The 123,129-nt window shown below is 45.5% G+C and overlaps 4 protein-coding genes across 4 annotated transcripts; 3 read left to right on the top strand and 1 right to left on the bottom strand.

The window, feature by feature from the left end:
- Positions 1–5,826: 5,826 nt before the first annotated feature.
- On the top strand, positions 5,827–20,917 carry SAR1A (secretion associated Ras related GTPase 1A). The gene is made up of 7 exons (XM_019712458.3): positions 5,827–5,953; positions 9,985–10,058; positions 10,200–10,319; positions 10,743–10,808; positions 13,406–13,509; positions 17,123–17,254; positions 18,488–20,917. Exons 2-7 carry the CDS (start codon positions 10,001–10,003, stop codon positions 18,602–18,604), a joined length of 597 nt encoding a protein of 198 aa, XP_019568017.1. The 5' UTR covers positions 5,827–5,953; positions 9,985–10,000; the 3' UTR covers positions 18,605–20,917.
- A 2,120-nt stretch (positions 20,918–23,037) lies between these two features.
- On the top strand, positions 23,038–30,851 carry TYSND1 (trypsin like peroxisomal matrix peptidase 1). Its single transcript, XM_019712451.3, has 4 exons — positions 23,038–24,337; positions 26,016–26,146; positions 27,191–27,376; positions 29,953–30,851. Exons 1-4 carry the CDS (start codon positions 23,172–23,174, stop codon positions 30,168–30,170), a joined length of 1,701 nt encoding a protein of 566 aa, XP_019568010.3. The 5' UTR covers positions 23,038–23,171; the 3' UTR covers positions 30,171–30,851.
- A 4,122-nt stretch (positions 30,852–34,973) lies between these two features.
- AIFM2 (AIF family member 2, ferroptosis suppressor) lies at positions 34,974–49,482 on the top strand. The gene is made up of 9 exons (XM_019712453.3): positions 34,974–35,112; positions 41,715–41,913; positions 42,285–42,400; positions 43,801–43,920; positions 44,661–44,753; positions 46,313–46,421; positions 47,408–47,560; positions 48,763–48,963; positions 49,190–49,482. Exons 2-9 carry the CDS (start codon positions 41,736–41,738, stop codon positions 49,339–49,341), a joined length of 1,122 nt encoding a protein of 373 aa, XP_019568012.3. The 5' UTR covers positions 34,974–35,112; positions 41,715–41,735; the 3' UTR covers positions 49,342–49,482.
- Positions 49,483–55,063: 5,581 nt separating this feature from the next.
- On the bottom strand, positions 55,064–118,844 carry MACROH2A2 (macroH2A.2 histone). Its single transcript, XM_019712459.3, has 9 exons — positions 118,439–118,844; positions 95,135–95,365; positions 78,728–78,834; positions 77,272–77,469; positions 76,107–76,217; positions 74,519–74,618; positions 61,137–61,226; positions 57,189–57,363; positions 55,064–55,565 (listed from the first exon to the last, which is right to left on the bottom strand). Exons 2-9 carry the CDS (start codon positions 95,304–95,306, stop codon positions 55,400–55,402), a joined length of 1,119 nt encoding a protein of 372 aa, XP_019568018.1. The 5' UTR covers positions 95,307–95,365; positions 118,439–118,844; the 3' UTR covers positions 55,064–55,399.
- Positions 118,845–123,129: the final 4,285 nt, after the last annotated feature.

The raw sequence follows: 123,129 nt of genomic DNA, 5'->3' as shown, positions 1-123,129 counted from the left end.
GCCGTGTTTTCATGGTCATTTACAGACATGCACAGAGTGGCGAAAAATTTGAGTCACCTGATGTGCACATTCCTAGCGAAGGTCAAACAGGGGGTCGTTATGCCTTCTTGTTTCAGTGCTAGTATCGTAAACAAGTATCCTTTTGTGGTCTATTTAGTGCCATCTTTTTGCACTTGTGTGCTTTTGTTGGTGATTTCACCATTTAAAATAGCCCCAAGGGTAGGGTACTGCCTTCCCCCTTGATAGTCCTCACTCCCTGAACTCAGGTTCTCTGTGGGGGACAAGCAAGACTGAAGTACTTTTATTTATTTGTAAATAAATTTTTAATTTTAAAAACATTTTTAGGAAAATGTTTTTAGAAAAAGTGCAAAATAGGACAGAAAGTTACAGAAAAAGTGCAAAATAGGACAAAGTTCCCATATACTTTATACTCTGTTTACCTATTAACATCTTACCTCACATTTATTACAATTAATGGATCAATATTGACGTATTATTATTAACTAAGGCCCACACTTTATTTAGATTGCCTTAGTTTTTATATAACATCATTTTCTGTTTCAGGAGCCCATGTTACGTTTAGTTGTCATGTCTCCTTAGGTTCCTCTTGGCTGTAACAATTTCTCAGACTTCCCTTGTTTTCGATGACCTTGATGAGTATTGAGGAGTACAGGTCAGGAATTTTGTAGAATGTCTCTCGGTTGGGATTTGTCTGATGTTTTTCTCATGATTAGACTGGGGTAATGTATTTGGAGGAGGGAGATCACAGAGGTAAAATGCTGTTCTCATCACATATGCAGGGCACACATGATCAACGTGATGTATCACTGTTAATGTAAAGCTTGAACCTGGCTGAGGGTTCCAGGTACTTTCGCCATCGCATCTTTGACATAGACATTTTAGCTGTATAACTCATGGGCCGTGAGGCAATTTTGCTGTAAAAAGTCTACATGGTCGACAGCTTGGTGTTTTGTTTGTTTGGTTTCAATGCTCCATTGGTAGATCAACCACCTTCAGCTGACTTGACATATTTAAGCCAGTTGTCAGTTTGGTTTCACGTCTCTATTGACAAACTTCTCACAGTTACTCCCATTTTTATATTACACATAAATCTCAGTGAGTCCTCATAAGGAATACAGTTGACAATATTGTAATAACTAGGTATGGTGCCAGAGAGGTACTAGATCTATCAGGGTGACAGATGGGAATGGGGTTGGGGGCAGGGTGAAAAAGGTGAAGGCATTAAGCAATATAAATTGATAGTTAATACAGTATGGGGCATATAATCACAATATTGTAAAGATCATGTAAGCTGCCAGATGGGCACTGGACTTATCAGGGGGATCACGTCATAGACCATGTAGATGTCTGACCAATGCGCTATACACCTGAAGGGCTGAATACAGTTGAATGTCAACTATAACTAAAGATATAGGTATATATAGTCCCGGGATGTGGAGTACAACATAGGGAAGATAGTCGATGGTATTGTAACAGCTACATAAGATGTCAGAGGGGTAGTAGGGTGGGGGGTGGGTTATCACTTTATGAGGGATTTAAATGTCTAACTATTACGTTGCTTTGTACACCTGAAACTAATAAAAAGAATCTCAGCTAGTCCTCATAATAGTCTATGCTGTGACAAGTAGCTTTGGTGACGGTGGTGGTCTTAAAATAGTTAGCAGTTCTTCCAGATAATGATGATTTGCTCCAAGACTTGGTTTCTCATTTTGAAACGCACTATATTGGGAGGAGAAAGAGAGGCTGAGGGCCCTCTTTGAGGGTGCAGTGTTGAACCCAGAGTTCCCATAAAATAAGACAAGTTATTAGGTACAGTGCACAAAATAAAATTAGCTATTGGTGCAATATTGCCATGAATCTACACACATTTTAAATATTTCGCATTTTACAAAATTTTGTATTTTACAATAAACCCTTTTTAATTTTGCTATGTCCTTTGAAATGTCTCTTTTTTATTTTCTGTCTACGACAGATGCTCATAGCAAAGATATCGGACACACTGGCAAAATAGTGTTTCTGGGTGCATCTGTGATGGTGTTTCTGGAAGAGATCAGCATTTGACTCAGTAGACTGAGTAAAGAGATACGCCCTCACCAGTTTGGATGGGTATTATCCAATCCGCTGAGGCCCAAATGGAATAAAAACACAAAGGAAGGGCAATCTCTCTATCTGTATCTGTATCTGTATCTGTATCTGTATCTGTATCTATATCTCTATCTGTATCTGTATCTCTATCTCTATCTGTATCTGTATCTCTGTCTCTCCATCTCCATCTCCATCTCCATCTCCATCTCCATCTCCATCTCCATCTCCATCTCCATCTCCATCTCCATCTCCATCTCCATCTCATCTCCATCTCCATCTCCATCTCCATCTCCATCTCCATCTCCATCTCTATCTTTCAGATATCCCCCTTTCCTGCCCTTGGACATCAGACTTTCTGATTCTCAGGCCTTCAGACTCCAGGACTTACATCAGCAGCCCCTCAGTTCTCAGGCCTTCGGACTTGGACTGAATTATACCAACTTTCCTGGTTTTCCAGCTTGCAGACGGCAGATCATGGGACCTCTTGGCCTCCATAACCGCATGAGCCAATTCTTATAATAAACCTCCTCTAATACGTATTTCTATATATCTTAGTGGTTCTGTTTCTCTGGAAAACCCTGACTAACACAGATGCTTTTCAGTCTCCATTTTAGTTTCTGAGTGCCTGTCTAGCTAATGCTGAGCATGTGTAGGGGAATAAGCATAGAGTGGAGAGAAGAATTACGTAAAACCCCTCTGCTCAAAGCCCCCATGGCCGTCCAGGTCACTCACAATAAAAGCTAATGTCCTCACAGTGGTCTACAAGACTCTGTAAATATTTGCCCACTATTGGGAGACAATTCTCTGAATCTCTTGCGTTTCTGCACTTCTTGGAGCAGAGGTACTGGCTGCCTTTGTTTGAACTATCTTTTCAAGGATGTTTATATAACGAACAGCCTTGGAAGATAGTCTCTGCCTGGGGCAGGGGACAGGTTTGTTTACTGTCCAGTATAATAATGTCTCCCTATGGGTCAAAGATCAGGCAGCGTTGCTTACGGTCCATTAGGAAGACTTTGGGTTCCCTGAGCTTTGGGTTCCTCAGTTGTGATGCAAACCCACTATATGGGTAGCAGACACCTAGGCTGTCTGCTGTCTGTGTCACCCCCAAAAACCTGGGGGGGAGCAACTGGAAAAGACACAAACATGAAGCTCAAGGTACTTGATATGCTTGAGGTAATAAAATCCTTAGTCTCTGCCCCAGGAGTCCAGTATCTCTGCCAGTATACACAGAAATGTGCCAGACTAAGTTGTCAGCTCGCAAGTGAGGTAAAGTCTCAGCACCTTCCCAGTTGTTAACCGCCTGCCCCACACCTCTCTCACCTCATCTGCTATTCCTTCCCTTGTCATCTTGCCTGGCTACCCTGGCCTCCTGGCTGTTCCTGGAACCTGCCAAGCGCACTCCTGCCTCAGGGCCTCTGCACCTGCTCTGCTGTCAGCGTGGAAGATTTTATCTCCAGATGTCCTTTAGATCCTGTCCAAATGACACCTCAAGGGAGTCTTCCCTGACTACTCTATTTAAAATGGCCTTGCCACTAGTAAACAGGCGGACTTTTGCCAACCTGATGGATAAAAATGGCATCTCAGTGAGTTTTACATTTAGCTTTTATTATTTTCTATATCTATGTATCTTATAATAGTTACTGTATTTCTATTATTAGTTTATTGTGCTTAAGAACCATTTATATTTCTTTTCCTGTGAATTGTCTAGTCTTATCCTTGGCCTACTATTCTAACAACAGTTGCTCTTTTTCATATTAATTTTTCACTTGCTTTGGGTGTGATTACACATACTTTTTCTCAACTCATTATGTTTTGAGTTTATGGTGTCATCATTGTTGTTGTTTTAATGTAAAAGTTTTCTATTTTTCTGTAGTTGAATTTATCAATCTTTCATGGCTTCTAGATTTTCAATCAAAACCAGAAAGCTCTTCTCCATTCCAAGATTATAAGGAATTCATCCATGCTTTCTTTTATTTCTCTAATATTTTTATGGTGTCATTTCAAAACATATAAATCTCTGAATCATTTGGAACTTATTTGGTATAGTATGTGACTCACAAATTCAACTTTCAGGTTTTTTTGACTACCCAATTATCCCAACCCTTTTATTATTTATTTATTCTTAAGCACATAGTTGAAACATTTATTGAAAACATACTCTGGAAAAATTGCTAACATGCACAACAACGCCTCTTTCACCCATCCTAGAAGTGGGTACACTGTGGCTCGGGGCATTTGTCAACTTGCCCAAGGCTGGCCAGCCAGTAAGTAGTATTTGCAGATCTCCTGAGAAACTGTCTGTGTGCTCCCTCCTTCCTCTCAAGCCCCCCCAACCATACTTTTGGTTTGGGACACCCCCTATACCTCTTGCAGCCAGACTTCTATCAGGACCAGTAAGCCAATGCATTGGCTTGCACTGGGGCAGCCCTGTGCCTTCACCATGTACACATTGGGGTTCCAAGCCCTGTGGACACAGTTCCCCTGGTTTAGCCAAAGTTGGTGAGAAGCCTCAGAACATGGCCTAATCCCTTTCTGTGTCTGGGCAGGATTCAAACTCGGTGCAGAAGACCCACAGGATGAAAGGAGAGAAGGTGGTGAGTTTGTCCATCCAGCCCCCTCCAGCATTGCTGGAGTCGCCAGGTTCATTTTCATTTTATTTCGGCATGTATTTGGGTCTATTTCTGTACTTTGTTCCATTGATTTGTTTGGCTTTTTGTGCTTTGTGCTCTACTACCAACCTGCTTTAATTACAGAGGATCTATGTTTTAATATTTGATATTGCTAGCTCCTCTCTCCTTGTTCTTCTTTTTCAGAACTTGTTTCCTGACTAGTGTTTTTATTTGGCCATTTGAATTTTAGGAACAAATAGGGTAGTTTAAAACACACACACACACACACACACACACACACACACACACACTCTATTAACCCTATTAGTACTTTTATAGGAATTATATTAAATTTAAATTTTACTATCCAAAATACTTCCTATCCAAAAATATCATTCATTTTGCCATTTGACTCAGTTTTCTTATTTACAAACTGGGAGTAATAATATCAATCTCATAGAATTAAATGAGAAAATGCACGTGAAGGACAAAATAGTAGGAGCCAACGTGTTGCTTTGCCACTTCGTAGCCTGTGAACTTGGGTTTGGTTACTAGACTATTCTGAACTGTGGTTCTCTCATTTGTAAATAGGGGACAGCGACAGTATCTGCTTCATAGGACGGTAATGAGGATCAAATGAGACGAGGCATACCAAGTACTCCGAGCACTGCCTAGAACGTAAGTTCTCAAAGAATATTAAGTCTTCTTGTAAAAAGTAGGTTCTCACCGGCCAATGTGACTTAAAGCAAAAGCTTGCAGGCATCCACCTTAGGACCAGGGGTCTCAGGCCAACTCTTCTTTCCGGGAACCCACCTACCCGTCGGTCACCACTTCCGACTCTCCCCGTGCGCCTGGGAAAGCAGTCGGATTTGAAGCAGCGCTCCGAGCGCCTAGATGCACCGCGAGCCTCCAGGATGCTACTACTCCCCCTCCCTAGGCGCGGCGCTGCCACGTCCTGGTCTCTGTATGGGAGGGGGCGTGGCCAAGTCGGGCCCGCCCCCGAGTGTTCGTCGTGCCTGAGGCCCGCCCCTCCGCGGCCCGAGTCGCTGGTAGGGCTCCCGGCTGTTGCAGAGCGCGCTGACGCTTCGAAGGGGCGGGGGCAAGCACGCGCCCGGAAGTCTCGGGGGAGAGGTGTTACGTATATCCGGCGAGTAGCTGGCGGTCCCGGGTGCTGCTGGGCTGTGTGCTCTGAGGGAGGGTCGAAGCCGTCCGCCGCCGCCGGAGGAGTCCCTTGGGCTGTGAGTCTGGCGGCCGAGGCGAGGGAGGGAGCCCGGGTCGGAGGCGCTGAGGCAGATGGCGGGAGGGTCGGGGCGGAGGCCGGTGCAGGCGGGGTTGGGGGGGAAGTGACACGCAGGCGGTTCTGTGGGGCCGCGGGGACGGTTCTGGGCGGGGATGGGCCGACTTGGCCGGGTCTGCCCGGTCCCCTGCGGGTCTCTGGGGTATCGGGGCGATCTGCATTCCGCTCGGGGGGTCTTGCCGCTGCTGGGTGGGATAACAGTTTTCTTGCCGGATACTGTGCGCTCGGGTTTACGAAACGGCCTCACAACCCGCCTCGGGGGAGCCGCACAGCCGTCGGTGAGGCTGGTGGGAGACCTTGATGATTATCCTTGTGGTACAGACTCGGGGACTAAGCCTCACCGAGGCTCAGTGAATTGGCCAAGGCCTCACAAATAAATAGCAAGTGTGAGCGTTGGAACCAGTTCTGGCTCCTAGCACAGGGCCTGCCCCCAATCCACTCCAGTTATCATCTGATGTCCTTGGTCGAACACTGTATTTTCTCCTTCAGTGCATGGAAAAAATTCTGCATGTTCGTTTGGTATAGATTAATGTTGTCTTCACGATTCTAGCCGAGAGGGCAGGAACACACTTGTGAGCGTGGGCACTAATTTGTCTGCCAGTGTTCTGCCCTGCTCTTGTCTTTTCTCCTTTACCTCGATCCGTCTGCTGAGGTTGTGACAGGGGGCTTATGGAGGTTTGCAGTGGGACCAGCCTTTGATATATACCCAGCAGCTAAGCAGGTTTCTTAGCTGAAAGCCAGCTAGCTGCCTGCTATCCCAGATCTGTCTGAAATGGTGTCTCAAAGTTGCTCCGTGTATGTAAAGAAGTAATGAGTATGTAGAAGTGATGCATAGAGATTTTTTATTGGGCAGTGGTCAGCCTAGTGCTTTTCCTTTGTATTTGTTTGATCAGTCAGTCCTAAAATTTACAAATTTTCATTTGTGGTACCTTGGCAATGCTTTTGTTGGCAGTTTAGAGCCCTTAAATTTTAGAGCAGTCATAAGGGGGTAGAGTGGATCGAGGATAGAAAATAAATAGGATGCTAGTTATTAACAGTCCATTCACAAGGTATTATGTGTTGTAAAGACGAAAACTATAAGATTGTCATCTGTGTAGTTAGTGGGTTAAGGAAATTTTATGTGTTTTTTTTCATCGGTTTTGTGATTTTGATTTGAATTTTATGTGATATTAACAGGAAGAGCTGTGGCCTTGATGTTAAAAGAGGAGGGTTTAAGTTCTGGCACTGTTACTTTTTCAGCTGAGCCGTCTTGGTTGAGCCAGATAACCTAGGACTGTCAGCATCTTTGTCGTGTTAAATGAGGCGAAAGATTCCTGCCCAATAGGGTTGGTGTGAAGTTGAAACGAGATGTATGTACAGGCACTGGGTAAACTAATCCTAAAATATCAAGGATGGAGGCGGCGTCAACGCCATTTCCTTAAATTTGGTTAGCAGTGCAGCACAACTGTTTGTGTCCAATAAGGGTTTTTATTACTATTTTTTAAACATGATCTGAAGAGTTTCTTTAAGCACTAATTTTGGCGGGAAGAATTACAGGACCTTTAAAGCAGATATGTCAAGGGACAATAAATTGGAAAATCAAAGTAGTTCAGGTACCACAAAACCGTCCTCAAAGTGGAGTTTTCCCCTTGTCCCCTGATGAGAATTCATCTAGTTGGGAATACTTCTAAAATGAAGTGGTAAAACTTTACAAAGAGTCTGGAAAGTACTGACTGCAAGCCAGTGTAGTGCAACTAAATGCTTATGTGTTGGGTTTTTAAAGGAGTGATGCGAGTGAGAGGTGCTTTCTAAAGGCAAGCTGCCCTTCGCCAAGTGGTAGACAGAAAAGTAAGGAAGGCTAACTGGTTTGTGGGGATTGCAGAGGAGTGGCACATAGTCCTTTTACTTACCTGCAGTGAAACTTCAGCACAGGAACTTTTAAGTGTATTTAAGTCACTGATTTCTTAAAGTGCAGACCAAGTTTCCAGACAAAACTGTTACTTAACATGCTAAATTTGTTTTCTGCCACAGTATATTTTGATGTTACTGAAAAGGCAGAAAACCTTATTTAGTATCTTTCTATAAAAATTTCAGTTTCTCTCTCACTCAAACTCCCAAACTTCATTTGGCTTTCCATGGTAAGAGCCATAGAAAATAAGCATTAAGCAATTCCTACAATTTATGAGTCAGGCCACAGGCCTGATTTAAAAATGAAAACAACAGTAATTGGATGAAAAAGAAAATTAGCATACACTATCTTCATTTCCCAATTTCTTCTTCATTTAACATTCTTTGAATGAAGATACAGGTGGTTTTTTATGAATCCTTTTACAGGTCACTAGTAAAAGTAACAAAGCTAAACCTTTGTTTACTTTTTTGAAAAAAAACAAAACTTCATGAAAATTTTGTTTGAAAGCAGTTGGTCACATCTAGTATAAAGCCTTTGTGTTCAGCTGTTTTCAATGATGCACAGGAATTGAAGTAGAGGAACTTGCCCTTTTTTTTGCACCAGATCTGAGCTAATGAGGTAAAAGTTCCCTATGGGGAAATGCTGACACTGAGAAACCTTAACACCCACCAGTGGCTCTAAATCCTCCTATCTTAACTTCATTCAGAGATCCTCTTGCTTATTACCAATGTATGTAGATCTTTTTGTAGCTTTGGGTCATCTTTTGTCTAGGCCTATGGGAAACAGAAAGTGGTGTTAATATCAGTACAAATTAAGGTATGTGCTTGGCTAGGAACCTAACTGCACTGTCCTGAACAAGTATTATTATAAGAAAATCCATATTTGAAAAATGGTAGGTCTTGATTATTCACATTAGGAAAGGATTATCTTACTGCTTCATGGCTCCAAAATAGTGATATTATCTCTTTTATAAGTTGAGATGCGCATCTACAAGAGGGGCTAAACACATATTGTTTAAAAAGAGATAGCATTGGTGAATGCAGCAGGGCAAATTGAGCCAGCCAGAAGGATTTTGATGACCATGTTTTTTAGGCCGGTTTACAAGGATGGGTTAATATGGTTTTCATTCTGGTTAATATGCATTTTTTTCATCATTTTCTACTCAGTGCATCACTGCGACATTTTGATGCAGATTATTGATGGGACTAATTCTGTAGAGGTTTTGCTAACTGGTAGATAGCGGTGGTGTATCTAGGGAATGTGGATGAGCAGCAGCCTGGAGGAATGAGTTCCACAGTAAAAGAAGAAAGTACTGTACTTTGCCACGTATAATGTGCATTTTTTTGCACAAATTTGTGAGGGAAAACTAAGGATGCACATTATATATGGGTATTACTAATTCCGTATCTATATAAATGTTTTTAATTCTCTTATTTCTGCTTATGAGTTAAAAGTATAACTTTAGAAATCAACAATATCCGTATGCAAAATAATACCCTGGAATACAATGATCGGTTTTGTTGAACTTATGATGAACTTGCAACGAGGAAGAGTTCTTGGCCTTCTATGATGCATAAATAGTGTAAATTTGTTACCAGTATGTAAAATTTCTTGTACCTTGTATCTTGTATCTGTTCTTGTGTTTTGTAATTATTTGTTACATAACATTTCTTGTACCATAATATGTTAAGAAATAACTGCTAAAATTCCTTTATAATACAAAAAACAGGTACCTAAATGTAAACAAATAAAAACTTGAATTAAAAAATTAAAATGAAAGATTTTTTCCCTGAAAGTTTGGGCCAAAAATGTGGGTGCGTATTATACCCGGGAGCACATTAGACATGGCAAAATATGGCATATCTTCAGCTCCTGGTCCTCTCAGTATCATAGGTTGAAAACTTAGGAAACCAGGAGTTTGTGCAGATATGACAATTCCAGAGACTTCCCTCCAGAGTGCAAAATCCTTTGTTTTATTATGCCTGAAAACATGGGACATCAGTGCCAGGGAATAAGAGTTAACTTCTCCAAAACTGTTCTAGCATCCAGAAAGCTAATGTTTGCTGCTTTCATATTTTATACAGGTAGTAAGCATTAATAATGTCTTTCATCTTTGAGTGGATCTACAATGGCTTCAGCAGTGTGCTCCAGTTCCTAGGTAAAGCCGTTTTCCTTGAAATAGATCATACGTTTTACATTTTCTGCATTTCCTCCAACAGTTTCAATATACACAGCCTGTGGTATATAAAAAGCAAAATTATGTGTTTTTTGTTTTGTTTTGTTTTTTTTTCTGTTTTAGGACTCTACAAGAAATCTGGAAAACTTGTATTCTTGGGTTTGGACAATGCAGGCAAAACCACTCTTCTACACATGCTCAAAGATGACAGATTGGGCCAACATGTTCCAACATTACATCCAAGTAGGTTTGAAAATACCAGGCGACCTTTTGATATTTAAAGGTCAATGTCAGGGCTGGAGGATGAATCCCCAGTTTATGCAGTTCTTTTATTAACTGAAATTCCAAAGGACAGCTCACTTGAAAAAAATTAGGATACACTCAGGTCACATACTCATAAATACAAATCTCTGGAACTTTGTCACTCTCTTTTCTCATAAGTCCTGTAAAGGGACACATCTGTCATTTCTACTTCTAAGAAGCAGCAGATACCTTGGAGAAAAAGAAACTTGGCCTTTTAAAATAACTTAATAATGTTTTCACACTTGTATTTTCTTTACAAGGTGAAAGCTTCATTAAGCTTTGCTTGTATTGGCTCACAGTACTCGTAGCTGGGCCGTGGTGGATGGAGAAGTTCATTTCTTTTCTCTCTTGATAACTTTTCAGCATCTGAAGAGTTGACAATTGCTGGAATGACTTTTACAACGTTTGATCTTGGTGGGCATGAGCAAGGTAAGAGACGATTCAGAGAGGATGGTATTGACTTATAGTTCATTTTGTGCCCCTCCTTTTTTAAAAAAGCAGTGTGTCATTTTTACTTTTTAAATTGCTTGCATTTAGGATTGAGATCTTATTACTTTAATGAAGTTGGTTTATTCACTTACTATTTTTAAGTAATTTCCACCTTGTCAAAAGTTGCATAAATAATAGAGAACGCCACTTCTTTATACCTTTTGCCCAGATTTATCAGTCTCCCTCTGTATACAATACATATTAACATTTATTTTTCTTGAACCATTTGTAAGTTGCTCTTTTATTCCTTAATACTTTAATGTATATTCCTAAGAGAAAGAATATTCCCTTATATGGTCATAATCGTTATCAAACCCAGGAAGTTTCATTTTTATCTACTCTGTAGTGTATGTTTCTTTTTTTGTCAATTGTCCCAATAATCTCCTTTATAGCATTTTTCCTTTTGAACATGGTTCAGTGCAATATCACGTTGAATTTAGTCCTATCTCTTTTGTATCCTTTATTCAATGGAGTATATGTAGAAAATTAAGCCATTATTTGTAAGTAATTCCAAACTTGTCAAAAGTTGCAAAAATAATCCAGTGACTACTTGGGACCACTCTGATCTAAATCGATATTTTGTATGCTGTACCCATTTGGATCATTTGGAACGTTTTCTTCTACTTTCTTGTTCTCCACAGCGCATTTTTGCCTTAGTCAGGCTGAGTCTGTGTGGTTCCCAGATCCCTATCAGTTGTCTTGTATGTGTTTTGGAGATACACAGAATGGGGCATCTTTATCTGATGGATACTCACTTTACATTTGGCAAGACTCTAGGCTAAGGAGTAAAACATTTACAATGCAGGAATGAAAAATATTCTGGAAAGGTAGAAGAAAGAACCTGTTGAGATTCTTTCAGATTTACTCACTTGTTATTAAATTGAGTTGAGAAGTTTCTTTTTGGAGCATTATATTAGGTTGAATCTAATATAGTTTTTTTAAAATGTGGTTAAAAAATAATATATTGGTAATTTAATCATTAAGCCAAAAAATTTTAGCCAAAAGGCTGAGACGTGATCAAAATAATTTTAGTCAGTCATTCCATTAACGTATAGTTACATTTATTTTGTTCATTTAATATTTACATGCTATAAAATCATAAATTTACGTGTGTGTATACGTGTGTGTATATATATGTGTGTGTGTTTATATATATGATCACAATCACATATACCTGTACAGAAAAAAATATTGAAAGGAAATATATAAAAACGTTAGGAGTAGGTGTGTTTTGATGAAGGATTATGGATTATCTTGTTTCCTTTTTTTCTATAATGAGCTTGTATTATTTTCATTTGGGTAGCATTGGGTGTATCATGTCTTTTCTGCTTTCAAAAAGATTTGTAACTTCATACAAATTTAAATTCAGAAGTAATACAGTTATAAGCTGACCTGAGACCCTTAGGAGAATGTAGAGCAGTGGGTATTTTTAGACACCTGAACTGGGGATTGTGTATTATTTGGTTTGATAATTTAGCTTTCAGGTTTTGATAGAGTAAGATGGAAAATGTGTTTGATGTACGTAGTTTTGTTTGAGGAAAATTAGCAGAAACACTTTTTGTAATAACCCAGCCACCATTATACAGAAGTTACTAAAATTCTGTACATTTGGAAGTTTCCTTTTTTGAAAAAATACTTTAAAAATGTAATTAATAAGAGTAACCTACACTCAATGTAATGAATTCAGGGTACAATCAGTATACGAATATGGAAAATAACAGAAAAATTTCCCCAACCTCTCCTTCCCAGTCCCACTCTTCAGAGGTAACCATTATTAACTGGTGTAGAGATGCTTCCTTATTCATCCCATTGAAAGGAGTAGAAAAGAATGGCTTAGAAATTATAATATAACTAAAGCATTGCTTCCTAAACCATTATCACTTCATGTGTCAAACAAAATAAATAAAATGTATAGGCACACCAGGTTAAATACAGGAGACTGAAGTGATACCTGGGAACTTCCACCCCCTGTCAGGCCCAGTCTCCCTGAGGGCTGAGTGGATAAGTGTGTTAGTACACTTACACAACGGTTAGTTAGGAAATAATTGGGACTAAAGTTATATGGACAAGTAATTTGCATCATGATGGTTTAACTCAGAGCTTACAAACTAAAATAGCTCCAGGGACGAGGTAGGTGATTTAAGTGAGTGAAATTGTCTGGGAGTAAGACAGTAGCAGGGAGTGGTGGAAACTGGCAGACAGAAGAGCCCAGACCTCATCTAAAGGAGCTGCCACTGCTCAGTTCCAGTTGATTATTGGCATGTGGGTAGGTAGGCATGGGATTGCAAGATGTTGCAGTTTTTCAGAAAATCAAGCAGACACCCTGATTTCCAAATTTCAAAAAAATCTGATTCAGTTCATGGACCATCATTTTATAGCTTCTGTTCTGATTTAATAATGGCTGGGAGTTGGAAAATCATATGGAGTCTACTGCTATTGAAACCTGGCCAAGATTTGCCCACTAGATAGACCATCAGGTTATTTATTTTGAAAATACACATATTTGTATTGATGCACTACGAACTTTGTCTTTTCAGCACGTCGGGTTTGGAAAAATTATCTCCCAGCAATTAATGGGATTGTCTTTCTGGTAGACTGTGCGGATCATCCTCGCCTCATGGAATCCAAAGTTGAGCTTAATGTACGTTTATATGTTTTTCCTTTCTTCGCCTCTATTTCTTTTTAATACTGCTCAGTAGTGCCAATACTTAATCATGCCAGTTAACGTTTAGTGAAAGTCCTAGCTATGGGAAGAAAGTGTTTCAAAATCTATGACATTGCTTTTCAGTGTCCTAAGGAAACTCAGGTTGAACTTGAATAAGTTGCCTTTGTTTATATTCGTCATAGGGTGACTCTCTGTCCAGTTTGCTCAGGACACTCAGTTTATGCCTGTTGTCCCAGCACAATTAACATTTTTTCCTTTCACATATCACATCTGGCCACTCTTTATGAAGCGTTGGCGTAGTGAATCCCTAAAAGGGATGAGAGTTCTTTACATTTTGAGCCTGTCTTCTCAGGTTGTGGCCGTCCAGCCTTGCACTAAATGACTTGCCAGACCTTAAGCGTCTGTTCTCAGTCTTTAGTTTGGGTCACATGCAGCGTTTGATGCTATCAAGGACTAGCTTCAAGTTTTTTTCCTTTCTCAACATCGTATTTTCTTGGCTTGACAGTTTCTATAATGTTGTCTCTGTTATCCCTACTGCTTTGCCCTGTGCCTCTTCTTTCTCTGATTTCTAACTCTCTCTCTGCATTCTTGTTTCTGGAAATTTGAACCTGTCTCCAGTTTATTTGTAAGTATGTTTCTTGAATCTATACTCAGAGTCTCATATGGACAGTCCTTCCCTTGCTTGGCCTTTTGGCACTGGTCGTTCTGTCTTTCTTTAAACTCCCTTTTACATTCTTGGTTTTGGTGCTCTCTCTCTGGCTGATACTTCGACTCTTCCTCTGCGTAGCCCTTAAATCGTGTTCCCTGGGGTCTATACTTTCTCCTAGGCTACTCCCATTGCTTCATCTGCCACCCACATGCCAGGGACTCCTAAATGGATTTCTCTTCTCTAAACCTCTCTTGAGTTCCAGCCTTATTCATAATGCTGCCTACTAGACAGCTCCATCTACCTATTTTATTCTTCCAAATGGAGCTATTCGTCTTCCCCACCATGTACCTGGACATGCAGTCCACAACCCTGGGAATTACTATAGATTTTACCACCACCCTGCCACGTACTGTAATAATGCTAGAAAAAACTTTCTCAGACTTGTCATTGCCCTACTTAATATCCCCTAATAGGTCTATTACATTGTGGGTAAAATCCACAAATCTTTTGTATAGTGCATAGGATCTGTCATGAGCTTTCCTCTCTTTATTTTTCCAGCTTCTTTTATCTCTGGTGCCTACTATTTCAAACATAGAGAACAACTTGCCCTCCCTCAGGTATGCAGAAGTGGCTATCCCTGCCTGGCTTTCTCACCTGACCCCCTATCCCCTTTTGCTGGTAAATTTCAGGTGTCCTTTAAGAGATCTTAGTTCAGGTATGACCGTTTCTAGGAAACCTTCCCTGAGCTCTCAGACTGTAGACTCTCTACCTTATCAGTGTCTGTTGTCTCTACTGGTTTTCTTACAGGTCTCTCTCACTGGACTGTGTACATGATAGAGACTTTATATCTTTGTGAAACTCCTGCACCTAGCAAAGCATTGGTCACGTAGTAGGTACTTCGTTAGTACAAATGAACGGCTTCCTTAATCTGATTTTGTCTAACATTTCCTGGAACTTAAGATGATCAAAGGGTGTTGCCCTTTATCTGTTCAATTTTACTCTCTGTTCCTGGCTTTTCCTGTCAGTGAGAACTACAGTCCCAGTGCAATATTGTGATTTATAAGACATATATATTTTGGTCATTTAGATGATCAAGATGTATTTCTCATCCATATGTCGTTTTCATCCACAGTTCCTGTCATACAGTTCCCAAAACCCTTGGACTTTCCTAAGGGAGGACAGCCATATAGGGCTTTGGTTATGTTAATGAAGTGGCTTTTGGACCCCACCTAACGATGGGGGCTGGTTACCAGGGGGCCTAACCATTAGAGGCTGGAACTTTAGCCCCACCCCAGGACTTCAAGGGAAGGGAGAGGGGCTGGAGCTGGAATCAGTTGCTAATAGCCAATGTTTTAATCAATTGTGACAAATAAACCTCCATAAAAACCCAAAAGGCAGGTTTCAGAGAGCTTCTTGGTTGGTTAACAGAGATTTGGGGAGAGTGGCTCACCTTGCAAGGGCACGGACTCTCAGTACCCTTTCCTAATACCTTGCCCTATGTATCTCTTCCATCTGGCTGTTGCCTGAGTTACATCCTGTTAAAATAAATAAAACGGTAATTTGTAAGTAAAATGCTTCTCTGAGTTCTGTGAGTTGTCCTAGCAAATTACTCAACCCAAGGAGGGGGTCGAGGGCATCACTGATTTATGAGCCAGTTGGTCAGAAGCACATGTAACAACCTGTATTTGCGGCTGGCATCTGAAGGGGGTGGGGGCAGTCTTGTAGGACTGAACCCTTAACCTGTGGATGTTATCTCTGGGTACGTCATGTCAGAATTGAGTTGAATTGTAGGACACCCAGCCGGTGTCCCAAGAATTGCTTGTTGGCTGGGGAAGCTCCCCCCACGTTGGAATTTGTACCAGAACCAATTTACCCAAGCTTGAAATCTCGGCCAGCTCTGACTCCTCTTTGTCTTTCCTATCATTTAGACTTCAGTCTCTTTATTTCTTACACCGGAATGCCTGCTGCACTTTTTATTATATGCTGCCATGTTAGGCCAGGTCATCGTCTCTTACCTGAGCACCACAGATATGTACTGTTTGTGAGTTCATTGTACTAAAAGCTATCTAGTAACTTCTGGGCTTGGGGGCGTTAGGATCTATTACAGCTAACCTCTCAGACTGGCACCATAATGTTGGGCCTCCCTCCCCATCCCACTTATATGTCAGCGTAAATGCTTTAATCCAGGCAGGTGATCTCTGCAGCTTCCTGAATTCTTTTCCTGCTGTAAAGCCATTGCTTATATTCTTCCTTTCCCTTTCCACCTGTCCAAATCCTGCCCCTCCTTCAGAGCCCAGTTTAGGTGCCATATCTTTGCTGAGACTTTCCTCAAGCCCATGCACGTCACCATTTTATTTCCCTGAACATCTTTCAGTATTTATATTCTGTCCCCATTCATTGTGACACTTAATCGTTCACTCGCCTTGCGAGCGTACAGTGAGAATTTCTTGAGGCCAGGGGCGTTTCTTACCTTTCCTTCTGTAGCCCTCTCAGTACCTGAGATAGTGCTTTGCACACATTGGGCACTCAGTGAATACTTGGGGGGGGGGCGTTCCTGTAGTCAGTTTTGAGGCCCTGCAGCCATAGCACTCATGCTTCTAGGACTGTGCTCAGTGGATGGCCTGGGGATGGCCTGGGACAAGGGACTTAGCTCAGAGTTACCTCTGAATAGTTCTGCTGCCTGGTAAATAGATACAGCCTTAAGTTGCCATTGATTTGAAGGCATTAGGGGATTTTTACATAACGTCAGGGTGTTTTTAGGGGCTTTTTACCTAATAATGAGGGTGTTATGTAATGTCAAGATTAACTTAGTTAATCACTCACGTGTAAAGATGATCAGATTTTGCTTTACATTTGATACTTACAGACAAGTGAAAGTCAAAGTGGCTTTTGTTGTCTGGTGGGCTTTTATAGATTCCTTACTTCGTATCTTGTCTTTAGGCTTTAATGACTGATGAAACAATATCCAATGTGCCAATCCTTATCTTGGGTAACAAAATTGACAGAACAGATGCAATCAGTGAAGAAAAACTCCGTGAGATATTTGGGCTTTATGGACAGACCACCGGAAAGGTAAGAGAAAAATCTTCAGGGGACATATTCCTGTAAAGGAAATTCACAGCTTTAAAAAATTCATGTTTTACTATCTAGATTTTACTTATCTTTCTAAAGTTTAACTGGGCTTAAGATTTGTTTCATTATAGGTAATTTGTAGACTCTGAAGGTAGGAGTATGTTCTTTATAATGCGATACATTCTTCAGGTATTTGAGGATGAAGGAAATGGTACAAAAGGCAAAGTTACATTTAACAATTTTCTGACTGTCTTTCAAATTCAGTTCTGAGGAATCTCTTAAAAGAGCCCCTTTTAACCAGAAATCTTTTTTTTTTTTTTAAACTGGAGATTTCAGGTTATGAAGAAGAGTGATCATTTTTATGTCTCACGTTCCAAGCATTGAAATCCAAGCAGCGGATCATCCTCAGTGCTCCTTCCTCAGGGGGGTTGGACTGTTATCCCCGTTTTGCAGATGAGGAAACTGAGAGTGATTTGTTAGGTCTACACAGCAAGTCAGTGATAAAAGCAGGACTAGACGCCAAGTCTTCTAGATCAATAGGTTATGTTGTCTCCAGTTGGAAGGAGAACTGACTACTGCAGAAGCGTATGCTTGAGAGAGAAAATCTAGATCAGCTATAATTAAGCAGGAGTCGTGGTCTTTTCATCTCAGTGTTTTTAAAAATTAAAAAAAAAATTTCCTTTTGGGAGATCTATAACTTTGTTACTTCTTTACATGGTTCCTTAGTCTTACCTCTTGGTTACCTATTTCTGTCCAGAAATGCTTCCTTTAATTCATTTAGTTACCCCTCGTCTGCATGAGTGTTAGACACATGAATTTTTAATTTCTTCAGTGTAACCTGTTATAAATGTATATTTCTGAATGCTTGCATTAATGAGAATGTCCTTGTTTCTAAAAACTCCCAGACTTCCTTTGTCCATCAGAGCATGCTGGTTCTATGGGTGCCAGTGACTGGTTTCTTGGTTTGCTGCATCTCTGGCCAAGTGAATGTTGGTGTGTTCAGAGCAAATGCTCTTCACAGAGAGAGTGAAGCTAGGAATAGGACTGTGCTGCTTATTCTATTCTGAAAGCATGAAGCCCTGGGGAAGTCATCCACGTGGCCGTGACCACATTTCTGTAATTAATCCCTTCTTAGATTTGCTTTTGAAGAAACGAGAGGATTCTTGTGATCACCATTCAAGCTTTTCTCCCATGGAGATGCTAACAGGCCCTTCTTGGTTTTGTCTCCCTTAGGGGAATGTGACCCTAAAGGAGCTGAATGCCCGCCCCATGGAAGTGTTCATGTGCAGCGTGCTCAAAAGGCAAGGCTACGGCGAGGGCTTCCGCTGGCTCTCCCAGTATATTGACTGATGTTTGGACAGTGAGAATAAAAGAGTTTTACTTCTCTGGACTGATCCTATTCACAGCTTCCTCATGAACTTTTCTAATAGAACAAGGAGAGCTCTCCAACCATGTCTGCCGTTGAGAAGCCAAGAGTCTCTGTCAGCTCTCATCGCCCAGTGGTGACATGTGCTCTTCTCCACACTGTTGGGAGGTAATGCTGCCCTACGTGCTGGTGCAGGTCCGCATCCCGGGGCTTGGAAGCTGGCAAGATTTGCCGGGTAAAGCTGTGTGCCATCATGGGGCACCTGAAAAGAAAAACACGTCTCACCACTGTGGTTGATTTCAAAAGAAGTGATTCTATTTTTTAAAGAAAGTGTTGTTAATGTAATTGGTTCCCCTCCTAACTTTGAGTTTACAATTTACTTGGTCCAGAGTTTTCTATTCCTTTTTTTTTTTTTAATCTAGTGAATGGCATTTAGATACTTCATAAAATTATGCACAGATACATGTTGGAGGCCACAGGCGGTCAAGTGAACTTCTTCCTGTTGAGTTAGCAGGTTGGTGAGAGAAGCTCCCCTGTCTGTCCAGCTGCCTTGTAGCAGGTGGCATCCGTGTACACAGAGAACTAAGAAAGGACAGAACCTGGCCTCACCGCTGCAGCAGGTCCCACTGTGGCAAGCGAGGCTGATTCTTCCTCAGAGCGTATAGCAGATTGTTCACTGCAGAGGAGTTCGTTATAGAGTGGGTTATTATTATTAATATTATCACCTAAAAAGTTACAGATTTCAGCCGGTCTTTGCTTTTAACTCTTGTGAAGTTTTATTTTTCTCTGTAGCACTTTTTTTATTTTCAGTTATACGAAATGACTTTCGCCTCATAGAAGAGCTGAGAACATCTCCCGTGGTGTCATATCCTGCAGGTGTGTGTCAGCTACTTTTGCACACATTCTAGGGGGAATATGTCTGGATAGGAGAGTCACATAGGACAAAATTAACAGTTTAAGGGTTCTTGATTCCGTCACTTGAGAACTTAAAAATCTGGTATTTTAGCATTTGGTTGAATCTGGGAAAGATTTACTTAATGAGCTTTAAATTTTCCACTTGCAGAATTTGGTCTCTGTACTGGACTATTTATGAGTTCTTTTCATCAATTTTTTTGTTTTGGTGTTTAAAGTTTAACATCTGCAGTTTTTCCAGGTTGGTTGGTTGTTGTTTTTTGGTACGAAATTGCCTTTCTCCATTCCAGAAATAATCCAAGAATTTTGTGTAGGGCTATTATTCCTGTTGAACCAGCAACACTTAGTGTCCAGAAACACCCAGTACAGAAGCCTTAGCATCCCCAATGGTGAGGAGGATTGTTTTCGTAGCTTTCCATTTTCTTAATGTCATGTGTGAAATTGGATTTTCATGTTCTTAACCAATTTCTACCCTTGCAGAAAAAGATGATGGGATAGGAGATGGTCTTAGGATGGGAGGATATCTTCATTCATTTTTCCTTTAATGAAAGATTAGAGGGAGTTTCCTCAGAATTGAAAATTATGATGATGATACTTACTTGCTGAGGAGTCAAGTCAGTGGATTCTCACTTCTAATGTGAGAGTAGGGGAAGTGTGGGTAACAGACTCCTGGGGTGAGAGAGCATTGTTCTTTAGTTGGGTTTCTCATTGTTAGTCTTCAGTACTGACCTATTGGGAAAGCAGACCTTTTCACTGCCAGGTACAAGATGCGGAGGCTCAGTGAAGTGTAAGTCTAGGAAGAGCGTGACTTCATTTATGAGCCAGCATAGCTCGATTAAGACAGAACTGTTCATCTGAAAAGGGGTTAAAGCCTTAAGTGAATAAATCTAGCTAAAGGTGAAAGAATTAGGTAGTTAACTTGCATACTTTTAATTTCCTTTGGCTAAAGGTAACTCATACTTCTCTATCCAGAGACAAGAGAAGTATGATTGCTTCAGTGTTAGTTTTTCTTGTTTTTGTTTTTTCCCTAATCACTTTGTAGCAAGCTAGAAAATTATGGATTCTATGCAGGGCAGCTCTTTGTGAAAGTGGTTTGTCTTGGCCACTGGAGAAAGAGGGGGATTGAAAAGTCCAGCAGCACCAGTCTAGTTCTTGCCCCACAGAAAACACTGTTCCTATAATAAGAGAGTGGAAAGAAGCTGCTGTGAGGAGCTTGGCTCCTAACAGTGAGGATCAGAGCTTTTTGTACAGGAACTCCCATGAATTGAGACTTCATTCTGTTTTATCAGAGTGCATATATGTCCTATTTCAGGAAAAGTAAAACCGTCATTTACAAAAGAAAGTCAATCTGTATCCTAAGCATTTTAATAAAAAGTTCAAACAAACTTGCTGTCGTGCTTTTTTTTTTTGGCATTGGTTTGTTCTGAGTTTGAACATATCAAAACATTTGTTATGTGAGAAAAGCAAAAAGTTTTCCTTACTTATGGGGAGAAATATGTATAATGGATGTGAGAGACTTAAAATTTGCTACCAGAAAAAAAACAACAAAAAACGTCTAGGCCAATTCACATTCCACTAGAAGTAATAAATTTAGCACTGTTTGAGAGCCTTGGTGGTCATCTCTGCGACAGGTTGGACATGGCAGACTTTTGAACAAAATCATATTAATATGCAAGCAAGGACTGGATCCAGTTTAGTTGTGTTTCACTCATCATTTTATACAAAGTTGGAGAGATCCAGTTGAATGCTACGTTTGGCAAAATACAGGAAGGAATGAAACCTGTGCTTGTGCATTATGAGCTTGTAGGAGGGCAGGTTCTTTTTGACTATTAAAGTTATTGGAGGCAATCTGTGGTTGAAACTAATATCCATGTTACTATAAAAGGCAGCCATAGGTGTTACAATGTTTATAGGTGTTTGAGTTGGAGTGGAACATGAGACTTAAAGGCTGAGTCAATGAGCCCAACACTCCAGGGGTCCCACCTTGGTTGTTGGCTGTGACTATTATGATGTGTCATTAACAGACAAACCTGACGTATAACAATTCATACTGGAGGCTTGAGTGTCTTTAAGGGAGAATGACTGGGCTCTAGAAAGAAACTCTCAATTGCTAGGGAATTAGGAAAGTTGAGAGATTTTACTATGCTCCAGCCATCTTCTGTGTCACAGAACCAAAAAAAGACAGTGCTTGCTACAGGACTGCTAATTTCAGTCCTGCCTCATATTAAAATGGATTATTTCCCTTTCTCAAACAGGTGTGTTACTGGGAGCACTACGAGCATTACCCAGTGTTGTGCTGGGGCTATACCAACAGCTTTAGTTTTATTCAAAAATTTGAGGCAGAAAAGTGGTATAATTTTAGTTATTATTTTTCATTAAGTTGACATAAATATGTCCTAATAATCATATTAAAAATTAATGTGTATTTTAGTGATATGTCTAGCTTGTGGTGACTGGAGAAATCCTGAAGTCCCCCCGCCCCCCCACCCCCTCCCCAAATACACTTATTCATGTTCCTCTATCCTCAAGGATACTTCTTTGGGAAAATAGGGATGCTTTATGTTAGCTTAGATCATGATGACCATAGTTTGTGGGCCAAACCTGGCCTGCTGCCTGTGAGAAAAAAATGCTATTTCGTGATGTGAAAGTTGTGTGAAATTCGAATTTTAGTGTCCATAAATAAAGTTTTGTTGCAACACAGCCACCCCATTCCTTTAGCTTTTGCATGCTGCAGCTGCAGAGTTGAGTATTTGAGACAATGCATGGCCCACAAAACCTGAACTACACTGGCCCTTTACAGAAAAAGCGTTTGACCCCTGACCTAGGTAAATCCTGGGTGGTCATTATGTGAAATATGCATACTACAAAATATAGCCTTGTATAATTAAAATTTTTAATTTGTATAATTAAATTTATTTTATTAATTTATTATATTAATTTAACTTGTATAATTTTTACTTCAACCACTGCTCATAGTCAATTTTAAAGGGCAATTTTATTTGGAGCAAATCCATTTTCCAGGGGATTTGTCGTATTGGGCTTTGGCATCAAAAGACCCGAGATGCAGTCCGTGAGCTCCACGCCACCTAGTGGATTGCTGCCGTGTTCAGAATACTGAATTGGCCAAGGATTTCCTTGCCGTATGATCCCGTCAGAGGTCGAATGTCACCTCCACCTGGGCAGCTGCTGACAGGTGCTGTCATGGCCCTGGGCAAGTCTAGCCACGTCAGCGCTCATTTCTATTTCCTTTCCTGCAGCCCAACAAACAGAGAAGAGACTAGGCTCCGAGGGACCCTCCCCCTGCCCTTCCCCCCAGTCTCCCGGTAAAGCCGCACGCCTGTCACTCTCCCGGGCCTGTGCGACCGCTTGGTCCTCTACGCTGCCCACAGGTGGCAGGAACCAACAGGGAGCAGAAATGAGGGTCAGCGTCAGCAGCCAATCAGGTTCGGCCCCAGGCCCAGCCAATTGGGCCGGGTCTGTTGGGTTTAGCCAATCGGGTCCGACGAGGAAGACCTGAGTAAGCGCTTGCGCCTCTCGCTTGTAGCTCTGGGTGGCGCTCGGTGGGGTCCACCGGTCCCGGCTGGGTTCCTCGCTCACTCCCTGGATCTCCGGGAAACCCAGATACACCGTCCCGGAGCCATGGGGCGGCAGTGGGGGCCAGCCATGAGGGTAGCCGAGCAGACGGGCTGCGTGGTGAGCGCCTCCCGGGCCGGGCAGCCCGAGGCGGGCTCGTGGAGCTGCAGCGGAGTGATCCTGAGCCGCAGACCGGGCCTGGTGCTGTGCCACGGGGGCATCTTCACCCCGTTTCTGCGGGCGGGAAGCGGGGCGTTGACCGCAGCCGGCACTGCCTTCCTGCCCGGCGACAGTTGCGGCGAAGACCTGCGCCTGCACGTGCAGTGGGGCCCAACGGCCGCGAGTCCGGTAGGCCGCCCCGAACGGGGCCGCCCCGCGCTGTGCACGCCCCAGTGCGCCGGCCTAGAGTCCGGCCCCCTTGCCGGGCACCGCGAGCCGCCCCTGCAGCTCCCGCACCCCGCCGAGCTGCTGCTACTGTTGAGCTGCCCAGCATTCCGGGCCCACTTCGCGCACCTCTTCGGGAGCGAGACAGCAGAGCAGTGGCGCTTCGCGAGCACGGCGCCGGACGCCGAAGTGTCGGAGGACGAGGAAGAGGATCAGCTGAGAGCGCTGGGCTGGTTCGCGCTGGTGCGAGTGCGGCCCATCCCGGAGGAAGAGGCGGATGAGCGCGGGCCGAGAGTGGCCGTGGCGCCTCTGGGGGCCGTGCCCAAGGGCGCACCGCTGCTGGCCTGTGGCTCCCCGTTCGGCGCTTTCTGCCCTGACATCTTTCTCAACACGCTGAGCCGCGGCGTCCTCAGCAACGCGACCGGCCCGCTGCTGCTCACGGATGCGCGCTGCCTTCCTGGCACCGAGGGCGGCGGCGTGTTCGCGGCGCGGCCCCCGGGGGTGCTGGTGGCGCTGGTGGCGGCGCCCCTCTGCTGGAAGTCCCGCGAGTGGGTGGGCCTCACGCTGCTCTGCGCTGCCGCCCCTCTCCTCCGTGCCGCGCGTACCGCGCTTGGCCGCCTGCGACCCTGTGCCGCTTCCCTGGCGGCCCTCCTGCCGCCGGAGGTGGGCGCCCCATGGGGCCTGCCTCTCCGAGACCCCGGGCCCCCGTGGGCAGCCGCGGCTGTGCTGGTGGAATGTGGCACTGTCTGGGGCTCCGGAGTGGTCGTGGCGCCCCGCCTAGTGGTGACCTGCCGGCATGTGGCCCCCCGCGAGGCGTCCAGAGTTGTGGTGCGCCCCACCACCTCCAAGTAAGGCCCGCAAAGCTGCTCCCACTCTACTCCCTTACCAGGTCTGAGATCTGGATCCTAGGGATCAGGTCTTAATCCTTAGGACTACGGAGGCCTTCGGGCGTCTCGCTGGTGCTTTGGTGGTGTAGTGTGAAGAGATCTGGGACCCTCCCCTCATCCTTGGCTCCCAGAACCCCAGTACGGGATTCTGGGCCTCCTGGCAGGGGCTGAATGAGGCTTGGGCAATATGCCAACCAACTCTGAGTTTGGGAACTGGCTTCCCTGCATACATCTCTCCCAGTCTGGTTTCCTTCTGGGCAACTTCTGTCTCACAGCCCTGCACCCACACACCACTAGGCCGTTTGACTACCCCCAACTCCAAGTGGCTGTGAAGGCCGGGGGGCCCAGGATGCTCTCCTGGGATAATGGGTTGGGCCTGTTTGTCTTATTTACCTCTTAGATCTTAACCAGAGCTTCCCTCCCTTCTAGATCCAAATTACAGATGTGGGGTTCCACCTAATTAAAATGTAGGAGTGGAGCCCAGGCAGATAGATAGGGTTTGAAAATCTTTGGGTGATCCTGGTGGGTAGTCTGGTTGGGACGTTAGACAGTCATTTGTTCCCTCTCTGAAGAGAACACTCTAGTCCTCCTGTACTTCCACCGGCATGACAGTGGCTTTGGCTTCCTGGCTAGGTTTTCTAGTACATGTTCTATTTCCTGTGTAGGCCTGAGTGCTTAACTTAAGCCAGAGCAAAGCAGGGTAGCACCTTGGAGTTAGTCCTGATGTTCTCCTGTCCCTGCCTCAATCTAGCCTCCCAGTTCAGGCTTTTCAAAATCTATTGCATTTCCAAGGTTAACCCAGCCCAGCTTTGTCATAGAGGTCCCCACTGGCAGCCGACAGGCTAGCCATGACTTTATAGGGAAGACTGGCGATGACCATTTCCATGGGTGTATAATCCCAGATTCTTCACCCCCCTGCCCCACCCCACTCTTGCTCCTAAGAAAATCAACAGGTCTGCTGGAAGCAACCACTACAGAGTGTGGAGCAGGAAGCCCATGTGTGATCTTGGGCAAGTCACTTATCTAAGTTGCTTTGCCCTGAGTTGACATGTAAAGTCTTGGAACAGACACTGGCACATAGTAAGTGCTATAGAAGTGCTGGCATTTATGTAAACAAGGACCTAGAGGGATGAAGTCATATCATGCCTGCCCCACCAACTGACAGGATTGTCAAATGAGGCAGTGAAGGAAACGCTGGTCATGTTTGCTCTGGCTCCTAGCACTTACTATGTGATGTTGGGAAAGTTACTCAACCTCTCTGGGTCTCAAATGCACCATCTAAAATGGAGATAATACCAGTGCCTAGTTCGTAGGGCTGTTGTGAGGACTAAATGAATGGTGTCCACAGAATGCTAACACCAGGCCTGGCCGCTGTGCTCACTGGGCGTCAGGTGTTTACGATCATGGTGACATGCAGGAAGCTTTGCAGAGAAGTAGCCTACAGTTGTAAAGCATTTTTAGAAATCCCCCAGAATGGTTAAATGACAAGCCAAGAGTTACCGGCCTGGTAGGTTTCAGGGTTGACAACACATCTTTTAACTCTCAAGTCCATGACTTTTACTGTCACTCGTCCCTTTGCTTCTTCCATGTGCGAAAGGGTCAGAAAGCCAGCTTGTCATTTTGTTTCCCTTGCTCCCAGGAGTGCCAAGATCTGGGGACATGTAGTATTTGCCACTCGGGAGACATCTCCCTATGACATAGCGGTGGTGAGCCTGGAGGAGGACCTAGAGGGTGTCCCCATACCTGTGCCCACTGAGCATTTCCACAAAGGTAAAGGACAGAGGGTCTTCTGATCTGGGGTGGACCTTGGGAAGGGAAGTCAATATTGGGCACTCAAGCACTGCAGATCAGGGGGCCAGTCCCCCAGGCCAGCTCCCTTCCCCACCCGTACTGGGCTGATGAGTCAGGGTGGCATCGAGCTGGCATGAAATCCTGGCTCCAGTGCTTTGGCTGTGGATGCTGTTGGAGGCTTCCCTGCTTATGCCCAGCATATCTAAGGTGCTGGGGGGTGAGGGTGGCGGCAGGTGGGATCCCTGGTGAAGGATAAGCACGCCTCTCCTGAGGCCCTGTGCCAGTGTAGTGTGCAGATGCTCGGCCTTGGGGGCTCCTTATAACCCTGCAGGCTGGGCAGAGAGGTGTTGCTCCAGTGGCATGATTTGAGAAAAAGGCTTTGTGATGCTGCCATAGAGGTACCAGAGGTCTCATTTTGTGCCTGCAGTGTAATACAACTGCAAAGAGTACAAGCTCTCTGAGCTGGCATCTCCTGCCACTTACTAACCCTGTGTCCCTGGACAGGCAGCTTACTGTTCTCTGCCTCAGTTTCCACATCTGTGTAGTAGGGATAGCTCCCTACTCCTGGGTGTTAGGAGGCAGGGGTGAAGCACTCAGCCCTAGGCCCTGAGCATTCAAAGCACTTGGTAAAGGAAGGTTCTGTAGTCATCACCATTTTTTTTCACCAAGGGATTTCTTAGTCCCAGGAGTAGATAGATTGATGTTAATTCTACAAACATTTATTGAACACCTAGCTAGGTGCTAGGAACTCCAAAATGTGCCCCATCTATCAGGGGACATAGGGCTGGGGAACAGGCTGATGCTGAGGAGAAGGGGTTGAGCAGGTGCTGGGCTGGGAGCTCAGTAGAGGTCCTGGCCTCTAACTGTGGGGACCTGGGGAAGGTTCTCTGAAGGCAGGAGTATCTGAGCAGAAACTTGAAGGGCAGAGTTTGGAACTTTGGAGAGGACAGGAATAGGGTTGGAGAGGGTGAGTCTTGCCCGGCAGAGGAGGCTTCTCAGCTTCACCCTCCTTCCCTCTGGCAGGCGAAGCTGTCAGCGTGGTGGGCTTCGGCATCTTTGGCCAGGCTTGCGGGCCCTCGGTGACCTCAGGCATCCTGTCTGCTGTGGTGCAGGTGGATGACACCCCAGTGATGCTGCAGACCACGTGTGCTGTGCATGGCGGCTCCAGTGGGGGACCCCTCTTCTCCACCCACTCGGGGGATCTCCTGGGTAAGCAGCTGCTTGGCCCTCTCCCAGCTTTCCCCCTGCCAGAGCCTCAGGACCTTCTAGTGACTGCTCAGTGTCCAGCCCTGGGAGCCCCCCTCTACCTGGAAAGATGGTGTTCTTATGCCCAGGAAAGAGTTAGGCACGGTTTTCAGGCTGTTCTGCTCCTGAGGGTGGAAAGGGACAGATGCTGAACTGTGAGGGAAAAGGTCTGGGTTCTGGTCCTTTCTCTGCCACTAAGTCACTTTGTGACCTTAGGTAAATCACTTAATCTCACTCAGTCTGTGAACCTCAAGAGTTGGATTAGTCCAAGCCTTCAGAGACTGGGCAGGTAAAGTGAAGGAATGAGTGAGTGAAGACAGCAGAGAGTGGAGGGTCAAAGGTGAACTGGGGTGAACCCTACTCAGCTCCAGTGTCATTGCCACATTATGAAGGAATGGGGGCCTAAGACTGGCCCATCTCCGATTTTTCACAAGAAGCTGTGAACCTCTTTGTGTGTGTGTATGGTTGTTAGATCTTTCAATTTTTAAAGTTTGGTAACTAAGTTAGGTGGGTTATTTATTTTTTTTAAGCAATCCATTTATCTATTTTTAAGAAAAGCCAACATGAGTCCACATGGATACCTCCAACTGCAGGCCAGCACACAGGTCCATGTGCACTGCCCCTTTTCTCGTTTCTGACTGCTTTCCCCCAGAGCGAGAGACTGGCTCTTACAAGAGACAATAGATTGCTTATTTCTGCAATCGTAGTATGCAAATAAAGTTAACCATGACTTATTAAAACGTGTATACAGATAAGTAGATACAGAAATAAATATGTATGCATGAATATATATATATATATATATATATATATATATATATATATATATATATCCCAGCTCTGTCGTTGTGACACCCCAGTTGCAATGAATATACCAACAGCCCAGATCTTGCTTTCTAAGAGCAATTCTCTAGTAAAAAGAACCGGAAACTGGTTGATTCCAGGACTGGGACAGGGAAAATCCACGATGAGCCTGAAGTACCTTGTGGTACTGGAAAGGTAGGAAATCCTAACAACGACAGAATGATGGGGCATGTCACATGTTGAAAGAACCAGAGCTGACTTGAAGGAACTCCCATTGGAACAACTTGCGCAGCAGAACAAGTACCAGTAATGTTGGATTATAACCCAAAGGAAAAAATGAATATCCATGAGTCCACAGTGCTATAAACAAATAACCGAATAAATTTTTAAATGGAGACAAGCAACAGCTCTTCGTTACAGAAGATTTCCAATTAATAAATGCAGACAAAATGAGGGAAATAGAAAGTCACTATTGGTTCACCACGGTACGAATTGCTGCAAACAGGATCTGCTGATGTATGCTAAAATCATGGGCAAACGTTTAAATACAACCAGGATATTTGCCTTACCCTAAACTACCTAGTACGTTACAAAGGGGAAAATAGTAAGTCTAAGGGAGAAACCTGGCAAATGCCACCTTAGCCGAGTGATCAAGGTTAATATCACAAGTAATGATTATAGACATCATACGGCTCCTAACAGGACACACTGAGAAGGATTCGTTGTTTCTCAATAAGGTGTAAACCTCAGTCTTATGAGAAAACATCAGGGAGACCCAAACTGAGGAACAGTCTACAAAATAACTGCACCTGTATTCTTCAAAGTGTCAAGGCTTCATGAAAGATAAGGACAGACTGTAGAACTGACCCAGGTGGGAAGAGTCTTAGGAGAGGTGACAACTAAATGCCATGTGGAATCTTGGAATGCCTTCTGGAACAGAAAGAACATGAATGAAGACACTAGTGAAATCCAAATGAGATCTGTGCTTTAGTTAATAGCATTATACCAAGGTGAATTTCTATTCAAGATGTTTAATAGAAGGGAAAGGTGAATGAAGGATGTACAGGAACTCTACTATTTTGGCAAGGCTTCTGTAAGTCTAAAATTGTCTTTACAACTACATGCGGGGCGGCCAGTTGCTCAGTGGTTAGAGTGCAGTGTTCCTCCCGTAACACCAAGGTCCCCAGTTCGATTCCCACATGGGCCAGTGAGCTGCGCCCTCCACAACTAGGTTGAAAACAATGATTTGACATGGAGCTGATGGGTCCTGGAAAAAACACACTGTTCCCCAATATTCCCCAATAAAAAATTTAAAAAAAAAACTACATGCATACACATGCACACACATACATGCACTACGCAGGCCAAACAAGTGTCTGTGGGTCTGATGTATTCATCCGCTCACTTGAGTGCCTCCTCTGTGCTGGGCACGGTTCTTGGTCTGGGGAGTCTGCACAAACAAAGCAAAAGGTGTGCCCTCATGGACCTGACCCTAGTTGGAGAGAGAAAATCAAATAAGTGAAACACTGTTAGATATTGATGGTGTTAAGGAGAAAGTAAAGTGGGGAAAGGGGACCAGGGTGTGGGCAGCTGGTGTCCATGAAGGGAAGCCTTGCGTCTGGGCGCTCCAAGCCCCCAACAAGCCTAGGGCCTCCAGGATGGAGATAGGCCTCCCTTCCCATCCATCCGTCTGCCTCCTGGCTCACACCCTCTTTTCCTCTCTGACTCCTCAACAGGCATTGTTGCGAGCAACACCCGGGATAATAACACGGGGGCCACCTACCCACACCTGAACTTCAGCATTCCCGTCACGGTGCTCCAGCCGGCCCTGCAGCAGTATAGTCAGACGGGCGACCTGGGCAGCCTCCGGGAGCTGGACCATGTTGCCGAGCCAGTGAGGGTGGTGTGGCGGCTGCAGCAGCCCCTGGCAGAGGCCCCACGGAGCAAGCTCTGAGGCTATCACCCCTGGAGAGAAGAGCAACCGTTTTATGCCATGGGAAGTGCTGAGGCGATGGTAGCCTCTGGATCCTGACTGGTGACTTTTCCATCACTACCCCCCTCGTTTGGTTCTGGAGTCTGGATCAGACTTCTCAGCCCCATGGGTCTCCTAGCCAGCAGCCCATTTTGGGGTGCTTTCTTCAGCCCCCACCTCTCTCTGCCCCCAGCACTAGACTTGGCTCTGTTAGTCCCCACCTGGGGATCCCAGCACAACTGCAGAACAGCCCTGATCCTGACAGGCCGATGCTGGCTGGGAGGCAGCCGCTGTGTCTGTTCCCTGTCTCCTGATGGCCACTGGCTGCCTGGGGCAGCTTCTTCACAGGGGCTTTGGCTCCTCTCTGCTGGCTGTCAGAATTGGGCTGACAGAGCCCTGGGACTTCCTCAGAAAACCTCGGCAGAGGCCCTGCTTTGAAGACCAGAGACGAAGGAAAGGAGCATCTCCCTGTTCTGCCAGACCTATGGGGAGACAGCCCCCGAAAAGCAGGCCTGCTGTATCTTCCTATGTCGGTGTCACTGAACTGCAGGGGCACTCTGACAGTGCCTTCACTTTCTAACCCTTACAGTGGGTCTCAGGGATCTTGAGGGGTAGAGTGTGTCTGATTGGGGTTTGGGAATAAACAGGACCTCTATACTTGTACATAGCCGCTTCTTTGATTTCCTTTTTGTTTTGAGAGTTGAGTCGGGAATAGGCAAGCACCAGGCCCAGAAACATACCTTTTCCGTCTCACTTTCCCGGTGCAGTTTGATCTCCTAGGATACTCTCGTGTCAGACTGGTCCTGGTAGCGGGTCGCGGTGCCAGTCAGCACTGGATGGTTCTCATAGATCCCAAAAGGTGGTGTGGACTTGGCCTGGCAGCAAGTGTTTCCGGAGCACCCGGGCTGTGCCCAGGCCTGTGGCAGGCCCTGGGGCGGGTGGGAGTTGGGGAGTTCAAAGGTGAAGGAGGCCAAGTCAGCCCCGATGAGAAGACAACCCTGCAAGTCGGGAACATGCGACCCTCAAGAAATGATTGTTAAATCATTGACAGGTGGAATGCCATTTGGGACCGGCGGGGGTGGGTGTGGGGGGGTGGGTGCCTAATTCTAAATACCGAGAATCCTTGGGAGGACTTTGTGTCTAACTTCTTGTAGAGTGCCAACTCGGGGCACCGTAGAACACCCTGTGATGGTTGTTTCCCCCTGTATGGATTAAGAATGGGTCCAGACGGCAGTTAGCCTGAGAGAAGTGCCAGAGTAAATTAATGGTAGCAGGGGGTGAGGGCTGAGGCTTGGCTTTGCTGGGAGGGGTTGGGAGAAGGTTTATTTGAGCACGTATGGATACCAAGTAGCTCAGGCTATTAGGGGGAGACCAGTGTGTCAGCCCGTTAGAACGAAGGGCAGGGCAGCTTTGTCCTGCTCGGATGGAAGACTGTCCAGGGGCCCAGGGAGGGGGGATCGGGCAAGGCTTCATCAAGAGAACTTGAGCTGAACCCTGAAAGGGGAGTAGGTGTTTACCAAATGGACTGGAAACAGGGACAACCTGTGTTTCAAGTTGAGAGCAGTGGGAGCTGGTATAAGGACATGTGAAAATACACTCCTGTTCTGGAAGTACTAAGTGGAGAGAAAAGTGGAAAGGAGCAGGTCTGGAGGCTGGAGAACCAGTTGCAATGGCCCTGGCGAGGGAGAAGCCACCTGAGGCGGGTCTGTCTGGCTGAGCTCATGGCTGACAGCCAGCAATGCTTCCTCCTCTTAGATTCTGTGATGTTAGACAATCTGCCTGCCATCCCTAATAATCGTTAAAATTCCATAGAACGTCCAATGTTTCAGCATCCAAACCCTACCTTCCACTACCTCTGGCCCCTGGAAATTCAAAGACAGAAGTTCTTTGTTAAGCAAGAGGCCCTGATGCTTTGTCCCAAAGCTAAGGGCACTGTTGAGTGGAAATACGAATGACGTGGGGTGAGCTGCCGGGGACAGGGCGCGAGAGGGGTTGCACTGAGACCTTCTTCCCTCTCTTGGATCAAGGTGTCCTCTGTTTGCCAAGAAAGTGTTGTGTTGAATGTCAGACACCATTCCTGATTTTTGTGGTTTGGAGCAGGTCCTTGGAGATGGGCCACACCAGCTTTGACGTGCCGCGTGCCAAGCCTGCTGGGCCCCCGCATGCCTCTCCCTCCTGGTTTCAGGCGTATGCTGCAATTTTTAGGGTCCTGCCCCTTGTACCCTGCTTGTTGGAATCCTCTTCACCTATCCAGGCCCAGCACCTCTGAGAAGGCTTCCTGGCCCTTCCAAAGCCCCAAGGCTGTCTCCCTTCCCTGGGCAGGCTGTAGTGCTCTCTATTTACCTCTCTGCCTCCCACAGGGCCAGGGCATGTGCCCAGTAAATTTCCAAAGCTTGCTTGACTCATAGTTGAGGCTCTGCTTTGCCCACTCCGTGACCTCCAGCCCCTTGGGAATGATGCCCTGTTGACGGTTTCCTGGCTTTAGGGTCAAGGCCCAGCTCTGCTTTACTAGCTGTGTGATTTTGCCTAAGTTCTTAGCCTTGAGCCTCAGTTTCCTCATCTGTGAAATGGAGATTAATAAAACTCACCTTGGGGGACCTGTGTGAAAAGTACATTTGAGGATCTATCCAAAGCACTGAATTTGTGTTCAATAAATATTAGTTACCATTTTTCTAAGAGTACTGGTAGGATTGTTTTATCAGAAATGCATCATTCTGGTTGCCAGGGGTTGGAGGGAGGGAGGAAGGAGGAGTGACTACTGGTGAGTATGAGGTTTCTTTTTGGAGGGATGAAAATGTCCTGGAGTTAGATAATGGTGATGGTTGCACAACCTTCTCATCGCCGATTGTACACTTTAAAAGAGTGAATTTTGTGGTATATGAATTATATTTTAATTTTAAAAAATCATTCATTTAAGCAAGCATTAGTGAACTCCTAGGGAACCAAGTGCTGTCACTACCAGATGCTGGGGACCCAAACAAAGCCCAGCAGAGTGAGGTCTCTGCCCCAAAGAGCTGGTCAAAAGGGATTGTTGTCTTCCTTGGTGTCAGAGTTTAATCCGCACCCTACTTTCCTGTAGGGGTTTCAGGAGGAAGAAAAGGAGATAACTTTGGAAGTTATTTGCAAAGTCCGGGACTAATGCAAGGTTTGCTGTGCCTGGAGCCCCAAATCCAACCCATGGCTCTATGATGATTCCTTGCGAGACAGGATTAGGATGGGCAGGGCCCATGGGCTCTCTGCCCCCACACTCTGTCACCATTGCTCTTCTGGGCCCCCAAGGCCTGAGAGGAGGAGGTGGGGACTTCCACATCTCTGACCATATTCCCTCCTTCAGCCCCATTCACCGGGCAGGGTGCCAGCTGGGATAGGAGGAGAAGCAAGGATTCCAGAGAACTGGAACATGCAGCCTGGGCTTCGTAGGCTGAGAACAAGAGTAGAGTACTCACAGGAGCACCCCAGCTTGAGGTGATTCTGGGCACCAACGTCTTATCAATGGAATTGACCACAATGCTCCCTCTGCCAGGGATATTGGATGCAAGATCTGTGACCACAGCTTTTAGAAGAGGTACAGAAATGCCACTTCTAGTACAAATGTTCCTGAACACCGGATAGAGAAGAACAGTATTCAAAAGAGTGTTGGGCTGGGAGCCAGGGATCTGCTAATGCCTCGGGCAAGCTAATCAGCCCGTATAACATACCTATAGTAAATGGCTGTTGTGTATTAACCACTGCTGTGTGGCAGGCACCACACTAAAACACTTCACATGATCTAATTGGATCTTTTCCACTACTCTTAGAGTAGGTGCTAATATTTGCATTAAATACATGAAGATGGCTTATCTGTCACCAAATTAGCTAGATCCTACTGCCAGGTTGTAGCTTGCATCCGTCCGTTTCTCCCCAGATCCTAGTCCAAACTCTCTCTTTTTTCTTTTTTGTCCCCAGACTGCCCTCCTAAGTTGTTCCCCCAATTTCAGGCAGCCTTCCCATTCCCCCATCTTTTCACCACAGAACACAACTCAGACCTGTCACTCTTCTGCTGAAAACCCTGCAGTGACATCCCATTGCTCTTAGGATGACAGGGAGTCTTCACCAGGACTGTACGACCCTGCCCACGCTGGCCACTCTGTCTTCCGCCTCTGCAATGCCCCCGCTCTCAGCAATTTGTCCTGCCTCTGGGCCTTTGCATTCCCAGAGCACGCTTGCCTCCTCTCTGCTCAGGGCTAACTCCTTCTCGTCCTTGGAGAGAGAGGCCTTGGCATCCTTCCTGTGCCGCCAGTCTTTCTTACTGCAACGTGATACATGTTTACTATACCTGTCTTTCCCCCGACTAACACCTTATCCGAAGGAAAGCAGAAACCATGCCTGTTTCGTTCTCCCTTTTATCTCCCAGCGCCTCGCACAAGGTTGGTCACACAGCGGTGCTCCACTGGGTTGGCAGGATTATTTATATGCGCGACGGGAGGAAGTTGGTAATCGCCCAAGGCGGCACAGCGGGTGCGGGGGGGGGGGGGGGGACGGGGGGACGGGAGCCCTTGCTCTGACGTCCCGGTGGGTTCAAGTTCTCTGGAAGAAAGTCGGGCGGAACTTTGAGCGAGTCCGAGGGGCTCGCGCAGAGCCGGGCAGCATCGGCTTCAGGGGTCGTCTGTTCCGTGGTGGAGGCCATTCCCACTCGCCCGCGGGCCCGCAGTCCCCGGTGGGGCCGGCCGGGGGTGTGGCGGGGGCGGGAGGGCCGACGCGCTGAGTCACGCCGGCCGGGAGGAGCCTCGGGGCCGGGCGGCAACCCCAGCGGCGGGCGCCAGCGGAGCAGCGGCTGGAGACGGCGCGCGAGTGAGGCGGCGCGTTGGCCAGGCTCTCGGGGTCCTGCAGAAGAGTGGAACAAGGGAGCGCCGGGGCCTGGAAAGCTCAACTGACAGCGTCCGAGGTCGGTGGGGCGCGACTTGTGGCCTTGGGAGGAGGGGTCTGTCGTCTAGGATACGGGGCTCGGGCCTGCAGCACCCTAGTTCCCCCAAAACACAACAGGGAGATTTACTCTCGGAGAGGGCAGGGCAAACTCGCCCCATCCCCGTCCGCCCCCCGAAATTCCGTCTAAGTCTTCCCAGGTAAGACGGGTTACCCCATTCTCCCCCGAACCCCCATCCTGGAGGGCTCCGAGATTCGCCGCTGGGTGGAAGCTGGTGTCACAGCGCAGGAGGAAAACCTCCGTTTCTAGGAGGAAATACCCTGGTTGCCCTGTGCCTACAGGCTCCGGTGTATTCCGGGCCAGCCTCTCGCTCCACGAAGCCCCAGGTTCTGTGTGGAGAAAGGCCAGCGGGCGCTGAACTACCTCTGATGGGGCTGGGGAAGCCCAGGACGCCTGAAATCTACCGGGAGCTGCATTTAGTGGGTAATGGTGGGCGCTTTCCTTCCAGCACCATCCACTAAACACACCCAGCCTATCTCCTCCAAGAGTCCCTTTGACCCTTGGATGTACTGTGAGGGTAGGGAGGGAAGAGGTGCTTGGGAGGACAGGTACAGGGCAGAAGGTCAGTTTGGAGAGGGGTTTCCAGGTGTCCCAGGTGTTCAAAGGACAACTTGTAAAATATGTAAATATGCAAAATATTAAGGAGGTCTGCCCAGGTTCTAGTATGTGTATATGTGTGTGTACGTGAGTGTGCCTGAGTGCAAGACCCAAGCTCTCAGACCCACCTACCCTCACCCCAGCACCTTGAAAGAAGCCCCCTGAGGGCACTGTATGTAACCCCACATGTGGAGGGCCTCCAGTTCAAGGGGGGAGACTGCTGCCCCGCTGTTCCCCGCCTTGATCAGGCCTACTCAGGGCTTAAGTGGTGGAGCTGGGCAGAGCTGGTGTACTGCAGGGCCAGCCTGGTCTTTAAGTGGTGGTGAAATGAAGAAGCCAGGGTCCAGACAGGCGGCAAGCTGGGGGTGGGGGAGTTAAGGGAACCACAAAGTAACTGGCTCCCAGGCGGGTGGACAAATTTTGAGGCCTAGGTTTTCTGTGCAGGAGTATGTATGACACTAGAATGAGCCTGTCTGTCCAGAGCTGCCCTCTCCTGGGCAGGAAAGGACAGCCCCTTCTTCAGACTTTGAGTCCCTTTCACAAATTGGTCTTTTTAGGGTTATATTCTGCGTGTGTTCCCTGGGGTCCTGGCCATGGAATGCACACTCTTAACCTGTCCCCAGTTGTCTAGTGAAGGAGGCTGCAGGTGGAGAGGGGACATTCATGGTCTTGAAGTCACAATCTAGTGGCCCTCTCATCTAGGATGCCACTCTGGAAACATGGCTGTAGAAATCTACCCTGGGAATAACTGTTTGACTTATGATCAAAAAGCTCTGTGTTGTATTTGTAACCTCTGTGAGGCCATCCTGGGTGACGTCCAGGCTTCAGTCGGCGCCTACATGGTTCCTGCTGTATGTCTTCAGAGGCGTGACCTCTCAACAGCTTTGGCATAAATGTAACTTCATCGTTGTTTCGTAGATTCCTGAAATCCCCTGCCTGTATTATTAGAAAAGAATCCCCCTGGGGTAAGGCTGAGCGTCCTTGGTGGAGAAAACAGGATTTACTGAGAAAATTCCAGTGTAAACCAGATTGTGTACGCGGGGCGGCGTATGTGAGGGGGGTAAGAGGTAAAATTCCTTAGCTGCTGCTGGGCAATTAGGATTTGTTCTCTTGGACCTTCTTTTATGCTAACATTCCTGAATCGAGGTGGATTTAGTTAAGATTCTCTGTGCTCTCCCCCTTGGCTTGATGTTCAGTTCAAAATCAGATTGTGGGTTTGGCAGTTCCTCAAAAAGTTAAATCTAGAATTACCGTAGGACCCAGTCATTCCACTTCTAGATATATACTCAAGAGAATTAAACACATATGTTCACACAAAAACTTCTATGTGAATATTCATAGCAGCATTATTCACAATAACCAAAAGGTGGAAATAACCCAAATGTACATAAACTGTCAAATGGAGAAACAAGATGTGGTGGATCATCATACAGTGGAATATTACTCAGTTACAAAAAAGGAATGAAATACACATGCTATAGCTTGGATGAATTTTGAAAACATTATACTAAGTGAAAGAAACCACACAGAAAAGGTGTGGAATAGGCAAATCTGTAGAGACAGAAAGAAGATTGGTGGTTGTTGCCAGGGGCTGGCGGGAAGCGGGTGGGGATGAATGCTTATAGATGTGGTTTTCTTTCTTGTTTTTCTTTTTTTAGGGTGATGAAAATGTTCTGGTATTAAAGTGTGGTGATGGTTGCACAACTTTATGAATGTACTAGAAACCACCAAATTGTATACTTTGAAATAGCAAATTTTATATGAATATCTCATTTTTAAAAAATTAGATGATAGGATTGCCCTGTGTTTAAAGCTTTATTATTTCTATAAAATGACTCATTTAAAAATATTCAAGCGATAAAAAAAAAAAGGTCAAAAAATAAAATAAAAACATCATCTGGGGACCACTATACACATTTTGGTTTAGAGCACAGGTCTGTCAGACTATTGAGGATCGAACTTGGACAAGTTACTGACTTTCCAAAATGGGGAGAAAAACACCGGTTCAATGCACAGATCTGGGTCAAAGTGCAATGAACGCCAGCTGTTATAGTCAGCAAAATGAATGGAAGGTGTAGAGATTTCCCGTATGCCCCCTGTCCTCACACATACATAGCTCCCATTATCAGCATCGCTCACCAGAGGGGTACACTTGTTATAGGTGATGAACCTATATTGACATAATCACCCAAAGACCCAAAGATGTTTACATTACAATTCCCTCTTGGTCTTTTGCATTCTATGGATGTGGACAAATCATGGACAAACTTTTCAGGTAAAAATCATCTACTCTAATAAAGTAAAAATCATCCATTCGAAAAATGAATGGCTCCAGAATATTCCATTGTGTGGGTGTATAACAGTGTATCCTGTAGTCTCTTCCTGATGGAGCCTGTCATTGATTGAGTCTGTTTGCCCAGCACTGCTGCTCCATTAGAACATATAATTCAACATCTCATCAATTGCACACATGCTTTTTGAGCACTTACAGGGTGTGGCTGGGAACTAAGGTCCGTGACTTAGGCCCAGGGTTTCGGTATCTGGCCAAGTAGGTCATGGCCGAGCAGAGGGGAGTCCAGCTGTCCTCAGGGGCCGGGCAAAACTTGGCACTGGAAGAGCCAAGGGAGAGTCAGCATGTCCAAGGGCATTGGGCAATGGAAGCTGCTAGGAAGAAGGGTGGTATCAGCTGGAGAGCTGCCAGCCCACCATTCCCTCAAGTGAGTGGATCAGAGGTCAGTAGAGGAGAGAGTAGAGCAGATTCCAGGAGAGCCTGAGGTGCTTGGTGCCTAAAAGACCTCCTCTCCCCTCCCCCCATCTCCTCATGGGGTAGGTGTGCCCTCCGACCCCACACCCACCCCTGGAACTCCAGAGAAGCCATTTGCCTTCACTGAAGGTGTGCCTAGTTGGATAGGCCAGGGTTTGCCCTTTGGAGAAGTCAGTTGGTGATCCTGAGCGTGCTAAGGGGACAGAGAGGGGTTCAATGCCTTTGGCCAATCCCCTGCCCATCAGGACTGTGCTGGGGTCCCTGGGCTTTCTCTCTTCCCTGGGAAGGAGACCCTGTGAGGGCCCCAGGACAGGCCTGGTGGTTAGACATGGCGAGCATGTCGGCCCAAACGCTACCCTGGCGTGCCAAGCACCCTGTGTGTGCTGGCCCCTGCCCCCTGCCCTGCTGGCCTCCCCACCTTGTTCACTGAGCTCATCCTAAGCCTCCCTTTAGCCGCTGGATTTCATGGCCCAAGCTGTTCCCTCTGTCGAGAAGCCCCTGGCCTCAGCTATGTTCAAAGGCTTCTGCTTGAGCTTCCCTGGGTGGTCCAGTGTGACCTGACGCATGGTACACACCCCCTGTCCCCAAGCTGTGCAGCCTCTCTCGGGCCTGTGCCCAGCCAGCTTGGAAGCAGAGCTTTCTGGGTGTTCCCAGACCTTCCTGCTGGCTGCTGGCCCCAAGGGCAAGCTGGCACAGAGGGAGCCAAGGGGGCATGTGAAACATACTCCTTCCGTAGCCTGCCTCATTCTCTGACACATGGCCAGGCCCTGCTCAGCTCCTGGTGTCCACACCTCACCTCTGGCTAGGCCCCTGGGCCCTCTTGGGTTTTGGCTCCCAGGAGACATTCTCCTTCTGGCCCAGTTGGCAGATTCAGCCTGATGAGCACTCGGGATCAGCTCTGGACAACCTTTCTGAGGGCCTGGAGCAGCGAAGGTGGCATTGCCTGCTGGGCACTTGTCCTGCCCCCCTCCCCCCCCAAGGGATGGGTAGCGTGCACAAGCCTCCATGCATTGGGGAGCATCTAGCCAGTGAGAAACAACATTAAATCCCCTCCAATCTCCTGTGCCAGATATAGCCTTTCCAGGTTCTCCCTCCCCAGGGAGAAATTAGGCAGTGGGCACTTGAATATCAATGAGAATAGTGACTGGAGGTCCAATCATAAGCTGCCCCCATAAGTGACAGAAGATCTGGGGACCATCTTGGGGGCCACCATGTCTTGGAAACCTATGTGTGCAAGGACATCTCAGGGTGTCCCCTCCCATTACAGGGGGTAAATGGAAGCCCAGAGAGGGAAGGCGTTGTGCCCCAAGCCACACAGATGATACAGGATAGAGTGGTGGCTTTCCAGCTGCCTGCAGTGCTGCCTGAGAGGGTCCCCATATGGGCTAGGACATGCTTCCCCATCGAGCCTTTGGGCAGCTTGCTGTCTATCCCTCAAGGCTGACCTAAGTCCCCTTCCTCCTTCCTTGCCACCCCTCCCTGCTGCCATCTCCCACTCTGAACCTCCCCTCCCTGGAACCCACAGCAGCTGTTGGGCCTCTCTTGCTGTTTTCTGTGCAGTGTGAGCTTTGTTTCCTTCCTTAGTGTCTCTCCCTGGCAGCCTGGTTTATTTCTGCATCTCCTTAGAGTCTGGCACAGGCCAGGGGGAGGTTTGATTGCCTGTCGCCTCGAGCCAGCGTCTCCCAACAACCCCTTGCTGCTCTCAGGATCTGAGCTGCAGGCCAGGAGTCTCTGCTCCTCAAACAGCTGGGCTGCCACACGGGAGAGTCCTGGGGCCCTGAACCAGGAGCCTCCTTCACTGGGGCTGAGCTGTGCTGGGGTCGAGGCCCCTGGCTGCAGCCCCAGGCCAGGCCTCTGCCCTCCCGAGGGGCAGCCTCTGGGATGTGCCAAGTGACCCAGCCCTTTGGAGGCTGAGCCAGTAGATAGCCTCCCAGGCTGGCTACGGGAGCCCAGGCAGGCGTTGCCACCTTCTTTTTCCTCTGTGCTCTGCGGTTCAGCATCGAGTGCCCCAGCCCCGCGTGGCTCTCTGCCTCAGATGTCCTCCAGGGTCTAGCTCTGTGCCAGGGTTCTTGAATTTTAGCTCCTCAGGGACTCAACCAAGGTTTGTTTTCAGTTTGCTGGGAACTAGTCAGGCTGCCGCAGTCCATGTGTGACTGTGAGTCTGGGGCACACTTGGCCTGCAGACCTGGCCCTCCCTGCGGACACTCTCATCGATGGCAGCTCCCTGGTCTGGGCACAAGCAGGACCTTGCTCGCGCCCTGCTCCCCACCCCCGGAGCCTGTGTGATCAGCACTTCTCCTCCACCTTCTTTCTTACTAGAAGACATTCCTTCTCGGTCCTTCCCCAGCAGTGTCTTCTCCCAGCAGCTCTTTCTTGCCCCGTCTCCTGGGGGCTGTCGCCCAGCAGTCCCAGTATACACCAGCTGTCCCAGGAATGCTCAGAGGAGTGACCTGTGCACTGCAGGTCTCTCTTCCCCACCCCACGGTCACGGCCTGGCTCACACTGCATCCTGTTTTGCAGGTTGATTGTCATCACCTGCCAATTGATCTCAGACCTGGGGCTCACGCTGGTGACCTGTCAGTGGGCAGGTCTGTCTGGTGGCAGTGTTTGCTTCTGCAGGGCTTAAAGAATTTTATTTAGTTCCTCTGATGTGGCCTTGCTCGCAGTTCCCCACATGTGTGCCCTCTGGTACTGTTACTATGCACCCGATCAGCTTCGTATATCTGCAGTACCCACCTGAGTTTGTAAGCCCCACCTTTACAGGGGCAGAGACCATATCTGTCTGTCTGTCTGTCTCTCTGACCACAGGCTCCATGGCACAGAACATTTCAAAGAGCAGGAGCCCAATTAATGTATGTTGTTGAGTGAGCAAACACACTGAGTGAAAAAAAGTACAGAATAGTTTAAGTGTGCAAACAAATAATTATGATTATAGGTACACAGAGTATCTCTGGCAGGATTCATATAAACTGAGTAGTAGTGGGTGCCTTGGAGAAAGGAACTGGGTGGTTGGGGAGTGGGATGCAATTATGATACCCTTTGTTTTTTTGGACTTTAATTCAAATTTTACAAAATTGGAATTTCATGAATGGACATAATTGAAAAGGATCAAGTGTTGGCATTTGAGTCCTTTCTCACTGTGGGCTCAGCCCTGCCCTCCCGACCCCGAGGCCCCTGACTCGGATGTGGTCTCTCCTCCTAGCCCAGCAGAGCCTACTTGGAGATGGGGTCCCAGGTCTCGATGGACGTGCGAGGTGTGCGTGTGGTGATTGTGGGCGGCGGCTTTGGTGGGATTGCGGCCGCCAGCCAGCTGCAGGCCCTGAACGTCTCCTTCGTGCTGGTGGACATGAAGGACTTCTTTCACCACAACGTGGCCGCCCTCCGGGCCTCCGTGGAGAGTGGTAACGCGCTCCTTTCTGGGGCTTCCTTGGTGGGAGTGGTCTGGTCATGTTGTGGGTCTGGGGCTGGATTTCTCCACTTAGGGCAAGGTGCCTCCATTTCACCACCAGACACATTCTGGAGAATCTTAAGTCACTGGCCTTAAGCTGCTACCATAGCAAGACCCTAGAAGGAAGAGCTTGAGCTTCCCTGAGGACCTGAGGCACAGACTGGCGCCTTAGGGGGTGGGGAGGACCCTGGGTATGCCACTGGCCCAGCTCTTTGGCCAAGGGCACCGCTGTTGCTATGCAGCTCAGGAAAGGTTCTGTGTTATTCTGGCCTCCTGTGGGCAGCCCAGTTTTATACTGTGATCTATTCTGTGTCCACTCCCCAGGGTTTGCCAAAAAGACATTCATTTCCTACTCGGTGAGCTTCAAGGAGAGCTTCCGGCAGGGCCTGGTGGTGGGGATCGACCTGAAGAACCAGACGGTGCTGCTAGAGGACGGTGAGGTGAGTGCAGGGCCTGGCCTGTCCATCAGCTGGCTTCAGGAGGCCCCCGGAGGACATGGCTGCAGGGGGGCGGAGACCTGGGTGGCTCTCCTCAAGGGTGAGAGTGTCTTCTGTGGCCCTCAGCGTCCCCCTCCCTCCACCCACTACTCGTGCTGGGCAGATAGCAGCTTCTCATAAGCAAAGGCCTGTCTACAGCAGCCAGCAGTGTGGTGGCAGACATTTCTTGAGCCTTTGCTGTATGTCAGGCACTGTCTTAAGCCTTACATAATATCATTTAATATGTGAGAGAGGTGATGCGGTCTCACTTTACCGAGAAGATAAGTGGGATCCTTGGCCAGGATCCGTAGCTGGGAAGAGACTCAGCCAGAATTTGAATCCAGGCAGTTTCCCCCCAGAGCCCACGTTCTGAAAGCCAGTATGTTCTGGACCAGCCCGAGACTTGGTGAGCCCAGGGAGCCCTCCTCGCTGGCTGGAATGAAGGGTAGGGACATGCGTGAGCCACATCCCTGGATTGGAAGGTCTTGGGGGAAGAGCTTTTCTTCACTTCTTTTTGGATTTCTCAGCCCATATGTGTAGCACGGTGCCTGGTATATACCTGCAGTGACGTGAGCTTTATCATTGAGCTGCCAGCAGCCCACTTGTCATATTGAGGGTCACTGGTAGCCTGGCCCTCTGCTCTATTCAAAGCTAAGGGGGGAATTGGAAAAAGGAGACACAATTCCTGTCAATGCATATGTGATTTAGTGTGAATTGATCTTCCTTTAATTTTGGGGGTTAGGAATCTCCAGGTTGGAAAAATTACGGAGAGTCTGCTTGTCCTGCGGTTTGGGGCCAAGCTTTTCAGAGCTCTGGAAGGGGCCGTGCAGGCATCTCAGGCCTCCATCGGGGAAGTGGGGGCTGAGTGGGATACTGACCCTCCGGTTCCCCCCCGTCAGAGCATCTGGTTTGGTCACCTTTATATATTTAGTCTCCAAACAGGACCTCTCTTTCTCTCTCCTTTATTTCCTTCCATTTTTTGGGGGGGTGTGGTGGGGCAGGGAGTAGTTTCTACTAAAATACCTATGAGATTCTAAACTAACTCCACATTGGAAGCTAGAATCTTGCTTATTCCCTACAAGTGGTTTCCTGTTCTCTGCTTACCTGCCCCCGTGCTGGGGGGAACTCCCCCCTCCTATTTCCCTGTTGAGTGGCAGGAGGTTAAATCTGCTCTCTTAGGTATTTCCAGCTTCTAGTGCCACCCGTTGGCCTAACCAGTGTGATGGTTTTGCTCCCTTCCAAGGAGGGCTGCCTCGGAGCGCCCAGAGAGGGCCTTGCCACCTGGTGCTCCTTGCGCCGTGGGCCTGGGGGTGGATGCAGAAGCCCAGGCCTGCCGTCACCTTTCTTTACCTCATCTCTCCTAGGTCCTGCCCTTCTCACATCTCATCCTGGCCACAGGCAGCTCCGGGCTCTTCCCTGGCAAATTGAATCAGGTTTGCAGCCAGCAGGAAGCGATTCAGGCCTATGAGGATATTGTGAAGCAGGTGAGCTGCCTGCAGACCTAGGGCTGGACAGTGAGGGAAGACTGGGTGGTCCCCCGGGGGAGCAGAACAGCTGTGGGGATACGTAGGGATGCAGCAGGGAGACCCCAGGAGCTGCTCAGGGCTGTGACCATGGCTGTAAAGATGGCAAGTTATTAGAAAGAGATTCCTGGGAGGAGACCTTTGGGTCTGTATCAAAGTGTGGCCATAAGCCCCGAGACCTGCTCATGTATCCATTGGCGTTTCCCCAGCTCCTCTATCTTGGAGCTCCCAGTTGCACTGGGCCTTGTGATTTGTAGAGCAGGCTTGGATCTGTGATCTCAGTCAGCTTTCACAGTGATCCAGAGAGAGGGGTGGGACGGGTCCATCCCCACTGAATAATGAGGAGTGGAGACCCTGAGAAGGATCCCAAGGTGAGTGCTGCCATATGACTAAGGCCAGGTCTTTCCCTCTCTGCAAAGCTTCTGAGAAACCTGGGGAGAGCAGACATTAGTGTGGAGGTTAGGAACCCAGCTTTAAACTCAGACAGACCTGTGTCATGGTGATGCTTCTTAGGGCAGTTGTGAGAATCAAGTGAGACAGTATGGGGAGACACCCAGTAAGTGCCTGGCCCTGAGAAAGTACATTTAGACCCTGAATTTGGGAAGGGTTCTCTACTCTTCTTGGCCAAGGAACTGCCATCCTGGGCTGACCCATGAGGCGGGGGGGTTGGAGTGTGTGTCTTACATTTCCTTCTGTTCCAGGTCCAGCGCTCACAGTCCATCGTGGTGGTGGGAGGAGGCTCTGCGGGAGTGGAGATGGCAGCAGAGATTAAAACAGAGCACCCCGAGAAAGAGGTGGGCAGGCGGCCTTGGCTTTGACTTCACGGTGGTCGGCTTCTTTCTGTGCTGTCTAAGCAAACTCAGGAATTTGCTCAGGGCCTGGGAGGCAGAGCTCCCTTAATAGAAAGCAGGAATGTATGTTTCCCATCTCCTGCTCTTTACTCTGGGGGGTCCCCTAAAGTCCCTTTCTGCTGGGAATTTTTCCTGGAGAACCAAGGTGCGTCCTAGTTCACTGACGGGTCCTGCCTTCTGGTGGAGCCAGGAAGATCAAATCCAGGGAAGACACCTTACAAAAGGTTATTTCCTGTGTCCCCACCTTTGTAATGTAGACATCAACTTTGATTACCTCTTTTTGCTGACAGTTAGCTTGGTCAAAGTCACTCTTAGTTGTTTTTTTTTTTTGTCTGGGCAAGCAGTGGCTTTTTTGGTCATTAAGAGGCAGTAGCCTTTGCCCTGGACAGCCACATGGGGAGAGCCTGCAGTGCAGCCCCTCACTGCGTGTGCTGGGAAAGGACTGGCCAGCATTGCCTCCTGCCCTGTTCCCTTTAAATGATGGAGCGATAGAGCATCTGCCTGGCACCCTGGGATAAAGAAGGTCCTGGCTGTAAAGGCTTGGCTGAGGGCTGAGTAATGATCAGTAATTATGGGTCCTGGAGGCCAGAGCTGGCTGTCGTTGAAGCCAGATCGGCTTCTGGGAGCCACATGGAGCCTTTGGCTGATTCTTTCTCCCTAGGGAAAGACAGATTGGTTTTGAAGAGTGAGTTCAATATGGGCTAGTTTAATCATACGGTTGTTCTCTGACAAATTATCGGAAACTATTAAGAGTGATTAACGTAAAAGTTCATTCATTTTGATTTATGGGCTAAAGTCCAGTCTGAAGTGGGAAGTAACTCAGTGGAACTTTTGTGTGTTTATAATTAGTAGACAAATACGATTAATAATAGCCACCCTTTAGTAAGGACTCAATAGGTGCTGAATTATGTGCTTTATACACATTTTCTTGTTTCATCATTACAAAATGCCTATGAGTTGGCCTGTGATCCCGTCTTACTGAATTGTCGGGCAATGTCCAAATGAGTATCCGAGATGGGATTTAACCCAGGCAATGTGACTTCCAAGTCCAAGCTTTGAACACCATTCCAGGCTGCCTTCCACCTCCCTGTGCTGACCCAGACAGCAAGTAGATGTGCCTAGAAGTACCAGTTTTAGAACCAGCTTTAATGTAAATGTCAGCCTGATTTACAGATAGAATGCTTACACAGAGAGACTGTATAATCATAAGTGCCCAAGGATGCTTGACACTAAGTTTCCACGTGGCCCAGGTGAGGTGTGGGTGGTGGGCACTAGCACATTCTGAGAGGCCTAGACTAGGGGATGTGGCTCCAGCCCAGCTCTCTGTTCGTTTACTGGTTCCGGTGCTGAGCACATTATTTCACTTGGGCCTCAGTTTCCTCCCCTGTAAACCGGAGGCAGGGGAGGCGCTGGGGTAGATGGGCTGATGTGTTTAAATCCTCTTCATATGAGCAGGAGACTCAGTGGCTCTCTCTCTCTGTTCTGTGGTCATTTGTCCTCAGGTCACTCTCATTCACTCCCAAGTGGCCCTCGCCGACAAGGAGCTCCTGCCCTGTGTCCGGCAGGAAGCAAAGGAGATCCTGCTCCGCAAAGGCGTGCAGCTGCTGCTGAGTATGTGCAAGTTCCCCGCCTGCCCTGCGCCTCTCCCTGACCCAGTGAGATGGGGCTCAGTGGCTTGGTCACTGTCCCCTGCTTGAAGGTGGCCCCGCTCCTCCGCAGGCTGTCTGTGTCCTGGAGTTGAGCATCAGAGCCCGTTTGAACCCTGTTGTCCAGCGGGAGGTCGTGTCTGACCCTGGGCAGGGCAGAGGTCCTAGTACCTATGGGATTTCCATGTCATGGAGGCAGCACTGTCCTGGCTATTGCTTTGCACACAGGCATATGGTACCTATGTGTGGAATGATTTAAAAAATCACCCAAAGGATTTGGCCTGAATTATGATGTCTTTGTGGTGGAGAGAATAGGATTTTGGGTTTGTACTTTGAGGGTGGTAAAGAGTGTGGCTTTTATCTAGAGCAGGAGGAAAGAGCATCAACCAGCATGTTAGAGAGTGGGGCTCTAACCCCAATGGTGTGACCCGCCCACTTCACAGGGCTCAACACCCTTGTTTTCTTCAGGGAGGGGTGAGGTGTCTGCTCTGTGGGAGCTCATTCCAGCTCTTGGGCTCCTTGTACCTGGCTCCACAGTACTGTGACCATCTTTATTTTCGGGCAGTGAGGAGAGTAGGCGGGCTTCTTGACTGTTCTTTCTTCACCTTTGTTGGGTTGCCTGGGGGCTCGTCCAGCCTGGCCAGGATGGCGTAGCTGACAGAGCGGCGTGTTGGGGGTCTTCCTCACGTAGCCTCATATTGCTTCTTGGAACTTTCCTCCCATTGGATCCGTTGGAGCCAGATGTCCAGATTATGCTTCTTGGGGCAGCAGAGTGGACTGGGAGATGGGCAGGAGAGGAGGCGGGACTAGAATCCCTTCCTAGTTGATCCACATCGTCCAGGCCTTTCCCGTGGCTCTCCAGCCTTCCCTAGGTCAGCCTTGGCTTAGAGCCCAGCCTTGGTGACGTGCCCACCTTCTGCCAGCCTCCTGGTCACGGACTTCCCTTGACAGGTGAGCGGGTGAGCAACCTGGAGGAGCTGCCTGTCAACGAGTATCGGGAGTGCATCAAAGTGCAGACGGACAAAGGCACGGAGGTGGCCACCAACCTGGTGATTGTCTGCAACGGTATCAAGATCAACAGCTTTGCCTACCGCCGTGCGTTTGGTAAGCGGGAGGCCGAGCCATCACTCACTCCCCAGCTTGACTCCTCAGTCTCCAGCTGCCCAAGAAGGCCCCACAGGCCTCTCCCCAGGAATCGGCACCACCTTGCCGTCCCCCTCCATCCCAGTGGCTTATTTGTCCCTTCTGAATGGTGACATCAAACTTTAAATTCAGGTTCGGGTCCACTCTTGCCGTGCTTTCCTCAGCTGTGATGATGATGACTTAGCCCGAGGTGTCCAAAGTCACCAGAATCTTCCCAAGTTGGGGCCCGCCCCCTAGTGGTGAGAGATGGGAACAAGTTTCAGAGAGACGAAAAAGATGCATTTTCTGTTTTTCGCAACACGACTGTGAGGAAATTCCAGGGTCAGGTCTTTCTCTGTTCACAGGTGTACTGCTCTCCCCAAACACTAATCCAAACACTTGGTCACTTGAGCTTGGAACAACTATTTGGGTATTAGGGGCAATAATGTGGCCTCATGTTCCTAAAGCTCAGCACTGAACTATCTAGCTAACTAGAGGTGGAGCTGGTGGACTGATGGCCTCTATGTGTGAGCTGGAGACTCAGTGGCTTATTGTCAGGCGCTGTGGTTGCTGTGTCCCCAGGTCCCCATCACTAATTCCTGAGTATTCCTCTGGCACAAGGAGCTCCTGCTTTGTGCCCTGAAGAAAAGACTTTATCTAATCCCAGAGGAAGGAAGCTAATACAGGCCAGGTGTGGGAGTGGGATTGAGGGCTTATACTGGACAGAGATCCCAGAATTTAACACCTAATTGTCCTAATGTTATATTTTCAAAGATAAACTTTTTTTCAGTCCCATACAATGAAAAGTTTATCATTTGTTAAAGCCCTGCATTTATTTTAGAACTCTGATCCACGTTCAAAAGAAAATTGAAGACTTGGCTAAGTAATACCCTTAATCATTATAAATGAATCATGGTCACTTATTAAGAGTTATGCACATTATATAAAATGATGCCCTGCTATGTTTCTGACCAGTTTCCACCCTGGAATAGTAACCTTGCCTTTGCAGGAAGAGCTCTCAGGTGGGCACTTGGGGCAGAAATAAATCAGGTGGGAGGCTTGCCGCTGGAGGATGTGCCTTTGGAGGGAGGTTTGAGTAGCCCTGGAGCTCCTCGTCACCACATCCTGGGGGCCACTTAACATGGCAGCTCAGGATCTTGGTCTTGTGTCGGTTTCCCTGGCAGCCAATCAGCTGGCCAGCAATGGAGCGCTGACGGTGAACGAGTACCTGCAGGTGGAGGGCTGCAGCCACGTCTACGCCATTGGGGACTGTGCCGATGTGAAGGAGCCCAAGATGGCCTATCACGCCGGCCTCCATGCCAACGTTGCAGTGGCCAACATCGTCAACTCCATGCAGCAGAAGCCCCTCAAGGCCTACAAGCCGGGTAAGGGAGCACCAGGTGCTTCAGAGTTTTAAGATAGTTGGGGTTAGACAGGGTGTAGCCTTTGTGGGCTTTTAGATAACTGCCTGCTGGAACAAACTTTCAAAGCCGGTGACAGAAACACCCCCCCAGAGCGCTTTAAAGATAAATCGGGAAGGAATGAATGAATCTCAGAGTTGCAGGCCTGTGAATGGTGAGCAGGATGTCAGTTTTTGCCTCTCCTCCTCAGGTGCACTGACGTTCCTCCTGGCCATGGGGAGAAATGACGGCGTGGGCCAGATCAGTGGCTTCTATGTGGGGCAATTCATGGTTCGGCTGGCCAAGAGCCGGGACCTCTTCATCTCCACAAGCTGGAAAACCATGCGGCAGTGTCCACCCTGATGGGGAGGCTGGGCGGGGGATGAGGTACCGCCGTCACCCCGTACGGATTGCTTGACCAGTGGTACCCACCTGACAAGTGCTAAAGGGCAAAAGCTCTTCTTCTGGAGTAAGATGCCAGTGATGTACTGACCAGAAACACAACTACAGAAAAGCAAAAATGGAGAGAGAGACAGACATTAACAAAAGACACCCCTAGAGGATTCTTTCTGGGTTTGAAAGGTCTGCTTGCCCTTTGCTGGCTGAATGCTTCACTTGATCCTGGGGAGGGCACAGCTGGCCTTCTCTGCCCCAGGATGTGTGCGTGCGTGTGCTCACAGGGTGTGGCATTCAGAGCTCTCAGAGTAGGGGAGAGAGCTGGGTCTCCTGGCGGCTGGTATCCCATCTGTAAGGTCAGGAAGGAGGGCCTGCAAAGTGAGACCAGCTAAGGAAGGGGGGCTGGAGTGGAGAGAAGGCCTGGCCTGCACCCTAACCTCTCCTATTGTTCAAGGAGCGGGGAAGCCAATACATCCTATAACACCCGGATTATTAATAGGAGCCTAATTGTTTTAAAAAGATTTTTATTAAAAATATAGTTAGCATACAATATTATATTAGTTTCAGGTGTACACAATAGTTATTCAACATTTATATACCTAAAAGTGATCACCATGATAAGTCCAGCAACCATCTGATACCGTACCATGCTATCACTATATTATTGACTATATTCCCTATTCTGTACTTACTTGTTGTATACCTGGAAATTTGGACCTCTTATTGCCCTTCATCTTTCCTCCCCCGCTTTTTAACTTTTCAGTTACAGTTGACATTCAATATTATTTTAATTTCAGGTGCACAGCGTAGTGGTTAGACATTTGTACAATTTAAGAAGTGATCCCGACTAATCTAGTACTCACCTGGCACTATACACATTTATTACTATATTATTGACTATATTCCATGTGCTTTGCTTTACATCCCCACGATTATTTTGTAACTACTAATTTGTACTTCTTAATCCCTTCACCTTTTTCACCCTACCCCTCAACCCCCCTCCCATCTGGCAACAGCAAAATGTTCTCTGTATCTATGAGTCTCTTTCTGTCTTCTTTGTTTATTTTGTTCTTTAGATTCCACATATAAGCGAAATCACATTGCATCTGTCTGTCACTGTCTGACACACTCCACTCAGCACAATACCCTTCAGGTCCATCCATGCCACTGAAGATGGCAAAAATCTATTCCCTTCCATGGCCAAGCAATATTCCATTGTATATATGTACCACCTCCTCTTTATCCATCTATCCATTGATGGACACCCAGGCTGTCTCCACATTTTGGCCACTGTAAACAATGCTGCAATGAACATATGGATGCACACGTCCCCTCCAAGTATCACTTTGGGTTTCTTCGGATAAATACCCAGAAGAAGAATTACTGGGTCCTTCTTTGTCTCTTGTTATAGCCTTTGTTTTACAGTCTGTTTTGTCTGGTATAAGTATTGCTACCCCAGCTTTGTTTGTTTGTTTCTGTTTTCACGAAATAACTTTTCCATCCCTTTACTTTCAGTCTGTGTGTGTATTTCAGTCTGAAGTAAGTCTCTTGTAGGCAGCATATGTAAGAATTTTATTTTCTTATCCATTCAGCCACCCTATGGTGGAGCATTTAATCCACCTACATTGAAAGCAATTGCTGATAGATATGCAGTTATTTATGTATTTTTTTCCCCATCTTAAAGAAGTCCCTTTAACATTCCTTCTAATACTGGTTTGGTGGTGATGGACTCCTTTAGCTTTTCCTTGCCTGGGAAGCTCTTTATCTGTCCTTTGATTTTAAATGATAGTCTTGATGGGTACAGTAATCTTGGTTGTACGTCCTTGCTTTTCATCACTTTGAATATTTCCTGCCGATCCCATCTGGCCTGCAAAGTTTCTGTTAAGAAATCAGCTGACAGTCTTACGGGAGCTCCTTTGTAGGTAACTGTGGTGTTTCCCCGAAAATAAGACCTAGCCGGACAATCAGCTCTAATGCGTCTTTTGGAGCAAAAATTAATATAAGACCTGGTCTTTTTACTATATTTTTTATGTTATTTACTATATAATTTACAATAATATAAGACCGGGTCTTATATTAATGTAAGCGGGCATTTTCCCGCCAAATTGCGGGGCTTTTTTGACATTTTCTCGCCAAAATTAGACTTTCCGTAAAATATTCATATCTTTCGATCTATTTGATATTTTTCTATGAAACTTTCAGTGTTTTAGTTTAAAAAGAGGTGCAAAATATGTGTTATTCTCGTCTCCCGCGCTTTGGTATAAAAAGCGATATGACAAGTTTACTCGTTTCCCGCAAAAAATGTGTTAATTTTTGTTACAAAAGGTGCATTAGAGCTGATTGTCCCGTTAGCTTTTATTTTCAGGGAACCATGGTAACTGCTTTTCCCTTGCTGCTTTAAATATTGTCTTCTTTAATCTTTGCCATTTTAATTATAATATGTCTTGGTGTGGGCCTATTTGGGTTCATCTTATTTGGGACTCTCTGAGCTTCCTGGGCTTGTATGTCTATTTCTTTTGCCAGGTTAGGAAAGTTTTCAGTCATTATTTCTTCAAATAGGCTCTCAATCCCTTGCTTTCTCTCCTCTCCTTCTGGTACCCCTATGATGCAAATGTTATGTTGTATGTTGTCCCAGAGGTCTCTCAAACAATCCTTTTTTTTTTTTAATTTTTTTCCTTTTTCTGTTTTGATTGGGTGTTTTCTGCTACCTTGTTTTCCAAATCGCTGATTCTGTCCCCTGTTTCATCTAGTTTGCTGGTGGTTCTTTCCAGTGCATTGTTTATTTTAGTTTTTGTATTCTTCACTTCTGATTTTTTTTTATGGTTTCTATGTCCTTTTTTATGATTGCTATCTCTCTGTTGAAGTTCTCACTAAGTTCCCTGAGCATTCTTAGAACAACTGTTTTGAACTCTGTATCTGGTAGGTTGCTTGCCTCCATATCATTTAGTTCTTTTACTGGAGTTTTCTCCTGTTCTTTCATTTGTTTTCTTATTTTTGGCTGCCTTTCTTTGTTTGTTTCTCTGTTATTCGGTAGATCTGCTATGTCTCCCAGTCTTGCTGGGTGGCCTTATGTCGTAGGGGTCCTGTGGGGCCCAGTGGCACCTGGTCACCTGAGCTGGGTGCTCCAGGAGTGTCCCTTGTGTGGACTGTGTTCACCCTCTGTTATAGTCTAGCCTCGGTTGCTGTTGGCCTGTCAGTGGGTGGTATTAACCCTCAGGCTGACTGGCTGTGGGGTTCAGCCATGTTCACAGCTTATGGGTTGCTTTGTGGGAGGCATACCCCCCACAGAATGGGATTTGCCCCCAGGAAGTCTGGTGTCTGTTAAGACTGCCCTTTGTGTGTACCACTTGTGGGGCCAATTGGGTGGTGCTCTGCTGTGGTCTGAAGTTAACCTCCAAGTATGTTGGTCCTGGGGCCTCTTGTGAGGGGCTCCATTGCAGGCCCAGGTCATCCACCTGTGACCAGCCAGGGAGTACCTGGTAGGAGCTACAAAGAGATACAGGGTTGGTCGTTGCCTGTGCTACACATGGAGGCATGTGGGAGAGGCCACGCTGAGAACTGAGGATGTCTGTCACCAACCAGTACCAGGTCTGGGGTAGCTCTGCAAAAAGCCAAGACACTATGAGACCTGCTGCCACCTGCCAGTTCCCATAAGGTTCAGCCACTGATAAAAGCCTGGTGCGGTAAGGAGTTGGGTGAGCCAGGATCTTGGTGAGTCAGCAGGGTGGAGCGAGCGTAGCTCACCAGACCAATCAGATTCAGATTTGGCCTGTGGGGGTGGGCTCAACACAGGAAAGATGGCGTCCACCTGCCGGTTGCACGGGAGGGCCCCACACTTGGAAAATGGGGAATGTCCCTCCAGTCCTTACCCCGAAGTTACACATCTCAGTCTCTCCTCACGTCTCCAACGCCCCCAGAGTCGTCGTCCCTCCACTGGAGCCCAGGGTGAGTGCCTGCGCGGGCCCTTTTTGAGGATGTCTGGGTTTCCCACAGCCTTCTGTCCTACCCTGACAGTCAGAATCCCCAGTGTTTTTCACAGTCAGATGTTGTGGGGGGTCCTCCTCCCAGCCCAGTGCTCCGGTCTGGGGAGCCTGGTGTGGGAGTGTGGGGCCCCTTGTTCCTTTGTGGGGAACCTGTGTGGCTGAGCTATCCCCAGTGTTCAACCTCCACATGGAGGTTTGGGACCAGCTCGTTTTGCATCTCTGTCCCTCCTACCGGTCTTGATGTGGCTTCTTTATATCCTTAGTTGTAAAACTTCTGTTCAGCTAGACTTTGAATGGTTCTTCAGGTTGATCTATAATTTTGTTGTAATTTTGATGTGTTCATGGGATGAGTCAAGCACAGCATTTATCTACTCCGCCATCTTGGATCTCCCATAGCTCAACAGGCGCCTAATTTTAAACTGTTAGTCTCTACAGTCTTTAATCTTCATGAAACTTTCTATATTCCCATCTTTAGATCCTGATAATATATCATAAGTTATATTTAAGAAGAGAGAAAAATTTACGTCCTGGTTAGCCCATTCTAACGGTGAATTTTTGCAAAGCTGACAGGATTTAAGACCAAAGCCTGGCCTGCCAGTCGCTGGAGGTGTTTAAGGAAAAGCTAACATAACCTTTGAGTGGGCTGCCATATGGGTAACACTCATCGAGTTGGGGGGGGGGGTTCAGCAGGTGAGCCCCTGTGTGCTTCCAGGCTACCGTCATGGACAAATTTGTAAATGATAAAACTCCAGCTGATGCTGGGGGACCTTGAGGGAACCTTTGTGGTTTTGTGCTTCTGGTTTCCTGGCCAACCCTAATGTCACTTATCTGGAGCGCTGGCCATGTGGTAGTAATGCCTGCCACCAGTTATGTTAAGGTATATAAATGACTCATCTGTTTGGGAGAGAACTTCCAATCTGGAGGATCCTATTTTGGATCACAAAAGTCAACTCTGTACAGCAGAAGTAGGTGACGGATTCATCTGAATAAACTCAGGTCCTGCCCCTACCCACCCTGTTTCTCCCTGCCCATTTTTGACGGTGGCCTCTGGGTACTTGGCCAGAGTCCTTGGACACCAACCTCAATGGGGATCAGTCTGTCCCTTCTGGGCTGTGCCCCAGGCCTAAGTGAGACATATGCCTCTCTCACAAAGGATAGCTGCCCCACCGGCGCTTCGCCCAAGGCTGCGTTCCTGTGGACCAAGGCCAACGAGGCCCCCCCGCTTCCGGAAGCAGGACCCGCTGACTGAGAAACACAGACCGTTTTGTGCTGTCTGACCTGGAGCCTAGCAAGGCAGGAGTCTGAGCCCATTAGAGACAGGCCTTGTTCTATTAACATTTTAGACACGTCCACCCATGGGGACACACTTTTCCAAACTGAGGAAAATGTTGCAATAAAAGAATATGTTGTAAGAAAGACACCGGATCTTTTATTTTTTTCCTTTCATTTTCTTTTTCTTTAAAAACAAAACAAAACAGAAAAAAGCCTGAAGCAAAACTTTTTTAGGAGTAGATACAGATATTATAGGGGTGGGGGTGGGGGCACTAAAACAGAAACGAAAAGCACCAGTGAGATGCCTTTCTAATTTTCTTCTCTCCATAATTGAATACAGACAACCAACAAAGCCCGAGTCACTTTTATGCCCTCCTCCCTTGCAAAAAGTAGAAACAGAAGACGTAAGAATTTTGAAAGGATTTTTGTGTGTGTGTGTGTGTGTGTGTGTAAAAGTCAATGCTATAAATCTAAAACGAAGTCTGTTTGTTTTTTTTAAAAAGTTCTAAAACAACAGGAAAAAAACATGGAAAGAACCCCTCATGGAGACCTGGTTTTTAGGACTGAGGCTCTTTTTAACAAGAATATAAAATACAAAGGGCTCCTTCGGTGGGCGGGACCTGCTCCCACAGCCTCTGCTACCTGCTTCCCTTCAGCTGCCTTCCGCTCCTGTGTGTCACCTTTCCTCTGCTTTTAAAAAATAAAACCTGCTCCTGTGACTCAGCTCGTCCTCCAACTCCTGCCGGAACGTGCAGCCGCGGCTGGGGCGGCTACTTGGTGTCGAGCTTGGCCATCTCCTGCACGTAGATGCCTATGCTCTCACTGTCAAAGAGCAGGAAGTAGACGTTCTTCAGCGAGGATGCGCTCGAGTCGTCGAAGTGGGCTGAGATGGCTTTGAGGGTCACTTGGGCGGCTGTCTGTTTGGGGAAGCAGTTTCTGTGCCAAAGGAAAAGAAAAGCCCACATCACTTTGGTCCCCGAGACCCATGGAGTAACTCAGCCCAGGTGGGGCTAATGCAGGTCTTTCTTTTCTTGGCACTGGCCCTGGTTTCCATCGCATGGGGTCTCTCTGTGGGCAGGCTGGTTCACATATGATCTCCTTTGACACTAGTCAGAGGAACAACCTGGGGACGGGAACAAGCAGAGGACACGTCCCCACTTTCCAGGTGCCACACTGACTCAGAGAGGCATTTGTTTTAGTCAAGGTCATGTGGCTGGCCTCTGAGTGGTGCCCTGTACTTGAATCTATGTAGTCTAACTCAAGTTGAGCTCAGCTTTAAAAACACTACCATTCAGCATTTCAAATACTTGGTCTTCAAAAAAGTACATAAAGGTTTTGTTAGCTCCTGCAAAACTGGTTTATGTGATCAACAGATTATTTATTAAAGGGCAAAAATGTGTGCTCAAAAGTGTGTCTTCATAATTCCTTTTTCATGCACTTAATGTTTCTCTCATCAACCCATATAGTTGTACAAATGTCATTTCTGCAGCGCTGACTCCGTGCAGGCCCCTAAGCACCAGGAAGCCATGACTGATCTGTCTGCCAGGGTGTGCCATGGCACCAACCTCCAGGGACACAGCTGTCGTGGTTATTTGGGATCAGCCACCAAGCCCCTTGAGCGGGTACAGGATGGGCCTGCCTAATGTGAATTCTCACTTGTATGTAGTGTCCTAATTCAGAACATCATGGCACGTGGTCCCAGCTATGCAAAGAATTCGGCCTGCAGCCTCTGGGTTGGGCTGTGGAGATCCAGTGTTGCTTGCTTAGGTCAGGATAGGGTTAGAGCAGGAAGCCAGGCCTCTTATTTCTTTCCCTCTTAGCTTTCCTAGGACTTGACTTTAATAGAACGTCTTTAGCGTGCAAATGCCATCTATGTTATAGGAGCATCCATCTCTTTCAAGAGGGTGTTCAAAATTAAAGCGCTAACTTGCTTTGACTATGAGTGGATATGAGGAGAGGAAATGCTGCCTGTGAGGGCAGATACCCTCGTTACTTACCGGAAATACTGCTCTTGCACCAAATTGGGGTCTGTGATCATTAGAACAATCATCTCTCCTAACCCCGAAAAGCAAATTCTAGGTGAGAGTGTTTCACCTCTCTGGGTGTGAATGTCAGAGCCTCAGTCTCCTGGCCCTCCTGCCCCCCAGAGCAACACAGGGATCCCCTGGGGGATTCTGAGGCAGTAGGTCTAGGATGGGTCTGAGAGTCCACACTTTCACCTGGTGGGGTTGCTGCTGCTGGGCCATGGACCACACTGAATAGCAAGGCCTTCAAGCCTGATGTTTTCTGATCATGTGTCCTAGACAGGCACAGCCGGACGGAATGCGGGCTTTTAACTCTCAAAAAAGAATCCTGCCTTCCCCTCCCCCCAGAGCTGCCTCTTTCAATGTGTTTTGAAGGATGGAGACTGGGTTTCTTGCTCTGTCACCTGGCCAGCATGCTCGGATGCGATGGCAGCCTTTGGTGATGTCCTGGAAGGGCCAGAGTGTATGTGAATAAGTGGGAGAGCCCTGGTTTCCAGGGAGAAGGCTGGGAGAATAAACTTAGAACCTCTCTTACCTGCCACTGGGGAAGGGTGGGAAAGCGACAGACTTGAGCTTCTTGTCCTCTGCTGCTGAAAGGCAGTTTTTGATGGTTTCTTCAAGCTGCTCTTCACATTTGTCAGAGCCCCACTGAGGCATGTGACAGTGGATGACAAATTTGGCTGCAAGTCCGCTGGATTGGCTAACGGCGGCTGTGACGGGAGAGAAATGCTGCAGGTTATTTCCTAGTCTTCACCTTGAGTCAGGGGGCTAAGCGGAAACTCACATGTACCTGTTAGATGGGTATGTGGGGGTGGGGGGCAGACAAAGAGGTGATAGGGAAGTTGACAGGACAACATTCTGTGTTTCTGATGGGGACTGTACATTTACAGAGAGCAGAAGCTGTGTCAGAATTGCTTTGGGCAGTCGGCACAAGCTTTAGATAAATGCGTTCAAAGCTGATGTGACGGTACGTGACTTTTATGTGGTCTGCCACCTACTCGCCCGGTCTGGCTACCTACTCATGATGGTTCCTAATCAAAGGTCCATCAGAATCATCTCTGGTGATTGTGACACGCTGAGGAATGGCCTCCCCCAAATGTCCACACCCTACTCCCTGGAACCTGTGAGTGTTACCTTACATGGCAAGATGGCCTTTGCAGATGTGATTCAGTGAGAGAATTTGGAGATGGGGAGATTATCCTCATAGGAGGGAGGCAGGAAGGTCAAGGTAGGAGAAGGTGATGTGATGATGGAGCAGAGATTGGAGAGACGTGGCCAGGGGCTAAGGAATGTAGCAGCTTAGAAACAAGAGGCAAGAAACAGCTTCTCTGCGAAGGAGCCAGTCCTGTCAGGACCTTGATTTCAGTTTAACATTGCTTGTGGACTTCTGACCTCCACAACTCTTAAGAGAGTAAATCTGTGTTGTTTGAAGGCACTATATTTGTGGTAGTTTGTTACAGCAGCGATAGGAAATGAATACAATGGCTTTTAGACTTCTAACAAATAGACATGTCCAACCCCCAGCCCCTACCCTGAGATCCTGACTTAGCAGGTCTGGTGCAGGACTTATGCCAGTGACTTAGGCCCCTCCGGAAGTTGAGAGCCACGGCACTTGGCCGTGCACTCCCTTAGACAGGGGTTGTCTTTTGATCTTCTCTACATACCTGAGGAGCCCACAGGGAGCAGGTGTTCACCTGGGTTGGACATGTGCCCAACAAAATCATCACTCACTCCCGAAACGCAATTCCCTTCTCTCCCTTTCTGTCACTGGCACTCCAGTCGGTTTCCTCAGACCTGTCTCATTCCAGGCCCACCTGCTTTACTTCCATTGCAACCTCCCACCCTGACCCATCCAGCTTCCCAGCTGAAATCAGGATGCATCTTACAGCCACTGTCAGCCTGGACTGAGCTGAGTTCTTCCAGAGAGAAGTTGCATTTGCTTCTATGTCACCTGGTGACACTACCAAACCAAAATCATATCCCACTCCCACTAATTTCCCTGTCTGAGGCTTTTGGGCTGCCCTGGACTCTGCTGTAAATCTGTAGGATTCCTGGCATGTTGTTCAAATTCTCTAGTGAGGCTCTTTCCCCCTTGGTCCACCCAATGCCAAGGTCAAGATACACACCTGCTGCCCTTTCTGCATGGTGGGCTCATGTCGTGCTTGTTCTGAAACTGAACGTGTCCTGGCTTTATGCGGAGTCTCCTACTACACACCCCATCCTGGAAATCTGTTCTTTCTTAATGGTATATGCAATAGGGCATATTTGACAAGTGATGGTGTTTTGAACCTAAGTGAATCTGATAAATTATATCCCCCTTTCCAGATTCACCTCCACCAGTCCCTTCTTTCCAGGTAACTACCACCCCCAGGCCACGGAGACTTAGGCCTAACAAGAGTTATACCAATTTCTTAGCTCAGGATTGTTCCCTGCAGCCTTCTCCTTCCTCCTGGATTCATTTCTTTCTCCCAGTGAGGCCTCCACAGACCTTTCAGTGAATGTCTCTGGATTTCTGACCCTCAGCTTTTACAGGTCTGAAATTGTGCATCTTTCATTTCCCCTCTTGAATAATAACAAGGTAACGTGGAATTCTTGGTTGACAGGTTTTCCCCTCAGTGTCTCCACGCATCCTTTGTAGCTGATGAGAAGTCCACCATCAAGAGAACAGTCTTTACAAATGATCTGCCCTTACTTATGGGTTGCTTTTCAGGTTTCTCTTGATTTGTGAACTTCTGAAGTGTCACCACGATGGGCCAGGCTTTGGATTTATTTTCATGTATTATACACAACATTTTCAACCTGAGGACTCATGGGTTTCATTCTGAAAAAATTTCAGCCATGATCTTTTCAAATACTGCTTCTCTACCTACTATTTTCCGCCTCTGGGACTCTGTTTTGAGGTGTGCTGGAGCCTCTCGTTCTATGTAGAGCAGCTGTTTTTCCTCTCCTTTCCACCCTGCCAGGCAGTTTGCTGGGGCCTCCCCCAGCACCCCCAGTCCAGACCAACCTTATGTGGCCAATTCAGGGCTGTGTGTCATGGTCATGTAGGGGTGCAGTAGACCCAGACATTGAGCCAGTGGTCAGTGTGGCCCCAGGCCTGGGTGAGGGGCTCCCTGCTCCCTTTGGCTACCCTAGATTTCACACAGGCTACAGCCCTGGGTGGTGGTCAGAACTAAAGGCTGTGGGAGTTATACCCATCACCGAGCCTGCCTCTAGGACCCTCCCAAAGTGAGATGACTCCGGTCCCATCACCATCCTGATGGTTCTGCATATCCGCAGGCCTGGAGCCCAGTGTCTGCAGCTTAGACCTCCCGGCTGCTGCCACATGCAGCTCTCCTATCCTTGCGCACAGGTAGGTTTGTCTTCTATTTCAATGTAACTCTGTCTTAAAATGTTAAAAAAGAAACTATTATTGCTGTATGTATGGGGAGTGGTGGGTGCAAACTGTAAAGCGTGGACTCATGTTCTTTCTTAACTGGACGCCCCCATTACTTTCCCAACAATCAGATCAGATCACGACAGTCTCCAGCTCAGACTTTCAAAGGCGCCCCTCTTGTCTACATAGGGTCTCCTACCCGTTGCTCCCTGCTGACTCATGACCCGGACCTTCCCACACACAATATCCTTAAGGCCACAAGGTCCTTGTCCCCGAGTGGGTCTTACACCCTTATGGAGCCTTCCCTACTCCCCCAAGCAGAGGGCAAGCTTTGTAGTCCTGTTTCCCTCTCTCTGTGCCCCACGGATGCGCCTGCGTTTCCTCCTAGACTGGCCAGTGCTTGAGAGCAGGAGGGGGATTTATTGTCTTTGGAGCCCCCCCATCAGGGTAGCAGTTGGCAGTGACTCCATGGTTACTGGGGTCACCACCCAGTGGTGTCGGTGGGGACATAGATTTGAAGTAGGACTCACTTGCCAAAAAATTACCTCAAAATCTTGAAAACACTTGTTTAAACAAAAACTTGTGCACAAATATTCATAGGTAGCTCTCTTCACAACAGCTAAAGGTGGAAACAATGCAAGTGAGGAATGGATACACAAAATAAAATATTATTCAGCGAAAAAAAGGAACAAGTTCTGATACATGCTACAACATGCATGAACCTCAAAAAATTATGTGAAAGAAGTCAGACAAAAAGGTCACATACTGTATGACTCCCTCTATATGACATGCCTGGAACAGGCAAATCCATAGGGACAGAGGGAGATTAGTGGCTGCCAGGGGTGGGGGAGGGGAATGACTGCTTAACATAAAGTTAACCAATAGTTCTAAACCGTTTTTGGGGTGGCTTGATGCAAACTGGCTTGAACTGTCCAGACACTTTATAGTCCCCAAAGCATCTGAAATGATCTACATGGACCTGCTCAAATTAAAAAAATAGCTTTCTGATTAGTTATGTCGTATTTTGCTTTGTAAACTGAATATGCGTGGAGCTGGGGAGGGAGTTGCTGAGGCTACGCTGGGAACGTGGGCCCAGTTCACACTCACCTTCAGCAACTTCCAAAGGGCCTTGGGATTTGCGGAGCTCCTTTACCGTTTCCAAGAACTCTTTCCCCCCAGCCTTTTCCAAGGCCTTACCTGTGAAGGAGAACAAAATTGTGGTTGTTCGTTTCAAGGTCATTAATTATACTGTTTGACATACTTTCGGTAAGCCAGGAAGAAAACAAACAAACCACGCTTAGAAAGGAGAAATCAAACTTTGCAACGGAAATCCTGGTTTGCCAGTGGTCACTGATGGCAGGGGTCTCTGGCTTCTGTCCAGCAGAACTTAGATTCTAGCAAACTCTTAAAAGACCTTTTTAGGGGGTGATTTGGCCATAAAGCAGTCTCACGACATGACTCTTGAAGACCTTTTTTTTTTTAAATTGAGGCTCCAGTGTTCTCTTCTCTGGGCTCAGTACCTGTGTTGTGTTGGTTAAATTCAATGTCTTGATTTGACGGCAGCACCCTATACTGGGGGGCATCTCACACACCCTCTTGGCATCAGCTCCTAAGCCTGGTTCCAGAGGCACCCTTGGGGACGCAGCCACAACGGGGAGCCCAGGACCAAAGTGACTGATGGCTCAGCAGGAAGCTCTGGGGGGAGAGCTCTGGGTCCTGTTCCCATCTCCCCACCACCAACGTGTTCCAAGTCCTTGGGCTCACAGGATAGACACAGGCCCAGGGCAGCCTGCAATGTTGCTCCCCCATCTGGGCCTCGATTTTCAATGGAAAAATGCAGAGATCTGAGAGGCTAATAGCTAAGGCCCTTCCTGCTAGGAGATCCCTTGAGTCCTTGATGTTAGGACAATTCCCTACTCAATATTTCAGGGTTGTGCTTCTACAGAGGCCAAGTGGAACCCCCAGGAGAAGGCAGGACTCTACCTCTGGCCCAGCAGGAACCCCATGTATATGTCCCAGGGGACCCTGATGCCCTTGAGATGACTTGTGAGTGTTTTGTTCAGACCAGTATGACTGTTGCTTTCGGGCGGGAGGTGAAGAATTTCCTCTCATGTATTTCCATCTTTTACTGAATCTGGTGATTTGAATGTCGGGGGCAAGTCTCAGCTTTCTCTCTTCGTGGCTATTATTAGTTATTATTATTATTATTATTATTATTATTATTATTATTCAGTTCAGAGGTTTCCCTAGAGGCTGGGCGAAGGGGCCTCCCCACTCCCCACTCAGACACTCAAGTATATGTGGAGAGCCACAGTGCCTTGTGCAGGTCAGTTAGGAAAAATGTCTATTACAGCAGTCACTCTCTCCTGGGGTGGGGAGGGGGCGGGGTTTCTTCATTAACGTGCTTGGGTTTCAACAACGCAATTTGGAAATGGTGATCGCAGGCTACACCTAGTGCCTCTAAGTGTCCTTTCTGGCCCTCAGACTCCTGGCCAGTTTTGATCTGCTAGGTCACAGAAGCCTGGAGGAGGCCATGTAATCAAAGCTAGTACCAAGTCCATGCTGAGAATCAGGGGAAATAGGTCTAAGCAGCTTCTCTGCGTTCAGGTCAGGGGCCAGATGGGAACATGTAATAGGCAACGAGGACATCTAAGAATAAAGCAGCCTGGAGGGTGGGTGAGGGGACTCTCTGTGGAAGCATTCCAGTGACGATGAAGAAGGAATGCTAGAATTAGCACATCCCCACTTTGCAGCCCCTAACGAACAGATAAACGTAGAATAGGAGCGTCCATGGGGGCAACTAACGGGCCTTACCTACGTCCAGATGGGAGGATATTCCATCTGTGACCAAGTAGTCTTGCCCAAAGTTTTTGAACCTGAATCTTTTTAAGCGTCTACATCAACTAATAAATAAATAAACTGAAAAGACAAAAACAAAAACAAAAACAATACACCTCCCAAAACTTATGGGTTGTAAGAGACTTATTAACCAACTGCAATGTGTGGACTTATTTGGATCCTGAATCAAATAAGCAAATTAAAAAAAAAAATTGACATTTATGATGCAACTGGAATGTGAACACTGATGATATTAATTTTGGGTTTGATAATGGTATTATGGTTATGTTGTTAAAAAAGTAGCCTTCGTTATTCAGAAATATTCAGATAAAATGATCTGATGTCTGGGGAGGCGGGGGAGGGGACAGAGCTGAAAAACACTTGGTCATGGGTTGATAATTATTACAACCGAGTGCCTTGGGTTTCATTACACTCCTCTGCTATTTCTTTCCTGCAATAGCATACAATGTTTTAAAAAGAATAAATCAGAACCTTATTTGCATGGGGTTAATGGTTTGGGTGAGGGTGGCAGAGCATGGAATCATCATGGAGAGACCCCTTCTAACAATACAGCAACATACAAACTGTCATTTATGAAATGCTTATGAGCCCAGCACTGTGCTAAGCTCCATCCATGTGTTATTTAATCTTCACAGCACCTCCATGGGTCACGTACTATTGTTACCCTCACTGACAGGTGAAGAAACAGGTTCAGAGAGTTAAGAAACCTGCCTAAAGTCACACATCTAGGAAGTGACCCGTAAAATCCAGGACACAGACCCAGGCTGACTCCAGAACCTCCTCGCTGGGACCTGAGCTTGTTTTTGCTCCAATACCAGAACTCTTTCTATTCTACCACTACCCCGCCACTTAAAAATAAAATGAAATATCTTTATTGTTTTCCTGATATAAAAATGCAACTGTAGGAACGATAGATTAGGACAGTACCACTTGTTTTGTTCATGAGAAGCTAGGACACACTTCAAAACAGGGCTCAAGATTAAGGCCACTAGGGGCGTCTTCCCACAGAGGTGTGGAGTTGGCAGTTGGTAGGCCCTGAGCTGGGTTTGAAGAGCGAAGAAGGAATTTTCTCCCTCTCTCTTTCTCTGCAAGAGAAGTCCTGTATCTCTGTAATGAATTTCTTTTTTTCCCCTCAGGGCTGTCCTACTTCCTTTACAGCAAAGTAAGTGACCTCTGATGCCAAGTGGGAAACATAAGTAAGCCTAGAAGCCTGGGGCCCATGGTGCTACCATGTAGGGCAGAACTACCAGCCACTGCCGCAAATCACCTACCTCTGAAGCAAGCCCTGCATCCCAGGGAAAAGGCCCTTTCTTTGCTCACTTCACCCTTCCTTCCTTCCTTCCTTCCTTCCTTCCTTCCTTCCTTCCTTCCTTCCTTCCTTCCTTCCTTCCTTCCTTCCTTTTTTTTGTATCGGTATATATTTATTCTTTTTAAAAAAAATTAGCTTCAGGTGTACAAAGCAATGTAATAGTTAGACATTTAAACCCCTCATAAAGTGATAACCCCTCCCCCCACCCTACTACCCCTCTGACATCTTATGTAGCTGTTACAATACCATCGACTATCTTCCCTACGTTGTACTCCACATCCCGGGACTATATATACCTATATATTTAGTTATAGTTGACATTCAACTATATTCAGCCCTTCAGGTGTATAGCGCATCGATCAGACATCTACATGGTCTATGACGTGATCCCCCTGATAAGTCCAGTGTCCATCTGGCAGCTTACATGATCTTTACAATATTGTGATTATATGTCTCATACTGTATTAACTATCAATTTATATTTCTTAATGCCTTCACCTTTTCCACTCTGACCCCAACCCCATTTCCATATGTCACCCTGATAGATCTAGTACCTACCTGGCCCCATACCTAGTTATTACAATATTGTTGACTATATTCCTTATGCTATAGCCTCCATCCCCATGACTGCTGTATAACACCCAATTTGTACTTCTTAATCCCTTCCCCTTTCACCCGTCCTTAACCCCCTCCCATATTAAAGAAGTCCCTCTAAGAGTCCTTGTAATACTGTTTTGGTGATAATGAACTCCTTCAGCTTTTTCTTGTCTGGGAAGCTCCTTATTGGTCCTTCAATTCTAAACGACAGCCTTGCTGGGTAGAGCAATCTTTGTTGTATGTTGTTGCTTTTCATCACTTGGAATATTTCCTGCCAATCCCTTCTTGCCTGCAAAGTTTCTGTTGAGAAATCAGCTGATAGTCTTATGGGGGCTCCCTTGCAGGTAACTAACGGCTTTTCTCTTGTTTCTTTAAAGATTCTCTTTGTATTTAACCTTTGGCATTTTAATTATGAGGTGTCTTGGTGTGGGCCTCTTTGGGTTTATCTTGTTTGGGACTCTCTGTACTCCCTGGGCGTGTATGTCCATTTCCTTCACCAGGTTAGGGAAGTTTTCTGTCATTATTTCTTCAAATAAGTTTTCAATTCCTTACTCTCTCTCTTCTCCTTCTGGTACCCCTACAATGTGAATGTTGTTACGCTTGATGTTGTCCCGGAGGCCCCTTAAACTGTCCTCAATTTTTTGGATTCTTTTTTCTTTTTGCTGTTCTGGTTGGGTGTTTTCTGCTACCTTATCTTCTACATCACTGGTTGGATCCTCTGCTTCATCTAATCTACTGTTGATTTCCTGTAATATATTATTCGTTTCCATTATTGTATCCTTTATTTCTGACTGGTTCTTTTTTCATAGTTTCCATCTCCATTTTTATGAGATCATTGAGCATTCTTATAACCAGTGTTTGGAACTCTGCGTCTAATAGATTGCTTATCTCTGTTTCACTTAGTTCTTTTTCTGGAACTTTGTTCTGTTCTTTCATTTGTTCTGTTCTTTCTTGTTTCTTTGTCTCCCCATTTTGGCTGCCTCCCTGTGTTTGTTTCTATGTATTAGGTAGGGCTGCTATGTCTTCCGGTCTTCATAGAGTGTCCTTATGTAGTAGGCGTGCTATAGGATTCAGTGTTGCAGTCTTTCTGGTCACCTAAGCCGTGCGTTCCAAGTGAGTCCCTTCTGTGGGTTGTGTGTGCCCTCCTCTTGTAGTTCAGCCTTGGTTGATAATTGCACATCAGTGGGAGGGAGTGACCCTTGGGCTCACTTGTTGTGAGGACTGGCCTTGACTACAGTGGGAGGGTTGTTGTGCAGGGGCTGATGCTACAGAGCAGGACCTGACTCAGCAGCACCGTGGTGCCTGCCCGATCCGCCCCTTGGGTGTGTCTTACTTGGAGGTGACTGGGTGATGCTCCAGCGCATTTTGAAGCTGGCCACTGGGGGTGCCAGCCCCAGGATTACCTTGGAGGGGATACATTGTAGGTCTACTTTAGCCATAGCACATGCCCCACCTGGGGCCACCTAGCAGGAGTGTGGGGACAGAATCCCAGAAAGCAGTTTCCAGGCTCTCGATCTCACGTGGAAAGGTGCTGGCACAGGTAGTAGATGGCCATCAGCTGTGACTAGTTGGCCATCAGCTGTAACTAGTTAGCCATTAGCCACTGATATAACAGCTGTGGCAATGCTGGGAGGTGGTTGGTTGGCAGTGAAGCAGACGGTGGACTGCGCATCATGTGGAGCCTGCTTCCTGTGTCTCCAACCCAACGGCCAGCGAGACTATAGTGGTATGAACCCCCCATCCATAGCTCTGTGGGTGTTCCTTTTTGGCCTCGTCATATCCTATGTTCTTGTGCGGGGAGTAGGATCAGAGACCCCACATGACACATGGTGCAGCGAGCAGGGTACAGCACTAGCCAGAATCCCCAAAGGGGTAATGGAGCAGTTTATAAGTGTGAAAGCTCAGCTTCAGGAGGCCCGTGAGGAGTGGTGCCGGGAACGGGAGGAGCGGTCTGCTTGGGAGACTCGAGCCTCCGGATGGCACACCACCCTCTTGGCCATAGAAGGCGTCGCCTTCCTTTTGGTAATCTGCTGCTGCTGTAGGCTCCGAGGGTTGTGGACATCTTGCACCGAGGCCACCACCCACTCGGACACCTGGCGTGGCGAGTAGGATTCCAGCCAGGTAGGAATGGTGTCTGACTCTGGGCAGGAGGACAGGTGGCCCCCACACAGTGTGTGGCACCCGGTACCCACTGTTCTCAGGTGTTGGACCCCCGAGGAGGGGTGGAAAGACATGGATGGCTCTCCGGCCAGCGGGGAGAGGACCCTGCAGGTTCTAGCTGAGCGGTTGCTGGAGGAGGCGAAGGGTACAACTGGCCATGTGGGCTGGATGTGCCTCACTGCGTTGCATCCTAACATGCAGGACACGCTTAATGAAATAGCTCAGGTGCGGGACCAGCAGCCCTGGGGGGAGGCGCTGGAAGCTCGGGACCGCCAGTTAGAGGAGGTCCTCACCGTGTTGCATCATAACTTGGAGGAAGCTTTTGCTGGAATAGCCCAGGTGCGGGACCTGCAGTCCCGGTGAGGTTCTGGAAGCTCGGGTCCGCCTGTTGGAAGAGGGGCCCCACAGTGGAGACTCTGAGGCAGAGGCAGAGGAAGCAAGTGGAGACAATGTAGCTCCCAACCCCCAAGCCCGGCCAATCTTGAAGCAAAGGGTAAAAGGTGAGCAACCTTTGGGCCCCGGGGGCATTGCTGCCGGCAACCCAGCTGTGACTGAGTTCACAACCTACACCCCATACACTCCCACTGAGTTGCAGGAGCTGGGGAGGCGGTACAGACAACGCCCTGGAGAGCCAGTCTTGGCTTGGCTGTTACGTTTATGGGATGAGGGAGCAGACAGCATTCTCTGCTCCCCAGGCGAGATGGAAAAGCTAGCCTTCGTGACAGTGCATCTGTCCCTGCTACAAAGGTTACAGAACTGCCATAGGTTGGCCCACGACCAGGGCAGCCATTCCCTAATGGAGTGGCTCACTGCTGCGGTACGCACCGTATGGGGACAGGCTGGCGAGCTGCCAGACACTGTGAGTCATTGGCAGTTATATACGGAACTTACTCAAATCATCTGTGAAATGGGTATGAGACATGCTATGTTCAACCCTAATATGCGGGGCTCAGATGGCGAGCGTTTTACAACCAGCATGAGAGATCTGGTTTTGGATACTGCACCTGCGAGTGCTTTTGGATCCTTGGTTGCCATTCTTACACCTTATGTAGGGTGACGGATCCATGAAGTTAGCACCTCATGGCCACCCTGGGGGATGTTGAAAGCCAGTGCTGAGGGAAGTTAAGACAGGAGGTCCGAGCACTCAAGACCTGGAAGCCCAAATCGAAAGTAAAGGAGTGAGGTCACGAGCCTCAGAGAGTAACACATGCACAGATGTGGTGTGATCTCTTGGCAGCAGGGGTCGATCGGGAGAAAATAGACCGACAACCCAATGCACTCTTGTTGGAACTTTGGAAACAGTTGCGTCCAGAACAGCAATTCCAGTAAAGCCCAAAGGGGAAGTCTGGGAAAGTGCGACCCATGTCCCTCCAGGACTTCATGCAGCCGCTTGAGGCCGACTCCTTTCAGCTTGATTAGGGGTGGGAGGAGGCAAGGTACCTGGTCAGAGGGGACGAGCGGGTACTGGAGGCCCCACGTGGAACTGTCCATACATTGGTCTCCTTCTAATGTGCAGAGGGTATTGGCCCTAGTTGGCACTGGCGCAGACTGCATTCTTGTTTATGGGAACCCAGAACTGTTCCCTGGACCAGCAGTCTGCATTGATGGCTACGGGGGAAAGACTGTGACTGTAAAAGCTGTTTCCTTACCACTGGGTATAGGAAGACTTCCCCCTCGCACCTACAAGGTGTATGTCTCCCTCGTTCCAGAATATATTCTAGGGGTGGACGTGCTACATGGCCTCAGCTTACAGACGTCGGTAGGAGAGTTCCGTCTCCGGATTTGGGTGGTGAAAGGGGTGACACGCGGGCATGCTCACCACCCTCCTCAAGCGTTGCCACAGCCCTGGCGCGTGGTTACAGTGCGACAGTATCGCCTGCCAGGAGGACAGGAGGAGATTGGTCGTACAATATTGGAATTGGAGAAGGCACATATTGTGAGGCCAATGCACAGTCCCTTTAATTCCCCAGTATAGCCTGTCAAGAAGCCAGATGGGACTTGGTGAATGACTGTGGACTATAGGGAGTTAAATAAGGTAACACCACCTTTGCATGCGGCAGTACCTTCAATACATGATTTGATGGATCGTCTGACTGTCCTCCTGGGGACATATCACTATGTAGTGGACTTGGCCAATGCTTTTTCTCCATTGACATTGCACCTGATTGTCAAGAGCAGTTTGCTTTTACTTAGGACAGACGGCAGTGGACTTTTCAAGTCCTTCCGCAAGGATACTTGCACAGGTCCACTACCTGCCACGGGCTCATGACCCAGGATTTGGCACAGTGGGATCACCCGTCCTCTGTGGCCTTGTTTCACTATGTTGATGATATTTCACTAACTTCTGATTCTCTTTCAGATTTAGAGCAAGGCGCTCCCTCTCTTCTCCACCACCTGAAGTCAGGTGGCTCGGTGGTGAACGAGGAAAAGGTCCGAGGCCCTAGCTTATCCGTCAAGTTTTTGTGTGTTGTGTGGTCGGTAAGACAAAGGTCATACCTGAGGTGATCACTGATAAAAAATAAGTATTTCCCCGGCCGACCAAGGTCTCTCAACTGCAGACGTATTTGCGCCTGCTGGGGTATTAGCGGGTGTGTACCCCATTTAGCACAAATGGCAAGGCCCTTGTATAACATGATGAAAAAGGGGCCTCATGGGATTGGACAGAGGCTATAGAGCAAGGCTTTGTTGCCACGAAATGGGCAGTGCAGCAGGCACAGGCTCTGCAAGTAGTGGACCCCGGCCGCCCATTTGAACTCGATGTTCATGTCACCCAAGAGGGGTACGGATGGGGCCTCTGGCAATGGCAGGAGCGTCTCGGGTCACCAGTGAGATTTTGGTCCCAACTGTGGAAAGGAGCGGAGGTCCGCTACTCTCTAATAGAGAAACAGCTGGCTTCTGTGTACACAGCCCTTGTGGCCACAGAAGTCATCACAGGAACAGCACAGGTGTTGGTTTGAACAACTTATCCCAAACAGGGGTGGGTCCCTACGTGGACCCGGGGACCCAAAATGGGGGTGGCACAGACCACCACCCTTGCCAAGTGGGGTGCCTACTTGGAGCAATGTAGCACCCTTAGTTCAAGCCCTTTGAGCACAGAGCTACAACAGGTCCTGGGGCCTGTGGAGCTTATAGCCCAGGCTGAGCCAAGCGCTCTTCCTAGGGGGGAGGACTTGGAGCCCTCACCCTACAGAGAAGGACAGCCTCTGTACCTTAAGATGCCTGGTATACTGATGGTTCTAGCCGAGGGGCTGCAGCCATTTGGATGGCTTTGGTGTGCAGCCCAAAACAGACACCGTTTGGTTTGATACTGGGACGGGCCAAAGTAGACAGCGGGCTGAGCTACGGGCTGAGTGGATGATAATCAGCCATGAACCCGGGCCCCTATTTATTTGTACTGACAGCTGGGCGGTGTTCCAGGGCCTAACGTTGTGGCTCCCTACGTGGAAACACCAAAACTGGTTGGTAGGACACCATCCACTGTGGGGTCAAGCCATGTAGCAGGACCTCTGGGACCTAGGGCAGAGAAAGGAGGTGACCCTAATGCATGTCACAGGTCACTCCCCCTTAGTGTCCCCAGGTAATGATGAAGCAGATGCCCTAGCACGGGTCCGATGGTTAGAACGGGCCCCTGCCACTGATGTGGCCCATTGGCTGCATAGGAAATTGCAGCACGCTGGAAGCCGAACCATGTGGCAGGTGAGCAGATGCTGGGGCCTGCCTTTGAAATGGCAGGAGATAGCAGATGCCTGCTATGACTGTGCCATCTGTGCCCAGGACAGCCCCCAAAGGCGGAGGCTCCCCTGGGAGACACAGCAGATTACGTGAGGGAGGGTAATCCCTCACTCGCTGGCAAGTGGATTACATTGGACCCCTGCCTAAAGCCCACAATGCAATATATGCATTCACAACAGTGGACACTGCTACGGGGTTGATGTTTGCTTGGCCGTGTCCGGCTGCGGGTGGTCGCTCTTACACGGCTGTGTGCCTTCTATGGGCGCCCCTAAGTCACTGAAAGTGACAGGGGTACTCATTTTACAGGGCAAGAATTGCAGCATTGGGGGGCCAAGATGGACGTGCAATCGTTGTTTCATACCCCGTATAACCACAAGCAGCTGGCATGATTGAATGCTACGGTGGCCTTTTGAAGCAAGGCCTCCGGGTGTCAAAACACCCTCCCACGATGCGCGACTGGGTCTCGCGTCTGTGGGACATCTTGAGAATCCTGAATGAGAGACCATGGAAGGGAGGGCCCGCAGCAGTAGAAGCTCTGCTATATCGAACGGCCGCTCCCATTCAATTACAAGTTACCACCAGTGAGACTCTGTTAAACCCAGGCTATGGCAGAAATGGAAACATTTTGCTGCCAGCACCCACATGCTTGAAAAGCAGGGGAATGGCAGCAATGGAGTTGGCCCTGGTGGGTCAAAAGCCCCCACTGTCAGTGGTTGAGCCTGATAGCCCCATGGGGGGCTTGTTTGACCCATGATTTGCAAGTGACACAAGGGGTAGTGGCCGAGTGGCCACCACAAGTGACTGTGGTATACGGAGGATCCGATACTGGAACGATTTTGCAGGGAACCTATGTGCTCTCGTTATGGCCTATTATGGGGTCCCCTGTTCTGTTACATGTTGAAACTATGCAAGGGACCCCAAGCACTGCCATAAAAGTCTGGTACCACAAACTGGGAAAGGTGCCGGTGGCAGTGACCCTCCTTCCCCAGGACAAAAAGCTAGCATGTATCCTCCCAGATGGAAGGGATTTGCCATTGTTGGTTCCTATGACTACTATTTCTTTCCGCCTGTAGGTGCATATAGGCTAATAAGACACAGGGCCCCTCTCGGAAGACGCTTGTTGCGTAGATTGTGAGGCGAGACCCTGTTGGGGTAGAGTGTGGGGACAGAGTCCCAGAGAGCAGTTTCCAGGCTCTCGACCACATGTGGAAAGGTGCTGGCTCAGGTAGTAGATGGCCATCAGCTGTGACTAGTTGGCCATCAGCTGTAACCAGTTAGCCATTAACCACTGATATAACTTCTGTGGCTACGCTGGGGGTGGTGGGTTGGTTGGCTGGCAAAGAAGCGGACGGCGGATTGGACATTGTGTGGCTCCTGCTTCCTGTGTCTCCAGCCCAGCCATCAGCGAGACTATAGTGGCATGAACCCCACATCCATGACGCTGTTGGTGTTCCGTTTTGGCCTCGTCATATCCTGTGTTCTTATGCAGGGAGTGGGACCAGAGACGCCACATGACGGGGAGCCAGAAAGAAATCTGCAGATGTCTGCAGCCCATCCTGTGCTTGGAAGAGCCTTGAGAGGCCCAGCCGCGAACCAAGGCCGGATGCCACTAGTGCCAGCTTAGGGCTGCTCAGCCAGAGGTACAGGACACGCTCAAGCCAGATGCTGCTTGTCTGGGTCCTGCAAACCTTTGAGAGACCCCAGGAAAGTCTGCAGCTTGAGCCAAGGCAGGTGGTGTGCATGAAAAAGCCCTGGAAGCAGCCTGGGTGTGCCTGTAAGCTGGGCGGGGACAGGTCTCAAATCGCCAGAGCAGCCAACGAATGGAGGAGACTCAGAAATGTCAGCCATCTGTGTTCACGTGCCAGGAAGGGGGCAGGCTCAACAAAGAAACCATGGCCTCTGCCAGCTCCTCTGTCCAGGAGAAAGCCGCCTCTCCAGCCCCCGTCCCAAGCCAGACAACTCAATTCCCCACCATTTGTCCCTGCTGCCTTTCCTGCTGCTGCCCCAGCACTGGAGCTCAGAGCGAGTGATTCCGTTGGTGGGTAAGTCCATGCGCGGTCCCTTTAAGAGGAGAGCCTGTGAGTACAGCCGCCCTCGGTCTCACTCAGTCACAATGTCCGCTGGTTTCCACAGTCAGAAATTATGGGGACTTCTCTCTCCCACACAGGAACCCTGGGCTGGGGTGGGGCTGGTATCTCTAGCTCCTTTAAGGGATGGGGGGACCCCCATAGCTGAAATAGCCCTCCTGGTCTTTAATGGTAACACGTGGTTGTGGGACCAGCCCGTGCCGTTTCTGACCTTCCTACCAGTCTGGCTTTTTCTGCAAGTCTTTAGTTGAAAGGCTTCAGTTCAGCTTGATTTTAGGCGATTCTCAATGATGGCTGTTTTGTAGATTAGTTGTAATTTTTGATGTAGTTGTGAGAGGAGGTAAACACAGCGTTTACCTACTGCGCCATCTTGGTTGTCCAATCGAGAGAATGTCTCACTTCATTCTTTCAATGCAAAGTTTAAGGTACTTCTTCTGTCTTGTGAAAATATGTAAGATGGTGGCCAAGTTGTATGCTATTATTTCTAGTGCCCTTGATGGCTGTGGGGACAGAGCCAGGAGTGCAGTTTCCAGGCTCTCGGCCTCACGTGGAAAGGTGCTGGCTCGGGTAGTTAATGGCCATCAGCTGTGGCTAGTTGGCCATCAGTTGTAACCAGTGAGCCATTGACCACTAATATAACTGCCGTGGCTACGCTAGCAGCAAATGAGGGCTAGCAAGAAGATGGTGGATGGGCTAGAAAGAGTGGATTGCATTTAGCACGGCGGATTGCAGCTAGCAAGTGAGGTTGGTTGGCAGAGACAAGTGGACGACAGGTCGCGGATCATGTGGCTCCTGCTTCCTGTGTCTCCAACCCAGCCGCCAGCAAGACTATAGTGGTGTGACTCCCCTATCTATGGCTCCGTGGGTGTTCCTTTTTGGCCTAGCCATATCCTCCGTTCTTATGTGGGGAGCAGGACCAGAGACCCTGCATGCTGCCCCGCATGACAATAGCTTACCTTCCCATGCGCCTCCACCTAGCCTGGCAATAGCTCATGCCTTAAAGACAACCTAACTTTTTCTAGATTTCGATTTCTTTTTTACCAATGGTGTTCTCAATATTGAAGCTTAAAATATATGTAGAGTTTTACACAAAACATGTATAACAACGTTTAAAGCAGTACTACTCATTATAGTCTAAACTGGAAACTATATTCAAATACCCCCAATGGTAGAATGGATCAATAAAGTGTGGCATATTCCTACAGTGGAATACTATACAGCAAAAAAAAAAAAAAAAAAGAGAATGATTGAACTACAGCCACACACATTAATATGGGTGGATTCCACAAATACAAAGTTGAGCAAAAGGAGTAAGACACAAAAGAAGATGTACTGCATGATTTCATTCATATAAAATCCAAAACAGATGACACCCATCTATGCTGTTAGAAGACAGGATAGTGGGTACTCATGCCTGGAATGGTGACTGGGCACAGGGAAGATGGGGACTTCTGGGGGTGCTGGTAAGGTTCATGATAAAGGTGCTTGTTACAAAGCTGTGTTCACTTTGAGAAAAATTCACCAAGTTGTGCACTAATGATCTGTTTGTATATAACACTTCAATAAAAATTTCAAAAATATGCAGATTTGAAACAAAATTAGTTACTCTCTCGTAATGCTGTTCAAGCACATACAAAGGCAGAGTTTGATATGGGGATATCCAGTTGACAATGACAAACTTCATAAGAACTTGCACAAACGGTAGACTATACTATGGTACCTCTACCAAAGTCTCAGGACCTTACCTATATCTTCCTTGAGGTCAATTTCGGCTGTGGTTGGGTGGACAATGCCCTCTACTCGCATAGAGCCAATATGGCTGATGTCACTCTGGGTCAGGGACAGCTGCATTAGGAAGAAAAGATGGAGAGTGTGGGAAAGATTAAATCCTATTAAAAATCTTCATATGTTACATCATATCTACTAATTCTCTCAATTATTTATACTGAATTGTCAATACAAAGGGCTGTACACGGAACAACTGTCTCAAGTTTCCTAGGTGTCTCATTTTCAATAGGCTCTTTTGAGCTCAGTGGATTTGATTTTTCGCTCTGAGGTTAGCAGCATGCAGCAAATCTCCTCTTCCGGGAGCAGAAATGGGACCTCCCCTCCCCTTCCTTTCCCTATAGCCTATGCTTTCGTTTCCTAATCTGGGTAGCCTTGGTGCTTGGTGACATATTCTTTGAGTGGCTCCTGCAAGGGAAGCCCAGGGCTTACGCTCTCCTTTCCCTTCAGTTCCCTGCATTCTTCCCACAGTAGCATAGACATTTGGGGGAGGGATGCAAAGCTAATGACCTTGCTTGAAAGAAGTGATGGGTTCCAGGATCCCAACCTGCCTATGTCTGGCCACCTTGCCTTCTTCTGGGGACCACATTGTTGGGGCTACACATGTGAAATGCTGCCATTATGTACTCATAGCTGAGTGGAATGGAGGCATTCTCCATCATCTCCCCATGTGAACAAGGATTTTATGTTCTCCTAGATAAATGAGAGAAAGCATCATGTAACTACGGACGGTCTAGAGGGGACATAAATTCCACCTCTTTGCTTCCCTGCTTTCATCAGTGACGAATTAGGAACCTGCCACCTTTACGTTCTTCTTATAACATGTTCTTCCCAGTTGCTTCAATAGAGGTTCACACTGTACTGTTGTCAGGCTGCAAACATTCAGCCACCAGAGATATAACTGTTTCTTCCTGGATCTTATTTCAGCCCCAGTTGACTTGATAGATAAATCGCCCTTCCCATAAACTTTATGCTGTGGGAATGAATTATTTGCATGTCTGGCTGGGCTGCTGTGCTGCTGAAGACGGTTCAATGTATAGCCCTGTTTGTTTTCTTTCTGCAGCCGAGAAAGGCAAGCAGACTAAATTACTGGCAAATAATTCATCTCTAACACCAGGAATATTCAGGAAACATATTTCTATTTTCTTCCGTTGACAAATTACATTGAGCCATGTAAGAGAGACCTCCCTCCGAAAGGCTGTTTGAGAAAGTTAGCTATGAATGTTTGGGTGGGCACAGAAATAACTTGGGCCTGGGGAATTTCTAGCAAAACCAGTAATGCCATCCTACCTGCTGACCGGAAAGATGCTCTCTGCTCACTTCTGGCTGACAAACATCAGTGTGAACAATTCTCAGCACTAAAGAACATGTTTACTCTCACAACACAGACGTTGTCCTTGCTCTTTAGTTTAAACATGAATAATACAAGACCAAAGCGAAAATCGGATTAGGGGAGTCAGGGATGAATGAGGCATCATTGCTGATAAACCGTGGGTTATAAAAATTCAGTCGTGCTTTACTATAGCGCCGCATAATTCTTTTTATTACCTTCTGCCCTAGAACAAGGCTCTTGGAAGACAGGATGGTGAATCCATCCCCTGGCCCATCTTCAGAGGTGGAATTTGAAGTTCCTTCTTTATCACTGTCCTTTGGTTTGGACTGTGGGTAGAAATCAGAAGGACAGATGGGAAATCATCCAGAAAAAGTCCTACGTGGCTTGATTAAGCTCTTCTCCTGGCTGCCACCAACTCGGATATGAAAGGATATGGTTTAGGTGTTGTGTTCTGCTGTTCTCAATGGAGGGAAGCAAGGGACAGCAATATGAGGGACAGAAAAGGGTGCTGCCAAAGATAAAGTGTGTTAAAGAATAATGTACCTGTCCTCGCTCAAACCTGGACACAGGTGTAATTCTTGCTCTTTTCAAGGCCTGCAGCTTATGTTGACAAGCATGAGAACCAAGTGGGGTCATTCTAGCACATGGCTCAACCCCGTTTCTCCCCGGGATTTCCCGGGGGCACCGTGGCAGTGCAGTGAGCTCTTCTGTGTTATTATGGAGGTCTGTGGAATGAAGCTTTGAAACAGTGCTGTCCAAGGAAGCTTTCTGCAGTCATGGAACGGTCCTGCAACTGTGCTCAGTTCGATGGAGTACTCAGCTGGTGCAACCGAGGAACAAATTTTAAATTTGATTTAGTTTTAATTAATTCAGATTCACAGTGAAATAGCCCCATGTGGCTAGCAGTTACCATGCTGGGCAGCACATGAAAGAAATGATCCACAAATGGCATCTCTGAGCTACAGCTACTTAGCATATTAGGTTGTCCAAAACACCTGAAATCCCATTGACTTAGGCCCATATCTAGGGGAGACTAGAGATATTGTAGTGTGCAACGTGGAGCTCTGGAGAAATGAAAAGTAGAGTTCCAGGAACTCATCTCTCACCTAAGGTTTTGGTGGGGGCAGTGGAAGGGATCTGGAAATAGGAAAACCACCCTTGCTTTGGCTTTGGAAATCTCTAGCAGACCCTGCCTGATGATTTGAGCTCAGTCTCAAGGGCCCTTTATTCATCTCCATAGACATTCTTGTTATTTTCTCCCAGCACCAAGCTGTGGAGAGTCCCCAGTTCTTCAGCAATGCCGGCTACGCCCTCATCTTTTGATCTTTCAACTTCCCTTCTGTTCTGAGAGTTCCTGGCTCAGATAACAACCGGGCTCACCTTTTTGGATGTTCGTGGTTTGGCAGCCTTGGATTTCTTGCCCCCCTTCTTGCCTGATGTGGCTTTTCTTCCTCTTTTCTCTGGGGGAGGGGAGAGGATAGTTTCCGACTTGCCTTTGGTCCCTCGCTTTTTGGCCAGCAGTTCAGGGTGAATTCTAGGCAGGACGCCTCCGCTGGCAATGGTCACTCCTTTTAGCAGCTGAAGAGAGAAACACAGGAGCTCAGACAGCAAGGGGATTGCTGGTTCTGGATTTCATAGTTCTAACAGATCAAAACACGGGTTAAGTCTGGTCTTCGCTTTCCCAAAGAAATTGCATAATACACAGTTTAATTGGCTTTCCTTGTTTCCCTTTCAGAGCGTGTCCCTGTAGGTATCAAGGCCTCCCGTGATTTTGCACAGAAAGCAAAACAAGCAAAGCAAAAGGAAAGGGTATAGAAGTTGAAACCAGTGATATCGCCCAGGGCTCTGGAATTCCAGACATAACACAGGATAAAGAGCTTCACACGTGGGGAGCACAGCTTGACAAAATGAGGTTCAAAGGTCAACGTTCGGGCTACACCCAGTTGACAACAGACGAGTGATCATGCATTTCGTTAGTAAAATACATTTAACCAGGCACCTCCCAATTGATATCTGTTTAACTAATCGGCCTGTACTTCTCTACTAATACATTCTATACATCCTAAAGTGGCGTTACTCCAAGTGTGGTCTGCAACCAGGGCTGGTCCATAAACTGTCAGCTACTTATCTGTGACGAAGTACAGAAATCACAAGGAAGATATAGACATTTTTATTGTAAATTGACAGTTATTGTATATCTACTGGCTCTAATAACAAAAAATTGTGGCTTGCATTTTTTTTATTTTATTTTGCTAGTAATTAATTTTTATTGTAGTTTTGGAAATTATGAGTCTATGATGGATTGGAAACCAGAACCACTTTACCACAGACAGTTTGAGAAAATGAGATTAGAAAATAAACTCAAATGAAAATTCTTCTACTACCGCCCTGTCACCTTGCACATCCTTGGGGGGGGAGGGGGGATCATTCACTCCACTTTGGAGCCAGTTCTAGAACATAAAGGGTCAGTTCTCCTATGTGAAGAAGGGCTCTCCTGCCCTCATCAGAATGAACTGTCAACAACATTTGGGTGAAGAAACTATGAAAAGAATAACACATGTGCACAGCACCTTTCCCAGCAACAAACTGAGCTTGCTTTTAAAGAGGAAAAGACGGTCTGGCCAGACCCAGAATATATAATGGGAGCTATTCCAGAGGCAATTTTATTTTGAATCTGAATGATATGGACAGCAGAAGTGGTTCTTATATGATTTGAATTTGTTGGTATAAATGTGCCTGGGAACTGTAGCAGGAATGACTTGTAGGCAGCCGCGCCCACAGGAGGAGTGTGTTTGGCGAACCCATTTGGTGGCACATATCAGTGCTTCAGACAGACCTGGTTGAGCTCCTCGTCATTGGCAACCGCCAACAGGATGTGTCGTGGGGCTATCCGGGCCTTCTTATTGTCCCTTGCGGCATTTCCAGCCAATTCTAGAATTTCCGCTGAAATGACAAAGGGGAGTTAATAACAGGCAATCACAGAATAGGAGCTGAGCTTTGGAAAGCTTTTCTTCGGAAATGGTCTTTGAGTTTGATCACATTTATTCATTTGTGATTTTTATGTTTGGGCCTGGAAAGAAATCTAGAAAACTGCCAAGAACTCAGGTCACAGACAAGTCAACTATTTTAGCGAGACCTGATATGTGATCCTGTGACAAAGTCTTCTAGTTGTCCCTCGACATTAATTGCCCTCGATATTCCTTAGTATGTGGTCCTCTGATGTTTTTGCTGAGCCCATAACCATAGGAAGGAATGAAGACAGTATTTCCCAACCTCCCTTGTTGATAAGTGTGGTCATGTGACTAAGTTCTGGCCAATGAAAGGCAAGCAGTTATGTTGTATGGTACTTCTGGAAAGTGTCCATCTATGAAGCGACCATGCCCTTCTTTCCTTTCTACTGGCCAACTGAGGACATAATGGCTGTAATTTGAGCAGCCATCTTTGACCAAGAGGGAGAAGTTGTGGATGATAGAGCAACAAGATAGATGGAACTGTAGTCTCTTATGACTGTGGAGCCTCCTTACCAACTTGAACTGTTTTCTATAGATTGCTTTTGTATGAGAGAGAAATAAACTCTCTTGTTTAAGCCACTGTCAGCAGAAGTTAATCCTGACCGAAACAGAACCCTAACATAGGATCTGAGCTTCTTTCAGTGTACATGTCTGAAGAGAACAGTCATGTAGGTAAAGTCTGTTTTGGGGTCCCACTGAGACCCCTTTCATCAAGTTTCCCTTTACTTGATGCCCCAGAACCCTCTTGTCCTAAAGGAAAGTGAATGTGAAGAACTGACTTATATTATAAGAAAGGTATGTTATCCCTCTAAGCATGGCTCCAAGTTTAACAAATATGTCATTTGGTAAATGTGAAAGAACTGATAGAAAGGAATTTTCCTAAAACTACTTCACATGCTATCAAAATATTTGCATCAAATTTTTTTTTTAAATCTATAGAATTGGTTTATACCATCTGTAGGCTTTCCCCTTCCTCTTCTGTGTTATTTTGTTACTTTTCTTTCTTCCTCACTTTTAGAAGGATGCTCTGCTAAATTGAAATTTTCTGCCTTCAAAAGTATGAATGAGTCTATAAAGAAAAATTCCTTCTCTTAGAAAGCTGGAGGCAATGTGCCAATGAGTTGTCTCACTAACATGTGGGGGGAAAAGTACGTGTATGTGCATGTGTGCATAAATTTGTTGTGTGTACACAGGCGTGTGTGTGCACACAGGCATGTGTGTGTGTATGTGTGTGTTGGGGGATTTGCTGCTACAATGGCATAAATACTAAACCTTAAAATTAACAGGCAATTCTGTATGGCTTTATAATCAACCTAATTTCAAACAAAATAGCACATGAAATTGCCATCATTCATAAAATCTATGGCAATAAAATAAAAACTTGGCATAAATATGCCACATTAACTAAGCAAATGTAATTAACAAAAAATTAGAATAAAATAAGCATTACAGTTAAATATTTATATGGTATTTCCATAATGAAAAGTGCTAAATCACTGCAAATTCATCTCACAACATACTTTCCAGGTTATTAAGCAATGAATATTGCGTTTACCAACAATTCATTTATGCAGTGGTCGTGTTTTCTGAATCAAAGATTGCGGCACTGTCATTTGAGAAGTGAGAGCATACTTGTTGGGACAGTGGGATGGAATATTTGAAATTAATGCCATATTAAACAATCTGATTTGCTGCATTCAGACTGCTGCCCAACCCTTTCTTTTTCTTAAAAAGTGTACCGGTCAAAAAAGAATGTAGTGGGGCGGCTGGCTGGCTCAGTTGGTTAGAGTGCAAGCTCTGAACAACAGGGTTGCCGGTTCGATTCCTACATGGGCCAGTGAGCTGCGCCCTCCACAAGTAGATTGAAGACGAGCTGCTGCTGAACTGATGGCGACTGGATGACTCAGTTAGTTAGAATGTGAGCTCTTAACAACAAGGGTGCTGGTTCAATTCCCGGATGGGATGGTGGGCTGCGCCCCCTGCAACTAAGATTGAAAAATGGTGACTGGACTTGGAGCTGAGCTGTGCCCTCTACAACTAGATTGAAGGACAACAACTTGGAGCTGATGGGCCCTGGAAAAACACACTGTTCCCCAATATTCCCCAATAAAAAAAAGGAATGTAGTTATAAAGCTTTCACTTTATGACTCTAAGTTAAAATGTGCAGCTACCCATTGTGCAAAATAAAAAGGAGTTTCCTGCACCTACTCATCTCAGAGGTCCCACGCTTGGGAGGAAGGCACACTTCACTCATCCCTTTTTCTAGATGGGTCTGGGTGCAAGGAGTCTCCCGATTTTAAGCTTCTGAACAATCTAATTTAATTTAGCATCTAGGACCATCACTCTCCTGCCTCTGTCACCTGCATTTAGAGGAAGAGGTTAAGCATCCTCCCAAGTTCATTAAATTAGCCGTCAGCATGGGAGGCAGGGCTAATGGGAAGCCCTACCTGCTTGGAGCCTTCAGGAAGCCCCTGAAAATCAGGTTATTTTCAGCTTGACATTCAGATGCACAACATGGGATTCACAGATGGAGCATCTGCCAGAATCAAATGCAGCTCAGGAGGAGACTAAAGGCAGCGATTCAGCAGGTGGCACAAAGCGGAGCGCGAGGTGAGGCGTGTGGGTGACTGGGCTCCCAGACTGGCCCTTCCAAAATCAGTTATAAGAGAGAAAACCTTGGTCACGTGCTCTAGTGCAACAGCAGAGGTAGAGCTTTCTTTTTTCTTGTTTTTAAGGAGAAAATCTTCTTAATAACACACAGTGGAAAATCTAGACCATGGAGTTCTTTGTTGGATGTTTAATCTGAACTTTCCTCGGGACAGAGATGTCACCATATAAATGTTTGAAATAACGTTTACCATTATTAATATTTTCAAATGCTGTTCACATGCACCATACAATAAGCATTAGCATTAAATATTTATATGGCATTTCTATAATAAAAAGTGCTAAACCACTGCAAATTCACTCTTATACCATCTTTTCCAGGTTATAGTTGCTACATTCTTGAGTGATTTTATTGATCTTGGGAACTAAAGTATCCTACTGGCAATCAATAGGAAAAGTGGATTTATATAACACTGCAAATTTTGTGGGAAGATCATTATTCTGCTAAGTGGTGGAGACTTCCACGGAAGTTCATAAACTTCCACAGTAAACCTCTCAATTCTTGGAAGTCTCACTTCCAGCAATAGTCACCATCTGGAATGCAGCTGACTGACAGTAAAAAGAATGATTTCTGTAGTCAAAAGGGATGTTGGAAGGCTCACCATGCACATTACTTTGGAAGCGCCTGTGTCCTCTCATTTCATACACAATCTAAACCCACACCGGATATCCAGCCCCCAGCAGATGGGATACACCACATTAAATGGAGGTTTGGAAGAGAGGGCATGGAGTAGCCTCTCCTTCAAGACTGTCTCCTTCCCCGGCCCCTTCCTGCCTGCTCATTTCCCACTAGGTGACGGCATCCATGGGGCTCTGTCTGGGCCCTTTGCTCTGCTCAGGCCATGTAGTCTTCTGGTGGAAACCCATCCAGTTATGGCTCCCGCTTCCAAACACCTGCCCATGTGGTCAGATCTTCACCTTCAGCTCTGCCATGATGTCACCTGGAACGCCTCACTTGAGTGTTCCACAAGTAAATCAAACTCACATCACCAAATCCAAGTCACCTCCTCCCCAAACCTGCTCCTCCCATTGACCTTGGGATTGGCAGCTCCATCCACACACAGACCCAGGAGTCATTTCCTACCCCTTCCTCTCCCTCTCATGTCCTGGCCTTATCGATGTCACACACCTTTGCCCCTTTTCTCCCAGCTTGTTGCCATGACCCCAGTTAAGGCTCTCTTCTCTTTCAGCCCAGCCCAGATAATTGTAATGGCTGTCTAAATGATTTCCTTGCCCCCAGTTTTGTCCTCCTCCAGATCCATGCAACAAGGCCTCTGCTAGCCCATAGGTGCCTTTGTGCAGATTAGAAAAAGATGCCCCTTCCTCAAGACACTACTTTCCTGATTTCTTTAAAACAAGACCCTTTACTGCCATCTGCTGGAAATGCTCATAATAAATGTACAGTTCTTTGAGGTCCATGGTGTGAATGACACTCCCTTAAATGTGTGTCCTTGTGCAGTGTACAACCTGCACAACCAGACATGTGGCCTGGGCTGCCAAAGTAATCTTTTAAAAAACACAAAGGTAATAATATCACTACACTAGATTAAAAAAATGCTTGGTGTTAAATAGATAGACCTAATTGTCTGGAAATGATGGGTTTCAGTGTTACACAATGATTTCATAAAGTGCTCTGAAATTCAACACTGGTTTAAGACCTATTTGTCCTGTCAGTTAAAAATATATAACAAAACACTTTCTCACCAAAAAAAATAGTAAATTATTCATTCTCAGTATCTTACATTTACGTTATATCTTTTGTTGATAGACACAAAATTCTCTTCCAGAATTTGGAGCTTGCTTTTGCAGTCAGTCCTTTTTTCCTTCCTTACATACATTGGAGATGTGAACTGGGCTAAACATTTGGGTTGTTTCCATTTTTTGGCTATTGTGCATAATGCTTTATGAATATTTGTATATAAGTATCTGTTTCAGTATCTGAGTTCAGTTCTTTTGGGCATATATCTAGGAGTAGAATTGCTGGGTCATATAATTCTTTTACGTTTTTGAGGAACCATGAAACTGTTTTCCACAGTGACTACACTATTTTACTTTCTCACCAGCAATGCACAAGGTTCCAATTTCTCCACATCCTTGTCAACACTTCATTTAAAAAAAAAAAAAATTGTTTTATTTTTCAATTACAGTTGACATATGTTAGTTTCAGGTATACCACACAGTGATTAGACATTTATATAACTTAAGAAGTGATCACCCCGAAGATCTAGTACACACCTGACACCATACATACTTATTACAATATTATTGACTATTTTCCTTATGCTGTACTTTACATCCTATGACTATTTTGTAACTACCAATTTGTACTTTTTAAAAAGATTTTTTATTAAAAAACATAGCTCACACACTGTATCAGTTTCAGGTGTACACCACAGTTGTTCATTTATATGCATAAAGAAGTGACCACCATAAGTCCAGCAACCACCTGACACCGTACCACGCTGTCATAATGTTACTGACTATGCTCCCTATGCTGTACATCACATCCCCATGGCTTATTTATTTTATACCTGGAAATTTGAACCAATTATTCCCCTTTTTAAATTTTTCAATTACGTTAATATTCAATATTATTTTAATATTAATTTCAGGGGTACAGCATAGTGGCTTGACATTTATATAATTTAAGAAGTGATCCCCTTGACTAGACTAGTACTCACCTGGCTCTATACATAGTTATTACCATATCATTGATTATATTTCCTATGCTTTACTTTACAACCTCATGACAATTTGTATATTTTCTAACTACCAATTCGTACTTATTAATCCCTTGACCTTTTTCACTGTGCCCTCCAACCTCCTCCCACCTATTACCTCAATAAATCTAGTATCCATTTGACACCATACAGAGTTGTTCCAATATATATATATTTAATTTATTTTTAAAAATTTATTGGGGTGACAATTGTTAGTAAAATTACATAGATTTCAGGTGTACAATTCTGTATTACATCCTCTATAAATCCCATTGTGTGTTCACCACCGAGTCAGTTCTCCTTCCATCACCACATATTTGATCCCCCTTACCCTCATCTCCCACCCCCGAGTTGTTCCAATATTATTGACTATATTCCTTATGCTATACCCTACATCCCCATGACTACTGTATAACAACCAATTTGTACTTCTGAATCCCTTCCCCTTTTTCACCTACATGCCCCCAAACACCCCTCCCATCTGGCAACCATCAAAATGTTCTCTGTATCTATGAATCTGTTTCTGTTTTGTTTGTTCATTTTGTTCTTTAGGTTCCAATTATAAGCAAAATCACATTCCATCCGTCTTTCTCCGTCTTACACTCCACTCAGCACAATACCCTCCAGGTCCATCCATGCCGCCACAGATGGCAAGAACCCATTCCCTTCACGGCCGAGCAATATTCCATTGTGTATATGTACCACCTCCTCTTTATCCAGTCATCCATTGATGGACACTCAGGTTGCCTCTATATCTTGGCCATTGTAAACAATGCTGCAATGACCATATGGATACATGGGTTCCCTTGAAGTACTGTTTTGGGTTTCTTTGGATAAATACCCAGAAATGGTATTACTGTGTTCTTCTTTGTTTTAAGTCTTATTTTGTCAGGTATGAGTATTGCTATTCCAGTTTTCTTTTTTTTTTTTTTTTTTCATTTTCATGAAATAACATTTTCCATCCCTTTATTTTCTGTGTGTGTCTTTCAATCTAAAGTGAGTCTCTTATAGGCATATATATAAGGGTCTTGTTTTCTTATCTATTCATCCCTCCTATGTCTTTTGATTGGAGAAGTTAATCCATTTACATTGAAAGTAATTGTTGATAGATATGTAGTTATTGCCATTTTATTATTCATAATTTTGATTTTTTTCTTTTATCTTAAAGAAGTCCCTCTAACATTCCTTGTAATACTGGTTTGGTGATGAACTTCTTTAGCTTTCTCTCGTCTGGGAAGCTCTTTATCTGTCCTTCAATTTTAAATGATAATGTTGCTAGGTAGAGTACACTTGGTTGTAGGTCCTTTGAATATTTCATCACTTTGAATATTTCCTGCCAATCCCTCTAGTCTGCAAAGTGTTGTTGAGAAATCAGCTGGCCATCTTATGGGGAGCTCCCTTTAAGTTACTAGTTGCCTTTCTCTAGTTGCTTTTAGGATTCTCTTTTTAACCTTTGCCATTTTGATTATAATGTGTCTTGGTGTGGGTCTGTTTGTTTTTTATCTTTTTTTGGACTCTCTGTGCTGTCTGGGCTTGTATGTCTATTTCCTTCACCAAGTTAGGAAAATTTTCAGTCATTTCTTTGAATAGGCTCTCAATCCCTTGCTTTTTCTCTTCTCCTTCTGGTACCCCTATGATGCAAATGTCATTAAGCTTGATGTTGTCCCAGAGGTCTTTTAAGCTATCCTCATTTAAAAAAAAATTCTTTTTTTCTTTTGCTGTGCTGATTGGTATATTTTCTGCTACCTTGTCTTCCAAATCGCTGATTCAACCCTCTGCTTCATCTAGTCTGCTGCTGATTCCTTCTAGTGCATTCTTCATTTCAGTTATTGTATTCTTCACTTCTGACTGGTTCTTTTTTAAGGTTTTTATGTCCTTTTTTATCCTTGCTATTATATCTCTCTGTTGAAGTTCTCACTAAGTTCCTTGAGCATCCTTAGAACCACTGTTTTGAACGCTGTCTCTGGTAGGTAGGTTGTCTCCATATCATTTAGCTCTTTCTCTGGAGTTTCTTCCTGTTCTTTCGTTTGGGACATATTTCTTTATTTCCTCATTTTGACTGCCTCCCTGTGTTTGTTTCTATGTATTGGGTAGATCTGCTATGTCTCTAAGTCTTGGCCGGGTGGACTCACGTAGGTGCCCTGTGGGACCTGGCACAGTCTTCCTTGTCACCTGCTCCGGGAGCTCCAGGAGGGTCCCTTGTGTGGGTTGTGTGGGCCCTCTTGTTATAGTTGAGCCTTGATTGCTATTGGCACGTTAGTGGGTGGGAATGACCCTCAGGCTGACTGGCTGTGTGGTTTGGCCACGTCCATAGCTTACAGGCTGCTGTGCATGGGGTTTACCCCCAAGAAGCAGGATTCATTGACCCCAGGAAACTCTGGTGCCTGTTGAGACTGTCCTTTATGTGTGCCACTTGTGGGGCTAATTTGGTAGTGCTCTGCTGTGATCTGAAGCCAACCTCCTAGCATGTTGTTTCTGGGGCCTCTTTGGAGGGGCTTTGGTGCAGGCCCAGATCACTCATTGCCTGTAACTGGCCAGGGACTACCTAGTAGGAGCTATGAAGCAACCTGAAATTTTTCACTGCCTGTGCCAAAGTTGGAGGCGCATGGGAGAGGCCACTCTGTGAACCGAGGATGGCTGCCACCAGTACCGGGCCTGGGGTAGCTCTGCAAAAAGCCAGAACACACTGAGGCCTGCTGTCACCTGCCAGCTACTTTAACACGTTGCGTATGGCGGGGTTTAAATCCCTCATACCCCTCTGTTCCGGCAGGTTTTTAAAAGAAACTACTTTAAAATGCACTCTTCTCTTTAAACTATAAATGCTTCTATGTCATTTACTATTTTTCTATGAAATTTTTAAAGGATTTACTCACCTATGATGTTAGTAATCCCTCCTGGTGTGATACTGCAGAAAGCAGCTTCCTTTGTGCAGTGAGACACGGCAAAAATTGCATATGTACCGAGTTTCACTTCTCACTTTTTTTGATGCGCACACTTTACACACCCGTGTGTGATATTTTTTCTTTCCTCTTCCCACTATGGGCTCCAGATGATGCGTGGCCAAATCTCCCGTTAGATATTAACGAAACACAAATAATTCAATAAAATATGCAAAGTAAAAAGAGTCAACAGTAAAAACGAGAATTCTCGTTATCCGTCCTTAACACATGGCTCAGAAAAAAACGAAGATTCTCGTGATCCGTACACAACGTGTTAAGGTTCAGCCACTGATAATGCCTCATGCAATACTTGAGTTGGGTGAGGCAGGATCTCAGGTAGTCACTATAGTGGGAAGGGTTGTGGTCACCAGGTTAATGTAGACTCTGGTTTGGTGCCAGCGCTGAGCTTGGAGCTCTTCAGCAAAAGTCTCAAAGCATGTCAAGACCAGTCGCCGCCTGCCTAGGGGCCCGTGGACTCTGATAGTCTTCCAAAAAAGAGTGCAATGTGGGAAGGGCTGGCTGCTTGTGGAGAAAGTGCCTTCAGCTATGCTGAGTTGGGTGGCGTGGGGTCCCAGCTGAGTCAGCAGGGTGGAACAGCAGAGCTCACCAGGCCATTCAGATTCAGATTTGGTCGGTGGGGGCAGGCTCAACATAGAAAAAATGGCACCTGCCTGTTGGCTGTACGTGAGGCGGACCCTACACAGGGAGAATCCCAACTGTCCTCCAGACTTCACTTGAAGCCATACCTCAGTCTGCCCCACACATGCCTCTGATGCCACCTGAGTCACGGTCCCTCTGCTGGAGCCCAGAGTGAGTACCTACAAGTGAGTGAGTCTGTGCCCAGGTCCTTTAAGAGGACGGCTGCATTTCCCGCAGCCTGGTCAGTTGGAATCCCCACTGTTTTACACAGGCAGATGTTGTGGGAGCTTCTTTTCCTGGCACCAGTATTCTGTGCTGGGGATGTTGGTGTGTGGGGGAACCTCTGTGGCCGAGATATCCATCTTGATTCTCAACCTCCACACAGAGGTTTGGGGCCAGCCTGTTTTGCGTCTCTGCCCGTCCTACCAGTCTCAATGTGGTTTCTTCTTTATATCCTTAGTTATAAAACTGTTCAGCTAGACTTCAGATGGTTCTGCAAGTTGACTGTTCTATAATTTAGTTGTAATTTTAATGTGCTCATGGAAGGAAGCAGGCACAGTGTTTACTCTGCCATTTTGGATCTCCCACCCAATTTGTACTTTTTAATCCCTTCAACTTTTTTTCACCCTGTTCCCTAACCCTCCTCCAGTCTATCGCCCTGATAAATGTAGTACCCATCTGACACCATACATAGTTATTGCAGTATTATTGACTATATTCCTTATGCTATATCCCACACCTCATGACTATTTTGTAACTATCAATTTGTACTTTTTTTTTCATTGGGGAACAGTGTGTTTCTCCAGGGCCCATCAGTGCCATGTCTAGTTGTGGAGGGCGCAGCTCGGTTCCAAGTCCAGTCGCCGTTTTTCAATCTTAGTTGCAGGGGGCACAGCCCACCATCCCATGTGGGAATTGAACCAGCAACCTTGTTGTTGAGAGCTGGCACTCTAACTGAGTGCCCCTCCGGCAGCTCAGTGGCAGCTTGTTGTCTTCAATCTAGTTGTGGAGGGCGCAGCTCACTGGCCCATGTGGGAATCGAACTGGCAACTCTTATTGTTAAGAGCTTGTGCTCTAACCAGCTGAGCCATCCGGCCGCCCCCAATTTGTACTTCTTAATCCTTCCCCATTTTTCACCCACCCCCTCAAACCCCCTCCCATCTGCAACCATCAAAATGTTCTGTGTCTACGAGTGTGTTTCTGCATTGTTTGTTTATTTATTTCATTCTTTAGATTCCACATATAAGTGAAATCACATTGCATCTGTCTATAGCTGTCTGACATATTTCACTCAGCAGAATACCCTCCAGGTCCATCCATGCCGCTGCAGATGGAAAGAACCCATTCCTTTCCATGGTCAAGCAATATTCCATTGTATATATGTACCGCCTCCTCTTTATCCATTCATCCATTGATGGACACATCTTGGCCATTGTAAATAATGCTGCAATGAACATATGGATGCACAGGTCCCCTCGAAGTAGTGTTTTGGATTTTTTTGGATAAATGCCCAGAAGTGGGATTCCTCGGTCCAACAAAGGCTTGTTGTAGCCTTTGTTTTAAAGTCTATTTTGTCTGGTATAAGTATTGCTACCCCAGCATTTTTTTCCCCAATTCCATTTTCACAAAACAACTCTTTTGATCTCTTTACTTTCAGTGTGTGTCTTTCAATGTGAAGTGAGTCTCTTGTAGGCAACATATTATGGGTTTTGTTTTCCTTTTTAAAAATTTTTTATTGGTGAATATTGGGGAACTGTGTTTTTCCAGGACTCATCAGCTCCAAGTCATTGTCTTCAATCTAGTTGTGGAGGGCGCAGCTCACTGGCCCATGTGGGAATCGAACCGTGTTATGAGCACTGCGCTCTAACCACTGAGTGAACTGGCTGCCCACCGGTGGCTCAGCTCCAAGCTCAAGGCGTTGTTTCTCACTGGCCCATGTGGTACTCCAACCAGCGATCTTGGTGTTATGAGCACTGTGCTCTAACCATTGGGCCAACTGGCTGCCCAGGGTTTTGTTTTCTTATCCATTAATCCACCCTTTGTTTTTGATTGGAGCATTTAATCCATTTACATTTAAAGTGATTGTTGATAGATATGTAGTTATTGCCATTTTATTATTCCTTTTTTTGATTTTTTTTTTCCCATCTTAAAGAAGTCTCTCTAACATTTCTTATAATACTGGTTTGGTGGTGATGGACTCCTTTAGCTTTTTCTCATCTGGGAAGCTCTTTATCTGTCCTTCAATTCTGATATCTGAAATGATAACTTTGCTGGGTAGAGTAATCATGGTTACTCTAATCATGGTAAGTCCTTGCTCTTCATCACTTTGAATATTTCCTACCAATCCCTTCTGGCCTGCAAAGTTTCTGTCAAGAAATCAGCTGACAATCTTATGGGAGCTCCCTTATGAGTTACTAGTTGCCTCACTTACTGCCACGGCCTTTACTATAGTTTGCCCAAGATACCTGCATCTGTAGCTCCAGCCAACATCTCCCTCCTTGGTTCCACACACGTCTAGTAGGTCTTCACTCAATTACAGCAATAGTTGCATGAACCAAATTGCTACCATGTGCTTGGAGTGGTGCTAAGCACTTTTCGTGCATTATCTTATGTAATCCTCAATGAAACCATAAGAGTAAAGCAACATGCCTAGTTCTTAGCTGCTAAGTGGGAGAGCCAGAATCCAGCATCCCTAACCACTCTGCCCGCTGGGGCATCTTGTAGACACTCAAACCCTTCAGGTCCCAAACCAAGCCTCTCATCCTGTGTCCTATTTCTCTTGCACTGTGTCCTGCTTCAGCTCCAGGTGCCATTCTCCACACACCAGCTGCTTTCCTCTCTTCTCTTCTTCTTGGCTGGACTCCTTATATAAATTCTCCATCCTCTTGTCTCCAAGTCCACATCTCCACTCCTCAACCCACGTAGCTTGGTTTGAAAGGAAGTAGCCAGCCCGAGGCTTAAGATTCATGCCATCCATGATGCCCCTTCCCCCTTATCCATTCCATTATTAAGCAAAGCTGACTCTACCCTCCGAATAGCTCCCAAATTTGTCCATTTCTTCTCATCATCCTCACTATGCAACCCTAGTCCTGGCCACTGTCAGTTCTCAAAAGTGACACTAAAACAGACACACTGGTTTCCTGGACACTGATCTTACTTCCTGAGAACAGTTCTCCACCTAAAGCCCCAGTGATGCCCCTAGAATGCCACCTCCTCTCTTCAGTGCCTTCCCCTGGCGTGTGTGCAAAATGTATACATTATCATTGTGGCCCTCAAGGACCCCCCCCTCCTACCCCATCTCATTCCCCCCCACCCTACCCCAGCCCAGCCATTTCCCAGCTTGTTCCAGGCACACGGAACTTCCTCTGGTTTCTGGTAGAGGCTACACGCTTCCTCTAAACTTTGGGTCTTCACCCTTGTTCTTCCCCAACCTGACAATCTTCCCCTAGCTCAACCCCTCCATCTGAATCTAATTAATTCCTACTAATCCCTACTCTGGCTGCCCGCCAGAATCACTTGGGAGAGCTTTTAAAAACCCTGATGCCCAGAACATACCCCAGAATCTCTGGGGGTGAGACCCAGGCATCAGGATTTTAAATCAATCAATTTTAAAAAAGCCAGGATTGAGAACCTGGTTTAGGTCTTAAGCACCCAGCTTTACATTAGGAAGCCTCCCCTGCCCCCTGTCCCCACTTCCCAAAGCTCGTCAAGCTTCCCTGATCAACATGCAGGTTGTCTTATTGTGATGTATTTAGTGCTTGTCCAACTGCTAGAATGCAAGCCTAGCGAAGGCAGGACTATGTCTGTCTGTTTTCCATTGTGTCTGCAAGGCCTAGTCCAAAGGAGAAACTCAGTCAGCATTTGTGTTGTGAATGTTGAAGGTCATTTCAAGGGTGTCAGGAGGCTTTCACATTTTGGACATCCTTTCCTAAATAAAACCAATTGATGACTCCTCCTCAAAAAAAAAAAAAAAAAAAAAAAAAAAAAAGAAGAAGAAGAAAGAAAGAAAGAAAAAGAAAAAAGAAACAACTGACAAAAATCCCCTCTGTACTTATTCAATAATGATTCAATCCTTTGGCTTTGGCTTAACACTCCTTATCTCATTAAAATGCAAATATATCCCAAAATACAATACCTTAATGGAATTAGTCATTATACTTTGCCCTGAATGATGTCATCAGCTCTTAATAGAAGAGAGACAAGAAGCATTACTATTTATTTCGTGCATCCCAGGGACCAGAAATTTTTCACACCTGAAGCTCTAGAAATGCCCAAAGCTTAGAGAGATTCAGGAATCAGCCCAAGGTAGCAGAGCTGGTAAATGATGAACAGATTTAAACTGACATCTAACTAAGCCTGTGCTCTCTCAACTCCAGCCTGAGTTTGGAGGGGAGAAAAAGCACGAAAAGAAGGGAAGTCACACAGGGAAGGCAGGCCTGCGCCTCAGAAGACCAAACGTCGCCTTCTCTATTTGACCCAGGAGGGTGCTGGAGGCTGGCACTGCAGTTGGTGTATTAATGGCAATAGCATCCTCCTAGGTGCTCATCTTCTCTTCTATGTCATGTGCAACCCATTAGCAAATCCTGTTGGCTTTGCCTTCGAAACATATCGGTACTCGGACCACCTCTTGGTGCCTTCACTGCCCACTCGCCAACCACATGCCTTTCACCGGATCTCTGCAATTGCCTTCCAGCTGCTTTCCCTGCTTCTGCCTTGTACCCCTCGCCCCCAGGGTCAGATCACTTCCACCTCTGCTCAAGACCCTCCAGAGCTCCCATCAGCCCATTTTCCCTTGGGCTTCATTTACAGTCCAAGCCCCCTTCCCCAGCTCCAGCCCTCTGGCCCCACTGCTGTTGCCCTAACACTCCTCGCGTCTGTCTTCCCTGGGCCTGGGGTGTCAGCCCCCACATATCCACAGGCCCGCTCCCTGGCGTCCTTCAGATGCCACCCCTTCAGGGGGACTTTCCTGGACCGGCACCATTTACAACTCCCCTCGCCTCTCTTCCCCATTTCCTGGAATACACTGTTGTCCCTTCCTGCTGTCTTTGTCCCTCAGCACTCGGCGCCGCCCGATGCACCCCATTCGCTCCACTTAGCTGCTGCCCGTTTCTCCCGTCGGGAGTGCATTCTGCTTGAGAGTGAGGACTCCTCTCTGCCTGGGTCGTATATCAGCATCTAGAACAACACCTGGCATGTGCTAGGTGTTCAGTAACCATTTGTTGAGTGAATGGAGGATTCTGAGAAATCAATTTGAGAAACAGGGTGATGCTCTACTTTGGGGTACTGTAATTCCTTCAAGTAAAAGCGTGACGTGCAGGCTGTAGTAGGCATTGCGGTGGTGGTGGGGGCTCTAATCCAACACAAATTACAAATCATATCAATGGTGCAATCCTATTACCAGGACTGCCATGTACACTGACACGTACGTACTTAATAAATATTTGTTGAATGAATAGGGAAACGTAAACTTTTACCTGAACCAAAGACAAACAGATGCCAATGATTAAAAAGGCCACATTTTGTTGTATTATGCATGAAATTTAGGCTTTTGCGAAGTGGAGGCACAGGAAGCACTGAATTATTTTGATCGTACAAACATTATAACGGGGCAGTGTAGTGTAGCAGAAAGCACACAGCTTGCAGTCGAAGGACTTCAGGGAACCCTATCTCCCCACTTGGAGGCTGCAGATCTCTGGGCTGCCCAGTGTTTTCCCGTCTCAGGGGGTGATAGTGACCTAACAGGTTGTTTTAAAGCTTCATTCACCACCTTTCTCAAAGTCCTTCCTCTCCATCCTGGAGCCAGCAGATTTTCCCAATAGATTCCTGGGTTCTACCCTAGACTCAGTGAATAAGACGACCAGAGGAGGGGTGCAGCCAGGAGCCTGCATGCAAACAAGCATTTCCCGAGCCTTTGGGCCTGTGCTAGGAGATGGGTACCACCCTGCTCCTCGGGCGCGCCCTGGGACAGCAGCATCAGCATGACCTGGGAGCACGTTAGAAATGCAGAGTCTCAGGTCCCACCCCAGACCTTGTCAACAAGGTCCCTAAGTGATCTCCACTTTGAAAAGCACTGCTCTATCACACGGATTAAATCGACTTTCAGAGCCCTCCAGCCCTTCTCTCCAACCTCCTAAACGATCCTCCTAAAAAACTTTTAGCCCAGGAACAAGCCTTTCATTTCACAATAAGGGACAGGCGTAAGGTGCTGAGTTCTGCCTGACAGAGGTCCAGGGGCAGAAGGTTTCCACTGGTGGATCAAGCAAACCTTTCACTAATAACGGTGCTTGGGTGAGCGACGGGGGAACAAAAGGGCAGAATAGGACTGAGCATTGAAAAAGGAAGAGATTGCTCGAGGGAGAAGCAGGAGGAAGAGAGTGACCGGGCACAGAAACTGGGTCCAGCCCTACCACACTTGGGGTGTTCGTGCTACGGGGGACTCGCTTCTGAGTAGACAGTTTGGGGAGGTTTGCTTTTTTCCCAGTGGACTTCCCAAGGGATTTATCTCTGGTGTCTGGAGTTTTGTTAACCTTGGGCAAAGTCGGAGACATTGCTGCTCATGGCTGAAATGGCCCCTTCAATGAAGTAATCACACATATTTACATATTTGTATATATGGATATATATTTTAAAAGCATACTTGAAATTTTAAAGTATGGTTTCCATTTAACTATGCCATAGAACAAGAACCAAAAATCTAAATAGAAAGTTACTCAAATAGATAAAGAACACACACAGCAAAAATCTCCTTTTAGTAAAAAAATAATTTTAACAACCAAGATGGGAAACTATTTCCTAGGTACCCACTGTGCACAGAGAATCACCTCTGTAAAGGAGAACCAACCGAAGATGCTTTTGATGCTCAGGCCAGCGTTACTTCCGGACAGAGTTCTAGTTTTAATACACCAGGATAATCGATGTTTAATGAAGGCTTTGAGAGAAAGTGAAGACACCCTTTTACAAAACGAATAGCAACTCCCATGGTCCTCATAGTTCCTCTTCTTCAGGGACCTAGGTTTTTACATATTACATCTGCCTAAGGGAAGACACACCTTATTAGGGGCTGGCCTGGAAAAGCCACTTTACGTGGGTCTCTTCCTCCCATGTTGATCATCTGTCCTTCTTATGCCCCTTTCTCTCCTGAAAGCCTGCAGATATTGATTTTAGCCAAGCAGGCAAGATGAAACCCAGTTACCACCCACTGCAGCCTTGTGACAACACCCCTCCCAGCCTGTGTGAGAGGGACCCAGGGGAGGGTGGTTCACACTACCTGCCAGGTACTCGATGACGGCCGCCATGTACACGGGAGCACCCACGCTGATCCGGTACTTGAACGTTCCTTTCTTCAGGTAACGCATCAGCCTCCCCACTGGGAAGATGACACCTGCCCTGGCTGAACGGGACAGCTTGGACATTTTCTTCTTCCCACTCCGGCCCGACATCTTGCCTCAGTTTCCCTCTCAGCTTGCTGACACAGTGGCCTCCCGGCACTAACGCAGTACTGAAAAAGAAAGAAGACAGGGTGAGGAAGTGCGGCTGGCAAACATCTTGGGACAGTGGTATGGCCCTCGAGCAGCATGTGAAAGCCTGAGAGCCTTGTTGAGGCAGCTGAGACCTGTCTGCCCCCGTAGGGTGCTGCAGGCAAGGAGCTGGCCTAGGGTCTTTGCAGGCCATCGGCAGGCCTACCCACAAACATCTCCTCACCCCATCAAGCCAGCCCAGTCTCAATAGGAGAGGCCAAAGAAACTATCACTAGAGAGAGAAGTCATGGTTCTGTAGTCAGCTGAACAGTGGCTTCCAAAGATGTCCACCTCATCACCGCCAGAACCATCTGTGAATGTGTCAGCTTACAGGGCAAAAGGGATTTTGCAGATGTGATTAAATTCAGGATCTTGAGATGGAGAGATCATCCAGGATTATCTGGGTGGGTCTAATATAATTGCAAAGGTCCTTATAAGGAGGAGGAGATCAGAGCAGTAATATGACTACTATTTCCACGAAAATAAGACCGGGTCTTATATTAAGGTTTGCTCCAAAAGACGCATTCGGGTTTATGTTCAGGGGATGTTCTCCTGAAAAAGCATGCTAGGGCTTATTTTCCGGTTAGGTCTTATTTTTGGGGAAACACAGTAAAGGAAATGAACACTCCCTTGAGAGTCTCCAGAAGGAACCAGCCCTGCCATCTTCATTTTAGCCCAGTGAAACTGATTGTGGACTTCTGACCTCCAGACTATAAGAGAATAAATTTGTGTTGTTTCTTTAAATTTATTTTAAGTGTGCTTTTCCAGGACCCCTCAGCTCTAAGTCAAGTAGTTGTTTCAATCTACCTGTGGAGGGCGCAGCTCACAGTGGCCCATGTGGGGATTGAACTGGCAACCTTGTTGTTAAGAGCCAAGCTCTAACAAACTGAGCTAACCCACTGCCCAATTTGTATTGTTTTAAGCCACTAAATTTGGGGGTAATCTGTTATAGCAGCAACAAGAAAACTAACATGATTCCTCTTTTCTCTGATTTGCTTCTGCCTGTTTTAATACATAGTATTTTGTTATTATGGCCATGCCTATTATGATAGGACAGCTCATGGCTGAGTGCATTTCTCAAATGGAAACACTGTTCTAAATTTCCAATAATGTAGCATTCCTAAAAACAGAAACATGCCAGAAGAGGCAGTTTTATTGACTACCGTGTTTTGCCCGAAAATAAGACCTAACCGGAAAATAAGCCCCTAGCATGATTTTTTCAGGAGGACATCCCCTGAACATAAGCCCAAATGCGTCTTTTGGAGCAAGAATTAATCTAAGACCCGGTCTTATTTTTGGGGAAACACGATATGCTAATGCACAGTAACCAAACATAGCAAATAAAAAGCCAGAATGCAACCCAAGCTTCTGCTCCTTGGAATGTGGAATTCAGGTTGATGTGGGGGAGAAAGTTCAGAATCAGCGTGAAGAGGTGACCTCAAAACAGTGCACTGAGAAGCATGTATATAAGTCATTGTTATTTCAAGAAGCTATCTTCTGTGTGAAGATAAAATAATTACATGCTTCTGAAAAAGTCTCTGAAAGGCTAAAACTAATTCAGAGAATTGTAACAGAGCTTAACAATTGGTTGAGGGAGTAGTGTGTTGGTTGAGGGAATATTGTGACCAAAAAATGGAATATAATTCAGAACAAATGAAAGCAAAGGACTAAGGACAAACAAGCAGGACCAAAGAAAAGGAACCAGAAAATTTCTAGGAACTGTGTTAATGAATCAAGATTCTCTGCCCCAAAGGCAACAGTGGTCATTTCATTTGTGGATGGAAAATGAGAAAGTAAAAAATAAGCTGAAATTTGTTCTACCTGTTGAGGCAGCCATCTCAAATTTTGGCTAGATCAGCTTATCAACACACAAAATGGCAATGAAAAGGCCTAAGAAAGTGGCTAAAATAAAAGGATGATGGAAGACAGTGCTAAATGAATGCATGACTAACATGAAAGATACAAAACTGGGATTTATTTACTCTGGGTGGAAGAATGAACACAGAGTTCAATTTTCCAAAGTATCTGCTTATTATGACTGAGGAGTTTTATATAAAACTATGGAATTAGCAACAAACCCTATTCTCAAAACTCTTATTCCCAAGGTGAAGGAAGTGAGTTGTAAGCATTTTATGACATACTTCACATACATTAAGTTTCGTTTTCTCTTTCTTTCTTCCTTCCTTCCTCTCCTTTCTTTCTTTCTTTCCTTCTTCTTTCCCTCCCTCCCTCCCTCCCTTCCTTCCTTCCTTTTTTAAGGAGGGCACAGCTCACAGTGGCCCATGCAGGGATCGAACCTGCAACCTTGGTGTTATTAGCACCACACTCTATCCAACTGAGCTAACTGGCCATCCCACATACGTTAATTTTAAATGCTTATACATACTTACTATGCTCCCATCTTATGTATTGTTTTGCCACCAAAAGATCTCGGTATACAAGTACATCAAAGTTAAGAGCAAGCAAAGATGAGCAAATAGCCTTAGATACGATCTCTTTCTCAGTAAGGCACAGGGATAAAACAATATCACTGTTTTCAGAATTTCAACGTTTTCTGTGTTCCCACCGTCCGAGGCTGCTAACTCTCATAAATCTACTTACAGATGTCCTTTCTTGGAGGAAGCAAGCAACGGCATAGTAGGATTATCACCATCAATTTACTATGTTCAGGAAACATAGATCAGTTATCAGCGAACGTCCTAAGTACCTGTTTTTGGTCATCACTGTCTCAGGGTACAGGGGACACATAAAGGACTGTGAAATGGCCCTTGTCCTCGGAGATAGCTACACAGCACGTGGTTTGCTAGCTGGTGGTGGTGTTCAAAATGGAGGTGGCTCCCGGTATAGTGGAAAGAGCCCAGGACCGGGAACAGGAAGCCCTGGGCATGGGCTCATTTCTATGCAACTAGTGATGTGAGCTCTGAGTGCCATTGGTGTGGGACTCGTGGGTGAAACAGAGAAGGGGCTAATTGATCCTGAAGGTCCTCTGGTCTTCAACAGCCCAACTTTTTCAACTTTCAAATGGTTCTGGAAAAGAAGTTTAGTCTCTTTAAGAAATGCGTTCTAAAGTGTTAATAGCCTGTGCAGGTTCATAAAGATGTATTAGTATTGGTGACTCCACTAAGCCAATTATGTGCTTTTTTCAATTACTGGTACGTGGAGGAAGGGGGGCAGATTAGTAAGTCTGGTTGCCAAGGAAACCACCTAAAAAAACCATCAGAAGGTGGACATGCCCTGTGGATATGATGCATGCTGGATGGTCATGACTTCTCCCAACAGAGAGAACCATGTGCAGAGTACAAATGACGTAAGGGCAGGACCCCTCATTCCCCCTTCCCCATTTTCCTTAAATGCAAATAGCCAGAAAATGAGTAGATGTACAGGATAGAGCCACCTAGAGACTTTACCAGTGTCAGCCAAGAGGAGTCACAAATCTCCTTAAAAATTGGACATTTGGACAGGCAGTAGAAGAAAAAAAAGTAGCTGCAGGGCTTTAATCCCTAAAACACTCATGAAGGTAATAAAATAGTCAAGAAAGGAAAACCCAGTTTAGATCCAATAGAGAAACATACTAGCTGAATATTGTAAAATGTAGGGATCACCCCAGACACAGTATTTTACAACAAGGCTTTATTTTTTGGCTTCAAGACTTACCTCTAGGTTAGGACGTCAGACAAAGCTGAAGGTGCAGTCCATTTGTGACTGACTATTGTATGTGCTTTACTAGGACTTTGTTACCTGAGTAGCCCATCATGTCAGGCACTGTGTTGAGTTTAAGCAGTTGGCACCTAACTCTTGGGTGCCAGGGGCTGGGAGGCCCCTGTAAATTGTAAGAACCAGAAAACATCCAGGACTCCCTAGGGAAGCAAGGAGAAGGCCTGATGGGAGCTCACGTATCCCACCCACTGGAACTCATAGATGGAAGTGCTGCCTCTCACCTCCTGGAACCACTTGAGTGAAGACCCTGCCCTCTCTAGACCACCACGCTCCCTAGTCTGTGCTGGACTCTGCCTGGAGTTTAAGAAATTATAACCCCTGACTCCCTTCTTTCCCAGGCCACCCTTGCCCCTGACTGTCCATTCTTGGAAAGTCAGGAGATAAAAACTTGGATGAGTTTTTATCTACTTCTGTGAAAGTGAATCTGTGAAGGGCTTCTCATACAAGGTGAAAACTATTACAATGTGAAATGTGTTTCAATCAAACTAGTATTTAAATATTTACATTTATTTACCTTCTGCTCTAAACCAAATTTTGCTCTAATTAAGCAAGTTAAGGACTCTAGTACATTATGTTTGTTTACATGTTTGAAGAAATGATATGATCTTCAAGTGTTTGTAGACATTATGTGGGGGCTCCGTGGAGGTCATAAGGCCATGCTTAGGTGGCTCTATCTTTCAGGCGGCTCTGGGGTTCTTAAGAGGAATTGGGAACCTCTTCAGATACAACCTACGTCTGCAATATACCTGTCCTTTCATATCTGAAAGGCCACGAATTACCAAGGTATGAAGTCTCATAATTATTTGCAAAGTGAGTGGGAGAGTTTTAAGCATTTGAACAGTGGGGGACAGGAAAATAAAACTCAAAACTCAGGGAAGAAGTGGGGAGAAGACAGGCTGCCTGCTCATTCCATTTCACCTCCAGGAGCAGAGCAGTTGGAACCACAAAATTAGCTTTGTGTGTCTGGGGAAGAGGGCGTATTCCGGCTCCATTATTTTAGGATGTAGTTCTATGATTGCGTTTTAAGTCCATAAAGACACTGAGGAGTTTGAGTTTACAGATACCACAATATTAAATTGAAGTACTGACTGAGACATAGGCAATAAACTCACACCAGCCTATTCAAATAACGACTGGATTTCATTGATCAAAAGAACTTTTTTTTTTTTAAAGAAAGGTTCTGTGCGACAAATTTTTTTTTAAACTTTTATTTATTTGTGTTTTTCCAGGATCCATCAGCTCCAAGTCAAGTAGTTGTTTCAATCTAGTTGTGGAGGGTGCAGCTCACAGTGGCCCATGTGGGGATCGAACCAGCAATCTTGCTGTTAAGAGCACTTTGCTCTAACCAACTGAGCTTACTGGCCGCCCCTATGATTTTTTTTTTAAACATTTTACTGTCTCCAGAAATCAGTATGCATCTGAAAATCTATGACATCATAGATTCAATGATAGTAGTTATGGAGCACTTATTTATTTTTAATAATTTTTTACTTTTCAATTACAGTTGACATACAATATTACGTTAGTTTCAGGTGAACAACATAGTGATTAGACATTTATATAACTTACAAAGTGATCACCCCGATATATCTAGTACCCATCTGACACCACACACAGTTATTACAATATTATTGACTATATTCCCTATGCTGTACTTTACATTCCCATGACTATTTTATGACTACCAATTTGTCCTTCTTAATCCCTCCCCACTTTTACCCATTCCCCCAGCCCCCCTACCATCTATGAGTTTGTTTCTGTTTTGCTTGTTCATTTATTTTGTTCTTTAGATTCCATGTATATGTGAAATCATACAGCATTTGTCTTTCTCTGACTTACTCCACTCAGCACAATACCCTCTAGGTCCATCCATGTTGTTGCAGACGGCAAGATTTCATTCTTTTTTATGGCTGAGTAACATTCCATTATGTATATATGTGCCACCTCCTCTTTATCCAGTCGTCCATTGATGAACACCCAGGCTGCCTCCACAGCTTGGCCATTGTAAACAATGCTGCAATGACCATATGGATGCACAGGTCCTTTTGAAGTAGTGTGTGGGTTTCTTCAAATACCCAGAAGTGGGATTAATGGGTCCTTCTTTGTCTCGTGATAGCCTTTGTTTTAAAGTCTATTTTGTCTGGAATAAGTATTGGTACCCCAGATTTTCTGTTTGTTTCCATTTTCCTGAAGTATCTTTTCCATCCCTTTACTTTCAGTCTGTGTGTCTTTTGATCTGAAGTGAGTCTCTCGTAGGCAGCATATGTAAAGGTTTTTTTCTTATCCATTCAGCTATGTTTTTGATTGGAGCATTTAATCCACTTACATTAAAAGCAATTGTGCATAGATATGTAGTTATTGCCGTTTTATTATTCCTATTTTTGATGTTTTTTAATTCTTAAATAAGTCCCTTTAACAATTCTTGTAACACTGGTTTGGTGGTAATGAACTTCTTTAGCTTTTTCTTGCCTGAGAAGCTCTTTATCTGCCCTTCTATTCTGAATGATAGCTTTTCCGTGTACAATAATCTTGGTTATAGGTCCTTGCTTTTCATCACTGAATATTTTGTGCCAGTCCCTTCTGGCCTGCAAAGTTTCTGTTGAAAAATCAGCCGATAGTCTTATGGGAACTTATAGTAACTGCTTCTCTCTTGCTGCTTTTAAGATTCTCTGTCTTTGACCTTTGGCATTTTAATTATGATGTGTCTTGCTGTGGGCCTCTTGGGCTTTTATGTCTATTTCCTTCACCAGGTTAGGGAAGTTTTACTTCATCATTTCTTCAAATACATTTTTAATTCCTATGCTCTCTTCTCCTTCTGGTGCCCCTATGATGCGAATGTTGGTACACTTCATGTTGTCCCAGAGGCCCCTTTAACTCTCATTTTTTTTGGATTCTTTTTTCTTTTTGCTGTTCTGATGGAGTGTTTTATGCTACCTTATTTTCCAAATCACTGATTTGATCCTCTGTTTCATCTAATCTACTGTTGATTTCCTCTAATGTAATCTTCATTTCAGTTATTGCATTCTTCATTTCTAACTGGTTCTTTTTTATGGTTCCTATCTCCATTTTTATGTTTCCCATCCCCTAGTTGAAGTTCTCACTGAGATCACTGAGCATCCTTATAACCAGTGTTTTGAATCCTGCATCTGGAAGATTGCTCGTCTCCATTTTGTTTAGTTCTTTGTTCTGTTCTTTTATTTGAGATATGTTTTTGTGTCTCCCAATTTTGGCTGCCCCCCTGTATTTGTTTCTATGTATTAGGTAGAGCTGCTAAGTCTCTTAGACTTGGTAGAGTGGACTTATATAGTAGTAGGTCCTGTGGGGCCCAGTGGCACAGTCTCCTTGGTCACCTGAGCCGGGTGCTCCAGGTGTATTCCTTGTGTGGGTTCTGTCTGCCCTCCTGTTGTAGTTGAGCCTTGGTTGCTGTTTGCACATCAGTGGGAAGGATTGACCCTCAGGCTGATTGGTTGTGACGACTGGCCGTGACTACAGTGGAGGAGCTGCTGTGCAGCAGGATTCACTTTAGTGGGGCTCTGGTGCTGCTCATTCTGGCCTTTGGGTGTGTCATTTGTGGAGGTGGTAGATGGTGTGCTGGTGTGGGCAATGGGTGTATTGGTTCTGGGGCCTCTTGAGAGGGGCTCTGTTGCAGGCAAAGGTCAGCCGCTGCCTGTGTCCTGACCAGGGCCACTTGGTATGAGCAGCAAAGTGATCTGATGTTTGCTGCTTGTGCTGGCCTTGGAGGTGCCTGGGAGAGGCTAAGCTGTGAACTGAGGCCAGCAGCCATGAATGCCAGGCTTAGGGCTGCTTAGCAAGAGATATGGGGTATGCCAAGGCCAGATGCTATTTGTTTGGGGTTTGTGAACCTTTAAAAGATATTAGGAAAGTCCACAGCATAAGCCAAGATAGATCACTTGTATGGAAAAGCTACTGGAAGCATCCTGGATGGAGCCACAAGTTGGGTAGGGCAAGGTCTCAGGGAATCACCAGGGCTGGATGAATGGTGTTAGCTAGGTTGATGGCAACTCAGATACGGCACCTGCCTGCACATGCACGCTGGGTGTAGGGAGGGCTCAACAAAGGAACAATGACTTCTGCCAGCACTTTTGTCTGGGAGAAAGCTGTCCCTTCGGCCCTTGCCCTGTGGCCCTTGCCCTGCAGCCAGACAATTCATTTCTTCCCCATATGTCCCTGGAGCATTTTGAGATGTTGCCCCAGCGCTGGAGCCCAGAACAAGTGATTCTGTCCGTGAGTAAGTCTATGCACAAGCCATTTAAGAGAAACTCCTGGGACTCCAGCAACCCTCTGTCTTACTCAGCCACAATCTCTGCTGGTTTTCACAACCAGAAGTTATGGGGACTTCTCTTCCCAGCACTGGAGCCCTGGGCTGGAGATTCTGGTGTGGGGCTGGGACCCCTGGCTCTTCAGTGGGGACCTCTGCAACTGAGATATCCCTCTTGATTTTTATCCACCACATGTGGATGTGGGACAACTTGCTCCATGTCTCCATCCCTCCTACCAGTCTCCACATAGCTTCTTTTATATGTCCTTAGTTATAGGACTTGTGTTCATCTAGACTTCAGGTGATTCTCAATGATGGTTATTCTGTAGTTTAGTTGTAATTTTGATGTGGTCATGAGAGGATGTAAGCACAGCATTTATCTACTCCATCATCTTGACCAGAACCTTAGAGCATTTATTATTCAACAAGAAACAATATTAAATATTGTGGAATATACAGGTCCCTTGTCCTCAAATATTTTCCAATAAAATTTCAAATAGATGCTGGAGACGTGGTTCCCAAACTATGTGTCCTTGCACCCTGGGACACATTAGCAAATGTTTAAGTTTTCAAAGAAAATAAAGTGACACTCAAACTCTGTTGGACCCCACAAGCATCTCCCAGTGGTTCTACGAGTGGTTCATGGTAGTTTCCATTATATCTTACTTTTGACAATCCCATATCTTTGCAAAGCTGAGCTTTTGGCTGTTGCTCTGATTAAAAGCAAGGGCTGGTGAACATCAATGTGGAACAGAAAACGAGAGTAGCAGTGTCCAATCTGAACCTACGGTTTGAGAAAATGTGCAGCACCAATAGGTGCAAATATATTATTTGTAATTCATTGTGGTTATTTAAGAATGGGATAAAAATTATTTAAGAATGGATAAGATTGGGATAAAAATTCATGTGCTAGTATTTTTTCAAACAGTTATTCAATTATTAGGACATAAATACTATTAAGTTGTGTGGATCTAATCATTTAATAAATGGAGCTAGGCATTTCTTCTGGCTTAGGGACTCTGAGAAAAAAGGACTGAGACACTAAATTCTCCGTGAACTGAGAAAATCTGGGAACTTCTCTGTTACAGCCCATCAACAAGCTAAAATGTATAATTATGACTTGCTCAAGGTCACTGTGAAGTGAGGAAAACAAGGAAGTTAAAGAAGTTATTTAAAATTCTGGGTTTATTTCATCGTTAAATCTGAGTGACACTTATATATAGCACGATGAAGCAAAAAGGTAAAGAAATGCATACAATTGAAAAGCAACGGTCTTCCTCTCCACTCTTTCTACCCCCAATCTCACTTCCAGAGGCCATTCCATGTAATAACTTCTAATTTGAGTTCTAATGGTTACTTCCAAAACTCTAATGTTTACACCTCTATGTCCTATGAATAATTTATTTTCCCTTTTAGACAGTCTCTGTCAATGCCTGTTTGAGAAGGATGAGAACTTAATTCACTTTTTTCCTCCCTTTTCCAATTGTTGACAGTATATTTTCATTTTTATTTTCTTCATTGATTACCTTAAAAATGTTACATAATACACTTCAATCTCTATTTCTGACTCCACCAACTTTAGGTATTATCTGTTGAGACTTTTTTAGGTAAGAGGAGGATATTCACACCGTAATCTTTCCCTGGTCCTCTCCTCCCTACTTTACCTCTGTATTTCTACCTCTGTCTTCCATACTTTCCATTGTCCCAATTCACAACATTTATATTTTGTTCTGTAACCACAATGAAATCTTCATTTTTGTCTCTAGGTTTATTTTGGGAATTAAGTTCCCATAAGCAGCATTTATATGATTAAGACTTTGTAAATACTGTTCCCGTCAGAAATGAGGGGGGTGCTAATCTCCCATTTCCTTCTCTGTGGTCTAACATGAAGACACTTGAGTTGTAGTATCAAGAAGTAAATTCTTTCTGTTTTGAAAAATGTGTTATTCAAAACCATTCCACTTTATATTGGCTTCATTTTTCCTGTATAACTCCTCCACCAAGTTACTGATTACGGCTGAGTCACATTATGTGCAGTAGTCGTTCCCACTTTACCTGTGGTTTCTCTTTCTCTGCTTTCAGTTACACATGGTCAACCTGGGCCCAAAAATACGAAATGAAAAATTCTAGAAATAAACAATTCATAGGTTCTAAATTGTGCACTGTTATGAAGAGCGTGATAAATCTCATGCTGCTTCTCACCTTCCTGCCTGGGATGTGAATTATCCTTTTGTTCAGCGTCTATATGCTGTATGTGCTCCCAGCCATTTGTCACGTAGTAGCTGCCATCTTGGTTATCAGATCGACTGTCACAGTATCACAGCACTTGTGGTTCAGCAGCTCTTATTTTACTTCATAATAGTCCCAAAGTGCAAGAATAGAAATTCCAGCGGTTCAGCTATGACAAAGAGAAGCCATAAAGTGCTTCCTTTAAGTGAAAAGGTGAAAGTTCTCAACTTAAGGAAAGAAAAAAAAATTGTATGCGAAGGTTTTTAAAAGCTATGGTAAGAATGGATCTTCTATTGGTAAAATTGTGAAGAAGGAAAAAGAAATTCATGCCAGTTTTGCTGTGGCACCTCAAACAGCAAGAGTTATAGCCACAGCATGTGAGTGCTCAGTTAAGATAGAAAAGGCATTAAATTTGTGGGTGGAAGATGTAATCAGAAAACGTGTTCTGACTGACAGCAATGTGTTGCACCAGAAAGCATTGACTATACAACGACTTCAGCAAGGGTATGTAGGTATAGGAAAAATCACAGTATAGCAGGTCCTGAAATAATCGTTTCGTTATAGTGTTGATGAGGAAAAACAATGGATTCTTAGCTGGGACCACCATCTGTGTAGAGTTTGCACTTTCTTCCCCATCTGCGTGGGTTTTCTCTGGGGCTCTGGTTTCCTCCCACATCCCAAAGATGTGCATACCGTGTTTCCCCGAAAATAAGACCTAGCCAGACAATCAGCTCTAATGCATCTTTTGGAGCAAAAATTAATAGAAGATCCAGTCTTATTTTACTATAAGACCCAGTCTTATATAACATAAGACCGGGTATAATATAATATAATATAATATAATATAATATAATATAACATAATATATACCGGGTCTTCTATTAATTTTAGGGGAACTGGCATGTCTAAGTTGTCCCAGTCTGAATGAGTGTGGGTGTGATTGTGTCCTGCGATGAAAGGGCGTCCTGTCCAGGGTGCGGGCCTGCCTTGTGCCCCTGAATTGCCAGGAGAGGCTCCGGCCACCAGCAACCTTGAACTGGAGTAAGCAGGTTGGAAAATCATTATCTTGTGTGTTTTTATGAATCTTTCTTAAGTGTATGTATAGCTCACATTTATTTCAATGTTTAATATTAGAAGTGTTTTGGGTCTTTATTTAGAAGTTTGCTGATATTTTTGTGACCAGAAAGATGCCATAGGAACTTAATTTTATATCAACTAGCCTATGATGAAATTAGTTTCATTATGCGTTGTTTCACTTAAAATCACAGTTTCCAAGAATCTACCGAAGATGTTAACTGAGGACTTACTGTATATAAAGGATTGGTTCTCTCTGAGGCTTCGGGTCACTAGGGGTCTTGGAATGTGTCTTCTGTGGATAAGGGGGACTACTGTAGTTCTGTTCTATCACGTAGCCAGGAACACTGGATTAGTGAATCGTGAACTACTGCTCTAGGGGAAACAGGGTTAGGATGCTGTGAGCCCTTAGTCACAACTTTTTCATCAGTGGATCAATACATAACCTTGTTTCATGTGTGTGTTTAAAGACACCTTACTTAATATTACTGATGACCACTGAACTCGTGGCAAATAGCACTATGACTTATGCTTGAACAAGCCTTATCTAACACAAGTATTTTCTACACAAGGCACATCGTAGCCTTCCTGTGCTTAGGAACACTAGACAGCACTTCAGGACAATGCATTGGGCCTTTTAAAACAGTGAAAGCACCAATAGAAAGCACAAAAATGTGAACAATGTGGCACTAAATAGACCATGCAAACCACACTAGTTTACAGTGTGAGAGATGAAACAAGGAGGCTGAGTCTGGCCTTGTTCGACCTCAGCTGGGAAGGTGCGCAATCACGGGTGGCTCAAATAGTTTGCGGCTCTGCATATCCTTAAATGACAGCAAAAGCACTATGAATAATGTATGGATTTGGGCGTTACAAATACATTTTAGCAAGTAGGCAAATGTATAAATATGGAATCCGTGAATAATAATGATCAACTGTAATTTTCTTTGTTCTTGTTGACAAAAAGGAACTGTGCCTTTACCATACCCTAAATATCACCCAGCTTCTCAATCACGAAGATCTTTGCAGGGGCCACTTCCTTCCAAGTGACATTTCTGGTGAAGCCCTCTGACCTCGAGCTCCAGTGTGCAATGGATGTTTTACCTAGTGGTCACCCTGGGGCTGTCTTCCTAGTTCATCCCTGATCCCACAACTTCCTCTTTCTTGGCTTTCTCCCTTGTTTTCTTGGTATCCACTTCATGTACCTCTTCAGAGACAGTAAACTTTGTTTTCTTACACAAACGGAATTGTCTTTATTGAATAATCTTTGGATTATCATTAGGTGGGGCATATGATTTTTAGCATCAAAATCATTTTGCTTCAACATTTTGAAGCCACCGATCCATCATTTTTAGCATCTAGCGTTACAGAGAAATTTAGTGCCCCATCCTCTAAGCTTTCAGATTTTCTCTTTACGTTGTAAAATTTCACTAGGATGTGTTCAGTTGTGGGTTCTCCCCCACCCCATTAATCCTACTCAGCACTTGGTCATGAGCCCATTCCATCTGAAGATTCGTGTCTTTCATAACTCTGAGAATTTTCTGTTTGTATTTATTTTTCCTCATCTCTTTATTTCTCTCACTCTTCCCTTGTTTATTACTGGGATGCCTGTAAACTAGGTATTTGATCTCCTGGATTGCTCCTCGAAGTCTCATACTTTTCCTTCTATTTTTTTTAGTCCTTTTAATTCCTAATTTTGGTAATCATATTATTAATATCCAAGAGCTCTTTCTTGTTCTCTGATTGTTCCCTTTTCATAGCATCCTGTTCTTTTATGAAGGCACTATATCCTCAGATCTCTCTGAAAGTATAATAGTTAGGATATGTTTATGTTATTTTCTGTTCTCTAAATTATTTTCTCCAGTCAGTTTTGCTATGTATATATTTTCATCTTTCTCTTTCATGTTGGCTTTGCTTAAATGTCCGTTGACCTTTGGTCATGCATTCATATTTAAGAACGAAAGACAAGGTTGATTATGATTATAGGCAGATAGCAAAACTTTCCTCAACTATTGTTTGATAAACATGGTTCCTGTTTGGGACCTCTGTGTGCTTGTGGAGGGCATGCCAATTGGCAGGCACATCTTAGAGTGCCCCGTTAGGAACTGAGAGCCCCTGAACGCCAGAATGAGGGAGCTTTACTTTGTGGACTCACATTCATCCTAGAAGTTCTAGACCTGCCCTGTAATTGTTCAATTTCTTTGGAGAGGACACCTCAGGTTGTTAGTTTGGGGGATAAATGCCAGATTGCCAGAAACTCTACTAGGAGTAGGGGAGGGAGAGAGGCTGATTCACCTAGCTGTTCTGGAGACAGACCTTCAATGATTCCAAATTTCCCACCCTGCCCACCTTCAGTGCAGCTCCCTCTTGCTTTTATTCTTTCTTAGTTGTGGCTTCCCCTGTGATGTTGCCTACATGGTTCCATGAGCTTTCAGTCTCCCCAAAATTTGTTGACATCTCCCATCTGCTGATGACCAACACCAGCCCCTGCCCCTTTGTTGTTAAGCATTTATTTTCTTTGTACTTCTTTACCATTATTTTGGGGGGCTCTAGAGAAGGAAAACACATGTGCTCAGTCCATCATTTTGAACTAGAAACTGAAAGTGTCATTTTAATTTAACATCTTAACAAATATCATTTGAGAATTAGCCTATAAATGAGTATGCTGGCAAGGAGAAAAAAACTCAACTGTTTTATAATTGAGTAATAATGTCATACTGAAAAATTTAGATCACTTTCATCAGGTGAGTCATTGGAAACTAATTGGTCTTGAGATAATTGAGGAATATAAAATTTTGTATCAAGAAATTGTATAAGACTCATTAATATAATAGAATCAGGTTCAGTGTGCCTGTATTTGTATGATTATAGCATATGGGGTTCCTATGAACAATATTTAAAATGATATTGTAATCCCAGGAGAGAAAAGAAAGGAAAAATCAAGCATTTGCTATTGATGGGAAATAGTAAACTTTACTTAATATACACTGACTGCCTTCATGAAGACGAGAGTCTGGTTTCTTTAGACCAATATTTTCTTTTCATTTAAATAAATTCTTTGACAAGCATAAAGAACTGATAAAGAGTAACCCATTTTTTTATGTCTCAAACAACTTCTTGAAATTTGTGTTATATGTAAAGCAATGAGGAACTTGGTAAACTCTAGCCAATGAGCAAGATGGTCCATTAGAAGCCACTAGCAATCCTGATTTAAATGATCATTTAAATTCTGCTATCAAGCTTCTGCAAAGCGGCTTTTAAAAAAGAGAGAGCAGTGAGTCATTTGAGACCAGGAACAATGATTACAGGCCAGCGTGTCACAGGTGAGGTTTGGTTGGGCTGATGACCCACCTTGACAAAGGATTTGGAATCAGGTCATTTTAAAGTTCTCTTTCAGGTCATTCTCTTCAGCAGTATACAAATCAAAATGCTTTCTTTTATACATTATTTTAAATTTATATTAAATATTTTAAAGAAATAAGGGGTCTTATAGCTTTTTAATGATGGAATGAATTTAAAAAGAACTTTAAATACTGCTTTCTGAAATACACATGAACATGAAATTCACAGTGTCATCCCCTAATGGGTTTGTGTACTGTTTTAAAATTGTTGCAATTTATTCAATTTATTCACTTTTAGTCCCCAAGATATTTCCCTAATCTGTAGTATTGTGCTTCAGAATATTTTATATTGTAAATATTTATGAAAAAATGAAGTAGACACTGTCATGAAGCATCTTTGTCAGTTGAAAACTATCCTTTGGGAGAATAAAATGAGATGAAATAAAACTAGGTAGGACATAAGGGAATTCAATATAAATACATTAACTATATGTAGAAATATATTTTTAAAGGGTATAAAAAATCTTTTTGCCTCTCGACTAATAGAAATCTAATATATTTTGGTGTTACTCTAAGTACTGTATTAAAATAATTGTTTGTTAGTATTATTTTGTAGCTGTAAAAACCATTTTCAGTAATACTAGCTAAATCACTTGCTCTATTACACTTCCATTTATGAACTCTGAGGGCAAATCATTATTGCAGAAGTAATACTTTCCAAACCATTTTCTTCCAAGGCCACCTTTAAGTGAATGAGAATAGTCAATAATTTTATCGTCATATCTGTTAAAGCACATTAACAATTTATAATGTAAAGAGCTCTATCAAATGCAATTTCATCAAAATGACACTTGGATCAAATTAACCAAATTAACCATCCATGAACGTTAGAACCAAGCATTAACCCAATTTATTTAAATTATACCATTGGATTACAAACCATTCCCTTTTAAAAAAGTATTTCAAGTCATGTCTTGGAATAATCTAGCGGGAAGCTCAACTGCCAGCACATTCTGTATAATTCAGAGGCAAAGAATGTGTGCCCATCTTGGGCATTCTAGAGGGGAGCAGAACAGGATGGGAACAGATACGAAGTGGATTTAGGATATCTGCTGCCCCTGGAGAATACAATGACTTTTAACATGTTTTGTCTTTGTCGAAACCGAGCTAAAGTTTTTTTTTTTTAAGAGAAAAGTACAAGTTGTTGATATACATATTGTGTTTTCTTTTTATTAGTCTTACAGTATTTTCTAATATAAGTATATTTGGCCACCTGTGGTACTAGTTGGATGAAAAATGAATATAAATGAAGGGATAAAAATAACTTCAGTTCTCCTTGAATGTGAGTTACAGTAATGCATCCCAGAAGAAAATGAGCCATTTGCCTTACTGAATCTATTTATTCACGGAAAACAAAAACAAAACCCTTCACTGGGTTCAGCCTGGTCTCTTGTCTTTTTGCTTTTTGGGAAGCGACAAATAGGAACAGTGGGCAAGCTATCCTATTTCCTCAAATCTAAGAATTTCTCATTAGTAGTGAGGTTTACTACTAGAAACAATGGTCTGTCTTGCGTCTCTAAGCAGGGGACTGTTTTCTTCTGAGCCAAGAGGAGCGTCTCAGGTGGGAGTGAAGGGATTCGGGAGCTCCCTTTGGGGGTGGGAGTGAGTGTACCAGTACCAGACAACAGGGGGGCTGCAGGCCTTTATGCTGCCTGATTCATGAGGGGCTTCCAGAGACACCCATGACTGCTGAACAACTGAGTATATAGGATGGACCAGTTGTGCGCTCTCAAAGCGAGAACATACTGTGCTTTAAGCAGAGGCAGCTGCCCCAGGAACCCCTTTTTCCATCCCTTTCCCTGCCTGTTCCTTCCCACCCGTTTTCCTTACTGTCGGTCCTCAGGCAGTGGTTGCACTGTGGGGACAAGTGGCTGGGGAGCTGTGGCTTCCGTTGCAGTGTTCAAGGCTGGTGACAGGCAGTGTCGCTCCGTGGGTTCGCCTTAGCCCCTGGGCCCTGGCACACTGTATCAGCTGCACTAAGTAAGGGCAACTACTAGTCATAGTGTCATTCCATCTGTGGGTGGAACCTGCTAGACCTCCAGGGGGCGTCATGAAGGTAGAATGGAAGGTGCAGTGGACCAGAGGGTGTGTGTGCAGCAATGGTGGTGGTGGTGGTGGTAGTGGTGGTGCTGGTGGTAGTGGTGGCGGTGGCCGTGGCGGCGGTGGTGCCAGTTCTGCACTGACCTGCTGTGCACCTTAGGCAAATCGGCTGGTTTTTCAGAACTTCCCTTTTGCTCAAACAAAACCTTTCAGGAGCTCTAATATATAAAACAGATGGAAGGGGAGCTGTGCTGATTGGAGTGGGGAGGTACCTAGGAACCTCAATGGCTTGGTCCCCACCTTTCCTGCCTTGGCCCTGGAGGAACTCTGGGTTCTGGGAGCTCCATCTGAGAACCACTGTACCTCTGAGGTCCTTTCCAAACTGAAAGATGCTGCTATTCTACAAAAATGCTCAAAATGTCACTCCTTTTGACCCTACCCCATCTGTTACTTACACTCATAGAGACAGAACCACTGGGTAGAATTAAGTCACATCCAGGTGATCTTTCCTTTGAAGTCACTATTTATCACCCATGATAACCATAGAAAAGAAAAACGGGCTTGAAAACTCTTTTTTATTTTGTTTACAGGACCGCCTCTTCTCCCCGCCAAGACAATAATCTACATTGTTTACTACAGAGCAACTGAGGTGGAAATCCAGTTTAGTAGCAAGGGGGCAACACTTGAGTTCACTGAATTTCTAGAAGATTGATCAATTTGGAAATTTAGCACTCTGGGGAACCCAGTGAATTATGGTCTGATTTAAAAGTTTTATGTTATGTATTGTATAAGCTACTGTAATTCACCTTTTTGTAGCCTACCACCACTGTTTAATTTTAATGGTTTTATTGAACAATGAAGGCAGCACAAAACCTAAGTTACATAATTCTGTGTCTATACCATTAGCAGTGCCAGGCCAGTAAACACAGGGCCTGGATTTTCCAGGGTAAGTTTGATTTTATTTTGTTATATTTTTGTCCTGTAGTCATGGAAACACCCCAAATTTAGGCATCTAAACTATATCCTCAGGACTGCCTCTCATCCAGAAACAACCCCCAAATCCTTGGTCAGACCACGTTTTGTGATCTGAGGCTAAACAATATGGTCACTGTGGCTAATTCTTCTGACATCACAGAAGTACACGTCCCTATACGGAGGGTGGTGGTCCGACTCAGATTTGCACGCACATTTCTGTCAAAGCATGAGAATTCTGACTTGAATTACTTACTCCATTCCTAGTCGAAATTGGCAATGCCAGTCAAATAAATCGGACAAAGTATGATGGATGGTGAGATGGATAAATGAACATTAAAGGCTTCAGAGAAACCACCAAATTTATCTTATTTAATACTTTGTGACAAGACAGTTTAAAGTACAGAGTTATGTGGCTCAATCTGATGCTCTTAACAGCTTTCATCTGACATAAGTAAAACAGTGATGCAAATAAGTTTTAAAATAAAAGTTTGCATATACTAATATTAAAATGAACATCATCTAAGTCATTGGAATGCTGGCAGCTCCTTCTTCTCACCACATGGACTTAGGATATAGGGCTGAGAAGTGAGGTTGCCTGGGCTGGAATCCCAACTCTACTACGCACCAGTTGTGTGCTGGGTGACCTTGGGCACGTTCTCAACCTCTCTTTTCTTTTCTATAAAATGGGTATGATAACAGTATCTACCTATATGACTAGGTACTATTTAATACGTATCTTATTTAACGCACTTACTAAGAATTAAATAGGTTAATGCACATAAAGTGCTTGGAAAAGTACCTGGCAGGCAGCAGACATCTAATAGACATTGGCTATTATTGCCATTGACTTATTTCCACAAAAGAAACAGTTTTAGAGAATTATTTTCACAAAACACAGGCTAACATTGTCCCTCCATTTCAAAAGCGACTACAGTTGACCCTTGAACAATGCTGGGTGGGGTTAGGGACGCTGAGTCCTGTGCAGTCGTAAATCCACGTAGAACTTCTACTCCCCCTAAACTTAACTCCTAATAGACTACTGTGGCCCAGAAGCCTTCCCACAGCATAGAGTCGATTAACACAGGTTGTGTTGTATGTATTACTCATATATCCTATATTCTTACCATAAAGTAAGCTAGAAAAAAGAAAATGTTATTAAGAAAATCATAAGTGTGACCGGAGTATTTTCTCGACCTGTTGAGATCTTGCTGCCAGGTGTGTCCTCTGGCTCAAATAAACTCATAAAAATTCTCGACAGATTTGGACGTTCTTACATCGACAGAAAGTACATTTACAGTGTTTATTTAAAAAAATCCGCATATAAGTGGACCTGCGCAGTTCAAACACGGTTGTTCAAGGGTCAGCTGTACTACAATATCAGAGTACTTGACATTGTGTGTATGATAACACGAGGCTCAACAACACCTTTCTACTTCCCTCATTGGTTTTAGGAACTGGTTGGTGTAAAGGGGTGAAAATGAAATTTTAACCCTGGGAAAACTCTGAGAGTGACATAATATACTGAGAACCTCCATGACAGCGAATAGTTTTGTTTTTCCCAAGGCTGACCAGTTTGGGGCCCTTCTTCATCTAATCCTATATTCCCCAAATTCCATTTGCCTGAGGATACACAATCATCGCCATGTCAGAATCATAGGATTTCACAAAACCATAATCTAAGATTGAAAGGGACTTGAGTGATCAATCATTTAGTCTCCCTTCCTACTTTCAGCCGCAATAAAAGATGTGGCATAGGAGGGGCAGTGGTCACTCTATTGGCTCATTTTTTTTCCTTCCAATTTAAGACATTCATAGAATCATAGTGATGAAAGAAATTGTGAACTGTTCATTTAGTTCACTCCTCAATCTGAACCTTGGCAGGGCAGGCCAGGCCAGGCCTCAGCCTCGTGAGGGAATTTACATAATCCTGTTGAAGAGAAAGAGGAGGAACTAGGTAGCTAGAGCGAGGTGTCTGCATCAGGCTTCCTGCTACCTGCCTTGTCTCCTTCCCCCTTCTCCCTCCCAATGTACTGCATTCTCCATGAAGCCTAGCGCAATCCCTCCCTTCCAGCCTAGAATTTTCTTCTTCTTTAAAAATTGTTGTAGCATTTTATTTGTGATTTTTATTACACATATCGGTCACTTTTAAATTGTTAATTATATTTAGTTATCCAAGCAATACATAAATTTCAACTATTACAACCATGGTTATGGATGGGTATGAATAATGACATGACTAAATTCCTTTTTGACAATTCCTCCAATTCTTGTCTCTCTTAGTGGGTGTCTTGTTCTACACCCTCCCTGTCCATGTACGTATGCATTTTTACTTACAGAAATACATAGCTTTGTTTTTACATAAATGGTACCATACGATATGTATATTTCTTCAATTTGCATTTTCCATTAATACCACATCTTGGTGACCTTTCGGTCTCAATGTAGATAGACTTACTTCATCTTTTTTAACTGCTGCCTAATTTTCCAGAGGATAGCTGTACCAGAGTTTACTTAGCCATTCCCTATTGATGGCCATGAGATGTTTTCAATTTCAGAACTACCAAAACTCTGCAATGGAAGGGAATTACATAATCTGTGCACAAATATACCTGCTTCTCTAGGACACATACAAGAAATGGAATTGCTGGTCACAGAAGATGCACATTATTAATTTGAATAATGCCAAACTGCCCTCAAAATTGGCTCTATCAATTTACACATTTGTCAGCAGTATATGAAAATACCCGTTTTCCCACTTGTTTGCCGATATTAATCACTTTTTATCTTGTTTTACTTACACACGTAGCTTATCTACTAGGCTTGGAATTGAAAACTCTCTTAGAGCAGGCTCAGGATTACCTCATATTTACATATCTTCCCCCATTCAGAGGTGTTTAATAACTGGTGTTCAATAAATGCTTGTTGAATGATTTCTAACCATAAGTTCTTTGCTCATTTCTGTGCAAAACACACTTTTCAAAAGCATTTACCAAGATCGCATCTAACTGAGGTTATTTCTTAAGAATGAAAAAGACTCTTAAGAAAGTGGGTTGAATTTTTGCACATCTGTCCCCCAAACAAGTACAGATATCTTTCATTTAAAGTTGTCTAAGACAGGATTCCCTCCTGCTTTGCTGGCAGGAGGCAGTGAAAACAGACCTGGTTGTCTCAGACAATAACTCACAGGGTGTCCCACCCACTGGGAAAGAACAGACTAAAGGCGCCTCAGAATCCCTGGGAACTAGACAGAAGATAGAATAGTGAGGGAGTAAGGTTAGAATCTTTGGAACATTCTGAATCCAAGGAGGTAAATTCTTTTATAGAATTCTGAAATGGAGGAAACCATTAATAATGCCTAAAGCAAGGCAATAAATGGATCCAGGTGAGGAAGAACTATGACAGGGTAGGTAAACCTGCAGTGGAGAACTGGGCATATTTTTAAAGGAAATTTAGATACAGGAGAGGGGTTTTCGAAGGTGTGAATTGTGCGATTCTAGAGAAACTTTTCCTGGAGGCAGTGCCTTGATTTATGTATATGATAATCTTGGGCTAAAGCATTTCTAAAACTCCATGAGCGTGGTTCCAAATAGTGGCACTCTGAACATATTTACTTGAAATAAAATTATCCAATGGGGTAAGAGATAACTTTCAGTTCAATATGAATGAATTGAGAATTATGTGTAACTTAGTTTGTGTTTCACAAAGGAACTGGTCCTAGATAAGAAGCAACAAAAACGAAGACACATTTCCGCTCTTACGAATGTTTCTTTTTCTCTCAAGGATTGAACCGTTTCAACAGCAACTGCACAGCCCAGTGAGGGTACAATTTTATTTCAACACAAACCTGAGTGAGAAAAGTGAAGAAACCATTTACAAATGGTGGATTGACTGCCCCTAAGGGAGTGGGCTCCTTAGGTCTGGGGGACTTAGACCTGGGCCCTGTTTAGAATTCCCCTGGGCTGGACGGAGCCTGGCCTGATACCTTAGTTCACCAGCGCTGTTGGAATGCAAGAACTGCCTCTACCATCCGGCCTTTGGGGCCTTGGTGGCCGCAGCACCCCCTCAAACACACATGGACCCGCGCTTTGATTTCTCAGTCCATTTCTTCTCGCCCCTTTTATTAGCCATTGCCAATAAACCCCAGCAGTGACCCGGCCTTAAGTCAAGTCCGTGATGGCCCATTTCAGAGACTGGAAACTCCTTGAGGAGGCGCATTTGGCCCTTTGCGGGCTCAGTGCCCTTTTGGCCATTGTTGTGTGGAACAAAGAGGGCAGGAGCGGGGTCGCCCCCACGAAGAAAGGCGGGGAAATACACCCAAAAGGAGCGATGTAGGAGGCGGGCGAGGCTGTAACTAGGGTGCTCCTAGAGAGCGGGCAGGGAGCTCCGGGAGGCAGGGCCGGTCCCCGCCCGCCGCGCCCCGCACGCGATTCGCAACGTGACTGGCGCCCGGCGCAGCCCTTTGCTACGTCGCAACTACTTTACTTTTATTCCCTCTTTCCTTATTATTATTATTTTTTTCCCGCGCAAAGCGGGAACCCAGGACTGCCCAAGCGAGCAGTGCAGGGGCCGCCATTTCCCGGCGAAAGCGCTGCGCGCGTCCGCACCGGGCGCCCCGGAAAGGGAACCGGAGGGGAGTGCCCGGCCCCGAACCCTCCTCCGCGCCGACCCGGGGTTCACGGCTGCCGGCGGCACCCGGCTCCCCGCATCCTCGTCCCCGCTGCCCCGCGTCCCCCGCCTGACCTTCCCCAGCGCGGCCCGCCCCCCGGGCCTCGGTCCCTTTCCTCCGCCCGGCGCCTCCGCGCCCCTTCCATTGTCAGCCCGAAGCAGCCGGCGCCCAGCCCGGCACCCCTAAGCGGCCTTGCCGGGCTCCCTCGGTCCCTGCGCAGCCCATAGCTCTAGACCGGTCCCCCTCAGTGGCCGGGCGCTTGCTTCCCTCCTCCCTCTTCGCCCCAAACTCTTCATCACCAGGAGCCCAGCGCTCCCTCCAGGTCCAGCCTTGTCCCGGGCCAGCCGCTGGACCCCGAATCCCTCCTCCTCCCTCCCTTTTCGCCCAAGATGCTCCCAGCTCTTCTCCGGCCACAGGAATTTTACCTCTTCTCTAGCAATACCCCCTTTATTTCCCGAGGAAGCAAGTTGGGCAGATTGATTTATTAATTTTTCTTTCTGTCTTTCTTTCCTTTATTTTTTTTTGCGAGGAAGGTCGACTATTTGGGGTGCTCCCGCAGGCGGCTGGGAGGGGCAGGGGGTTCTCTCCGGACCTTGCACTGCCCCCGAGGCGGGTTTTGTTTCTAAACCCCTAAGCCCACCGAACAATAATGCCATCGCCATGGCGGGCTCACCTGGTGCTACGCCGCCTGCTCCCGGCGCCCGGTGCCCTCCGCGCGTCGCTCCCGGACGCAGGTTCGGCCAGCACGATGCCGGTGCCGGGCAGGACTCTTTGCCTTTCTTTAGGTTCTATCTGTGCGTGTCAATGGCGGCAAGCGGCAGTTCTCCGGGCCGCGGATAGTAGCGGGGGGAGGAGGAGGAGGGAGAAGGGATTGCTCCTTCTCCACATAACCACCTCTAGGAGGAGTCGCTCAGCCTCATCCCCCGCCAGCCCAGGCTCCGCGACGGGTCCCGGGCTTTCCGTGGGGCTTGATGAGCTATTGTCCTTCAGGAGCATTAAAGATGAAACCGCGCGGCCTCCGCGTCGCTAGCGGATCTGCTGGATACGCTGAGGGCCATTTGCTAAGATGAACCTACACTAGAGCTGGGGACAGAAGCGCTGTGGTCACGATCCAGAGTCTTCTGTTAGCGGGATCCACCTTTGGTGGAAGAAGGCGTGGGCGCTCATCGGGCAGTTCTGGGGGAAGCCTTAGAAGGTGGAAGCGAAAAATGCCACCTACTCTGGTCTTGTGCCTTAAACAATAATAAATACATTAACGTTTGTGCCCACCACTGGGACGATAGCACAGGGTGGCCAGAGCCACAAGAACTGAGAAATTATATCCATGCCTGTGGGCTTTTTATAAATTAAGACCAATTTAGAATCCAGCGTTGTGTAATATTTATTTAGAGTAGCAGATGTAGTTTTGGTGCGTTAAGACTGTGCATGGACATAATTTTTAATTTGCTTTACAGTATGTTAATTTGTAATATCAGCTCGTATTAACATCAGCACAGGGGTATTGTCTTAAGGACCAATATTTGATGATTTCTAGAAAATATATTTTTATGGCGGTGTGGTGGACAATATCAGGTGTGATCACGGGATTAGTAGTTGCTCTGTTTCTACTGGAAGCCAGTGCCGTCCTTTGTAACGCGAGACATTTGTTGGCTAGGGCTCCATGGCTGGCTCGGGAGTGAGTCAAAAGAATTTGTTTAATTTCAGTGGGAAATGCTAACTTGCTATGTATGGACCATCCATGCTTCCTTCTGATTTCTCCACGAGGAGTCAAAGGATTGTGAAAGGCAAAAATTTGATCTTTTCACAAAAGAGAAACCCACAGTTCTCCAGCATTGGCCAAATGGATGAATTTCAAAGCCTCTCCATGTGGTAGTATTGTGTATATTTGCCTTTATAAGCTTATAAATGTTTTGGCAATGGGGAATCTTGGGGTGACTGAGAGCCTCCAATTGCTTAAGTGGGAAGAGCCCAAATGCCCACTGCCTTTGGATTTATACTAGTTAATCAGGGCTGTTGATGTGTTTAGTAGATACTAGCGCTTTCGACCACGTGCCTTTTAAACACGTGTTTTGCTGGGAAATCAGTCGACTTCCCACAAGATCATGCATGTATCATAAAGGTACAAATAAACCTCTCTCTGTTTAAATCTCATATGGCTTCTTACACTCTCCTGGACCCAATGGTCTTAGTTTATTGGGACTTCCTTCACTCTCCCTACTCTTTTTACCCTCTCTCTTTATAACCCCACAGTTCTTTGTCTTTGAAAGTACTCTCAGGTTAGAAATCTGGTCAGAATAAAGTCCTCTTTTCCCAAGACATATATTTAAAGGGTTTTAAATGATCCCCCAGGGCATCTCATAATGGTTTCAATTTCCTCTTCCTAGAGGAAGCCCTATCTCCTTTGTTATAGAGAATTCTGTTATCCATTCTTGATCAGCAATAAACCCCAGGCCAACACTCAAAGGGGTTCAGGAGACTTCTGGGAGTGTTTGAAAAATACTCCTACCCTGTGACCCAATCAGCCAGGCTAACTGGCATATAGTTTAATAATTCATCAATATATATTAGTTTCACATTCTCCCAGTAACTTCCCAATAAAAACAGTAGGTGTGGTCATTTTTATGTGCATTTTATGTAACTCGTTTCATCCCAATATTTTATTATGTGCTATCCTGAGAAAGGCTGGGTCTAAGAAACTTGCTAGTCAGGATTCTCCCATTTTCTACAGGTTGGTTTCTTCAAGTAGAGGATGCAGTCACAACTCAGAGAATTACATGGAATGTCAGCTTCATGATATTCTTGTTCTTAAAATAGAAGGGATCGCAGAGTGCACCTGGTCAAACCCTTTGTTATAGGAAGAAATCTGGTTTTCAGGTGGGTAAAGTGACTCAGCCAAGGTCATACAAGTAATTTGTAGCAGAGACTCCAGTGCATTTCCAGATACCCAGCCTAATGCAGTTTCCACCAACTCCAAACTTCTCAGGATACATAGGGGACAAAGATGCAATCTAATATGCAATGTAATTAAATTATAGATATTTAATATTGAACATTTAACACACAAACAAAAATTTAACACAAATGACATTGTGTAGTTAAAATACATTTAAAGAAGTCAACACGACTATTACTTCATCAGTTATCTTGAGTTCTGCAGTGGCCTCTAGCTCAGGGGACCTCTGACAAGGTGAATAATAAAGAGTGATAATAAAAGGTTACACGTACTGAATGCTCACTATGTGCATCGTGCTTTCCCCTTACTAAGTCATTTAATCCTCCCAACAACGCCACGGGTTGGGAACTATTTTCTCCAAACTGAGAAACCGAGGCAGAAAGCAGATGAGAAAGTTGCTGGTAGTTGCAGATAGGAAGTGGCAGGTTCACGCCTTTAATCCCTGCCTGAATCTGGTGGTAGGGACGCGCACACTCACTTTAAGCAAAGGAATTTTGTGATTGGTCACGCGATCGAAAGTCCCGTGGAGCATTCGTAATACGTATCCTCAAGGAGTCAGCAAAAAGCCCAATAACAGGAGGTTTGATTACCATTGCACTGAAAATATTTTCTTAACCTTTGACCTGTATGTGTGCGTAATATTATGAATAAATGTATTGATTGTGAGTCGACTCCATTAGCGACGAGGATGTCTAGTAAACATTTTATTGAGATGCAGGATGAATTGCTTCTCCACTTAGAGACAGGCATGTAGCATGATTTAGGGATGAAAAAAATTAATCAGCCATGCAACTAGATTCATATTCTATTAAGTCTACCAGTAATTCAGCCAAAAAATCATCTATTTTAAAAATAGCGTCATGATTTTATCCCCCCAAACCTTTTTACTTTCTCATGATCCAAATTTATGATGTTGTGTGAATTGAGTGGGTCCTTATTTTCCATGAATAGTTCTAATCTAGTTTATAACTCCTATTATAATTTGTGATCATTTTACCCTTCTAACATCTTGGTATGCAATTACCCTATGAATTTTCTTTTTCAGAAGGACTATGTCATATAGGTATATATTTATATCTGATATATGTAAGTATATGTATATAAAATTTATATATCCAGATGAATTTTATTTGAGATTTCTGATCTTTGAAGTAACCTGAGATTCCCTGGAAGTGTTGTAAAAGTAGATGGAAATAATTGGTTTAAGCTGTTCTTTGAATGTACATTAGGCAATTCTAGTCTCCATATTAATTCCATCAAGGCACCAACTGGCATAACTCTAAATAGCAAGTTGGGGGCCTGAGATTATGAAGGCAGACAAAGCACCAAACTAATTGGTATCCCACTATTCTAAGAAATAAATAGTTTCTAAATGTACCTTATAGCATGGAAAACACTAAGCAATCTGACTTAAAAATTTTTTATTGGCTAGAAATATGCAAAGTCTTTCCTGTTGCTATATTTTGAATAATGAACATAATTAATGTTAAACATTTATTTCCTTAATCAGACTGGTGGCTTTAGGATCTTAATAATTTGGGGAAAGACATAATATCCTCTAAAAAAGACCACATAGGCAATCATTAGGCCAACAAACCCCGTTAGTATTTCTAGCTAAAATGAACATCTTCCTCTCCTAACAAAAGAAACATTTTACTAATCCTTGTTCTTAAAAACAGCAACAAAATATGTCCCTTTTGATACTAAGTCCTGACCCTTTGGTTCTGGAAAAGGGGATTTACATGAATGGGTATGTGTGTGCATAGATGCAAATCTGGATATGAATAAATAATTATTTGATGTGTGTATTACATGTATGTATGTTACAAGATGGGTAGTGACTGAGATTGCAGTAAGGCTGATTGGGATTTTAAAGGAATCTACCAAATGTTTAATGTTTAACCAATGAGCTATATTGTAAAGAAAAATGAAATGTTTCAGGTTTTTAAGAGAAATATATTGTCAGCTCCAATTATGCAAAGTTGTGGTTAGGAAAATAAGGCACATGGTGCCATTAAATTTAATGGAAACAGAATGCGGAGCTAAGGGAAGTGTGCCAGTTGGTATCTTGCTGTTTGGTGCCTGAGCTCTCTGGGAGATCATCCCGTTACCTCCAGGCAGAGCTCTTTGCGACAATTGTGATGGGAAATGGCAGGATGCAAACAGAGTTTGGACCTTAGCATCTGTGTTGAGAGATCTGTGCAGTGTGGCCTCAGACCTAAACAAAATTGCTCTTTACAGTTTAGACCCATTCTAGAGAATGGGGGCATTGATTTTTCCAAATCCGCAAAAGCAGAATACCGTAGTAAAACTATAATTTATTTATGCAAATGGCGTGTTTTTACAAAGGCCATCTGTCAGTTGACTCTCTGATCTAAAACAAATCTGTTTGTTCCCCAGAAGAAATAACA

Source organism: Rhinolophus sinicus, chromosome 15, assembly GCF_057876585.1.
Source record: "Rhinolophus sinicus isolate RSI-liver-muscle chromosome 15, RSI-T2T, whole genome shotgun sequence".
Lineage (NCBI taxonomy): Eukaryota > Metazoa > Chordata > Mammalia > Chiroptera > Rhinolophidae > Rhinolophus > Rhinolophus sinicus.
Note: the sequence above shows the minus strand (reverse complement) of the source record. Positions and strands in the feature narration are given on the sequence as shown.

Bases quoted from the DNA above. Each gene is read 5' to 3' on its own strand.
- AIFM2 (XM_019712453.3), top strand. From the start codon at position 41,736: ATGGGGTCCCAGGTCTCGATGGACGTGCGAGGTGTGCGTGTGGTGATT. The intron at 43,921-44,660 runs GTGAGCTGCCTG...CTTCTGTTCCAG, and splicing joins ATGAGGATATTGTGAAGCAG to GTCCAGCGCTCACAGTCCAT. The intron at 44,754-46,312 runs GTGGGCAGGCGG...ATTTGTCCTCAG, and splicing joins CAGAGCACCCCGAGAAAGAG to GTCACTCTCATTCACTCCCA.
- TYSND1 (XM_019712451.3), top strand. From the start codon at position 23,172: ATGGGGCGGCAGTGGGGGCCAGCCATGAGGGTAGCCGAGCAGACGGGC. The intron at 26,147-27,190 runs GTAAAGGACAGA...TCCCTCTGGCAG, and splicing joins CACTGAGCATTTCCACAAAG to GCGAAGCTGTCAGCGTGGTG. The intron at 27,377-29,952 runs GTAAGCAGCTGC...ACTCCTCAACAG, and splicing joins CCACTCGGGGGATCTCCTGG to GCATTGTTGCGAGCAACACC.
- SAR1A (XM_019712458.3), top strand. From the start codon at position 10,001: ATGTCTTTCATCTTTGAGTGGATCTACAATGGCTTCAGCAGTGTGCTC. The intron at 10,320-10,742 runs GTAGGTTTGAAA...ATAACTTTTCAG, and splicing joins TGTTCCAACATTACATCCAA to CATCTGAAGAGTTGACAATT. The intron at 17,255-18,487 runs GTAAGAGAAAAA...TGTCTCCCTTAG, and splicing joins ATGGACAGACCACCGGAAAG to GGGAATGTGACCCTAAAGGA.
- MACROH2A2 (XM_019712459.3), bottom strand. From the start codon at position 95,306: ATGTCGGGCCGGAGTGGGAAGAAGAAAATGTCCAAGCTGTCCCGTTCA. The intron at 76,218-77,271 runs GTGAGCCCGGTT...TTCTACCCACAG, and splicing joins AACCACGAACATCCAAAAAG to TCCAAACCAAAGGACAGTGA. The intron at 57,364-61,136 runs GTGAGTGTGAAC...CTCCCGTCACAG, and splicing joins CCCTTTGGAAGTTGCTGAAG to CCGCCGTTAGCCAATCCAGC.